General features: G+C 45.3%; 6 protein-coding genes and 1 non-coding gene across 48 annotated transcripts; 2 read left to right on the plus strand and 5 right to left on the minus strand.

Moving 5' to 3' along the window:
* Positions 1 to 247: 247 nt before the first annotated feature.
* On the minus strand, positions 248 to 21,443 carry ATP8B2 (ATPase phospholipid transporting 8B2). Of its 5 annotated transcripts, none has more exons than XM_037498680.2 (28): positions 21,385 to 21,443; positions 18,969 to 19,036; positions 16,771 to 16,829; positions 16,307 to 16,420; positions 16,083 to 16,181; positions 15,291 to 15,352; positions 15,124 to 15,196; positions 14,534 to 14,604; positions 14,214 to 14,293; positions 13,194 to 13,352; positions 12,883 to 12,971; positions 11,344 to 11,540; positions 7,481 to 7,689; positions 6,691 to 6,734; positions 6,226 to 6,391; positions 5,927 to 6,115; positions 5,675 to 5,790; positions 5,420 to 5,584; positions 5,225 to 5,336; positions 4,981 to 5,086; positions 4,695 to 4,839; positions 4,324 to 4,507; positions 3,938 to 4,161; positions 3,616 to 3,699; positions 3,123 to 3,368; positions 2,833 to 2,971; positions 999 to 1,129; positions 248 to 785 (listed from the first exon to the last, which is right to left on the minus strand). In XM_037498680.2, the coding sequence occupies exons 2-28, from the start codon at positions 18,997 to 18,999 to the stop codon at positions 507 to 509; spliced, it is 3,573 nt and encodes a 1,190-aa protein (XP_037354577.1). In that variant the 5' UTR covers positions 19,000 to 19,036; positions 21,385 to 21,443; the 3' UTR covers positions 248 to 506. The 5 variants fall into 5 exon arrangements, with proteins under 5 accessions (XP_037354577.1, XP_037354578.1, XP_037354576.1 ...); XM_037498681.2 differs by having other exon boundaries at positions 4,324 to 4,525; XM_037498679.2 differs by lacking the exons at positions 18,969 to 19,036; positions 21,385 to 21,443 and adding an exon at positions 18,099 to 18,377.
* A 1,053-nt stretch (positions 21,444 to 22,496) lies between these two features.
* Positions 22,497 to 26,012, minus strand: AQP10 (aquaporin 10). Its single transcript, XM_037500166.2, has 6 exons — positions 25,843 to 26,012; positions 25,028 to 25,154; positions 24,361 to 24,498; positions 24,128 to 24,246; positions 23,694 to 23,911; positions 22,497 to 22,768 (listed from the first exon to the last, which is right to left on the minus strand). The coding sequence occupies exons 1-6, from the start codon at positions 25,945 to 25,947 to the stop codon at positions 22,591 to 22,593; spliced, it is 885 nt and encodes a 294-aa protein (XP_037356063.1). The 5' UTR covers positions 25,948 to 26,012; the 3' UTR covers positions 22,497 to 22,590.
* Positions 26,013 to 49,029: 23,017 nt separating this feature from the next.
* HAX1 (HCLS1 associated protein X-1) lies at positions 49,030 to 52,991 on the minus strand. Of its 2 annotated transcripts, none has more exons than XM_037500393.2 (7): positions 52,108 to 52,991; positions 51,019 to 51,278; positions 50,690 to 50,868; positions 50,202 to 50,253; positions 49,968 to 50,074; positions 49,748 to 49,838; positions 49,030 to 49,599 (listed from the first exon to the last, which is right to left on the minus strand). In XM_037500393.2, exons 1-7 carry the CDS (start codon positions 52,116 to 52,118, stop codon positions 49,514 to 49,516), a joined length of 786 nt encoding a protein of 261 aa, XP_037356290.1. In that variant the 5' UTR covers positions 52,119 to 52,991; the 3' UTR covers positions 49,030 to 49,513. The 2 variants fall into 2 exon arrangements, with proteins under 2 accessions (XP_037356290.1, XP_037356288.1); XM_037500391.2 differs by lacking the exon at positions 52,108 to 52,991 and adding an exon at positions 51,820 to 51,985.
* A 46-nt stretch (positions 52,992 to 53,037) lies between these two features.
* On the minus strand, positions 53,038 to 97,889 carry UBAP2L (ubiquitin associated protein 2 like). 34 transcript variants are annotated; one of them, XM_054691598.1, is made up of 29 exons: positions 97,099 to 97,154; positions 93,045 to 93,174; positions 91,727 to 91,804; positions 91,068 to 91,178; positions 86,650 to 86,818; positions 86,119 to 86,214; positions 85,674 to 85,719; positions 85,063 to 85,175; positions 83,243 to 83,302; positions 80,842 to 80,894; positions 79,219 to 79,304; positions 75,216 to 75,387; positions 71,552 to 71,750; positions 70,632 to 70,909; positions 70,297 to 70,469; positions 68,782 to 68,971; positions 68,040 to 68,094; positions 67,427 to 67,601; positions 67,025 to 67,097; positions 64,600 to 64,795; positions 64,421 to 64,509; positions 63,789 to 63,842; positions 62,516 to 62,597; positions 61,573 to 61,790; positions 61,031 to 61,136; positions 56,259 to 56,326; positions 55,137 to 55,334; positions 54,676 to 54,726; positions 53,038 to 53,167 (listed from the first exon to the last, which is right to left on the minus strand). In XM_054691598.1, the coding sequence occupies exons 2-29, from the start codon at positions 93,132 to 93,134 to the stop codon at positions 53,129 to 53,131; spliced, it is 3,318 nt and encodes a 1,105-aa protein (XP_054547573.1). In that variant the 5' UTR covers positions 93,135 to 93,174; positions 97,099 to 97,154; the 3' UTR covers positions 53,038 to 53,128. The 34 variants fall into 34 exon arrangements, with proteins under 34 accessions (XP_054547573.1, XP_054547572.1, XP_054547582.1 ...); XM_054691597.1 differs by having other exon boundaries at positions 86,617 to 86,818; XM_054691607.1 differs by lacking the exon at positions 83,243 to 83,302 and having other exon boundaries at positions 55,137 to 55,331.
* On the minus strand, positions 62,674 to 62,809 carry LOC119237357 (small nucleolar RNA SNORA58). The gene has a single exon (XR_005123294.1). It is a non-coding gene; the product is annotated as a small nucleolar RNA SNORA58 (small nucleolar RNA).
* CUNH1orf43 (chromosome unknown C1orf43 homolog) lies at positions 96,149 to 107,092 on the plus strand. 4 transcript variants are annotated; one of them, XM_054691609.1, is made up of 7 exons: positions 96,149 to 96,280; positions 98,104 to 98,205; positions 102,666 to 102,783; positions 102,997 to 103,050; positions 103,662 to 103,828; positions 103,912 to 103,970; positions 106,153 to 107,092. In XM_054691609.1, the coding sequence occupies exons 2-7, from the start codon at positions 98,143 to 98,145 to the stop codon at positions 106,346 to 106,348; spliced, it is 657 nt and encodes a 218-aa protein (XP_054547584.1). In that variant the 5' UTR covers positions 96,149 to 96,280; positions 98,104 to 98,142; the 3' UTR covers positions 106,349 to 107,092. The 4 variants fall into 4 exon arrangements, with proteins under 4 accessions (XP_054547584.1, XP_037356294.1, XP_037356293.1 ...); XM_037500397.2 differs by lacking the exon at positions 96,149 to 96,280 and adding an exon at positions 97,301 to 97,396; XM_037500396.2 differs by lacking the exon at positions 96,149 to 96,280 and adding an exon at positions 97,428 to 97,723 and having other exon boundaries at positions 103,734 to 103,828.
* A 276-nt stretch (positions 107,093 to 107,368) lies between these two features.
* Positions 107,369 to 111,749, plus strand: CFAP141 (cilia and flagella associated protein 141). The gene is made up of 4 exons (XM_037500398.2): positions 107,369 to 107,531; positions 107,873 to 107,913; positions 110,266 to 110,395; positions 111,286 to 111,749. The coding sequence occupies exons 1-4, from the start codon at positions 107,499 to 107,501 to the stop codon at positions 111,385 to 111,387; spliced, it is 306 nt and encodes a 101-aa protein (XP_037356295.1). The 5' UTR covers positions 107,369 to 107,498; the 3' UTR covers positions 111,388 to 111,749.
* The last annotated feature ends 3,379 nt before the right edge of the window (positions 111,750 to 115,128 follow it).

Here is a 115,128-nt window from a genome sequence, read left to right on the forward strand (position 1 = left end):
TCCACTTGCTAAATAAAAAAGACAAAACCAAACTGGACACAAACACAAATCAAGGAGAGACATACACGATGTGAGGGGCCCAGAGGCCCCAGCAGGTCTCTGGCTTCCTGGCGTGATACATTCTGATATAATTCAGGAGCGGGGGGCTCCAGGGCCCCTCTGGGGAGTTGGAGTAAAAAAATACAGAGATTAGTGTCTCCCTGTGGGACTCTCAGGAAGGGCAGGAGCAGACCCAATCTCTCACAGCTTTTTCTTGTTTTTGGTTCCACATCTGGTCCCCCACTAGGGCTGGTTTCTGATGCCTCAGCCCCTGCCCTCGGGTCCCTCCACCTCCACCCTCCCGGCTGGGGACACCCCAGCAGCACTTGGTGGGACCAGCAGGACAGAGTCTACCAGGGGTGCTGGGGAGGCAAGGACGAGGACCCAGAGTTCTGAGATGCTGTCCTCTCGTGGCTGGCCTGCCCCCACGTGCTCTGATCCCCACCAGGGCAGCCCAGTCCCAGCCGCTACCCCTTGAGGGGCTTGTCAGGTCCCCCACTGGGACTGCCTGCGCAGTCACTCTTCTTCCTGCGCAGGCTCTCAATCCAGCTGGAGCTGGAACGGGTGGTGAAGCTGGAGAGCGCAAGGGAGCTGAGCCGCATGTTTTTGCCAGACATGATGAGCTCCCCAAAGCCCTCCTGGTGGGAGAAGGCGTAGCCTGAGCGCCGGGAACCTGTGCGGCCCACCCTGCGCATGCAGCGGTGCTGGGCCTTCTGCTTCTTCCGCACCAGCTGAGTGTAGCGGACCTGGGGGGTGAACACCAGGAAGAAGCCTCTGTCAGTGTCAGATGTCACCACAGAGCAGGGACCCAGTGCACCGGGCTGGGGAACAACGAATGGGCACCAGCACCCCGCTCACAAGTCAAGTCATGCAACCCAGGAACTGCAGCCATGTGAGTGTGTAAGCCAAGGGTTTCTGACACAAGCCTCCGTCCCCCCAAGCGACAGCCAGCTTCTCACCGTGTCAGAGAGATCAGGCTTCAGGCTCAGCTTGAGGAAACGAAAGGCAACCACAGGCATGATGCAGACGACTGTGGTGAGGACAATGGTCAGCCACACTGTGGGCTGGGCCAGGGTGTTCTGAGCATTACCTGGTAACCAGAGGCAGCACAGGAGTCACACAGTAGACAGAGGGCAGCCCTCTGAATTTGGTTCCTGACAGCCCCATCTCCCCAGTCTCAAAACCTAAGTCACCCCTGGCTTCCCCCTCCTCCCTGCTCCTCAAACGTCTTATCTCCAAATTTGAGTCTAGCTCCAAATTCTCCCCAAAACATTGGATTTGATTCTTTGGCTTCCCACTGATTATTTGATTATTTGGCTTCTCACTGAATGGGTAACAGGCATCTCAAGCTCACATGGCCCAAGTAACCATGTTTCTTCCACCACAAACTGCTCCCCGTCTTCCCAAAAGCCCTGAAGTCGACCTTGATCCCTCCCTCCCTCTCATTCTTTCATTCCATCCATTCATCCATTCTGTCCATTCATCAAACATATACTGAGAACTTATACTAGCACCCATAGGAATTTTGGATGCATGCCTACATCCATTTTCAAAATACCTATACGCCCCTGGCTTTCTCTCTATCCCCAAGCCACCGTCACCCTCACCTAGCTTCCTGTTGTAGCTCTTAACTGGTCTCCCCATATCTACCTTTGCCCCTTTTAGCCACAACAGTTAAAGCAAGCCTTTTTTTAATCTATTTATGACACTTCCTGCTCAAAATCCTCCAGTGGCTTCCTCTCATGCTTAGAGATCTACTCTGCCCTAGAAGAGCTTAAGTGACCTAGAGTGACTCTCCCCCACACACACATACCTCCTCTGCTGCCAAAGACCTCCCGCCAGGCACCACCTCCGGCTTCGGCTTCGGTAACACCGTTTCCTCTTCCTGGGTCTCTCCTTCCCTTTATTCACAATGGCCCTTCCTCAGGAGAGCTTTCTGACCACTCTTGTCCTCTCTAACCTGGCCTGATGCTTTTCATAGAATGTATGAGTTCCAGACATTTTATCTGTTAACGTGTAACTTGTGTGTCTCATTGAATATGAAATCCAGGAGGCCAAGGATTTTGCCTGTTCACTGTTCGCTGCTGACCCCCAACATCCAGAAAGGTAAGGGACACACACAGTAGGTGCTGACTGCGCGCCCACTGGATGAGAGAATGAATGGGTCTAATGTGACTGTCACCCTCAGCCTCCCACCCGGGCCCCCAGCCACCCGCCACTGCCATTCATTTTTTTCTAAAGTCATCTTTGGGTGCCTGGCAAGACTCCTGGCAAGTCAAGTGTAAACCTGACAGTCTGGAATTCTGATTCCTCCAATGTCCTACCCTTCCAGCCTCTTCCACTACTTCCCAAAGGGGACTCTTGCCCCACCCTGGCTGCTGCAAACTCCACCCCCTAAAAACAAGGGGGCTTTTTGCACTTCCACCTCTCTAACTTGGAATCTGGCACCCCATTCCTGGCTCCTCTCTCACAACAGGCTCCCCTGTGGGACTATCCTTGATCCCCCACACACCCTCCCCACAAGCAGCCATGCTGTTGCCATGAAGACTGACACCCCTGGAGTCCTAACTTTCCATACCTAGCAAGGCTGTCCTTCAGTGTCAGGGACATGGACACACTCAGAGGACAGGGCCTGGGTCAGAGACACCCAGGTACCCCACAGCACCTTGCAGAAGACCTGGCACATCAGGAAAGCTAAATGGACGTGCAGACATGCAGACTGGCCAGCGAGCCTATTAGTCCCATGACAGCTAAGATTCTTCACTGATTTAAGAAGAAGACACAGGGACTCACCTACAAATCGAAACTGGTTCGGAAACATGTCAAAAAGCCCATTGCTGTGCATGGCAAAGAGGATGGCAAAGTAAACAGCTAGGCTGCCCCAGATGAAGAAGTGGTTGATGGCTGTCCAGTAGCCTGTGTCCAAGCCGATCTGCAAAGAGCAGGAGCCATCACGGGCAGAAGGAGCACCCCTTCAAAGGTCCAACCCCCTCCCAGAAACAGAACTGTCATGCCTGAGGCAGCCCTAGGGACAAGAACCTTACTCCTTCCAGAGGTGAGGGTAGTTCCCGGACTTCTCGTACCTGCACACTGACCACTATGACCAGCGAAGTGGCCACCGTGACTGCAAAGGACTGGTAGTCGGCCAGCTGTGTGCCATCATCCCGGGTGGCCTCAGCAAACACCCCATAGGGGATGAAGAACATGAGCACGGAGGTGTAGATGCCCTGGGCGATGCAGATGAAGAACTCCCGCTTGTTGAAGAGGAGGTTCAGCTGACCTGGCTCATAGAGCTTAGGGTACTCCATGCTCCGCTGCTCTGGGACATCCTGTGTTGGGAGGCAGGTGGCACGGGAGGGCTCAGAAGCTTCCATTTTAACTCAAGATGACAAGGACAGACCCTGTCCCTGCCTCCTTTGACAGCTAGATTCAACCTCAAGACAGCCGTCCCCAACCAATCTTTGTTTGTGACTCCCAGGCCGGCTCATCTGAGAGGGTGGACCATACTCCCACACCCTGCAACTGAAGGATATGGGAGAGTCCTCCCCATCCCACAGAGTCATCAACACCCCATACCTGATCGAAGACCCCCATAGCCAGAACTGGGAGGGAGGTGTACACAATGTTATAAAGGGTGATGAAATACTGGTCATAGACGGTCTGGAAGAGCAGAGAGCAAAAGAGAAATGAACACATCGTCCTCTTCATGACAGCGAGGTGCAGGCATGGAGCCCTGAGGGACTGTGTGCCGCTCCCACTCCACTCCTCCAATAAGCATTTGGTTAATGCATGCATGCACCAGACAACAGCTAATCCTAGGGGACTGAGCTATGAATAGACAGATACAATCTCTGCCCCATGGCGCTCATAGCTAGGCAAGACGGGGAACATTCACTACCTGGGCCGAGAAGCCACAGAAGAAGCCGAACCAGAAGTGGACCATGGTGAAAGCAAAGTTCTTGTAGAAGAAGTAACAGAGGAACTTGCACATGCGCAGGTAGGACCAGCGCCCATGCACCAGCAGAAGGCGCTGCAGGAACTTGAACTGGGAGAAGGAGTAGTCAGAGGCCAGGACGGCCTGGATCCCTTCCTGCCCGCTGATGCCCACGCCAATGTGAGCGGCTGCAAGACAAGAGAGGACAAGAGGGTAGAGATGGCCACACCTTTCAGTGTCCCAAGTTACCATCCTCCTTTCCCATCATGCTTCTCTGGTCCAGAGATCTCATGGGTCCGTCCTTCTTCCCACCCTCCCACTCAGCCTATACACCCACTGTTTACACTCACTTTTGATCATGCTGACGTCATTGGCTCCATCCCCAATGGCAAGCGTCACAGCCTTCTTATACTTCTTAACCAGTTCCACCACTTGTGCCTTCTGCAAGGGGGTCACCCGGCAGCAGATGACAGCTTTGCAGGCACAGGCTGTCTCCAGAAACTCCAGCTCCATGTCTGCCTCTAGTGCATGTGCCTGGAACACAAGAGAGCCCTGAGAAAGCTCCAGCCTTCCCCAGGCAGAACCTGCCCCAGCCAGTGCCTCCCAGTTCCTTTGAGACCGACCCCCTGGGAAGTAGAGGGAAATGAGAACAAGAGACAAAAGTCGTACAGATATACAACTCTGGAGAGATGTAGCCCACACCAAGGATGGCAACACCTACTAGGCTGTGCCCATTAATGACCAGGGCGTACTCCCCAGCCACAGCTTCCAGGACAGAAGTGAGCTTGGAAGAAGAGAGCTTCTCCTGGTAGGCGAAGCCATTGCCCACTGTGCGGGGTGAATCCATCATCTTCTCCCGGGCTTTCCTGGGAAGCGGAAAGGAAACACAGTAATCAGGGGCAGGAGCACAGTTCCTGAGGTGATGAGAGATTCAAGCCCAAACCGGCTCCAGGAACCTCCTGGCTGGCCCGTATACAGGACACCTGTCCGGCCCAGCCCCTGCTTACCTGAGCTCTTCCCGCACTTCCAGGACAGTGTGGCCCATGACAATAAACACTTCTGTCATGTCATCTGTCAGCATCTTGCAGGAGTAGCCAATGTTCACGGCCGTCTCTACCAAGAGAGAACGCAGGAGCTACGGACAGGGCCCAACAAGGTCAGCGTACTCTCCTGCCTGATTTCCCGGGCCCATCCAGGACCCATCGGGGCTGCCGTCCAGATGCACCTGCCTCTGCCCTACTGGGCGCTCACCTTGTTTGTCTCCAGTGAGCACCCAAATCTTGATGTTGGCCAGAGTCAAGAGGGCAATGGTCTCTGGAACCCCTTGCTGCAGCTTGTCCTCAATGGCTGTTGCACCCAGCAGCTGAAAATATCACCAGGATCCCTGCTGTGAGTCCCAGGAGTGAGCCCTCCTTGCCCACCCTGAGCCCGGACCACAGCCCATACCATCATGTCACGCTCAACCTCCTCATACACACTGGCCAGCCTGTCCTCCCGGCTGTCCTGGGCCAGGCTGGCTTGCAGGCGCCTTTCAGCCCACTCCTCATAGTACTCTTCATCCAGATCCTTGTAGGCCAGCACCAGGGTCCTCAGTCCGTCGCCCGCATACTCCTAGAGGCAGAGTCCTAGAGTTACCCCTTCCTCCTGCCCCTCCCACAACACTGGGAGCAGCAGAGCCATGGCCCCTCTCCATGTGCCTACATTCAGGTGGTCAGCGGTGGTGTTGAGCAGCTCTTGTGTGGAGTGGTGGAGTCTGTCCAGCAGGATCGTGTCAGCCCCTTTGCAGTAGAGTCGGATCTTCCCTTCTGGATTCCGCACTTAGTGGGGCAGGGACAGAAAGGCTCAGAAAAAATCCAGTCAGGCAAATAATCCCAACCTCAAGGCACCCACAAGGGAACCAGCACCTCTACACACGGCCCCTGGATGACCACGTCACCCTGGTCCTGCCCTCACCTATGACTGACATCCGCTTGCGGATATTGTTGAAATCCAGGATGGCCAGGAGCTGATAGGTGATGGCTGTGCCCATCTCGTGGACAGTGATGGTTTTAGGGGTACGAGAGCGGAATACAAAACCAAAGTTCCTGGCTGCAGTGACCAGGGCCCCCTCGTCCGGGGACTGGGCCTTGTAGTACAGCTCCCCTGGGTGGGAGGAAGAATACTCGTGGTGTAAGGGGTCACCTCCCGGCCTGGAGCCCTGCCCAGGGAGCCCCAGCCCGACCACAACGCAGAGCAAGCAGCTCCACGCTCACCTTCGTTCTTCTCTTCTGACATGACAGTATGACACAGGGAAAGGAGGCGGAAGAACTCGTGTGTGTGGGGATCCCCCATCTTGACAGCCTCTAAGAGGGTGGGGTCCCAAAATAAGAACTTCTTGTCAGCCAGAGGATTGAAGGAGAAGTCAACAGGTTCAGGCCTCTGCAGCAGGTAAGAGGGCAATCAGCAAAGGGTGGACAGTGAGGCTGTCTCCCAGGAAGAGGGCCATCCTCACCCCAGGGACCTGCCCTTCTAACTCTCAGTAGAACAGCCCAAGATCCTGTCCACTGTGAACCTCAGAATTCCCACTTCTGCTGCCAGTTTCTCCTTAAAACACCCATTTCTCCAAGCAGTTTCCATTTCCTGACCAGACAAAATCCCTCCTAGCTATTCAAGCTGTTCCCCGTCAGGCACCCCATATTTAATTTGTATATGGAACAACTGCAGCGGCTGGACCTTACCTCTCCCAATTCAGCTTTGTGTCCCAGGACATCAAACACGTCACCTGCATGCATCAAGACAGCAATGTCAAAGCAGGGGAGAGGCCTCTAACACAGAGCCCCAGCAGGCACCTGTTACCCTCTACCCTACTCTGCAGATCCACAGATTCACACTGCTGACTTGGGGATAGGGCAAAAGGCACCCGAGCTCTTCAGAACCCCAGTACTGAACGTCATGACACCCACCACTCCCCATTCCTGCCAGTCCCCACCAGCTTTCCTCCCAAGGCAGTTCAATTCTACACCCCTTCCCCACGGCTCCCAGGCCTCCTCAGATGCCTTTTACCCTTAAGGCCCAGACTGCAAAGCCTCACACGGCAGCCACAGGCCTGAGTTAGTACACAATGCAGTAATGAGAGGACTCCCTAGACATAAAAGTCAGGCCTCCCACACCCTGTCCCAAACCATCCCAGCAGCTCAGACACAAGGCCACAGCAGCAGGGCCATAATGGAAAGACCACGGTCACATTCCAGAGATGCACAGGGCCCTGCACAACTACACAATGAGAGCTGAGCACTCCCCCAGGCAGCCAAGGTCCAACCTGGCCAGGACACTGCAGGCTTCACTGCAGTCAAGGAGCTCCTCTACTACCTGGAGCTGAGTCCAGGGCGTGGGCACCAGCTGAGGCACCATGTGTCTGCTTCCAACACAGGATACAGGGAAACCCTTTCAAAGCCTCGCGGACCCATGTAAGAAAGGAGTGAAAACCCACAACTGTGGGAGCCTCGGTCTCCGACGGCATGGCCCTACCATAGCTACGGCCATTGATGGAGCACTTGTTGAAGACCATGATGTTCTGGGTGAGGGTGCCCGTCTTGTCGGAGAAGATGTACTCCACCTGGCCCAGCTCCTCGTTCAGGGTGGTGGTGCGGGCCTCTGCCGGCGTCCGCTTCTTCATGCAGAACATCTTCTTATCCCAGTTGATGAAGTAGCTGTGGCCCAGACGGATGACCTCCACACTGCACGGGGCACAGGAGGTAAGGCTTGGGGCAGGAAGGGAGGCCGCCCTGCCCCCACAGGCCTTCGCTGCAGGCCCTCTGCCTGGGAGCAACAAGAGTGGAGCAGACACCTGGGCACAGGAACCTGGGTGGGGACGGAGCTGGCATAGGAACCCTAACCCCAACCCTCTAATGCCCTCCAGGCTAAAAGGGAAAAGGACCTGGGCAGGTGGGGCAGACAAAACAAGTGGAGAAGGAAAAGGGAGTGTGGACAAGGCACTCAACCAGTTCTTACCTCAGGACTAATAACATAGAAACCATGCAGAGAAAACAAGAGAGTGCGAGAGAGAAGGGAGAGAAAAAAAAAAGAGAGATAATGAGGGTACTGCGTGTGCCACAGCAACACAGACACCACCTCAGCAAGGTGAGGGGCCCGTGGGGGCAGGGAAAGGAGATGGAGGAGGCACCAAACCCACTCCTCACTGACCTCCTTCTGCCTGGCCTCCGGACTCCATGGCCCTGGCTCCAAGGCTTTTGGGGAGAACATGAGGCACTGACTGAAGGAACCGGGAAACAGCAACCCACAAGAGCACAGCGCCGTCTCACCCCAGGTGTGCTCAGTCCTGCTCTGTGCTAGCACTGCCTCAGCAGCATGGACGCTCGGCATTTCCAGAAAGGGTCTGTGTGTAAGTCCAGTGGAGCCGAGCAGAGGGGCACAGAGGGCACCTGCTGCCAAGTGACCGAGGCAGCTCTCAGGACTGTAATCAGGCAAAAGAGGAGTCCACTGGAGATGTTTTCATAGCCTTCCCCACTCAGACAATCAAGTGCCCCTTCCCCAAACATGCACTGTAAGCTGAGGAGACTGAAACTTTTCTTGGACAGCTATAGTGGGCTCAGAGTGATGGAAAGATGGAAGGAAAAATAGGATGGAAGATGAAAAAGCAGGACGTAAGCATGAAAACATTTCTTTTTTAAAAAAGAATTATTGCTTGAAAACATTTAAATAGTAATGAAACAGATTCGGTTAAGCATGCCACACCCTAAATTTGCACAGTGATTTAATTTTTTAAAAGCTTTTTCTACCTAATATCTTATGTTAACATAACCCTATGACTAAGAAAAATAATAGGAAAAAATAAATAAATAAAAGACATCCTTACGAGGAAGATGGAGCAGGTATCATTATTATCCCATGTGACACAAGAAAACGAAGGTCCAGAGTGACTGGGGTCTGCTCAAGGTCACGTGATTAATGAGAAGGTGAGACTAAGCCACACGCCTTCTGCATCTCTAATGTTCCAATCACTTAAACCGCACACCTGTTACAGAAGCACTGCCACTCACCACCATCAACACTAGGAATTGGGGGCTAGTGGGGAGAGTTGAGGATCTATGTTAAAAAAAAGATAGTAGATAGGAAGTTTTGAGTGTCTCCATAAAGTATTTCCTTAAAAATATGGCAAGACACTAAGTACAAAGAAAATGTCTTCTAGCCATTCTTCCTCCTCTGACTTCTCTTCCTGTTCACTCTCACTGGCCCAGTCCCTGTTCATTTTCTCTTTTCCTCAGGGGCCTCCCTCGTGGCACAAGGAGTTAAGTCTCAGCACTCTAAGCTATCCGCAGCCACGGCAGCAGGAGTTTGATCCCCGGCCAGGGAGCTCCCCACATGGCACAGACCTCTCCTGTCTCGCCTGCTGCTCCCATCAGCAGCGTATTTCAGTCGATCTGCCTGTTCTGTTCCCCACTCTGTCTCTGGTGAATCCTCTCACACCTCCTCCCCCCACCTCTGGCCTGTACTCCAGTTCTTGTATACATAAATAAATAAATCTTTAAAAAATAAAATGAAACAAAAATGCTTCTTTTAACATTTATCTCCATAGGGCCTCGCTGGTGGCACAGGGGTTAGTCTCAGTGCTATCAAACTAACACCGGCAGCATGAGTTCTGTCCCTGTCAGGGAGCTGAGCCATGTGGCACAACAGACCTCTCCTGCCTCCTCCACTGCTCCCCTCAGCAGTGTATTTCAATCAGTCTGCCTGTTCTGCTCCCCACTCTGTCTCTGGTGAATCTTCTCACCCCTCCCCCCCACCTCTGGCCTATACCCCAGTTCTTGGATGCATAAATAAAATAAATCTTTTTAAAAAGTGTTTATAAAAAAAAAATTCTCTTTACCTCAAATATCCAAGATGTCTATGTGATCCTATTACTCAGGCTGCACAGCACTGCCAGCTAATACTTCCTAAAGTTTTCTTTAGATCTCTTTATTTTTCTTAAAGATTTACTTATTTATGCATACAAGAACTGGGGTACAAGCCAGAGATGCAAGGGGGTGAGAGGACTCACCAGAGACAGAGTGGGGAACAGACCAGGCAGATTAACTGAAATACACTGCTGAGGGGAGCAGTGGGCGAGATAGGAGAGGTCTGCTGTGCCATGTGGGTGGCTCCCTGGCCAGCGATCGAACTCATGCTGCAGTGGCTGCGGACAGTTTCACAGTGCTGTGCTTAACCCCTTGCGCCACTAGGGAGCAGGAGATGTCTTGAAGAATCCTTTAACAGTTTAGTAAGTCCAGAGTCTACAAGCAGATTCAAAACCCTCCACAATGGGGGCCTCCCTTGTGGCGCAGTGGTTGAGCGCTGGGTTGCGAGGCTACCCACGGCCTCTATGGCACCGGTTCGATCCCCGGTTGCTCCCCGGCCACCGGAGGAGGGTCCCACATGGCGCGCAGACCTCCCCTGCCCCCCGCTGCCCCCCTCAGCAGTGTACTTCGGTCCTTCTGCCTGCTCTGCTCCCCGCTCTGGCTCTGGTGAATTCTCTCACCCTCCCGCACTTCTGACTGTACCCAGTGCATGTATAAACAAACAAACAAACAAATAAATAAAACATGCATCTATATTTAAAAAAAAAAAAACCCTCCACAACGGGGAACAGCTTGTATTTCCAACTCTGTACACAGCCCCCACTCACGGTTCATGCTCCTGCCAAACCATTCCATGTCCTTCCTAGGTTGCTCTCTGAATTTCTTTGTTTCTAGGCCTCTCCTCGCGATTCCGCTTTCACCCACCCCAGCTGCTACCCCAAGCCCAGTTCAACAGTCACCTCCTCAGAGATGTCCTCCCTGATTAACTCCATGGGGAACACTGTTCTTCCACTCTCACGGCACTCTGTGCCCCCATACTATACCTCAGTCTTCTGTTGGTGGCCCCTACCAGCCTGCTGCTTTTAAAGGCAGAGCCCATGTTCCACACTTCCTGGGGCCCCTGCTTTACATATAAGACTGCAGGTAGAGTGATTTCTATAGCACTTGTTCCCATTTTGTTTAACACATCTGCATTTTTCTTCCTCTACCAGACTGAAGCTCCTAGGGGGGGAGCAGATAGATTCCTAAGCCATCTTTGCATGTGTCACAGCATTGAGCATACTTCCCAGCACAAATAAGCATGAGACAAAGATGTGCTGAATAAATCAATAGTTTTGGTTTGAAATAGTCCAAACTGCCAGGAAACTGTGGTGAAGCTTGCTCTGCACAAAGATAAACAGATTAACACGGTGTTTATAGCACAGGAAGAGGATGACTTCAAGTTCCTTCTCAAGGATTTCATCTTCATAGAAAAGAAAAGTTGGCCAAGAGACCACCTCATCTCCCTGGAGACCCTGGAGTGGAGAGAACACATACCTGACGTAGAGCGATATGGGCACAACGGTGTTGAGAATGATGATGTAGGACCAGAAGGACAGGAAACCAGAGAAGAAGGCACTGTCCACCGCCTCATCCCATGGCAGGTAGACCTGGAAGCGGGTCCCAACCTCATGCTCCCAGATGGCATTGCCAATGGCCAGGATCACCCCCATGCAGACCAGGAATCCAAAAATCTGGGAGGAATGAGAAGCAGAGGCTAGACTCCCACCTCGAAGCCAAGTGTGCGTGTCCGCAAAGGTCAACACTCACACCTGGGCCGTTAAAAGCCCTGGAATCTTTGAAATAGTGGTTTGTTCTGTTGGAAAGAGTCCAGAACTGGTGACAGGCTCTAATCTACCACTGACTATGACGTGGCTTTTTCTGTGAACATTATCTCATCGGTATGACAGGGAAGCTGAGAGAAGTGTGTAGCTCCCAATCTCATAGCCCAGAGCTCTTAGGAGCGCTCGAAGATGGTAAAAGAAGGGAAGGGGCAAACTACATAAATACATCAAAAAAACTTATTGGAAACCACCCATTAACTCCGCCTAAGCCACGGGAAGCCCAAAAAATTGCAAGTTTTTGCAATGTTCATTATCTCACACAAATTGCCAAAAACAGATTTTAATCAGGGAAACAAACTGTATCTTCATTAATATAGATGTTGATAGTCAAAAATCTTATAAAGCTTGGAGAAGGCTCATAAGGAAGTTTTGATGGTTAAAAGGAGAAAAATGAAAACACTGACTGATTTCAGACAAGAATTTCCAAAATTGCCACCACTCCCAGGGCTTTGAAACAAAACAGGAACCAGCCCAGCGCACAAAGACCACCAGGGGGCGGTGCGAGTCTTTGCCAGAGAGACTTAACCACTCTGCTCTCTCACACTGGGGCTCTGCAAACCCTTGAAGGCCAAGGCGGAAACCGTCTCAGCAGAGACTGGCCCCACAGTCTATGCAAGATGGCATGTGGGGGGCAGGCAGCAGCCAGTGCGGGCGTAAGAAAGGGAGGAGAGCCCGACAAGGAGCTCAAATTTCTAGTCAAACAAGAGAAGGATTCAGGAATTGCCAAAAAAACGAAAACAGAACCTTTTCCTCTGGGATCCTTCGCTCTTAGAAGTCAGGGGAAAAGACCCTCGTATAAAAGACCCCCATTTCCTCCAAACGGAAATTTTTCTCTTAATTCCCTCTTCATCCCCATGAAGGCCTCCTTGTCCCGGGAAAAAGCAAACAGAAGGTCACATGCTATGCTAAGTCATCATCATACCTGGAATCCAGAGAAGGGAAGATTTGTTTTAGCTTTCTTTAAGTTGTTGATTCATGCACGTTCCTAAGCTTTTTTTTTTTTAAATAACATCTTCCAAGTCTAAAAGGAGCCTGAAATAAACACTGTCTTGAGTGGCTGGTCTACCCGTGGCTTCTAAAGCCAAAACCTGCAGCCTGACTTCTGACCAGGAAGGAGAGATGGGGCAGAGGGAGCCAAGCACCCAGGGAAAAGCAGGAGGGCAGGGACAGGAACCAGGCATGGGACCCTTACCCAGAGCACCAATGTATTCATGAGGCGATCAATACTTGTTCTCTTGAACTTTGTCCTGCCACTGTTTTGCATCAGCTTAGTGTCAGGACCTGGGAAAGAGGAGAAGGGCAGGGAAAGCCAAATAGCACATCTGCCTCTGCACAATTCCTGGACTGGAAGAGAAACTGGGAAGACATGAGGCTTATACCCAGGGTGCGCCAGAGATTTACCTTCACATTATCCAAGCCCACTCAACCTCCTCCCACATCCTCCTGAAGGAGGGTGGAGGCAGCAACTCTTACCCTGCTTTCTGTGGCCCCTAGGATACTCACCTGCAAAAATGACCAGCCCGAAGCACCACTCGGTGTTTCGAAGCACACAGCCCCGTAGCAGCATGTTCTGGTTGCTCAGGGGGAATTTGTTCTCCTTCCAGTAGAGGGTTCCACTGAATTTGTCCAGTTTGTTGTTGGGAGGTTCGCAAATCACTTCACCTGAGGGGAAGATAAGAGTGCCATCACTCAACATCTGGCCTATAGCTTGATCAAGAGACAACAAAACACAGTGAAAAGGCAGCTAAGGGGGGAAGGTGTGAGGATACAAGCCCATCCACGTTCCCGGAGGGAGTGTGAACTGATGCAATATATGATAAACGAATGAGAACTAATATTAAAAGCAAATCCGATGACCCCATTTTGAGGGCACTGTTCTGTAGAAACTAACGTAGGTCACAACAATTTTCACTAAAGCATTATTTGAACAGCAGAAGACAGGAGACAACTTGAGACTATTTGAACAAATGATGATACAGAGATTCCATAAAATATTATGCAGCTATTAAAAAGAATGAGGCAATTTCTTTATGCAGTCATGTGATAAGATACCTCTGATATATATACTAAGCAAAGAAAGGCAAGTAGCCGACATTTTTGCAGTGTGACCCCCGATTAATGTTCAAGTGTTTGTATAAACACACAGGAAAAGTGTGGATGACATATAAACAGCCAGTTCACCTGGCTACCCAAGGAGGGTAGATAAGGAGGCAAAAAGGCTTTTTCTTACACACATTGTATACTTTGTCTTATTGCAAAGAACATATATTATTCTCCTGAGCCAGTAAACAAAAAGAAAGAGCTGAATGTCAACATGCACAGCAAGGAGGGAGCTAGTATTAGTCATGAAACTCTCCTGAAATGAGCAGCCATTGAAGAACACCTGGCATCCTGATGCCCCCTCCCCCAAGAAAAGTACAGGTCGATGCATATCCACAGCAACAAGAAGTCAAAAGGTGGATTTAAACCCCAAAATTCAACCCACCCCCTCTACCTGATAGCTGCTGCACCAAGATTACTCACCATCAAACTTGGCAAGCTTACTGATGTCTCCCAATTCTGAGGTGACAGGAATCGCCTGACGCACCTTCATGTTGGTCTCTCTGGAAGGACAGCGTCCCTGAGTCCTGGTTCCCTTCCCTTCCTCTAGATTCTACCTGGGAGATCTGACCCAGGGTATCACTGCCCCCACACATTAGCCATGGGTAACACTTTCACACACCCAAAGGCTTTACTATCCCTACTTTTTCCAAATGGTAGACATCCCAGATCTGTGGACATCTTTCCAAAATACTGACCCCTGAGGAGGCAGAAGAGAGGTGTGACATGGGGCATCGACTCACCCATCGAGTTCTGCGGTCTCTATGTAACACAGCCCATGGGGCTCACTGCTGGAAAGGAGGAGAAGATCCGCCTAGAGAGAAAAATCTAATGAGAACCAAAAGACCCAAACCCCCACCCACCAGGAACCCTGTGCCTATGCCGCCTTCCACTGAGCATTCTTGGTTTACTCAGTCCCAAAACATGAATGGCTAGAAAGGAGAAGGTTCCAGGCATAAGATGACACAGAAATTTCCTTCTGTGAGTATTGAAGAGGAAAGAGTAAATCAAGAAAGGCAGCAATCCCACTGCCCACCTGTGACTATGCAGGTGCTTCTTTTCACCAGCTCTCTCCCTCTGCAGGGCAGCAGCCTCCTGCCTGCCAGTGACCTGTCAAGGCCGGCCGCCTGCAACCATGCAGGCCTCTCTTAGCAAACCTGTCCCTTCTGGGGCAGCTCTTCCTGCCCACTTGTGTCTACACAAGTTCCCTTTATTCTTCTGTCCCTTTCCCTAATCCTGTTCTTTAAATATATTAAAAAAAAAAAAAAGTAAATCAAGAAAGACTCCTTTTTGCCAAAGGAAAGAAAGAAGCCTGGGGGCACCCTGTCCTTACCGCCACAAATTGGTTATTTTCTAGCTTGATAATATCACCAACACAGACATTCATCCACTGCTCTTGCTGGAGGCTGAGACAATGACAAGAGAGAGAAGAGGCTGTCAGAAGCTAGAGAAATTCCCAGGGGACCCCTCTCCACCCTTTGGTATCCAACAAGCACTCACGTTCCATTGATCAGCACCTGAGACTGACGGTTATTCACCTGGTTATCGCTCTTGTGGCGGAACTGTAAAGAAGAAAACTAAAAAAGGTAAGACACCTTTCCCCTGCTTCAAAGAAGGGAGGTGACCAGGGGAATGCAGATTATACTGGGTACCCCCTCATTGTATCTCTGGATACACCCCTGTAGGGTAAAGAAGATGTCAGGCTTTTCTGCCCTCCCGCCATCAGGATAGATGATGGATCCTTGCGGTCCTGAATGCATGCCTGATGGCGGGCACCTGGAGTAGGGTGTGGGCATAGGTAGATGGGATTCACCTGGGCTAAGACTGGGCTTTTAAGGGCGGCGTCATGGGGACGCCAGCAGCAGCAGAAGCCGAGAGAGAAGCGGAGAAGAAGCAGAAGCAGAAGCAGAAGCAGAGAACGCCAAAGAGCCCAGATAGAGTGAGGATTTGCTGGGGGCTGGGAGGACTGCCAGCCTCCCGGCCCCCCAGCACCCCTGCCTGCCATAAGCCTGGTGAACCCCAATAAAAGACCTGCAAAAACCCACTAAGGACTCTGACTCCTCCTTTACCCGGTCTGCATGGGATCCTAGAAAACCTGCACTGGTCCAGTCCTGCCCCTACAACCCCTTTCCCTGTTCACAGATCTACTTCTTCCTGACTCCCCCTCCCTATTCTCAGTCATGATATCCTCATTCTAGCTGGACCAGGGCAGGGTTGGCGAGGTCATCAAGGAACAGGGTGTTGGTGAGGGTGCTGGGGCTGGGGAAAGGCGGAAGAATGAAAACAACTCACATAATCATCAGTGGCATCTTTAACAGCTGTGATGGTGAGGACAAGAACCAAAGGCACAATGGTGGTGAACCAGGACAGGGACGAGATCTGTGGAATCAACTGAAAAGAAGAGAGAAGGTGTGCCTCTGAGCCCCAGCCCCTGCCCTCTTTTCCCCTAGACCGTGCTCTTCCTCCACTTCAGTCAGCTTTTATGAGCCGCAAAAGGTCAACTATAGGTCACTTACCTGCAGAATGAGAAGGAACAGGAAGTAGGTATTGGCAACTTCTTGGAACTGCTCAAAGAGGTTGACAGGCAGGAAGGTGAGAATATTGTACTTGGAGGTCTTGATGCAGTTACTCTATGGCAGTGAGAGAGATGACAGTGAGGCAGCCTCTAGCCCTAACCCAGAACCAGACAGAGAATGCAGCCTCCACCTACTGGCCCTCTAACTCCGCCCTCAGGCTAGCAACCGCAGGTGTGGAGGGGAGAGCAGAGGAGAGAAGGGAGTCTCAGGGGACCAGTGCATCCCACTTCAATGACAGGTGAGGCATAAAAAATTCAGCACAGCAACAGATGGAGAATGGTGAGGAGACGGCGCCCCACTCTCCCCAAGCACCCTACCCTCTCCGCCGGCCCCCACTCACACCCAGGATGTTTTTGCACCTTTCTGACTGAGGAGGAGGGAATAGGTGGTCTCTGGTCACTTACCGCATACTGGAATTTCTCATTATAGTCTCGATCATTGGCCCGCGCCCTCCTTTCTTCTTCTGCAACAGAATGATACTAGAGTCAGGAGAAGCAAACTGAGGCACACTCCACTTTGTGGGGGTTCCATCAAGGGCCCTTGATTCTTTCCACAATATACAGTTTTAAGGCGTAAGCACACACAGTCACTAAAGTCTTCCCTCTAGGTTCACCTCTTACCACCGGCCTGACCATTCAGCTCTGCAGGAATTACATTCACAGGACAAGATGCCTTCTTTCCTCACCAACAACCATGAAGGTCTTCCACTGGGGACACTCAATTCCTCCCCCATCCCTTTCATTAACGCCTTAGGCATTAATCATCTTAGGAATCCCCAGAGGAACTGCAGATGAAAACCCAAAGCCTCCTTCTCTGGGAGACCCCTGCATATCTAATCAAGGACTGCTCACCCGCTAAGCTGGGGATTTGGGGGGGTGGCAAAACAAAGGGTCACTGTGCCCTGCCTGGAACTGCTCTGCGGCAGCATCCCAGCCCCACGTGCAGTCCCCCCTACAAGAGCTTCTGCTTGTCACATGTCACCAGCGGAGGCTTCTGACTGGCCCACAATGACATCACCTTATTTCAAAGCTCATCTTCAAGTAGGAGAAGGGAGGAGTCAGGGACATGGGTCATGCAGACTGAGACAGAGATGAAGGAGAGCGGAATGGGATGTACTCCAAAGAGTTGCTAACTGTAACCTTGTGCCACCCGCACACATTTCCCCTAAACAACACAGAGTCACTGACAAATGAGCTACACCTAGACAGAAACTCCAAGGGTCTGGGTCTGTGGGCCTCAAGTTCAGGTGTCCCATGAAGGGTTCTCCAACCCATGGACCTGGTGTCATGATGACCCCAGGCTGAAAAAGGAGTACCTTGGTTAGGCCATTAACATAATGTCTTAAACCTATACCTATCTCTGAGCCAGAGGCAGCATTCCGGACCCTTCTCTCATTCCCTCCCAAGACCCCCGCAGAGCACAATGCAGTAATAAAATCTCAGACCACAGCATCTTCCCACTACCAGCTGCGGCTACCTCGAGCACTCCTTCCTGGTGAGGTCACTCTACTACCAGAAACTTCCCGGGAGGAGATCGCTTGGGCTGAAACCCTGCGCAGTCACCAAAGACCATGCAAAAGGAAAGGAAGGGACTGGACCCTTTGAAGCCAGGATCCCAGGGTCGGCAAAGACGAGGATCGGAGAAGGTGGAGGAGGCTGAGGATAAGCGAGCATGAGGGTGGGAGCGGGAAATTGCGGGCTCAGGAGAGCGGCCTGCCGCTGCCTCCCGTTACCTGTCCCCCAAGAGGGCTTCTTTCCACTCCAGGAAGGGGGAGCCCCGGCCCGGGCCCACTTCTCAGGCATCTCCTTGGGGACCGTCATGATCCCGGTTTGAGCGGGGGAGGGCAGATTAGTCTGTCTGTCCTGGGCCTCAGCGGCGCCGAGGAGGCGGCCCCCCCGGGAGGTGCGGGAGCTGCGGCCGCTCAGAGGGGAGCCCCGGCCGTCGGGCGCACGCCCCACCTGCAGCCGGGGCCATCCTCCCTGCCGCCCGCACCCGGGGACGCTGCGCGCTCCGCGGCGCTAACGCCGCCCCCAGGGCCCCCGCGGACGCCAGCGCGCTGAGTGGCCCCGGACGCCGAGCGCGCGCCCCGGCTCCGCCCCCGCCCGCCAGCCCCCGGCTGCAGGGGCCGCGCCCGCCAGTGCCGCGTAGGCGAAAGCCAGCGCCGAGCCCCGCCTCCCCGCGCCGGCCAAAGCGGGTGAGGGGACGGCCGGCGTTGTCGGGGGCAACCGTTTTCACAGCACCCCACCCCCACCGCAGGAAAAGCAGGAGGACCGGGGAATGGAAAAATGAGGGGAGAAAGGAGATCAGGGGGTGAGCGGGCCCAGGAGAGAAGACGGGAACGCAGCTTCCGAGCCAGAGAACAGGAGCGCCAGAGTCTAAGAGTTGGGGTGAGGGGAGGGACTCAGCACCCTCCGGCGGGAGAAACCACCCCCCACTCTGAGATCCAGAGGAAGAAACGGGATGCCTATGCTGCCCCAGGCGGAGCAGGAGGTTCGGTCTGCCCTTCTTCAGACTCATCACCCGTGCTCCCTCCTGCCTTTGTGTGGGGAGCCTTTCCACCCATTTTTGACAGTCCCGGGGATCTCCCCCTCCTGCCTCTTACCTGGGGGGCGCTTTTTTGCACACAGTGCCATCTCACCCAGCAAGGTCCCAGCAATCCCATGGGAGACCCTGCAGGAAGGTGACATATGCGTGAAGTTAGGAGGCTGAGGGTCACCCTTCATTCCCTTCCTCAGGCTTCTGGAGTCTCTTCCCTGGTTGGGACTCTGTCCCTCCATCAGGTTCCCCACCAACTCCACACCAACACACTGCTCCTACTGCCTTCATAGGTCCCTGAGAAAGGGGGCTTCCCCCCACCTCATCCCATGCCTCCACCCTAGATAACATGAAGGGACCACACAAACCAAGAACTACAGGGAGCAGGGGGCAGGGGGAAAAGACCAGATACTGACAAGAGGGGCACAGTTCTCAAGGTACCCAACCAAGGACAACAGCTGCCCTTTTGTGCCCTCCCGGTGGCAGTGAGTGGTGCCTGTTTACTGGAAAGCAGAATTTCCACCCCAAGGGTGGGGTTGAGGGAACACGTGCCAGGAAACACCTGGCAGAGCATCAGGAAACAGGGTGGGCAGGTTCTACCCTTCTAAAAATGCTTATAACCCCCTCTCACCCCCCCCCCATTACTGGGGTTTCCATTATCACCTCCTCTAGGGGAGTACATGAGAGGTATGGCCTTCACTTCCTGCACAGAGTCCCCAAATCACTTCCTCTCAGTCTGGGTCAGCGCCCTTCTGGACCAGCAAAGGGGTCTTCCCAAACCCCAGTGGGGCATCACCCTGCCTCCCACCCCAAGCCTAGTTCAGACAGTAGGACAATGGATGCAGGCACAGGGAAGCATCAGCCAAAGGGCCCCTGGCTTCCTCCATCTTCCCATGTCCTTCCAGTCACATAAAGAGATGAAAGGCCTGCCTACAAGACAGGGTCACAGAGCCTCAACTCACTTCCCCAGCCTCGCCCAAAGGAAACTGTCAGCCAGGTCTTGGGTCCTCTAGTCACCTCCTTTCTTTGTCTGGGTAGAAAGCCTTCCTCCACCTCCTCCATGGTGCCCCTGCCTCCAGAGCACTGGGCACACCCTGTCAGCCTGTCAGCCTCAAGAGATACTAATTGCCTGTCTGCCCAGCCTCTATAATTACAGACTCTGGCCACAGCCCCGTCACCCACACCAGTTCCCCCTCCACAAACTCAGACTGCCCTGCTGAACCCCAGATGGGGCAGCACTGAAAGCCAGAGTCCTCTTCCTCCCTGACCCTCCCCAACACTGGCAGCCAAGGGTGCCTGGCTCAGGAAGGAAAACCTCATCCACATTTTAGAGATGCCAAGTCCTCCTCCAGGGCCCCCAGCCAGGGTCTCCACCCAGTCTAGAGTATGAGTCATAGGAGGGTGGGGTATAGAAGGAGAGGTTAAAGAAGAGGATGCAAGGGTGGGCACCACACGTTCCATTGCCAGCCCTGTCCTCAGCCAGGGAGGCAATCTAGAGACACTATCAGCCCAGAAGATCTGAGTCCAATGAAAGAGTTAATGAAGGAGCTTTTAGGAGTCAGGAGTCTGGACATGAACCAGGAAAGTTGTTTTACCTCTAAGACCCTGGGGAAGACTGAAAGTTGGCTTGGCCCCAGCAATCAGCCCCCCAGAGGGAAGCAAAGGGGGGGAAGGAGAACCTGGGAACAGGGATCCCCTCTCACTTCTCCTTCCCAGTCTCACACAGCCTACGTTTTCTTAACCCGGCAGGCCCATCAGCCACGTCGCCCTGCCCCAGCCCCCTTTGCAGCCACATTTAGGATAAAAATAGCCAGCCCTCGGAAGAAGGCAATCCACGGAGGAAAACGGCTCCACCTCTAGGCCCCGCGGGGTCGGTCCCCTTCCAACCAAAAGGCGGTAGAACTGCTCCCCACTTTCAGAGGGAGCTGGCAGGGAGATCTGTGGGCAGGTCCGGAAAACAAGGAAATGGAATTCGAGACCCCCAAGCCACTTGTGACCAACACGACCCTGACCACCGTCCATCGCCAAGCGCAGAACCCGGGACTCGTTCCCGGCTCTGACCTCTCAGCCACGCCGCTCCTCGCACCCCGGGTCTTGCTCCAGCTGAGCCCTCACCTCACGGACAAAGCCGACCAGCGCCTACTCCCTTCTCCAGGCACCCAAACCCTCGGGCGCAGGACACTCCTCTCCCCCACAACTCTGGGGGAGTTCTCTCTTCGCCGCTCCATATGCCCCAAATACTTCTCCAGCGCCCCTTCACCATCCTTCCATCCTGGACTACCCCCCGCTCTCCCCCATCCTCAGGCACCCCGACACCCTCTTCTCTCCAGTCGCCCACGGCCCCTGCTCCGCCTCAGCGAGCTCCTGATCTCCGCCCGGGCGATCCCTGCCCGCACCACCGCGCGGCCCCGCCAGCCCGCCCCATCTCCCCGAGCCCTCCCGGCCGCGCGTTCGGGGCTGCCCCCAGCCCGGCCTCGCCTCACCTCAGCGCTCCGCGCTCGGCGCCCGCCCCGGAGGCCCCGTCCTGCCCATGCCGGGGGCTGCGGCGGGGGGCGCTCGGCTCACTCCCCGCGGCTCTAGCCCCCCGAGCTGCAGCCCCGCTCCCCCCGGGGCCTCAGCCCGCTACTTTGTGTCAGTTTCGGCCACCGCGGGGCGGAAGTGACGGAGGTGGCGGGAGAGGGCGGGGGGCGGGAGGGGGTTTTGGGGAGGGCTGAGGGAGGGGGAGCGCGCACCGCCATCTTTGTGCGGGGCGGCGGGAGGGTCTTAACCCTTCTGCTGCTGAGCGCGGCCAGCCAGGTCCCCCGCCACACCACTCCCAGGGCCATTCCGCCTTAAAATAAATAAATCTGGACGCTAGGTATCGCGGAGGTTTTTTTTTTTATTTGGAAAAATGGGAACCGGAGACCGCTGCCTTCTCTGCAAAAGAGCGTCTCCTTCAGGGAGGGGCGTGAGAGGTGGGGAAACGCGGAACGGCGAGAATTTTCCCCAGCGCCAGTTTCCCCATAACCAGACACTCCCCACGGAGCTCCTTCCCTCCACCTTTCTCCACCTCCTGGCTCATGTCATGGGTGTCACCCCTCAGCCCGAAATTTCTAGGGAGTGGGTTGTGTCTCCGTCTCCCCGCCCAGCCTTCCCTGCCTCGAGATGCCCGAAAGAGTGCGCGTTCCACAGCCGGCCCTCTCCCTCCCTCCCTGCCCACTCGCCCCAAACCATCACCACTACCACCACGCCCCCTTGGGAAGGCATTTTCCCCACCCCTAGCCACTCTCTGCAGGTGGCTGAGCACCCCAGAGAGGGGAGAGACGAGCGGCGCTGAGGTGACAAGAACCCCCAGGGTTACGCCGCGCGCGGGAGGCTCGTCCCCGGCCACCCTGCTGATTCCCGCAGCCTTTCCAGTGCTCCATCCAAGGGGCGCGCCCTCTGGCGGCTACTTCGAGAAACTACGTTCTTGGAGACTCGGGCTCGGAAAACCTGCTCAGGGGAGGAAGAGCCAGGGTGCTCCGACCTTATCGTTCTCCAGTTCTCCCAGAGCAGGGCATCCTCCCCCGTTGAGGAGGAATCGATGCCTCCATGAGTGAACAGAGAAGCTGTGCAGGATCTTGCATATTAATAAACAGAAAGAGCGTCTTGTCAGTCCAGGGACCATGAGGGGTGCGAGGGCTGTCAGAATCATAGCTTTCACACTGCATTTAAGTTGAGGCAGGAGTCTCCAACTCTGAGCTCTTATGCTGGACACACTCTATCTCCTGAGTTGGCTCTGAGTCCTCAGGATGGTGCATAGCCACCAGCAGCTGGTATGCGGCTGTGCCAAGCATGGCTCCCACCAGAGGCGCTGCCACAGGTACCCACCACCAGCCGTTACCAGCACTGCAAGAGACAGACAAAAGGGAGATGATCAGGGCGACTCCCCTAGCCTTCAGTCGGGAAAGACAGGAAGCAGAAACAAGAGAGTTCCCTAAAGTAGTTGCTGGGGTGATGGACACCAGGAAGAGAACATTTTCACCAAAACGCAGCACTTACAGAGGAGCTCCCAAGAAAGCGTGGCCCACCTTCTTGCCTTAAGGAATTATCTGAATAAACCCATTTTACTGAGGCGGCCACTAATGCCAAAAAAGGTAACATGGTATGCCCTAAAACGCAATCTTTAAATCTTACTGTTTCAACATCAATTCCAAAGAGCACCTGCACCCCTATGTTTATAGCAGCACTGTTTACAATAGCTAAGCTTTGGAAACAACCCAAATGCCCAAAAATAGATGACTGGATCAAGAAGATGTGGTACATATATACCATGGAATATTACTCAGCATTCAAAAAAGATAAACACATGCAATTTGCAGCAACATGGATGGCGCTGGAAGGGATCATGCTCAGCGAAATAAGCCAGAAAGAAAAAGAAAAATACCGGATGGTCTCACTCATAGCAGGAATCTAGAAAACTTAAATAAGGGACCAGGAAAATGAATAACTATAAGAAAGTGAAAATCAAAATCAACAAACAACTATGAACCAGAGACACTCTATGGGCGGTGGGGGGCGGGGAGGGGAGGGATTGGGGTCAAAATAAGGGAATGGCAATTGTATGGGGAATATAAAAATAAAATTTATTTTTAAAAAAATCTTACTGTTTCAATGAAAACAGTGGGTGGGAGGGACTAAGTGGCAAGAGAAGAAGGGTGAGTCAGGGTTGGGAGAAGAGACAGTATCTAAAAAGCCAAGAGGACTATTTTTAAGGAGAGAGGTGGGGGCCCAGAGACTGAGCCCTTAGAAGTAAGTAAAAGTTATTTCTCACCTGAAGACTTCAGGACCCCAGCCAGCCACATAGGTGAAGAGCCTTGGTCCCAAGTCCCGGGCAGGATTGAGTGGGTACCCACAGTTGGCACCCATGGACAGCCCAATGGCCAGAATCAGCAGCCCCACTGCCACGGGCTCCAGACCTGCAGGCACTCCCTTGTTCCGTTTGTCCAGGATTGCCAAGATCCCCACCAGCAGCATCCCGGTGCCCAGAACCTTAGAGTTAACAAAGGCAGAGGATTCAGCCCTATTTTCCCCAAATATTCCAGCCCACCATCCCATGTCACCTGACTCTGTCCAACACAGGCAGCTGAGGGTGTGTGCAAAAATAGACTTTACCCCACATCCCACCCAGAGCCTAAACAACAAGCTGGGAGTCCAGGGAACAGGGGCAAAAGTTGGAGCTCTCCCTCGCCTCTCCCTCACACTTACCTGATCCAGGAAGCCATTTTTCAGGGTCAGGTAGGGGGCAGGGTAGGTGGCAAAGATGGAGGCTGTCTCCTTGGGGCCCGTCACTGTTAGGTTACCACCTGTATAGTTCTGTAGGGCATCTGCAGGGGAGAGGGATACCCTGGATTTCTACCTTTGCTCAATCAAACCATCCCAAAGCACTCTGGCCCACACACAAATGTTCCCCCCGCCCCACACCCTGTCCCCTCTGTTACCATAGTAGAGAGCATAGGTTGCTCCAGAAGCACAGAAAGCAGACAACAGCTGCACAAAACAGTAAATTGGGAGCTTAGCCCAGGAGAGGCGTCCCAGGAGGCACATGGCCAGGGAGAAGGCTGGATTCAGATGGGCCCCTTCAAGAATCAAGGGAAAAAAAACAATATCCATTACATGTTGTTGCCAGGCACTGTCACCAGGTAACACTGTCACCCCCACCCCTCCCCACAGCACTTAAGGCAGATATTATTCCTACTATTCCCATCCAGGTTATACAGTGAAGGCAAGGTTTGAACCTATGTCTATCTGCTCTTCCCACCCTAGCACTGTGTCTCAAGGCTCCAGTCAGGTACACTGATGCAGGTGAGGTCCAGAGCAAAGATGGACCTCAGGAAGTTTTGGGTGGGGTACACATGAGGACAGTATCCACCTTGTACCTTGCCATAGATATCTATCTATGGAGCAGGATGGGAGATACAGAAAGGGAGGGGCTGGACCGGACCAAAGCATATCTCAGTCCAGTCCAGAGGACTGTTCAAACTCAAGGAGATAAAAACATGAGTCACCAAAGAAATTGCCTTTTCAACATCACCAATACACCCACACTCACGTGCCCCAACACCCCACCACTCACAACCACTGCTGACCAGACCCCACCCTCCTCACCTGAAACATTGCCACCCACATAAATGGCTATCACAACGGCCAGAGCACCGGCCAGAAAGTTGGTGAAGAAGTTGCCTTTGGTTTCTTCACTGGTAACTGTCTGGGCCACAGCTCCCTGGGTGATGATCTGGTGGGAAGAGGGAAGATGAGGAACAGGAAGCCCAGGAAGAAGGAACCCCATGGACCAATAGGCCAGAGAGAGAAACTGAGACATCGGTGAGGCAAGGGGAGCAACCAGGGGAACTGAACCTGCAGGAGGACTCAGCAAAGAAGGGAGAAAGGCAGAAAGAGGGAAGGGGGTGGAAACAGGAGAAGAGTAAAGAAAGGGAGGAAGGGTGAGAGATGGAAAGGGTCAAGAATAAAAATGAGGGCCTCCCCTGGTGGTGCAGCAGTTGAGCGCCAGGCAGCTTCACAGCTCCTGTAGCACCGATTCGGTTTGATCCCCAGCCTTCCATCCCTGGCCACCAGCGAGGGTCCCACATGGCGCGCAGATCTCTCCTGCGCGCCCACTGCTCCCCTCAGCAGTGTATTTCATCAGTCTGCCTGTTCCTGTTCTCCACTCTGGCTCTGGTGAATTCTCTCACCCTCCCGCGCTTCTGACTATACACAGTGCTTGTATAAATGAATAAATAAATCTTTAAAAAAAAAAAAAGAATAAAAAGGAGGGAGTAGGAGGGGCTGGAAGAGCCCATTGGGGAGAGAGAAATGATGAAGAGATGAGAGGAGGTGGGACACCACGGGACAGACAGGGCACCAGAAGGAGCCAACACTTTTACCCACCTCCCTACTTTCCTTCCCCCAATTCCCTTGCCTACCATGAGCACAAATACAGCCAGAAATTCTGCCAGGCACTGACGAGCCAGGGAACTTCGGATCTGGAGCCAGCCCTTGACTTCAGCCAGGAGCTGAGTGTAGGCCATAGTGAAGGTACCTTGTCCTTAGTCACAGCTCCCTCCGTCTGCACCAGCACACGGCTGCAGCTCAGGGACGGCCTGCCAGAGGAAAAGATAAGGAAAAGACTTTAAACCAATTGGCTCTGCTCCTGTACAGTAACTAGTATATGTGTTTTTTAAAAGGCTGGGGAGGCTAGCGGCAACAGAGTGCCCCGGGCAGACTGTGAATCACCAGACACGTCCTCCTCTGCCTTCTACCTCTTTGCTCCCCTGGAGTAGCCTCCTCCTGTGCAGAGAGGAGGGAAGAGGTATCCAGCTTCAACTCCATTAGTTTTCTTGGTCCCTGAGGCAATTGTGCAAAGTAGTAGCATTGCTCCCACCTCAGGTCTGGTAGTTTCGAAGTCCACATTTTCGCCACATAACTAATTGGTTGTAAATCAATTTCTTTGAAGAGGTCATCCAAAAGGACATCATGAAATATGAAAAATAACCAAATACAAAGTGTTCTATTTCTAATACACTTAAAATGTCCATGTATACTAGAAATTGATAACTAATCAGCATGCAAAGAGTTGGTTTCTAACTTCAACAAGGGGGAAGTGAAACCAAACTGACTAGAATAAAATACATTAAAAATCTGCCAAAGGCAGTGATTGATTAGTCAATGGAGATATGAAACCAACTGTCAACCATTTCTTTGCTCCTCTACAAAAAAAAAAAAAATTGTTTTACTGCCAATTAGTTAGGCATGAAAATGCTTGGGGCAAAATGCTTGCAGCGAAACTAACCAGAACCCTCCCTTTTACAGAAGCCCATACTGAGCCCTTGAATCCCCCAAGATCACACAGTTAATGGCTAAATCTGAATTTAAATTCAGGTCTTCTGAACCTCCATCTCATATTCCACAATGCCTCTAAAAAGCTGGCATTGCTGCAGCCATTTTTAAACAGAGCCAGAGCAAGCAGTAGGCAGGAAAAACTGCCTACTGTCCACTATAAACTGTGCCAGACCCTTGGAATGGGCCAAACCACAACACTCCAAAAAGCCAAGAACGAGAAAATCCTGTTTGAAAAGACTTTTACTACTTTTATTTTGTGACCCATCCTTTTGTGACCCCTTCACCTGACCATTTTACCTTGTGACATCGTCACCATTACCTCATTTTCCATTATTTTTCTCCCTATAAAAATCCCCCATCTTTGTCCCTTTGTTACAGGGCAGAGAGGGGAACCCCAAAACCCCCAAACCTTTCCGCCCTAAAGGCAAAACATCCGCCACATCAAGGCAAAACATATAAACCTTTAATACAATTAGTGTGCAATACAAAAAAGGAAAGAATATAGTTTTCAAATCAAGCACCCAGAGTTACCCATGCCCTCGTGGGAGAAGTCCAGCCAAATAGAATTGGCCCAAATCAAGGCTCAAAAGCCTGCCACAAGGCTAAAGCACCTTCTGGCAGGGACCCATGGAAAAGGGTCAAAAACAGCCAGACAAGTCCCGGAGGAAAAGCGCAAACTCAAAATCAAGATTAAACACTAACATTGTTAACTTCCCCACGGGTCTCTCACCCACATCTGTTTCAAGCAGTCCAGGACCAAAAGGCAAGTACAACTTCTTCACATGTCTCTCTGCCCCATGTGCCTCCTCCTTGACTCCTTTTGCACTCCATCCTTCTTCCTTCCTTCCCCAGTCTCCTCTCTAGCTTCTTCTCCTTACTCAGCTCCACCCTCCCTTGGGTGGGGCAGGCAAACTGTAACCTCCCCATTTCCTGGGGACCACCCTGTTATACCTTCTGGAGACATATTTTGTGCTTTGAACACTGTGATCCCCAAATTGCAATTCTTTGAGCCCAAATAAAATCACTGCCATCTAAATGACTTCCTGATTTTTTAGGTTGACATGCATGATGTCAGAAACAGGATCTGAAGCAATCTCACCTTTTCAACCAGAGTCTGCAGGAAACAGGTGAGGTACCCCACTAAGTGCCTATGGCTCCACCACTTCAAGGACAGATGTAGTCTCGCATGCATTCTCCTTCACCTTTGAGTCTTCTCAGGCCCAAATCTCCATTCACTGGGTTCAGGTCTGCCTTCCTTGGGGGTTGGGGGGCAGAAGCCCCAGGGGACAAGTTGTCTCAAGGCCAGTAAAATGCTGGCCAGAGTTCCTACATCAGGGATTGCTTGGTTGGTGAGTATTCATGTGCTGCCTCAGTTGCTGCAACTGGGGCAGGAGTTCCTGAGTCAAGGGAGGTAGGTGTCTCATGACCACTGGTGAGCACACATAACCGACTCCCAGTTGCTGGATTCCTGGCAGGAGTTCCTGCTGCAGCGGTTTTGTCCCTGCTCTATGACGTTCAGGGCCGGAACTCTTGGAGTTCCTGCTCAAGACTCTGAGGCATTCATCCCCCTGTTGTCATTCTCCTTTGAGCGCTGTTCTATCATGGGAACTTTTTGTCTAAGTCTTACTGAGAAGTCCTTCCCTCTGGGACTCTAGCTGGATTTATGGACAAAGATTATGGCCCTTACTAGTAAATTCTCATTTCATAGGGCCGATATCAACAAAGAAGGTTTAAAATTATAGCTGCCATTATGGGGCTCTTTTCATCACCCAAAACTTTTTCCTTCTTTGCATCCCAAACTTGAAAAAACAATGATTTAGATTTAGAAATCATTTATTTTATGAGACACTTTCTTTAATTGGTATTTAAAAGCATCCAAGAAATATCAGGATTCTAAAATTTTGTCCCCCCAGAATACTATTGCAAAAAAACTAAAAGACAATAACTATTACAATAAACAGCTAAAAGACAATAAGAAATACCTGTGTGGGTCTCCCTGGTGGTACAAGTGTTAAGATGCAACCTATGAAGCTATCCGCAGCCACTGCAGCACGAGTTCGATCCCAGACCAGGGAGCTACCCACATGGCGCAGCAGACTTCTGACTCGCTGACTGCTCCCCTCAGCAGTGTATTTCAGTCCATCTGCCTGTTCTGTTCCCCACTCTGTCTCTGGTGAATCTTCTCAACTTCCCACCCCCACCCCCTTTCCCTCCCCCCCCCCCCCACACACACACACACACACACACACGCCTCTGGCCTGCACTCCAGCTCTTGTATGCATAAATAAATCTTAAAAAAAAAAAAGAATACCTGTGAGATCTCACCCCTTTCCTGTCCTCTTCCTTCTGCTCCACCACTCCCTGTCTTTTGTGCTGTTGTGTAAAGGAAAACCATAGAGATGGATCAGGTTTTCCTTTAGCTGCTCCTTGTGTCCTGAGAACTTGGCCTCCAAAATAAGATAGAGCGGGGCCTCCCTGGTGGCTCAAGGGGTTAATGCTATCTGCAGCCACTGCAGCAAGAGTTCAATCCCTGGCCAGGGAGCTACCCACATGCCGCAGCGGTCCTCTCCTGGCTCACCCACTGCTCCACTCAGCAGTGTATTTCTGTCAGTCTGCCTGTTCTGTTCCCCACTCTGTCTCTGGTGAATCCTCTCACCCCCATACCTCTGGCCTTATCCCAGTTCTTATATGCATAAAAATAAATAAATATTTTAAAAAAATAAGAAGAAGATAGAGCAGAAATGTGGGTAAAATTTTGTCGCTTTAGGAACAATTTCACAATCTTTGTGGAGGGTGGGGTGAGGAAGAATGACTTTAACGGACTGAGCCACTCCAATAAAATGCAAACTTCAGCCTTCCCTGGTGGCGCAGGGGTTAAAGTCTCAGTGCTATCAAGCTATTGCCAGCCACTGAGGCGTGAGTTCCATCCCAGACCAGGGAGCTAACCCACATATGTCACGGCAGGGAGAGGGGCACCCCAGACCCTGCAAACCTGCCTGCTCTAAATAGGTTCTGCCATCCGCAGCATCAACACAAAACATATGAGACTTTAATGAAAAGGAACTTTAATGCAATTAGGAAACAACACAGGAAAGGCAAAAAATAGTTTCTAAATCAAGCACCCAAAGTTACCCGTCCCCTCGTGGGTAAAAGTCCACCCAAACGGGATTGGCCCAGAACAAGGCCCGAAAGCCTGCCGCAAGTCTAAAGCACCTTTCAGTGGGGACCCACAGAAAAGAGTCAGAAACAACCAGACAAGTTTGGGAGGAAAAGAGTAAAATCAAAACCAATGTAAAAGCTGCCACAGTCACCTCCCCACAGGTCTCTCACCCACATCTGTGTCACCCAGTCGACGACCAAAAGGCAAGCTCAGTTTCTTCACATGTCACTCTGCTCCATGTGCCTCTTGCGGTCTCCTTCTGGCTCTCCATCCTACTTCCTTCTCAGTCCCTTCTCCAGATTCTTTTCTTCTCTTTAGCTCCACCCTCCATTGGGTGGGGCAGGGAACCTGGAACTTCTTTTTTCCTGGGGACCACCCTGTTATAAATCTAGCCTTCCCATATTAAGAGCTAAGTTTTGCTCAGGACTACTTAAAATTGTAAATGCCTTAGAAATCTTTGTCACTTTGGTTAAATGGTTAATTATTTTCTCATAATGATCTGGAATCCTATTTAGTCAAGTGTTTTAAAACTTTTCATACTTTTTTTTTTTAAATATTTATTTATTTATTTATACAAGCACTGGTACAGTCAGAAGCGCAGGAGGGTGAGAGAATTCACCAGAGCCAGAGCGGGGAGCAGAGCAGGCAGAAGGACCGAAGTACACTGCTGAGGGGAGCAGCGGGCCGCAGGAGAGGTCTGCGCGCCATGTGGGACCCTCCTCCGGTGGCCGGGGAGCAGCCAGGGATTGAACCGGCACCGCAGAGGCTGAGGGCAGCCTTGCAACCCAGCGCTCAACCGCTGCGCCACCGGGGAGGCCCTCATACTTCTTTAAAAAAAAAACTTTTGATACTTCTGATAAAGTTGCCAAAATCAAATTCCAAATGAAGTCATTTTTGATCAAGTTACTCTGATATTTTTATTTTCCAGAGAGCCCTTGGAGTAACATCTCATAAGATTTGTTCTGTTTTTATAAAAGAGGAAATTATAAACTCAAAGTTTATTTGGTTTGTTGAAGTGCATGGGAAATATTGCCAAATAAGATGTAATAGTAATGTAACAGGGTGGTCCCCAGGAAAGGGGGAAGTTCCAGGTTCCCTGCCCCACCCAAGGGAGGGTGGAGCTGAGCAGGAAGAGGAGAAGCTGCAGAAGAGACTGAGGAAGGAAGGAGGATGGAGCCAGAAGGAGACCTGGAGGAGGTGCATGGAGCCTAGAGACACGTGAAGAAACTGCGCTTGTCTTTTGGTCGTGGACTGGGTGACACAGATGTGGGTGAGACCCGTGGGGAGGTGACAATGGCAGCTTTTATCTTGATGTTGATTTTGCTCTTTTCCTTCCGGGCTTGTCCGGTTGTTTGTGACCCTTTTCTGTGGGTCCCCACTGGAAGATGCTTTAGACTTGTGGCAGGCTTTGGGGCCTTGTTCTGGGCCAATCCCATTTGGATGGACTTTTACCCACGAGGGGACGGGTAACTCTGGATGCTTCATTTAAAAACTAGACTAGAAACTAAAAACTAGACTCTTTGCCTTACCTGTATTGTTTCCTAGTTTTATTAAAGTTCCTTCCCATTAAAGTCTCCTATGTTTTGTGTTGATGCGGCGGATGGCAGAACCCATGTAGAATAGGCAGGTTTGCGGGGTTTGGGCTGCCCCTCTCCCTGTCCTATAACAGTAAACTCTTCTTTATATTTTTGTGAATATGTATATTACATTCCAAAACTATGTGAAATTCCTAAAAGTCTGATATATTCTATATAATGTTATTGTAATACTGGTTATGTTTTAAAATATTGCATTATATAAAATCAAGCAAATTTCCTTGTAAGAAATGTTCATCAGAACTCATCAATTAAAGAACTATAACTGATGGAGGATAAGAACAGAAAAACTAAAAAGGAGACACAAGGTCAAGAACCTAACACACACAAGGAGGTAGGGATAGAAGGGATTAGCATAATCCATTAACCCAGTTATCAGAAACCAAGACCCTTAGGCATCAGTGCCCAGATCAGGACGTGCAACACCCAGAAACTATCAGACTGCTATAGGGAGTGTCAATGGCACAAACCATCCACCCACAAAGATGAGCCCCTCCCTGAAGATGATAAAACCAAACACAGCCCTCACAACGGGGCAGCACTCTGCCCACCTGTGACTATGCAAGTGCTTCCTTTCACCAACTCTCTCCCTCTGCAGGGCAGCAGCCTTCCTGCCTGCCCGCGAGCTGTACCATGTAGGGACTTCTCACTGACCTCCCTCAGCGGAGGCAGCTCTCCTCAAGGCCGCCCGCCTGCAACCATGCAGGCCTCTCTCAGCAAACCTGTCCCTTTCCCTAATAAACCTGCTCTTTAAATATAACTAACGTCTCTGCTTAAAGAGAAACCCACCTGGGAAACTCGCCGCGTGCCGCTGAAATGGGAGTTCTGGTGAAACCTTTCCCAGAGTGAACCCAAGGACCCTGGCACTCTACAAAACTACATCATAACCATTTAAAAGTCTTTTCTAATTTATAGAAGTCGCTGTTTACTTTTGCAAAAATGTTTCATCTTCAAAGAGATTCATGGGAGAGTTGCCAACTGAACTGGGTAAGAATTTCCAGAGCTTGTTGCAGGGCAGCCCTGATATAAAACGGGTTGCCTAACTGTGGGTCCTCACCTGCACGCTTAAAAGGGACTTATTAATACTCTACTGCAGGCACACACAAAAAGTTAATAAAAGGTTTATTCACAAGGGAAGGGGAAATGAGGAAATGTACAACTCAGGGAGAAAAGTGGGAGATAAAGTCTTAAATGTGTCCTACCTGTTCCGCCGACCTGGAACCCCAAACGGTACTCTGAGATCTGGCCGCGAACCACGAGTGGTGAAGCCAGGAGGTGAGCAAGCAAGAAAGCGACACCAAGGCCCATGTGTCTGGTTTTTATACCAAACCTGGCTGCTTAACTCCACCCTCAGTTCCCAGCAATCTTCCCTTGGTGGTGATGGGATTTGTCTTTCCCAATGTCTTGATGGCTTTGGACTGGAGTGGGGGTGGAGTTCACAAAGCCTGTATGGAATTAGTTCAGGACATCTTTTTCCCCTAACAAGCTCATGGAATAATTGAGTAAATAGAGCAAACTTAATTACATGGAGTGAATGAGCTGATAAAGGTCATAATTTTTATTTTATTTTTTAAGATTTCTTTTTATGTATTTATGCATGCAAGAACTGGAGTGTAGGCCAGAGGTGGGGGGAGGGTGGGAGGTAAAGGGGTATTTGTGAGGGGGAATGTCTGGGGAGCAGAACAGGCAGACTGACTGAAATATACTGCTGAGGGGAGCAGCAGGCCAGACAGGAGAGGTCTGCTGCACCATGTGGGTTAGCTCCCTGACTGCCACAGTGGCTCTGAGACATTACTCCCTGCGCCACCAGGGAGGCCCTAGAATTTTTATTTTAAACATTGTTGAAATTGAATTGGTTTCTTTCTTTGGGTTACAAATTACCTTCTAACTTTAATTCATGATTCTTAAAACATCAAGTATGCAAAAATGTAGCAAAAGGGAGAACACAATGATGTTAAATACAATTTTGAAGTAGAAAATGACCTTTGGAACCGACAAAGAACATTCTAATCTTTTTCAGGAAATTATTTCTGTATGTGTATATATAAATGTATATACATAAATATGCTCTTCTAATGTACAAACATATGTGTGTTGCATACATTTTAAATATATTGACAAAATAAATCAAACTGGGATTTGGAAAAAATGAGATCTATTGGGCCTCCCCGGTGGCGCAGCGGTTGAGCGCTGGGTTGCGAAGCTGCCCGCGGCCTCTGCGGCGCCGGTTTGATCCCCGGCTGCTCCCCGGCCACCGGAGGAGGGTCCCACATGGCGCGCAGACCTCTCCTGCCGCCCGCTGCTCCCCTCAACAGTGTACTTCGGTCCTTCTGCCTGCTCTGCTCCCCGCTCTGGCTCTGGTGAATTCTCTCACCCTCCCGCGCTTCTGACTGTACCCAGTGCTTGTATAAACAAGCAAACAAAACTAACTAAATAAATAAATAAAAACATGCCTCTATTAAAAAAAAAATATTAAAAAAAAAAATGAGATCTATTGACAAAAAATTAATCAAATTGAGATTTGGAAAAAATGAAGTTGGATTTTAAATTTTTTTTTTATTTATTTATTTATTTTATTTATTTAATAGAGGCATGTTTTATTATTTATTTATTTGTTTGTTTTTTTGTTTATACATGCACTGGGTACAGTCAGAAGCGCGGGAGGGTGAGAGAATTCACCAGAGCCAGATCGGGGAGCAGAGCAGGCAGAAGGACTGAAGTACACTGCTGAGGGGAGCAGCGGGCGGCAGGAGAGGGCTGCGCGCCATGCGGGACCCTCCTCCGGCGGCCGGGGAGCAGCCGGGGATCGAACCGGCGCTGCAGAGGCTGCGGGCAGCTTCGCAACCCAGCGCTCAACCACTGTGCCACCAGGGAGGCCCAAAAATGAAGTTGGATTTTAAAAGATAAGCAAATATGGGTACATTTCATTCTGTACAAAGTGTTGATTTCAACAGATCCATTAAAACAGAGCGTATTTGAGAAAAATCATTGCAAAAGTAATAGTCATTCAATCCAAATTAACATTAGACACACAATTTACAGCATTTTATTATTTTGGTTTTTTAAAAAAGATTTATTTTTATTTATGCATACAAGAACTGGGGTTCAGGCCAGATGTGTGTGAGGGTTGGGTGAGAGGTCTCACTAGATACAGTGGGAATCAGAATAGACAAATTTACTGAAATACACTGCTGAGAAGAGCAGCAGGCGAGACAGGAGAGGTCTGTCATATGGGTAGCTCCCTGACCAGGGATCAAACCCTGTGCTGAAGTGGCTGCCTCAGCCTCATAGTGCTGAGACTTAACTCTTTACACAAATCACCAGGGAGGCCCCTTTGTAAGCATTCTTACGGTCATGGCAACAAGGCTGTTTTTTCTATAAGGCAACTGTAATATTGGTTATATTACCAAGACTAAATTAGAATATCATATCTGAGGCCCTCCCTGGTGGCAAAAGGGGTTAAGCACCGCACTATGAAGCAATCCACAGCCTCTGCAGTACGAGTTCAATCCCAGGCCAGCCAGGGAGCATAACCCACAAGGCGCAGCAGACCTCTCCTGTCTCACCTGCTGCTCCCCTCAGCAGTGTCTTTCAGTCAGCCTGTTCTGTTCCCCACTCTGTCTCTGGTGAATCCTCTCACCCCACCCCCACATCTCTGGCCTGTGCCCCAGCTCTTGAATGCATAAATAAAAATCCTTTTAAAAAAATAGAATGTCGGGCGGTGGCGCAGTGGTTGAGCGCTGGGTTGCGAAGCTGCCCGCGGCCTCCGCGGCGCCGGTTCAATCCCCGGCTGCTCCCCGGCCACTGGAGGAGGGTCCCACATGGCACGGAGACGTCTACTGCCACCCGCTGCTCCCCTCAGCACTGTACTTCGGTCCTTCTGCCTGCTCTGCTCCCCGCTCTGGCTCTGGTGAATTCTCTCACCCTCCCACGCTTCTGACTGTACCCAGTGCATGTATAAACAAAAAACAAACAAACAAATAAATAAATAAAGCATGCCTCTATAAAATAAATAAATAAATAAATAAAAATAGAATGTCATATCTGAGAAGGGCACTCACCCAAACTATAGGTATTAAAGGTAAAATCTGATAAGTAGCGGAATAGGTTTTAAAAGAGCCTAGGGCCTCCCTGGTGGCACCAGGGGTTTAGACGCAACCTGTGAAGATTTCTGCAACCACTGCAGCACAAGTTCCATCCCCCGGCTGGCCAGGGAGCAACCCACATGGTGCAGCAGACCTCTCCTGTCTCGCCCGCTGCTCCCCTCAGCAGTGTCTTTCAGTCAGTCTGCCTGTTCTGTTCCCCACTCTATCTCTGGAGAATCCTCTCACCAACCCCCCCCCCACACACACCTCTGGCCTGTACCCCAGCTCTTGTATGCATAAATAAATCTTTAAAAATAAATAAATAAATAAAAGAGCCTATAATGTTAATCACTATCCTTGCTGTACTTAATGCAAATAACAGGTCAAATTTATTGACACTAAACTTATTTTGCCAGGAAAAAAAAAAAAACTGTCTGCACCTTTTGTTGATATTAGATTGTAGTGTTGTTAGGGGGAAGTGATGTCCTGAGTTAATCCCATACAGGCTTTGTGGACTCCACCCCCACTCCAGACTAAAGCCATCAAGACTCTGGGAAAGACAAATCCCATCACCACCAAGGGAGGGTGGCTAGGACCTGAGGGTGGAGTTGGGCAGCCAGGTTGGATATAAAAAAACAAACACGTGGGCCTTGGGCTCTCTGGCTCGCCTCCTGGCTTCACCGCTCCTGGCTGGCGGCCAGCTCTCAGAGCGCCATTTTGGGATTCCTAATCGGCGGATCGGGTAGGACTCATTTAAAACTTTGTCTCCCACTTTTCTCCCAGAGCTGTACATTTCCTCATTTCCCCTTCCCTTGTAAATAAACCTTTTATTAACCTTTCACGTGTGCCTGCAGTAGAGCATTGATAAGTCCTTTTAAGCGCGCGGGTGAGGACCCACAGTCAGGCACCCCGTTTTGTATCGGGGTTGCTCTACAACAGTGTTGTTAATTGTATTATTTTCTATCTGTAAACTAAATTGGATATTGAATTTTTCTAGCTTTCTTAGTGCAATTGGATCATTGATTATACCTATTTTAATATATGATCTGAAATTCAACATTGGGCTACATCGTTAAATCTACACCACAGAGGGCCTCCCTGGTGGCGCAGCGGTTGAGCGCTGGGCTGCGAAGCTGCCTGCGGCCTCTGCGGCGCCAGTTCGATCCCCGGCTGCTCCCCGGCCACCGGAGGAGGGTCCCACATGGCGCGCAGACCTCTCCTGCCGCCCGCTGCTCCCCTCAACAGTGTACTTTGGTCCTTCTGCCTGCTCTGCTCCCCGCTCTGGCTCTTGTGAATTCTCTCACCCTCCCGCGCTTCTGACTGTACCCAGTGCATGTATAAACAAAAACAAATAAACAAAACAAATAAATAAATAAAAACATGCCGCTATAAAAAAAAAAATCTACACCACAGAATAAAATGTAAAAGTGATTGCAAGCTTAGCAAAGGGTGTCCATTACTTGTGGGTGTCAATCCTAATGAAACTACAGTTTTGAAAGAATAATTTTTTCTTGAGTAGGCACTACATTAAATGAATACATGGATCAGAAAAATATCTAAATGCTTAGGAGATATTGCTATGTTGCTAAAGCAATAACCTCCCAAGAAAAATCTTTGGATTCCCTTGTATGAGTTGAATTAGATAATAGAATTGTGCTTGATTATATCCTATGTGGGTCTGCTACTCCTAGGCAGCCTATTTGGCCGCCATTTTGTCACCTAATCAAGGTCAAAATGGCCCAGCCAGTTGGGGGGGTGGCCAGAGGACCAATGCATAACATGTGCATCAGGAGGTATGTCCAGACCGCCCAGGGGGCTGAGGAACGATGCATAACACATAATCCCGATTTATACATCACAAGGTACGACCGGGAATGCCCGGGGGGCCGAGGACCAATTTATGACAAGGGACTCCAGAAGCTAATCAGTGGAGTGCCTTGTTGATAAGATTAGAACCATGGCTGGGGATTAGGGTGTATCATCAGGTAGATTAGAAGTGCCTGGAGGGCAGACTCACAATCCCTAATCTTCTACACCCTTCCCCTTTCTTTAATCTCCTTACAACCAATTAAGTGTGTGAATAAAAGGGCCAGGATCTTGCTCTTCAGCAGCATCCTGCATTGTGCAGCCTACTCCATGACTCCCATATGTCAGTGTGGTGTTGTCCAATGCAACAATCCTAGCTGAACAAGGTGGGATAAATAGCTGTTATAAATAGCTCTATACTTGGGTAGATACCACTGGAGAATTAGAGAAAGAATCAGACAAAATCCAGGCACAGACCAAATGGTTACCTGCAATGCCCACTGATAGACCATGATTATCTTTTTAGCTGGATGCCCTTGGGTTTTGCCTCCTAATTCAGGTCTATCCTCTAATTTGGATTTCACATTTAAATATTACAAGAATTTTTGTTATGGGTCTTCCTGGTGGCGCAGCAGGTTGAGCGCAGTGCTGTGAAGCTGTCCACAGCCTCTGCAGAGCTGGTTTAATTCCCAGCCAGCCAGGGAGATGCCCACATGGTAGGGCAGACCTCTCCTGTCTCACCCGCTGCTCCCCTCAGCAGTGTGTTTTGGTCTGTCTGCCTGTTCTGTTCCCTGTTCTGTCTCTGGGGAATCCTCTCACCCTCCCGCACATCTGGCCTGTACCCCAGTTCTTGTATAAATAAATCTTTTTTTTTAAAAAAAAAAAGAATTTTTGTTATTGTAAAACCTTGTCACCTTTCATTGGTGAATGTTATAAGAGCACTACTTGGGTGGCGCAGGGATTAAAGTCTCAGACTATCAGGCTATCGCCACCCACTGCAGCACGAGTTCAATCCCCAGCCAGGGAGCTAACCCACATGTCACAGCAGACCTCTCCTGTTTCGCCCACTGCTCCCCTCAGCAGTGTATTTCAGTAGATCCACCTGTTCTGCTCCCCACTCTGTCTCTGGTGAATCCTCTCACCACCGCAGCCCCTGCACCTCTGGTCTACACCCCAGTTCTTGTATGCATAAAGACTTCCAAATAAGTTGTTTCCCCTTCTACTTAGCACATTGCTTTCCAGGAATAAGCCTTCCTGAAAATGAAGGAACAAAAATTGAACATGTGAAGAAACAATCCAATGACTGATCTGTTGTAATTTTTAATGGTTGATCAACAAAGATTTCCAATAAATACTCTGATCAAAAGGGGTAGATGTGAAAGGCAGGGAGGGTAAATATGAGCTGTTATTACTGGAGTCATTTTAAAATAAGGCCAGAAAAACCACTTAATGTCATCTTTAAGCTGTGCCAGATCCTTGGAACAGACCAAAGTGCCAACATTCCAAAAAGTTAGCAAGAACAAGAAAATGCTGTTTGAAAGGACTTTTCCCTGCTTTTACTTTGTGACCGCCTCCACCTGAACATTTTACTTTGTGATTCCTTCACCTGAGCATTACCTCATCATCCATTTTCTCATCCTTCCTTATCTTGTAAAGAATCCCTCAACCTCTGTCCTTTCTTGGAACTTATTTTGGATTTCTTCTTTTTTTTTTAAAGGTTTATTTATTTATGCATACGAGAACTGGGCTACAGGCCAGAGGAGTGGGATGTTAGAGGATTCACCAGAGACAGAATGGGGAACAGAACAGACTGATTGACTGAAATACACTGCTGAGGGGAGCAGCGGGCGAGACAAGAGAGGTCTGCTGTGCCATGTGGGTTAGCTCCCTGCCTGGGGATCGAACTCTTGCTGCTGCAGTGGCTGCAGATAGCTTCATAGTGCTATGCTTAACCGCTTGCACCACCTGGGAGGACCGTTATTTTGGATTTCTAACACAAACCTGTGCTCCCTGAATTGCCATCTTTGATCCTAAATAAACAAAATTTGCCTTTTAATGACCTCTGAATTTTTATTTTATTTTTTTAAAGATTTATTTATTTATGCATACAAGAGCTGGGGTATAGGCCAGAGATGTGGGGGAGTGAGAGGATTCACCAGAGACAGAGTGGGGAACAGAACAGGCAGGCTGACTGAAATACACTGTTGAGGGAAGCAGCGGGCGAGACAGGAGAGGTCTGATGCGCCATGTGGGTTTCTCCCCGGCCGGAATTGAACTCATGCTGCAGAGGCTGTGGATTGCTTCATAGTGCGGTGCTTAACCCCTTGCACCACCAGGGAGGCCCCCTCCTGAATTTTTAAATTATTTTAAAATAAATATGGAAGGTGAAGTCTATCCCCAAACTGTTTGAATCCTTGGAAAACTCAATAGGTACCCAGAGACACTGGAGTGAAGGCCAGCAACTGTGGGAATAAACCCCACACACTGAATCTTTGTACTTCACTGGGTCTCACACTGACTAGAGAATGTTCTATCTTTGCGTCTGCTGACATGGCTCCAGATGAGGACTTCAAATTCTTTCTAAGCCCCAACCCTCCATTCTGGGTGGTTGTCATTCCTATTCTGCATAACAGGTAGTCACATCTTTCTTCTTCATATCTCAACCTCCAAATAGATTCATTCAACTATAAATATAGTTCTAAACACTAGAAAAACAGCTTTAGGCAAAGTATAGTCCCAGGCTTCCTAGAGCTTATGTTCTAATAGGTGAAAAAAGATTTTACAAATATTTAAATACTGTTCTTAGTGTGAGACAGAAAAGGGGAAATGATCCCTTCCTCCTATTTTGTCTTGTTTTTTTTTTTTTTTAAGCTGGCAAGTAACCAAATTAACAACAGACACATTGACAAGAGAAATATATTTTAAAGTTTAATAGTAATAATAATAGAATAGCAATAACTATTATAATATAAACTTCCTGTACCCATGAGAACCAGTAAAAGACTAACTCACCAAAATGACTGCCACCTCCTTAAATAATGTCTGCTGTTAAAAAACAAAATTCACAAATTTAGAGATCTAATTGACTATTAAAAATGCATGAACCGGGCCTCCCAGGTGGCGCAGCAGTTGAGCGCTGGGTTGCGAAGCTGCCCGCGGCTTCTGCAGCGCCGGTTCGATCCACGGCTGCTCCCCGGCCACCAGAGGAGGGTCCCACATGGCACGCAGACCTCTCCTGCCGCCCGCTGCTCCCCTCAGCAGTGTACTTCAGTCCTTCTGCCTGCTCTGCTTCCCGCTCTGACTCTGGTGAATTCTCTCACCCTCTCACGCTTCTGACTGTACCCAGTGCTTGTATAAACAAAACAAACAAACAAAACAAACAAATAAATAAAACATGCCTGTATAAAAAAAAAAATGCATGAACCTGGCAGCATCTCATCTAGATACTGTAAGGGTTACACAAAATGCAGGGTATAGGGCCTCCCTGGTGGCGCAAGGGGTTGGGGCGCAACCTATGAAGCTGTCCACAGCCTCTGCAGCACAAGTTTGATCCCTGGCCGGCCAGGGAGCAACCCACATGGCGCAGAAGACCTCTCCTGTCCCACCTGCTGTTCCCCTCAGCAGTGTACTTCAGTCAGTCTGCCTGTTCTGCTCCCCACTCTGGCTCTGGTGAATCCTCTCACCACCCCCCCAGCTCTGGCCTGTACCCCAGCTCTTATATGCATAAAATAAATAAATCTTGCATGCATAAAATAAACCTTTTTTAAAAATGCAGAAAGAGAATGGCACAAGGTTAGTAGCAAAGGAAAATTATTTTGGTAAAACTATTTTCCCTCAGATGGAGCTGGAGGGGGGGTGTCTTATCATGCAGATGACCTCTCCAGTGCTGATTAGGAAGATCCTGATTGGTATAGGATCACACTTATGGGAGAGATTGAAACTGCAATGAGTTTGCAGTTAAACAGGATGGGGGTCAGCATGAAGGTTTCCATTTTAGACCTATTCTTTCAATTTGTTAACAAGCTAAAGCCAAAGGATATTGGGGGTGGGAGAGAGATCATTTATGGGAGCTTACCAGGAGAGGCACAGTAAACAAGGGTATAACTTTTTTTTTTAAAGATTTTATTTTATTTATTTATTTATACAAGCACTGGGTACAGTCAGAAGCGCAGGAAGGTGAGAGAATTCACCAGAGCCAGAGCGGGGAGCAGAACAGGCAGACTGACAGAAGTACACTATTGAGGGGAGCAGCGGCAGCAGCAGGAGAGGTCTGTGCACCATGTGGGACCCTCCCTGGCGGCGGCGCTGAGGAGGCTGTGGGCAGCTTCACAGCCCAGCGCTCAACCACTGCACCACTGGGGAGGCCCACAAAGGTGTAACTGTTATGCAGAATAAGTTGTTATATTTATACCATCCATACGAGTTAAACTGGTTTCAGAGAAACAGCCTTACAAATAGCTATTTTCCTTTACACTATGTCTCTTATAAAAGGGCAACCTCCCCTCAGTTTTCAAAGTTTTTCCTATCTCTGCTTATTGTAAAAATAACCAGTTCAAAAGAATCGTTATATTTTGGGGTGGTAAATTTTGTCCTCCTATAATAGTTTATGAGAATCTTGAGAGTTGGGCCAAGTCATCTCATGGACCCTAGCAAAGTCTTAGGCATATCTGTGAGCATTAATACTTCTTTACTGTTTTTATTATTTTTATTTATTTTTTAAAGATTTATTTATTTATGCATACAAGAACTGGGGTACAGGTCAGAGGTGTGGGGGTAAGAGGGTTCATCAGAGACAGAGTGGGGAGCAGAACGGGCAGATCCCCTGAAATACACTGCTGAGGGGAGCAGCGGGCAAGACAGGAGAGGTATGTTGGGCCATGTGGATTAGCTCCCTGGCTGGGGATCAAACTCATGCCACAGTGGCTGGCCATAGCTTGATAGCGCTGAGACTTTGACACCTGCACCCACCAGAGAGGCCTTACTGGGTTTTTTTTAGTGGATACTACTGGTGATTCACCCAGATCCCCTCCTCTGGGCCACTGCACTCAGTTCCAAGCTACTGGGAATATCAGCTGCTGATAGCACATGTCTGCCTTTGCCATAGCAATGCCATTGGAGCAGACACTCCCTCACACCAGGTAATGTGCCCTTCTATGGAGCCTCATGTCAATGATTGGTTGATGTGGGATACAAAGACCTGGCATCTTTGCCTAAATTTGGACCCCCTGCAATTCCAGCTACTGAGGTCCCCCATAAGATCAGGTGAAGACTTTATTTGATGTCAGTTTCTCCCTCTGTCTAATCTTGCTTTTCTCACTTCCTCATGATGGAAGCTTAGAGTAGAAAAATTCAAATGGCAGGTCTCACAAGGGCAAAACCAGAGGTGGAGGTAGGGATGAGTAACCAGTTTTGAGACTGGGTATGGATGTTTCCAAGAATCTGAGGTAGGGGCAGAAAGGATTATAGAAAAGCAACCCAACCAGACCCCAAAGCAATGAAATTCCACAGGGTAATAAATCCCCCCCTCAAAAAACAGTATGTTAGGGGGAAAGGATGTCCTGAGCAAACTCCATGCAGGCTTTGTGGACTCCACCCCTCCTCCATCAAGACACTGGGAACTACAAATCCCATGATCACCAAAAGGAAGGTTGTGAGGACCTGAGGGTGAAGTTAAGCAACTAGGCTCTCGGTTTGGGTATTTAACTGGCCATGTGGCGGTGGCGGCAGATTCCAGGTCAGCGAAACAGGTAGGATGCATTTACGAACTTACCTCCCTTTTTTTCTCCCTGAGTTATTCACTTCCCCTTCCCTTGTAAATAAACCTTTTGTGTGTGTCTGCAGTTTAGCATTAATAAGTCCCTTTAAGTGCAGGTGAGGACCCACAGTCAGGCAACCCCATTTTATATCGGGGTTTGCCCCTTTCCTATGGTTCCCTGCCAGAAGGTGTTTTAGTCTTGTGGCAAGCTTTCAGTCTTCAGCAACACCATTTTGGGCCAACCCTGTTTGGCTGGGCACTTACCCATGAAGGGATGGGTAACTTTAAGTGTTTTATTAAGAGACTAACTCTTTCTTCTCTCTTTGTGCACACTCTTCTATTTAAAGTTCTTTCACACTAAGAGTATGCTTTGTCTTTATGTGGTGGGTGGCAGGAACCATTTAGAGTGAGCCAAGTTTGAGAGTATGGGCATGCCCCTGGGTCTGCACACAGGCAAAAAAAAAAAAAAAAAAACAAAAAACAATATGCACTAGTGCAATATCTCTGGCATTTGAGAAGTGTGAGGGAAATGGAAACTACAAGTTCTGCAGGATTGATCACCAAACCAAGACACACTATGAAGCAATCAGGCCTCCTCAACATTTGAGGAAACCCTCATCTCTTGCACCAAGCAGATGTCAAAGTGGAAGTATAGTTCAGCTCTTAATTGTATGAGTGTGGAGGCAGGATGGCCACAGAGCATGTTTTCTATGATCTGGCAGATTTGGAGCCCTCAGTGGGTTTCTCAGGCTTTTATTGAGCTTTACTTGTATTACGGCAACCAGGTATATGGCAGGCAGGGGTGCCTGGGGGCCAGGAGGCCAGCAGGTCCCCAGGCCCCAGGCAAGTCTTCAGCTGGGCTTCTCTGTCTCACTTGTGGGTTTCTTTCTCCCCTTCTCTCTCCTGCCTCTTCTGCTTCTCTTGGTGACTACCTCAATACTCCTCCCATGACCCACAGAGGTAAACAATAGTTTGCAACAATGTAACAACTATAGGTGTCCCATCAGGCAGGCCCATCCTAATGGAGGGAGGCAGAAAAGCCTGAAAACCATTTACCCTACAGTGAGTAACAGAGCTTTAGAGAAGCCTGAGTTCTCAGTCCCAGTAGGTCTCCTATACAAAGGTGAAAGTTCAAAGGGAAAATAGGGTGGGATCCTCACATTTGGGATAGGGGTATCTGGATAGATCCCACTGAGAATCTTGAAACCCCAGATTTCTCTAGACCCTCTCAGCCTGCAGAATTGGCCCAGGCCTGGCTTGCATAAAGACTCTGCAAAGATTTCAAAGGAGGCAGGTGCCTTACAAGACTGAACTTACCCCTGTAAGGTAAATGGTGTTCAAGCTTTTCTGCCCTCCCACCAATAGGATGGCCCTGCCTGATGGGGCACCTGTAGTTGTTACATTGTTGCAAGCTGACTTGTTTACTTCTGTGGGCCATGGAAGGAGTATTGAGATAGTCACCAAGAGAAGCAGTGGCAGGAGAGAGAAGGGAAGAGAAATCCCCAGAGAAGCCAAAAGTGAAGACCTGCATGGGGCCTGGATGGCCTCCTGGTGCCCCCCCCTCCAACCTGCCTGCCATGTACCTGGTTGCTGCACTACAGGTAAAGCTCAATAAAAGCCTGAGAAAGCCACCAAGGGCTCCAGGACTCCTCCTTTACCTAGGTCCCAGGTCGGCTAGAATCATAGAAACCTGCTCTGTGACCATCCTACTACTAAACCCCTAAAGGATCTATTCTCTTATTACTTTCCTGGAAACAGGACTGATAACAAGAAACAAATTCTAGCAGTCCCAAAGAGGGTATCTGGCCTGCTAAGAAAAGACAGAGATACACACTGAAGGAGCTCTGGGCTCTGGCTAATGCACATGCAGAATGTGGTGGCATTATACATGGAACTAGATTCTGAGAGTGCCAGATAAAGGGAAATGGAACATGAGGTTAGATATGGATGCATTTATTGATATAGGAGCACTCTCCTGTGATACAAGATTTAACGTTCGGGCAAGCTTCCTGGGATATGGGTTGCATACACTTCTAGACTGGCTCTAGGTCATTTGGAGTGAATGATGGCCTATGCTAAGAAAACTGAAATTGTCAAAAGTGGTCATTCACATTATGACTGTTAATGAAAAACATCTTTTGAGGACTTTTTGGACAAAGAATCTGAATTAACATTGATAGCTGACAAACCAATGGCTTCTGCTTAGAGTAGGAAGAGATGAGATCAAGTTAATAATTGGAATACTGGCCTAGGTCTGGTTCATAATGTATTCACTGAGACTGGATTCTCCCATTGGTGACTACAGCAATACCCCAACATATAATTTATTCATCTTTTTTTAAACATTTATTTATTTATACAAGCACTGGGCACAGTCAGAATCGCGGGAGGGTGAGAGAATTCACCAGAGTCAGAGCAGAGAGCAGAGCAGGCAGAAGAACCGAAGTACACTGCTGAGGGGAGTAGCGGGCGGCAGGAGAGGTCTGCACGCCATGTGGGACCCTCCTCCTATGGCCAGGGAGCAGCTGGGGATCAAACTGGTGCTGCAGAGGCTGCGGGCAGCTTCGCAACCCAGTGCTCAACTGCTGCGCCACCGGGGAGGCCCCCCAACATATAATTTAAATGGGCATCTTTGAAGTTGTAGAATATTCACATTGGTGTCGTGATCTATGGAGTAAGTCATGAAAGCCAACCAGAAGCCTGAAACTGGCCCACACCAATACAGTAAATAAAAAACAGTACCATATCCGGGCCTCCCTGGTGGCGCAGTGGTTGAGCGCTGCCTTGCAAAGCTGCCCGCAGCCTCCGCAGCGCCGGTTCTATCCCCGGCTGCCGAGCGAGGGTCCCACATGGTGCGCAGACCTCTCCTGCCACCCACTGCTCCCCTCAGCAGTGTACTTTGGTCCTTCTGCCTGTTCTGCTCCCTGATCTGGCTCTGGTGAATTCTCCCATCCTCCCGTGCTTCTGACTGTACCCAGTGCTTGTATAAATAAATAAATAAATAAAAATAAATAAATAAATAAATAAATAAATAAATAAACAAATAAATAAATGTTTAAAACGAAAAACAAAAAAACAGTACCATATCCAAGGGAAAATGGAAGCAGTTAGCACCATCCTCAAAGATTTAAAGAAAAACTGGAGAGGTGACCCCTGCCATACCACCAGTTTGGCTCCTACAAAAACTAGAGACGTTATGGCAACTGACAGTTGTCTATCATGCTCTTAACCAAATAATAATCCCAATTGCAGTTTCTGTGTTTTATATGATAAATTTGTAGAGCAATTTAATATAACCTCTGGATGGTGGTATGTAACCACTCATTTGGTAATTATGTTATTTTCTATCCCAGTCAGACCAGAAAGGAGGATCAGAAGCAGTAAGCATCCACCTGGGAAGAATAACAATATAGGGCCCTCCCTGGTGGTGCAATGGGTTGAGTCTAGCACTGTGAAGCTGACCACAGCCTCTGCAGCATAGGGTCGATTCCTAGCAGGCCAGGGAGACACCCACATGATGCAGCAGACCTCTCCTGCCTTGCCTGTATTATTTTCAGTCTATCTGACTGTTCTGGTCCCCACTGTGTCTCTGGTGAACCTTCTCATTCTCCCACGCCTCTGGCCTATACCCCAGTTCTTGTATAAATTAAAAATAAATAAACAAATAAAAAGAATAACAATAAACTCTGGTGGCCTTGCTCCAGGACTGTGTTACCTTTCTGGCCCTATTTCATAATATAATCTGAAGGGACCTTGATTATCTGGACATTCTGAAGAACACTATATTGGTCACATCATGATCAGAGAAGCAAGAAGAGGCAAGTGGCCCCTGGAAAGCTGCAAGTGGCCCCTGGAAAGCTACAAGCTTTCAGAGCAGAGAAAAAGTGCTTCAGAGAGTTAAGAAACTGCCACATTGGTGAAGCTTTTAGCAATCAAGTGGTCTGGGACACATCTGGGACACGCTAGGAAAACTTCTCTAAGTAAAGGATCAATTATCAATTGCATCTTACTTCTTCCACTACTAACAAAGGAGTGTAATACCACTCTTCTTAGATTTCACACTTCAGACTACAACTCTGATCAGCTGACATAAAGGCTGTCAACTCTGAGTGAGACCAAAAGCAAAAAAAGCCTTTGCGGCCATATAACCTAGCAGACTCTATGAGCCTAGAGTATCACTGATAGAAAAAGATGCTGATCTGGCAAATTCTAATAGGAGGATAATAAGGTAGACTCCTAGGGCTCTGGAGTAAAGCCATGCCATCTGTAGTAGAGGAATACATACCATTTGAAAAGCACCTTTTGGGTTCTTATGGGCTCCATAGAGATCATGCATCTGACTATAGGACATCAAGTGACCAAGTGCCCAGAACTGCCATTAGGAAGGGTGTGTCCAAGAACAGGGAGCTGCATTGTAAAATGGAAGTGGCATCTTTAGGATCAGGTAAGAGAAGGGTCAGAGTTATAAGTAAGCTGAAAGCAAATGACCCAGACTTCCGTAATATTTACCATGCACTGGCATCTCTCCTTCAGTTGACATCTATGACCCTCATGGGGATTCTCTTAGTCCATTCAAGCTGCTATGACAAAATACCATAGACTGGGTGGTTTATAAACAACTAGAATTTGGTTCTCACAGCTTTGTAAGCTGGGAAGTCCAAGTTCAAGGTGCTGGCAGATTCAGTGTCTGGTAAGGGCCTACTTCATGGTTCAAAGACAGTTGCCTCACTGTGTCTTCATATGACAGAAGAGGCAAGGGAGCTTTCTGGGACCACTTTTATAAGGGAATTCATCTGAATGGGACTCAAAAGTCCCACTCCAAATACCATGATACTGGGGACTAGGTTTCAATTTATGAATTTTGAGGGGCACACACATTCATTCTATGGCAGAGAATACTTTGGTGGTGAATCAGCGATGGAAAAAGCCTAATCTTTGTTCATAGATTAATTGGAATGGTGTATAGCTGAAAGCCAAAAATTGCTGTTGCAACAGACAAAGTGAAGGGAAGTCTTCTCAGTGGACAGAGATTTGGACAGTACATTTGGTCATATACTTTGTGTGGAGAGAGAAGGTGTGTCAGGGGTGGCTTGGTTGATTAGTCAGAGATTTGAAAGTAGGAGTGGAAAAAGATAGGATCAAGAAAGTCTGAGGATGTGATGTGGATGGACCTATGGGTGTAATCTCCCAATAGTAGTAGTTAGTATAAATATGATGCTAAAACCCACCACAAAGCATCCATCACAGAGGAGGCAGTGACCAACCAAGTAGACAGAATGATTCAGCCAGTCTGTCATCAGCCAACCTTGTTCTGAACAATGGATACGCTGAATGGAGTAAATGACAATAGTGATAGAGGCTATGCATGGGTCAACAGCATGTGCTTCTCCACACCACAGCTGAACAATCTTCTGCTGCTGCTAATGCCCAACAAACACTAAGCCCCTGCTATGTTGCTATCACTTGAGGAGAATGAGCGCCATTTAGGTGTGATTGGGGACACTAGATTTTATCACCTTTGACTGAGATTGACACCTATCCTGAGTATAGGATTGCCTTTCCTGCCCTTAGGGTCTCAGCTAGTCTTACTCTCCAGTGATTTACAGAGTACTAGATCCATGGAGATGGAATCTATATTACATTACTCTAGACTAAGAAGACTACATTACAGTAAAGGGGGTGTGGCAATGGGCACATGACCAAGGGATCAGCTGGTCTTATCTGCCCCACTCAGAGGGCAACCTCTGGCCTGTATCCCAGTTCATGTATGCATAAATAAATAAATCTTTAAAAAAAAGTTTGTGTTATATTTTCTCTACCATATACAAAAACATAGTAAAGGAAAAAATATTTGCTCATGTACTTCAAATTATTTCATGAACTATCCAACACCGTGCTTCTACTCCTAGAGAAGCAGCAATCCTCTACACTTACATTTATACTTTTCTTGGGGGGCAAGGGGGAAGAATCTGATGCATCCTCTTCTAAAGTTTTCCCTGGAATTATCTCTAGTTATTGCCAGTAGAAAATCATTTTCTACTAGCACATGACGCCTACTTATCAAATCAGGCTTTCAAAGTGGAGCATAAACTAAGAAATGAGAAGACTGTGAGCACAGACTAGGAAGTCCTGGATGGTTTCAGAAAATAGGACAGTCTTGATAAAACCAAGACCGAGGAACTATCATAAATAGAGGTTTTATTGGTCAGTTCAGGCGAGTGACATACTGACATACTCCCCCATTCGCTCTTCCACACACCCAAGGTCTTGAGGTGGTAGGAGAGGGTAAGATTACTGATGGAGAGCAAGGGATGGGGGTGGAAAAAACCTGAAGGCCTCTGAGGGTTAACAAGGCTACTGGGACCGGAACCAACGCCCTAGGAATAAGTCCAGGATGGAAAAAGCATCGTCCATGGTTGGAGGTGTTGGTGATTCTGGATCTAAGAAAAATGATATACATAGTCAGGTTAAATAAAAATGATTGGGCAAAGAGAAAAAAGAGGTATTATATTAAAGAATAAAAAGTAAGGGTTTCTCTTCCCCAAAGAGTTAAGAGATGGACCCCTTTAATTTATACTCTTTACTTACCATTTCTAGGATTGCCATCCGCATCTTGACGGGTCACTGTGGTCTGTGTCCTGCCTGCACTGTCCACTACAGTCCGGCGCTCCTCCACTGTCTACAAAGACAGTGGACACCATTATATGCCTAGCATCACTAAAGGCAAATTCACTGGTTTCTTTCCTAGATCCCTTTTTCCAGAGCATCCTCTGGCCACAGTTCCCTTTACCCCTTTCTCCCAACTCACCCCATCTGGCTTAGTGATCTTTGTCACAGAGACACTCTTGAAATACGATTTGGGTTGGGGCTGCAGAACTGGGCCAAGGCCCTCCTGGGAAACCTGGGTATCAAGATCTGGAAAGGCAGAGAGAGGAAAAAAGAAAAGGGACAAGGTGCGACAAGAAGAAACTCCACCAGGGAGGGAAGAACAGAGGGAACTTGAGGAAAACAGCTGTTAAATGTTCTCTCCCTTCAGACTCACCATTGTCCTCTCTGGGTCTAGAATGGGGGTTCATGGGCCATATATCATCCAACTGCAGAAGAAGCCACAGTAGGTGAAGTGATACCTTTCAATCTGAAACTTAAGGGGTCACAGAACCCAAACTATTGCTACGTTCTATAACTTCCTTTTCCCAAGAGAGAAATCCCATTCAAAATAGCGTCCTCCCCCTCCTTCCTGGTTTCTACCAAAAGCCTTCCTGAACTGGTAATTTTTTATTGTCCCAAATAATTCTTCTTTATCTAAGAAGCATATCGATCAATCAATCAATGATCTTTTTCCTTTTTTTAAATAACAGAACTTCCGTTTCACCCTACAGAACATACAAGTTAATACAGAAAACATAAACAAATGGAGATCCTAGGCTTCTAACACAAGTCTGTTCCAGTCTAACAAGGATTCCAGTCAGTGCACTGTATAGTTGCCTCCCACAGGCTCACACTTTGGGCCCAAATGAGGCAAGCACTCACCCTTTGAAAAGGTCTCTGGGAGCCCCAGTTTGGTGCTGGTTTTGGGGATTCAGTTCTTGAATCACTCTCCAAGACCCCCCTAAAGATCCTGGGCTGGTGACTATCTGGATATTTAAGCATTGAGTCGCGAAGTGTCTGTCCCTCCTGCTGTCTCTCATAAGCTGTCTCTGTTTCAGAATCTGGAAGTTGTGCAGAAAAGTGACAAGTGAATTCTGCAGGTGGATCAATTTCTCACATTCCCCACTTCCCCAACAACTCTCTGCAGGTTCCTTATTTCATCTACCAACCCACTAGAAATTATAAATTCTCTGTCAAGGGTAGTCACACACCAGAAGGGCGGGAAGGCAAAGTCCAGGCCCCCATCTCGCTGAAGATGTTACTGAAATCCCGGACTAGGTCATCAAAGCCGAAGTTATCATGGAAACGCATCCCTCCTCCTGGGCCGAAGCTGAAGCTGAAGTCAAATTCCTCGGGGGGCTGAGAACCCTCAAACCTTGGGCTTCCAGGGCCCCAGGTAGCTCCTTCTTCCTCTTCCTCATCATCCTCATCTTCATCCCGAGTCATCCCTCCAAAAAAGGGATCTCTGTGTCTAGAGGTGGAGGCAGATTGGCCACCAAAATTTCAGCACATTTAAACCATAAAATCAACTCAGGGAGACTAAAATGAGACAAGAGTAAGGGGTCTGGGAAGCTGACGTGAGGATTACGAGACTGGTCATCAAATCAAAACAACTCACAGTTCTTTGGGGGTTTTCGCTGTTTTCAGATTTTATCAGTCTCACCTCAAGGCTCCCCTCAACCACCCGCGGCTTTTCTTGTGTCTCCGGGTCCCTCCCCTCTCTCCCAAGATCTTGCTAGCTCGCACATTGTCCTCTTCTCCCGAGCCCCATTGTCTTCCCCACCCAGGCCCCTGTTGCATCACCCAAGATTGGAGAAAGGCTTAAACTGCTGTTTCTCCTCTTAACGACCACCCTGGTTACTGTGGCGGGGTGAATGTTCAATATAGTGACTTCTGTCCTCTCCACGGGAGTTGGAGCGGGGAATAGGGTGTTTTTCCAGAATATATAGGATGTTAGGGGTTAAGGTCTCCTCAGAAGATCCCACGCTGGCCCAACCCGGACCCATTCTCACCTCCGAGGTCCAGAAAAGCCGAAAAAGCCCCGGAAAAGGTCAAAGAGGCTCATACCCGTATGGGACTGGAACCTCTGACCCCCACCCGAGGCTCATTCACAGCTGGGGGCAGCCTGCGCTACGCTGTCGGGCTGAGCCTGCGTCAGACCTCGCTGCCGGAAAGCAAGCCTGCGGTCTCGACACTGTCGCAAAACGGCCGTAAACAGGACGTCGAGGGGGCGGGCCAGACGGTCCTCCCGATTTTGAAAAGCTCTTTACACCTGTTTGCTGTGAGGGGTTTGGGCGTACCGAATTACCATTTTCCAGCGACCATCTTCTTCCTTCCCGCCAACCAGCCCGGTCCAAAAACGTTTCGAGGGCTTGACTGGATAGTAGCGGACAAGGCCGCCAGAGGGCAGCCCACCCACATTTACGAAGTGTCCCGGCGCTCCCTCATCGCCTGCCCACGGCACTCTCGTACGGGTCTTGCTTGCAGTTGAAACCCCCTCGTTAGCTTCAATTGACCCAAGTTGGCTTCTGTGAGAGGGATGGACCCTCTAGGATTAGTATCAAATACTCAAACATCAAGCCACATCTAATAGTGAACACCCCAGAACTGAGTAAAGACACAGGACGCACGGACTTTTTAACTCCCTCTCTCCAGCTACCAAGGAGTTGGTCAAATTCCTTTAATTCTTCTTACGTAACCGGGAGGCTTTATAAGACAGCAAGGGATATCTAATGACGTCTTAGGGAGGAAGAAAAACTTTGGGGCTACAAAGTACTGCGGCTTTCTCATCATTGACTCTTAAAGCTTGTATTTCCAGTATCCCCTCCGACTTCCCACACCCCGCCTTGATTTAGATACCTATTCAAGGGATTGGATCTAGCTATGTGGATTGAAAGCATTCACTATGCAAATACTATAGCCTACTCCTGGGAGAAACGGGCCCTAAGCTTAGATTTTACCAATCCACAATGCACATTGTAGTCACTTTTCCCAGTTCATTTACATCTAAACTACATCTGGAGTCTACAAAGCCATTTCTTTCAGTTCCTTAAGTTTTCTCCCTTTCCACTATCAATACCCATCCACTATCCCACTCCCTTCCCTGCCGGATATCGGCTGCAGATGTGGCAGTTTCTGGAGGAAATGACGATCTGTGATGGTTCTTTCCAAACACCAGGCTGTGAAATTCTTAGGGAAGGGAATCCGCTCAAGGGCAAGCTACTACCACATTAAGGTCAGGAGTTCTTATAGGGCGAAGATTTCATTTTATTCCACTGCCTTCGGGGCCTGCTAGGGGAGGCCCAGTTGGTACAGTAATACTTATTCACCAAGCTGGTCACCGACGAGATTGAGGATATCCTAGACGGAGCAAGAATGGGCAGAGGCTGAATGTAGAGGTTTTCTTTTTATATATACAAGACACATTAATCCATTAAATTTGAGGACACAGTACAAAAAAAAAAAAAAAACACTTCAACTAATTCATCTGACAATGCTGTTCATATTCATGACGCCATTTTTTGTTGTTGTTTTGTTTCCTAATAATAAAGGAGGAGACTTAGGGCTGTTGGGCTGATATATATTTAGGGGTCCCCCCTCCCACCTCCCCATACACCACCAGGGTGAACAGGAGAAGAAAGGGCAGGGCCCACAGCAGTTTCATAATCTTGTATGCAAGGAGGGAGGAGGAGAGGAAAGGAAGAAAAAAAAAAAGAGAAAATACAAATCCTATAATACATACAACAGAGTGGGGATGGTATGGGAATGGGACAGACATGAAGCTGAGGCATAGGGTGGGCCGCTGGGGGTGGGGGGCAGCGGAACCCCCCCCCACATTCCTTTCTCTCTTTGATGCTGTTTCCATAGTTGCCAGGCTGAGAAGCCCTCTCAGAAGATGGGACCAGGAGAAGAGGGCCAGGGTCTCAGTTGGCCCCCCAACTGTAGCTGTTGTACGCAGACTTGTTGGTCTGGGGCTTCTGCGGGATGGAGCTGGTCTGGCTACGTTGCCCGCTGCCCGTCTGCAGGGGAATGGGAGGATGATGGGGAGGAAAAAGGTGTCTAGTTAGTGGGACAAATTTGTGACATCTTCAGGTGGAGATGTGGAAATTGTCCTGCTCTCCAAATTCCCCTTGCTTGGAAACTACTCTGAAGCTTACTACTCAACCACTGAAAATTTGGCTTATATAGGGCTAGATAGAGCCCCTCTGACAATTAAGCAAGCACTTTCAACTTTTAAATAGGGGAAGGAGGAAGAGGGTAACATACCTTTAAAGACAAGATAGTGAATCAGCTCTACTCATTTTCAATTCCACCCTCTTCCCCCCACTCCCACCTCCACCCCCGTCCCTGCTCTGAGAAAAGGCCATGCTGAAGAATCACGGCTTCTGGGAGAGGACTGATCACAAGGTGACTTCACCTTCATTGCCCCCTGTGAATGCCACAACTGGAAAGCTGCCTTAGAGACCAAGTCTTTACTCTAGGTTCCCTGGCCACCTATGATTTGGAGAGGTCACTTGGATCCCCACCTCTATCTACCACACATCACATCTGGGAGCCTTCAGAGACTTGTCTATTTTCAGGCAAAGTAGGAGAGACAGACTGAGGCCCCAGACACTGCTGCAAAAATCCTTTCCATTCCAGTAACCAAATGTTTTCCAGAGTTGGAGAAAGGTAGAAAGAAAAAGAGGGTATTGAGGAGGGGAGGATAAGAGAGGAATGGGAGGCCAGAGAGCTCAGTAAGGCATTTGTGTTTGTGTATCCCGATTGTGACTGTGCAGTATTTTCTCTTCAATTTCCCTGAGGCTGTGATGGAGAAATGGGAACTGAAAGGGAGTGGGTTCAAGCATAACATTATTCAGTTTCATTACCTGCTCCTCCTGCTGGCGCTGGCAACAGAGAATCATCTGCAAATATGGTAGCTGAGGCAGAACCAGGATATATGGAAAATAAAGGGACAAACTTTGACAATAGAATTCCACCATTAGAAGGGAACGCTATAATGTCAGGGAAGGGGGGGAGGCTGGGAGAGGCAAGAGGGGTGGTGTGACCCAGGTCTGGTGGGATTAAGGACAACTGTGCTATAGGAGGTGGAGGAGAAAGGCATCAAAGGAATTGGGTGAAAAAGGTTTCAATCTGGCCCCTTTTCTGACATCTCCTTTGCCATCCACTTGTGTTATGTGCGCTGGTGTATGTGCTGTGTGCCCATGACTGGCGCTGGGGAAGACTGGGTGAAGGTGGTAGTGAGGAAGGATAAGAAAATGAAAGGGGAGGCAGTTTTAAGGTATAGAAAGCAAAAGGAAGGGAAAGAAGAGAAGGGGAAGGCTATTACCTGGCCATCCTGCTGCAGGTGATGGTGAAGGATCTGGGAGTGCGGCTGCTGATGAGGGGTCAGAATGTGCATAAAGGGGGCAGGTGGGTAGGCAGCAGCTGTGGCCGGATTGATGGGCCCCCCACTTCCTAGGGCTGAAGGCAAGTTGAAGGAGGCAGCAGGAGTACCGGAATGAAAACCTTGTTTCTCAAAGGACTGCTAAGCAGTAGGATGGAGGAGAAAGAGTAAAAGACATCAGCAAACTAATCACTGGAATTTCTGAGCCCAAGCTCCCCACCCACGAAAAGGCACAGTGTTGCAGAACACTGCAACTGAAGTCAGATGTTCAGGTCTTAGTCTCAGCTCTGTCTTTTAACTGCTGTGTGATCATGGGAAAACTGTTCAATCTCTCAGCCTGTTTTCTCATACACAAGAGGAATGCTACTGATCTCTCAGTTGTAAGCACCAAGTGAGAGGATGCATGAGAAAGCACTTTGTAAAATCTACTTATCATACATGTACAAAGTGAAATCTGCTGACTACTCGACTCTCCCACCCCTGTTGCTGGGTAGAAATTAGAACTCTTCAGATATTTCAAAAGAAATGCACACACACTGAGGTATTTTGAGTGTTGAAGCCTTGAGTGTTGAAGCCTCCACCAGAACTACTAATACCTTACATCATAACTTTTAATATCTAATGGTGGTGAGAGAGAGAAGCAACACAACACAAAATCTGTAGATAATGCAAATGCCTCACTTCAGTTACTGGTTTCCTTTCCTAGTCTTTGTTATAGGTATAGTTAAAAAAGAATGGAATGAACTAGTTTCTCCTGGTTCTATACTCACTTTCTTGGAAAGTTATGAAAACGCTGAGAATGGGGAAGGGCCAGGACAGCTGCATAAAGTTATGACACAAGGCAACAATTTGCCATACCTCACCTTTCTAAAACATTTCTTATTTTTTCCTCAGAGGGTTAAATTTAAATTGCTCAAGCAATGAAGCCTGGAGACCATTCATTTTCTAGTAGGATGGATTCCTGACCTCTCAGGATTATTCTTGTTCACTGAATTCCTGTCATTACAACTACACCTCCTCTATGTCCATCTCTTTTTCCACTTCTATCCAGAACCAGGAACCTACCTGGGTTTTGGAGTACACAGAACCCGAGATATCTGGCACGCCCGTGTTACTGGAGGTGACTGATACACCTGGGGGAGGAGGAAACAGACAGGAGGATTAGCTCAGCTAGCTGCCTGGCCCGTATCCCTAGGTGGGGATGATGTGTGCAGCCTTTCTAGCTCTAGCACTGCAAGGGAATTTTGGCTCGTTTTTCCAGCTTTAGGTCAGTCCTGAGGGATAAGAGCTCATGACGCAAAGGCTCCCTAGGGTTCTCTTGTCCTTTCAAGAGTTATGTGTGAGTTATGTGTGAGAAAATGACATTTTTTTTTTGGAGGGGGGAGGAAGCTGCAGGGGATAAGGGATGGAGCCAAACATCACTAACATAGTTTTCAAAACACTTCTACACCAAAACCCAACAAGAATATTAATTTTTTAATGTTCATTTCAAATTAATTCACCCAAACTCCACTCAGTCTTGCGTCTGAAGATGGGTAGTCTGGTTCTTTCTGTTCACGAAGAGAAACATTTGGATGCAAAATCCATGCCTCCACAGCATAAGGTTAAGTACGAGAATGGAAGCACACTTCCATTCTCACTCTCAGCCCACTCAGTCCAGCTTCTCCAGAGTCTTGGAGCGTCTTGGTTATTTATTTTATGTATTATACATAATTATGAAGAGCTATGTATAATATACATTACATATCTAATATATACTCTATCCATCTATCTCTATCTATCTATCTAATCAGTAGAACACAAAAATAGGTAAAGGTAGAATGCTGTCATTCAACCAGATGTCAACTTCAGCTTCTCCATCAAAATATCTAATCCCCACGCCAAAAACTTGCGTGTTCCTATTGAAAAACTCCCTACTACAACTTTAAAGAAACAAGAGGAATACAATCTCTCATTTTATTTGTACTCCTTGAGCTGAAACACTCTACCTTCTGGAATAAGTGGTAGTGGGTCAAGGAGAAAGGAAAAAGCCATTAGGTAAACTGATCCAGCATCATACTAGAGAAATTTTGTGCAAGGATTTGAGAAGTGACTAAAATTTAGTTAGGAATTTCAAGTATGCTTTTAAAAGATGTATTAGCTTTCATGAAGATAAAATCAAACTTCAAAGAACTTTGCATTTCAGCCTATATGGGCGGATTCTTCTTCTCTCCTGTTAGGAACACACTGATGGAAGTTTTTTAGAAACACTAAAATGAACAAATCACAAATGAAGAATTTTCCATGTACCCACAATTCAACAGTAATCCCCTTTCAAACTCCAGAACCCAAATACTCCCAAAGCCGAGGACAAAGGCAGCCTTCAAAAGTTAAGCTCAACTTGGAGAGCTACTTTAGAATCTTCCCAACAGAAGTGGCATCTTAACCTAGAAATCCTTCCCATATCACAAGTCTAGATAGTCCAGGGAGGAGCAAACACCAACAAGGAAAAAGTACAGAACTACAGAAACTGAGGATGAGAAAACATTTTCCCAAAAGTATCACCGCTCTCCATGTTACAGGTACTGAAGCAAAAGAAGGGAAATTACAGGAATTAACCAGGTATTTCAAACCCTTCTCTTTTCAAACCCCAGGTGTCCACCTGGCAAATGGATGCTACTAGGCTTAACGTAAAAAAACAACAAAAAAAAAACCCCCAAAAAACAGGGAGTTCACTTATGAAAAAGGCTAGGCTGAGGTTTGTCTGGAAGGTTTAAGAGTAATGTGAAATGGAACAGACATGATAATGTAAATTTTTGGAGGGTGATCAAGAAACAATGATTGATATTGACTGCAAAGGCTCAAACAGCTTCCTGATATCTCCTTAGTCACCATCCCTCACAGGATGGGAGAAATTGCTAACTGGATTCTCAAGCTGGGTGGTAGGGGGGAATTTAGTTCCAATGCGCCCCCTACTTGGTCTCATTCTTTCCAGAGGCTGGGCTAACTAAAAGCCAGCTTGGAATCCAGAGGCATTAACTTGCATATTGGCTGCATATTGACTGAAATGCAGGATTGAAAGAGAATACATGTAGTAGCTGTAATAGCCTCAGTGTAAACACTACCAACCTTAGAAAATAATGTGTATAGGTTTCCCTACCTACCCTACACCAGTTACTATAAAGCTCCTCTTTTTGCTTCCCTTCCAACTGTCAAACCCCTACCTATACCCAGCTTTCAAGGAGTGATGATCACACACTGATTCAACATGGAGCATAGGGTGGAAAAACAAGAACCAATCTCTCTCAGCATGGCAGCCCCCTGGGAAGGCTCATCATACTAACAGGACAAAATTACTCCAGAGGGCTGTGATCAAATACAAGGAAAGTGGAATACCTGGAGTTTCCAACTGACCAAAGTCCAGGTTCTCACTGTGCAAGTAAACTTTGTAGAAAAATGGCTGCCAGTGTACTAGTTGTACTGAGTGGGGATTAAGAATTTCCAGTCAAGGAACCATCTAACCAAACCTCTCCCACACATCCTTAGCTACACCCACAAGTCCAAAACGGCTAATAATGCACAATTCCTGAAAAGTCACGGAAGGATTAAGGACAATGTTCCAGGATAGCAGTTTCCTCAGGCTGGCTCATCAACTAGCTATTCACTAAAGACTTTATCAGATCCCAATTAGCCACTTAGCTATGGGGAACCAGATGTGGGGACTAAACCTGTGAAGATACTTCCCTAACAAAAGCTCTGAACACCGTCTCTTTGGCCTTTCAACATGACATGACACGCTATACACTTTTTTGGTCTTTTATCCTCTGCTTTATGTCAGAGGCAAGGGAAGAGCTAAATGGAAGAGTAAAGAGCTATAATAAGCATGGCCAATCACGGATTTTCTGAAATAGCTTTCTTTACCAACTAATCAACAGGCTGGAAACTGAGGCTGTTTTCCCTCCCCACTTTAATAAAATTACCATACCAAGAAGTTAAAAAAAGTTCTTTGGCTATGCTGGGGGTTTGATTGAAAAGACCACCCTCCACCCTTAGCACAAGATTGGCTCCTAGTATCCAGAAAGACATGCACGGAAAGAACGCCAGAGTTAGCTAAAGAAATACCACAGTTTATTGAAGACTACAAATATTTTTGTTACAAGTTGAAACTACATGCCTTCCAGAAATCAAAAGCAACAGCAGGTGTGTGCATTGATGCTTCGGAGGTGCTGCACCGCTTGAACTCGAAATGGGTAAGACAGGGTCAGACACATGGGGGAGAGGGAACTGGGAAGAGGGCAAGTTCAAAAGCCCAGAAGGTATCCACCAACTCATTTCCCCAGGCCACGCAGGGCATGGCCTCAGCTCAGCAGGCTCTCCTCAGTGGTCTGGTTTCTGAAACAAGACTTCAGTGCAAATTTATACACACACACAAAACACAGCCCCCAGCCTTGGGCCAAATTAGCTCTCTGCCGTCCAGAAATGCTTGTAAGGGGGTGGATATTTTCTTCCTAAAAGGAATCAAATACATAAAAATAAATGAATTTAGAGGTTGATGAGGAATGAGGTGATAAGAGCCCTCTGTGGGGTTGGGAACTGGGGGTTCTCAAAGGGTTGCTACAGCAAGTTTCTGAAATCTTAAGGGAGATAAGCAGCTAGGATTTCCAGAATCAGGTATGCCATTCTCTTACATTATCAGTCACCTACCTCTTGAAGTTCTTGAACCTAGTCAGCTAAGATTAAGTCTAATTTTCTCAAAATGGGTTGACTTCATTTCAGAAAGTGTATAATCCTCCCCACAGCAGCAGGGTGAACCTTGCTCAGAGAGGGGTAGCCACAGGAGTCTAGTTATTAAATCTCAATGGGGCATCTTAGGATTTCTTTAACTTAAGTCTTATCCCACTGAAGTCATACAACACAGTGCTAAGCTCCACCTGACTATTAGTTTCCAAACCTACTGCCCTCTGTGCTAAGCTCAGTTCCCCAATTATTGAAAACCCTGAGCAATTTACCCACCTGGAGCCCACATAAGGGTGAAGAACACAGATGCAGCTCCATCTAAAATCACCATGAAACTATAACTGAGCTGAGTTGAAGGACAACCCTTAACCCCAACCCCAGTAATCCCAATAACCTCTCTTCTTCATCTACAAGTCACTGAAAAAAAGCAGATGGAATTGCTTCCTTCAAATACTCCTTCATACGTCCTTCCATCTTCATCCTCCACTCCATCTTCCAAAAGTGGAGGGTAGGTGGCAGGCATGAGGGTAGAGAATTCTTACATTTCCCTCCCTGCCATCAGATGTGCAAACGGATATTGCTAAAAGATCAGTCATACAAATAAAGGTCCCACTCTCTCAGCCCAACTTTCATTCTGTTGTCTGCCCCTTTTTCTCCTTAAGTCTTCTATTTAGGGATTAAAAAGGGCCATATGAGAAAAGTAGTACTACAAAGAGTTTAAGTCAAACCTACTATAGTATGCTAAGAACCTACTTAACCTTTCTAGTGTATAAACAGATGCCCTCTGTACTATTAGTGCCACACATTATTAACATTTGCCTCTGCAGATAGCTTAGCAAAATCTCAGGGGACTTTCTTTCCACCCAAAGTTAAGCCAGTAAACATATTCTAACAGCCAACCTGTGTCAGTGGGTACTCCCATCAGTGGATAAGTATTCTGATATAAAATTTTTGTTGGTGCTGCTCAGACATATATCCAAGTCAGTCAACTAACAATCATACATGAAGCAGCAACACACCCTCACCAACTCCATTTTCTCAAGTACCAAGTCTTCCTCCCTGAAATTCATTTAATAACATCCCACAGAAACCACTGATAACCAGTGTCAAGGCAAGCTTACCAGTGTTGTATCCATGAGACCCATATCCACTCGGCTGTTGGAAAGGGGTAGCCGATGCATTCACACTGACATTCACACCATGCTGCTTGGAAGAGGTAGGAGCCACCTGAAGAGCAAAAAAGTCAGAACTGCAGCAAAATGGCAGGAAAGTACCATTTGCCCCATCCTTCCTACTCTGGGGACCAGGCATTCAGATGGCTATGTCCTCTGACCACTGTGTGCTTAGTGAAATGGGTTCCCTACATAAGTTCCTAAAATTTACCAGTGAGGTCAAGAAATGGTAGTTTGGAGGAAGGGTAAAGGGCGGTGGTAGTGGGAATGACAGTGTGAGAGAAATAAAGCTCTATGGTATCACATTTTCCCTTTAGTTCATTCTCAAAACATGTAATTTCTATCTAATACTACCAATTTCAGGCCCACACCCTCTAAACTGTAAGTGGAAGCTGTTCTTCCTCATCCACTATTAAAGACAGAGCCTCGAAAGCAATTAACAAGAGTTCAGGGCTAGGATTTTCATCCTAAGGAAAGACCAAGGTACTCACAGGGAACACAGCAGGCCCATACTGGAAGGTGCTAGGGAGGCCCGGAACCCCTGTGTAGTATGGCAGGCTGGTGTAACTGTAGCCAGGAGGCAGCGCCGGGTTCAGGAATGTCTGCTGCGTGGTGTGGTGAGTCTGCGTCTGGTTCTGTTGGGGCTGGGCCAAGGTTGTGGCCGGGGCTGGGGAGGAGGCATCCCCACGGCCAAACTTTGTGAGGTCACCTGTGACAGGAGAAGCTAAATGTACCTGTCTCTTTCACGTTCCACACCGAAGTAGAATTACCTCTTCTGGTTTCCATTCAAAGAAGAAGATTCCATTCAAAAACTGTTAAATTTTTGTGTTACATATCTCTGTGGCTCCATCTATCACTGCTCAGCACACTCTTTAGCACAGTGTCAGTCCAGGACTGATGCTGAATGACCGTGCAAAGAAGTGGCACAGAACAAAGTTACCGTGTGATTTCTCTGCCCACTCATGTTCTTTCATCTTCCCTCTCCCCTCCCCACAATGCAGAACACTCCATGCTGGATTTGAAAAACAGTGTTAGGTCAACAACAGGTAAGGCAACCAAAAACATGGGGCCTGTGGCCTCATGTGGCAATGAGACTGCCACTATGAATAGGATAGAGGAGTGGAGATGAGCAGAGAAAAAGGCCAGTTCAACCACCGTACTTCTTGGAAAAAGTTGGAGGATGGCTGAGAAAACCAAGATATCACCTATAATCACGGGGAGACAGCAGAAAGAGAACAGTAAAAGACCACCTCATTAGCAGATTCCCAATCTACCAACCCTGCTTCATCACAACCATTCCATACTTCTGCCAAAGATCTGACTGAAAACAGTCCAACAATGCCACTAATCATGTTTCTACCACCAATCCCAAAACAATTCAGGTCAGTCCTTTATTCAGACTGACCCTTTATTTAGCCCCATTCTCAGTCCTACCAGAATAGGGGTTGCTGGCCAGGCTACCATCCCTCCCAGTCAGCGGAGTGGTAGGTGTGGGAAATGGGATGCTGTAGTAATCCTAGAAGAGAAATGAAAGAACAGAGACTTGATGCCACTCATTCCCCATCAAGAATAACTCCAAAGGGTAAGAAGAAGAGTGTTGGAGTACTGCAATATATCCAGCCACTAATTAAGCAGGGTAGAGCATGCATGAACTCCAAATTACTCTTGCATACACTGTCCCCCCTGTCTGGCCATGAGTACAGTCAGACAAGGTCTACGGGTATGCCCACTGGGAAACACATCAAGCCCATCAGAGGCAACAGTATCCTCAACCCACTGTATCTTATTCCTAAAAGACTATTATTACTATAGGTCTTTCTTTCTGGAATTCAAAGTGTTTTAGACATATAGCAAAGCATTGCATGAGCTTCAGAGTAATCTACTGAGCTACAGATTAGGTTAAAATTGGTTTTTGGGCCTCCTGGTGGCGCAGCAGTTGAGCGCTGGGCAGCGAGGCTGCCCGCAGCCTCTGCAGCGCCGGTTCAATCCTGGGCCGCCAGTGAGGGTCCCAAATAGTGCACAGATCTCTCCTGCCATGCCCACTGCTCCCCTCAGCAGTGTACTTCATCAGTTTGCCTGTTCTGCTCCCCACTCTGGCTCTGGTGAATTCTCTCACCCTCCTGACTGAATTCTCCACCTTCTGACTCTACCCAGTGCTTGCATAAATAAATAAATAAATAAATAAATCTTTAAAAACAAAAACAAAAAAAAAACCTTCAGGAATATGCTGTCTATGAGCTATGAGTTGAGGAAAACAATCTCTTAAAAAAAAAAAGATTTATTTATTTATGCATACAAGAACTGGGGATACAGGCCCGAGGTGCCGGGGGCAGGCGGTGGTGGTGGTGAGAGGATTCATCAGAGATAGAGTGGGGAGCAAAACAGGCAGATCTCCTGAAATACACTGCTGAGGGTAGCAGCGGTTCAGTCAGGAGAGGTCTGCTGCACCATGTGGGTAGCTCCCTGGCTGGCTGGCTGGGGGATCGAACTCATGCTGCAGAGGCTGTGGACAGCTTCATAGTGTTGCATTTAACCCCTTGCGCCACCAGGGAGGTCCAGCCATGCCCCATATTCTAATATATCTAAAAGCAAAGTATGTATATGGAGGTATGGGTTGGTGAAGAGCTAAGCCTGTTACTTGTCAACTGAACATTTGAACACTAATTTTAAGATTGTGCTTTTCCAAAGCTCTACATCACATACTCACCAATGGAAATCTTGTCTGAAGCATCTGTAAGTCATCATAACCATATACTTGCGGCTGAAAGAGACAAACATGTGACAGTATTAATGGGGTCTACTCATGATGATAGTAACAAACCAAGAAGCTAACACACAAGATAAAGCAACAGAACATTCATCCATCCTTGCTCTTAAAAAAACAAACAAACAAACAAAAAAAAAAAACGGAATGTAGATTATTTCCTTCAGTTTTTTCTAAAGAGAAAGAAGTGAAGTACAAAGGGATTAAATGATTCATGAAAGGTCTTGAAGCTTACCTTCAAGTACTACTGATTCAACTCAACCAGCCTGCCCTTCTGGGGAGCAGTAGGGTAGACAAAGGTCATATATGAGAACAGCCTGCTTTCCTGTCTAGTCCATCTATCTTTGTCTCTTACAGGCTTCAAACAAGCTTGAAATTTGTCTCCTTCACAAAGTCACATTGTACTCTTACTTTCTCTAATGTCTGGGTACTAAAGTAGTGTTGCTTAAAAAAAAAAGTGTAAAGCGCTAGTGGGTATTTTCTGTCCACTTACTCTGTATTTTAACTACAGTCTTCCACCTGAAGAAAGGAGTATAAAGAGTAGCCACACCACTTTCACTTTATGTATCACTTACCGGGTAGGCATGTAACAGCCCTGGAGCCATAATATATGGATTAGGCAACAATGGCGGGACCCCAGGAGGGAGGTTGGGAGGAGCTTTTCCTAAAAGAAAAATTACATTTTTGTCCAGTCACACAATTATTTCTTTCCTTCATCCCAAAAGAATGCCATCAACTTTCTAGTCAAGGTTACCTGAAGTCGTAGCAACTGAGCTTCGAGTAGAGGCTGTGACAGTGGAGTTACTGCCTAGGCTGAGGCCCAGGTTACTGCCACTATTCAGACTGGAGGAGACACTGACCACTGGGGGAGGTGCAGAGACTGTGCTGGATGTGGTTGAGAAAGTGCTGGAGGAAGAATGGAGATTCGCCTCACTCTCCACGCTTGTGTGCTTCAATTAGGGGGAGCAGTAGAAAACGTGAGGAAATAGTGATTAGCTTACCAGAGCAGAAAAGATACACAATCCCATTGGTTGTTCATATCATCAAGTCAACCCCCTAATTACAAAGGCAAGTCAGGGTACCAAGGGGCCTCCCTGGTAGTGCAAGCGGTTGAGTGCAGCGCTGTGAAGCTGTCCGCAGCCTCTGCAGTGCTGATTTGATCCCTGCCAGCAGCGGAGCAACCCACATAGAGCATCAGACCTCTCCTGTCTCACCCACTGCTCCCCTCAGCAGTGTATTTCAGTCAGTCTGCCTGTTCTGTGCCTCGCTCTGTCTCTGGTGAATCTTCTCACCCTCCCGCACATCTGGCCTGTACCATGGTTCTTGTATAAATAAATCAATCTTAAAAAAAAAAAAAAAGAAAGAAAAAAGACAGGGTACCAAGGTGCCATCTGCTAAATTACTAAGTGTTCTCCAACTACACATTTCCAACAGTAAGTAATCTGGCAAGGATGGTAATAAGACCCACATACATCATTACTTTGTTCATAAAGAGAACACATGGGGACAAATTCCCTCAAAACCAACACTTATTGGCCAGTAAAGAAAGAGCTCATTTAGATTTGAAAAATAGGTCTTTCTACCTACATTCTTCTTTACCAGCTCAGCACCCCCCCCACCCCCACAAAAAAACCAAAACCACAATTCAGGGCCTTCCCAGTGGTGCAGAAGTAGGGGTCTTGGGCCTCCCCTGTGGCGCAGCGGTTGAGCGCTGGGTTGCAAAGCTGCCTGCAGCCTCTGCAGCGCCAGTAAGATCCCCGGCTGCTCCCTGGCCACCGGAGGAGAGTCCCACATGGCGCGCAGACCTCTCCTGCCGCCCGCTGCTCCCCTCAGCAGTGTACTTCCGTCCCTCTGCCTGCTCTGCTCCCTGCTCTGGCTCTGGTGAATTCTCTCACCCTCCCGGGATTCTGACTGTACCCAGTGCTTGTATGTATGTATGTATGTATGTATGTATGTATGTATGTATAAATAAATAAATAATCTTTAAAAAAAAAGTTGGGGTCTCAGTACAATTGAGCTATCATCAGCCACTACATGAGTTTGATCCCCCACCAGGGAGTTGGCCCACATGGCACAGCAGACTTCTCCTGTCTCGCCCATTGCCTCCCTCAAAAGTGTATTTCAGCAGATCTGTCTGTTCTGCTCCCCACTCACTCTGTCTCTGGTGAATCCTCTCACCACTCCCGCCCGCACTTCTGGCCTACACCCCAGTTCTTGTATGCATAATAAATAAATTTTTCAAAAAAATTTTTTTTAATTCATGGGGTATATTTAAGGAAAGATAGACTCCAAATAAAAACTTAGTCCGCATTATTTTCTCCTAGGCTTCTGGCAAACTAAATGCATTTATCCAGAATGGATCCTGTTTAAGTTGTCTTTCTCACAAACCCAGCTAATTCCACAAATAAGTTGTTATAATTTCACAACAATAAAATTCATTGACCAAAAGTTCTCATCTTATCTCTACTTTCATAAGGATACTGGCACTTGCACTGAATATTTTAAAGATTCATATTCAGCATACCCCAGACCAAGGAATAAGAATGTTTATACCAGCTAGAAAGATTTTGTTCTTATGGAATTTACCATAGCATACAATTAAAACCATCTTCAGCAGGAGACAAAAATAAAAGGACCACATAAAGATTCAGGAAAGTTACTAGCAAGAATTTGAGAAATGGCCCACAAATCTATATTTCTGGATTCTTACACCTTTCTCGGCTTTCCAATACCCTTTTACTCATTTCTTGCAACCTCACACCAATTTTTCATTTCTTTTAAAGATGTATTTTATTTATGGCATATAAGTACTGCAGTGTAGGCCAGAGGTACGGGGGTGGGGGTGGGGGGGCCGCTAGTTTGTATGTGAAAGGATTCACCAGAAATAGTGTGGGGAGTAGAACAGGTGCATCTACTGAAATACACTGCTGAGGCGAGCAGCAGGTAAGACAGGAGAGGTCTGTTGCACCATGTGGGTTAGCTCCCTGGCTGGAGATCGAACTCAGGCCATCTGAGTGGGCCACTGGTGACAGTGCTGAGACTTAACCCCTAGTACACCAGAGAGGCCCCAATTATCATTTCTTAAATAATTTTTAAGAAACCCCTCATGGGAGAACCTTATGGCTGTGTAGTTGTAAGAGAAATAAAACTGTACTTTCTCTTTTACAGCATCAACTTACCAGAAGAGTGGATGTCGACGTGCGCCCAGAAGATGTTGATGATGAAAGGGTATTCTGCTGAGTAGATAACGTGCTGTCAGGAAAAAAAGAGGTTGCCCTCAGTCACTCAATGCTATAGTTACCAGACCTAAAGCTTCAGTAAAGAACACAAGCAAGGAGATAAGGCAATGGAATCAAGGCGATCATACGGAAAGCACAACAACATGGGTGGGAAGGGGGAAACAGGGAGTAGCTAAACCAAGAATGAATGTTGAAAAAGGCAAATAAACCTACTCTGTCTCCCCTCTCTTTGAGGTCATTCACTTAGTTAATGCTGTCTCTTCAGGCAAAGAGAGTAAGACAGAACCAGAAAGCTGCTATTGCTACTTAATGACCCCAAGCTCCACCCCCACCACAAATCACCTGCTATGTTGTGTGGTGGTAGTATTTGGAATCTCCTCATTGTGGCTCAAGCCACCCAAAGAGGATGAGTGCTGATTGGTTGTCGTCAGTAAGGAAGCTGCAGATACCGTTTCACTGAGAGGGGGGATGCTAGAAGTGGAAGGTGAGTCAGATTTCACTGCAGAGCCTGTAGCACCTGGAAATAAAGAAAGGAATTCACCCCATTAGAGGAAAGGCAGTGTTTACAAAAAGCAGAAGAGGAGACAAGTCTTAGGCTGCCCCCAAAACTAGGATGTGTGTAATTTAATAATGAAGCATTTGTGTTTGGGTAGAATCATTTTTTTCACATTCCAAACATTCACAGCACTGATCTCATTTGTCCAGTTAAGGGAACTAAGGGGATTGTCATAGCTTTAAAATGGAGAATCTGAAATTCATGATAGTTCTACTTTGCTGTTTAATCTAAAACTATCATGAATTTCAGATTCTCCATTTTAAAGCTAAGTAGAACCAAGTCAAGACTATAACCAGAAGTTTTGATCATTGAACCAGGGCTCTTTTCACTACAATCTAAGAAATGCAAAAATGCTCAAAGGTGAGAGAACAAATGAGAGGAAAAAGCCTGAATACTCACCTTCAACAGATTGTGTGGTCTGTAACTGCGTGGCCTGCACAGAACTGAAGCCATTCTGGTACACAAGGAGTAAGAAAACTCAAGTGAACATGCCATGTTAGTACTATCTGAGCTTAATTTCAGTCAACAAACTTTCTGAGAGACTGCAGTTAACCAAAGGGTTAACTTAACATAATACAGATTATTCAAATAACCAAAAAACAAAAATTAAAAATAAAAACTAGCTATATGCCACTTGCACAACCAAAGGCAACACCCAAACTGAAGAAGCCCCAAACCCAAAACAGATATAGAAAAGGCCCAAGTCCAAATCCAGTGATATTTGAGGTAGTATGTGGCAGTAAGACAGTTCAGCCAAAACATTGTGTTGGCTCCATCTGACAGTCACTCCACATCACCTTTGGCATATGCTGTTCCCCTCACCAAGTCAAGGCATAGCAAGGTGAGGTCTACTGATATGCAGGCAGAAGTCTAAGCAATCAGATTTTCCAAGAAGAGATGACGGGTACTTGAGACTGATTCTACTAGAGACAATCTTTAAATGCAAAGACAATGGCTTTCCGGCTGAGCTTCCAGACAGATGAAAACAACTTTCAAAATTTCATCAACCACAAAAATGTATTTTTCCAATTTTTCATTAGCACTTCTGAGGCTTCCTAGCACCATTTGTCAAGACCTAAAACACTAATTTAAGGGGTTCGTCGGCAATGAATAAATGCCCAGGACCTCATGAAGCTACTACCTTTGCCTGAGTCAGGTCCTTTTGGGGTGATGAAGAGATGGAGCTGGGGTACCGCCGAGTCTGTGTGGATCTCTGTTCATATAGAGGGCCCTGAGCATTATTTTGGGAGGTATAGGTTGTCGACTGAATTGGGCCACTCTGATAACCGGATTCCTGACTCTGGTTAGATGAAATTGTGGATGAAGATTCACTGTAGGGAATGGAGAAGGAAAATCTCAGAGAAACAAAACAGAGCAGAGCCACTGATACTAATGCAATCATGGATAGCTACAACTAGAGTAAGCTGATTACAACCAGAAAGAAGTTTTCCAGTAACAAGTTAAAAAAAGCTGCGAAGTTTTTCCAGACAACAGAAACAATTTCCATATCCCCTAGAAACAGGGTCATGAATTTAAAATGGAGCTTAAAAACTTATAAAGTAAGAAAAAAAAAAGTTCCCCTACATTCTGCTGTGTAAGAAAAAAAGAGGCTAAAGGTCAATACAAAGGATGTACTACTTTGGCTCCTTTAATACATCATAATATAAACCCTAAGCAAGGGAAGAGTCACTTTTTGCTTACAATTCTTTTAAGAAATGTTCCAAGAACTCTCAAAACCCTACTAGATTTAAAATTACTTACTGGAAGAACTCTTCTGAGAGGGACTTTTAAATACTCACATGCATTAGTGGTAATTATAATTCAATAAAGCTAGGCAAAGATCAGCCATCTGTATTTTTAAATTCTAAGGATTAAGAAAAAGTCTAATCCCTGAAATTCCTCCAGGATTTTATACTATTTAAAACGGCCTTCCTGGGCCTCCCTGGTGGCGCAAAGGGTTAAGCACCACACTATGAAGCAATCCACAGCCTCCGCAGCACAAGTTCGATCCCCGGCCAGCCAGGGAGAAACCCATATGGCGCAGCAGACCTCTCCTGTCTCACCCACTGCTACCCTCAGAAGTGTATTTCAGTCAATCTGCCTGTTCTGTTCCCTGCTCTGTCTCTGGTGGATCCTCTCACCCCCTGCATCTCTGGCCTGTGCCCCAGCTCTTGTATGCATAAATAAATAAATCTTAAAAAAAAAAAAAAAAACGGCCTTCCTGATAAATCTAGAGGAGGAGGAAAAGCTTCCACTGGAAAGGATCCTGTTAATTTGTGTAATTTATTAATGCTACTTCCCTTCCTATGGGTTCAAACTTATAATCTTCATAGGCATAAGCTCTATACTAAAGGGCTAAAAAGAGTGTCAAAATCAACTTTTAGCTGCAGCAGACTCCAAGGTACATTAGGGGTGTGGAATACATCACCAAAAACTGTGCTTGGATATCCTAGAAGTACTCAAGGGGTATTATTTCTATTTGGTTCATATTTATACATAATCCTAGTAACAATGTTTTAAAGGACTCAACAAAATGCTGTAAATGGTTACTTTTCCCTTACTTAGAGGTTTGGCCTCTCCAGAGTTCCAAGAATCAGCAAGAGAAAAAGTGGTTAAGGCCTAATTAAAGAAGTCTTATGACAGATGTTTCCTCTACCTGGCCGTGCTGGTATAGAGGCTACTTGGAGCCTGGCTTGAAGAGGCGCTCGTGGTGGGGGTGGACTCATAATCAGAAAGGACAGGCTCTGACCCAAACTGCAATGCCCCAAACTGCAGGTTTAGCCCTGAGATATCTGCTGAGCCAGGCATCTCCACAGCCAGAGCAGGAATCTATTGTAAAGAAAACAATGGTTTATTGTAATCTTACAGGCTTAAAAAATGCTTGCTTCAAACATTTCAACTGTCCAAACCATATCCCTATAATCTCAATCATCAAATCCTATACCCCATCCTCCTTGCCCTAAAGGTAATAATATCTTACAGTTCAAGTACCTTAGAAGTCAAGGAGGCTTTCTTCTTCTGCTGTTTCAGTTTTTGCTGAGCCGGCTGAGGGCTGGAGGATTGGTTGTCTGAAGACCCAGGAGACATTTGTGGAGCCGAGGTGGATTTGCTTGGCAGAGGAGAAGATGGGGGTGGAGGTGCAGCTGTGGAAGTAGCCACTGAAGATGGCTTCTCCTGAAGGAACACTTCCATCATGGTTGAAGATGGGGTGAAAGCCTGGCGTTTTGTAAAAGGACTGTGCACTGCTGAATCATTTGAGTTCTTCAAATCTGCAAGAGGAAACCATATGCATGAGGCCAGAAGTGCTAGTGAACCTAAAGAAAATGCTATTATCCTGCTCTAGAGTTATGAAGTAGGCCCTCAGGAATCAAAACCTCATATAGATTATAGACATTAGACGATAATCTCATTTCTGTGACAATCTTCAGGATCATATTTGTTCTCATGTAGAGTCTAATCAAATCAATGCTATTATTACGCTGCCTGTTCTAAGAAAGGAATCTAAAAACTTTCCATTTTTAGAGTATGTAGTCCTAAAAGGCCAAGTAGACATGGATCCTTCCGGGGCAATGTGTTCTTCTGAAACACCAAAGCTAAACCTAGGAAGACTCCAAAATATCCCCCGATCAACAGAAAAATGCAACTATATATATGAGTGTGTGTGTGTGTATATATATATATACACATATATACACACACACATATATAAATTTGATGGAAGAAAATTTATAGCTTCAACTTTTTATTATTTGCCAGCTTTCTGAACTCTGCCTATCGAAGGGCAGTCAATTTATCAATTAGTTGCCCTTCTCAAAAAAGGACACATCCTCCACCCGCTACTACTTCTGCTAGCCTCTTGACTGTAATGCTCTGATGCTTAAAGAATGCAAGTAACTTTCCATCTTTCTCACCATACTGCACCAACGACGGGGACTGCGTGTTGGAGCCCATGTCCCAAGAGGAGGTGGTGGCGGTTCCAGACTGAGAATGCTGAGCTGCCAACTGAGCCAGGGCCTGAGCAGTCTTGAATTGCTCCAAGAACTGGGAGCCAGTGGTGCTGCTGCCTTTAGCTTCACCAACATCACCAAATCCTTTCCCTAACATGCTCACCTGTAGATCAATACAGAGATTAGAGTAATCTACAGCCACAACCCTGTTCAGAAACATACTACACAGAATGAAAGCCCGTACAGTTCAGACAAATAAAGAATGTCACTAAGCTAAGTATACGGCAGGTCCATTATAGTACACACTATGAAGTCAGACTGTCTAGATTCAAATCCTATGCAGTTGTAGAAAAATTAATTGTAATTTCTCTGTAATTCATTTACCTCATTGAAAAGGAAAGTAATACTTCATGAAGTTTAGAAAAATTAAACATAATGTATACAAAGAATTTCAATATATGCATGATACAGTATTTAAATTTATACCATCACTACCTTCCCTTCCCTTCCCTGGGATATGGCGCTAATGACTAGGTAATTCCCTGTATAGAAGTTTTAAATCAACAAATACGCAACTACTAAATTAACATGAAGATAACATGAAATTTCACTTTCACTTTAGCCATTTAATGTCACTTTCTCTAAACAGCTCAAAAGAAATGAAAATAACTAACTGGAGCCTCTACTCAATGCTGCTAGTAACTAGCAGAGAAAAAGAAGTTAAACACACAACTTTTAGACCAAACAATGAGTCAATATGATTTCACAGTTTTCTCAGTGTAAAACTTAGTTTTTAGAGGATCTCCCCCAGTACCCAATACCAAGTAAAAACTGCCTGCTCAATGCAGATGAACCATGTAGCCCTAACTATTCCAAAAATTTCCAACAAGATTTAACCTGGTTTTCCAGAGGTTTATTTGACAATATCATCCTCACATCCATCTAGAGTGTTTTCTTATTAAAAATCAGTTTGTTCAAATTAACATAAATTGATCAGCATACTGATCAATATAAGCAATGAGAATGCACAGAATTTACTAAACTGTGACAGGTGACAAACATTAAATAAAATGTTAAAATTAAGTGCAAGTATGCTGAAAACAAATTTCATATCAGAATTTGAATCTGGTTGTAAATATTCAGAATTTCAGACATTAAGAGAGACACAGGAGAGCCTCCCTGGTGGTATAGGGGTTAAAGTCTCAGCGCTATCAAGCTACTACCAGCCACTGCAGCCTGAGTTCGATCCCCAATCCCTAGCCAGGGAGCTGGCGCAGACCTCTCTTGTCTCGTCCGCTGCTCCCCTCTGCAGTGTATTTAGTAGATCTGCCTGTTCTGCTCCTCAACTCTGTCTTTGGTGAATCCTCTTACCTCCCCCAGTCCCCCATACCTCTGGCCTACACCTCAGTTCTTGTATACATAAACAAATAAAATCTTAAAAAAAAAAAAAAAAAGACACAGGGCATCTAAGTACATTATCCAATATTAGGGGTTGGTAATTTCCTGGTATTTGTTACACCTTCTTACAATCTTTGTCCCACTTTATTTCTTCTTTTTTATGTCAACATTCCACTCCTTTTCCCTTCCCCCCCACCTTTTCTTACCTGTCACCTTTCATATATGGCAGAATATCAACCACCAAATTATAATTAACACAAAAAACCACTTTAACGGTTAAAAACTGACAAGAGTTCTGGATTAGAGATTAGCTCAGTAGTTTTCTAGTTAAAATAATTACAAGGAAAGGTCCTCCCTGGTGGCGCAGTAGGTTAAGCACAGCACTGTAAAACTGTCTGCAACCTCTGCAGCACGAGTTCAATTCCCAGCCAGCCAGGGAGCTACCCACATGGTGCAGCAGACCTCTCCTGTCTCGCCCGCTGCACCCCTCAGCAGTGTATTTCAGTCAGTCTGGTGTTCTGTTCCCCACTCTGTCCCTGGTGAATCCTCTCAACTCCCACACCTCTGGCCTACACCCCAGCTCTTGTATGCATAAATAAATAAATCTTTAAAAATAAAATTACTGGGCCTCCCCGGTGGCGCAGCAGTTGAGCGCTGGGCTGCGAAGCTGCCCGCAGCCTCCGCAGCACTGGTTTGATTCCCGGCCGCTGGTGAGGGTCCCACATGGTGCGCAGACCTCTCCTGCCACGCCCACTGCTCCCCTCAGCAGTGTACTTCGTCATTCTGCCTGTTCTGCTCTCCTCTCTGGCTCTGGTGAATTCTCTCACCCTCCCTTGCTTCTGACTGTACCCCGTGCTTGTATAAATAAATAAATAATCTTTAAAAAAAATAAAATAAAATAAAATTACTAGGAAAAATAAAATTGAATGCACACACAGCCTTAAAATTATAACATACCCTCCATCAAAAATTGACAAAACAGGGCCTCCCCGGTGGCGCAGCGGTTGAGCGCTGGGTTGCGAAGCTGCCCGCGGCCTCTGCGGCACCGGTTCAATCCCCGGCTGCTCCCCGGCCACCGGAGGAGGGTGCCACATGGCGCGCAGACCTCTCCTGCCGCCTGCTGCTCCCCTCAGCAGTGTACTTTGGTCCTTCTGCCTGCTCTGCACCCTGCTCTGGCTCTGGTGAATTCTCTCACCCTCCCACGCTTCTGACTGTACCCAGTGCATGTATAAACAAACCATCAAACAAATAAATAAATAAATAAAACATGCCTCTATAAAAAATAAATAAATAAATTTTAAAAAAATTGACAAAACAAAGAGTTTTTTTAAAAAAAAGCAGTTCTTAGGATGTACTGACTATAAGAAAATGGGTCCTTGCATCATCTTCACTTAGTCTAAATAATTTCTTTTGAATAATTAATGGGCCTCCCTGGTGGTACAAGGGATTACGTCTCAGCACTGTGAAGCTATCCACAGCCACTGAAGCAGGAGTTCAACCCCCGGCCAGGAACTGACCCACATGTTGCAACAGACCTCTCCTGTCTCGCCTGCTGCTCCCCATAGAAGTGTATTTCAGTAGATTGGCCTTTTCTGCTCCCCACTTTGTCTCTGGTGAATCCTCTCACCCCCCACACCTCTGGCCTATACCCCAGCTCTCATTTTTTTAATGTTCTGAACCAAGTCACATGACTTATATGCCCTAAGTTATTAATAAATTATATCACTACTTACACCTCAGTTATATAGTCCTTATCTGATTTCTTATTTGTCTTCCTAAAGTCTTATAAGATAGGCACAGTGAACAAACTTACCCCTATTCTTAACGCTTAAAGAGAAAAAAAGAAAGAGGTAGGAGGCGTGCTGATTCAGGAAGTCCCCAAGTGTTTGGAAGCCTAGTCAAGAAATGGCTGGTTTCAATAAACATATATGGCAATTTTGCTTCAAAATTTGTTGATGGTATTGATTTTTCCTCTTCAAGCGTGATAGCAAACAACTGTTTGAACAATGGATATTCAATAAATGGTTAACTCATTTTTATAAGCTAGTTCTAAGTTCTCTCTTAGAACTATCCCCTATCTAACTCAATTTCTCTACACTGAAGTTGCATAATAGGACAGTTGTTTTATCCTGCTACAAACTTTTCACTGTCACTAGAAGGAATTACTTTATATATGTGTGCTAGAGTCACCAGGCAAGTTTGAGTAGGATACACCATGTTTCCCACTTACCATATTATGATGAGAAAATGTGTTCCCTGAAGCAGGCTGTGACATAGTACTCTGCTTCGAGTTACTGAACACCAGAGGCTGGGCAAGAGAAGGAGCCTGAGATGGATCCATATTAGAGGAATCATTCTCAATTGAAGATGGTGTCTTCCCCAACAGAACAGCAAGGTCAATTCTAGTGAAGAAATGCAAGAGCTTAATGAATAATGCTAGTATTCTGAACCAACATCTGACTCAGACTATGGTTAGATCAAAAAGAAGTTACTCCCCCAGAAACACAAAGCCCTAAAATACTTGATTTACCAAAGTGATAAATAAGAGTCACCATATTATCTACAGTCATATTCCAACAATGTTGTCAATCTTAACGAAGGTAAAAATTTTGGTGAAATGAGGGCCTCCCTAGTGGCAAAAGGGGTTAAGTCTCAGCACTATGCAGCTATCTGCAGGCAGAGGCTGACCCACATGGGGAAGAAGACCTCTACTGTCTCGCCTGCTGGTCCCCTCAGCAGTGTACCAGTCCGTCTGCCTGTTCTGTTCCCCTCTGTGGCTCTGATGAATCCTCTCACCCCCTGCACCTTTGGCCTTATATCCCACTTCTTGTATACATAAATAAATCTTGAAAGAAAACAGAACAGATATCTAAGCTGTATACTTGAAAACTGGCATCTCAAATGGCTTTGGAACAAAGGATCTGGGAAAGTTTTCCCAAAGCTTTATAAAATCCAAGTTACCTGCGGCACCTAAATAAATAAATAAATAAATAAATAAATAAATAAATAAATAAATGTTCACAAAAAATATGTAGACACAAAAATAGGCACATGGATCAACGGAATAGAATAGAAAGCCCAAAAATAAGTCCACATACATATCAGTACCTAATTGTGAAAGCAGCCACCACCAAACTATGGGGAAAAAGAGAGCCTCTTTTAATAAATGGTGCTTGGAAACCTGGAAGGCCACACATGAAAAAATAAAGTTGGATCATTCTCTAACTCCTTACACAAAAATAAATTCCAAATGGATTAAAGATTTAGATATAGGGGCCGCCCCTGGTGGCGCAGGCAGTTGAACGCAGGGTTGTGAAGCTGTCTGCAGCTTCTGCAGCACTGGGTTTGATCCTGGCTGGCTGGCGAGAGTCCCACATGGCACGGCAGACCTCTCCTTTCTCACCCGACCTCTCCTGTCTCGCCTGCTGCTCCCCTCAGCAGTGTATTTCGTCAGTCTGCCTGTTCTGTACCCTACTCTGTCTCTGGTGAATCCTCTCACCCTCCCGCGCATCTGGCCTGTACCCCAGTTCTTGCATAAATAAATAAATCTTTTTAAAAAGGCAGATAAAACAATAACAAAAAATATACAAAACATTGGCAGGATATCCTATGACATCAACAATTAAGATGTTTTTGGAGGGGCCTCCCCGGTGGCGCAGCGGTTAAGCGCTGGGTTGCGAGGCTGCCCGCAGCCTCTGCGGCGCCGGTTCAATCCCTGGCTGCTCCCCGGCCACCGGAGGAGGGTCCCACATGGTGTGCAGACCTCTCCTGCCACCCGCTGCTCCCCTCAGCAGTGTACTTCGGTCCTTCTGCCTGTTCTGCTCCCCGCTCTGGCTCTGGTGAATTCTCTTGCCCTCCCGCGCTTCTGACTGTACCCAGTGCATGTAAAAAAAAAAAAAAAAAAGAAAGAAAGAAAGCAAACAAACAAATAAATAGGTAAATAAAACATGCCTCTATTTAAAAAAAAAAAAAAGATGTTTTTGGAGACTTAAGGAAAATAAAAGCAAAAATAAACAACTGGCCTTACCTCAAGTTAAAAAGCTTTTACATAGAAAAAATACAAGATTAAAAAGATATCCTACTTAATGAGAGAAAATAGTCACACACTATATAGCCAACAAGGGGTTACTATCCAAGATAAAAACCCATTTAGTAAATGGTCAGTATATATGAACAGACAATTCACCAAAAAGGCTACCTACTATGCCAATAGACACATGAAAAATGTTCATCACCACTCTTTCACTTCCACTGAAAGCTGTTAAAGAAACAATGATACTATCTGACACCTGTGAGAATACCAAATATTAAGAAGACCCCCTACAAGAAGATGAGGAGAAAGAGGAACCCCATCAAACTGTTGACAGGAATGTAACCTGGTCCAACCATTATGAAAAGTAAACCAGATTTACCTTAAAAAACTAAAAATGGAAATACCGTATGACCCAGCAATCCCACTCTTGGGCATCCAGCCTAAGAACATGAAACCATTAATCAAAAAACTATATGCCCTACAATGTTTACTGCAACACAATTTACAACAACTAGGACATGGAAACAATGTACATGCTCAATGACAGAGGACTGGATCAAAAAGATGTGATATATCCGTGCTATGTGATATCACTTGATCATAAGGAAAGACAAAAGGCTGCCATTTACAGCAAAATAGAAGGAAAGAGTTCGAAGGAATTATGTGTAGTAAAGCAAGTAAAAATTACAAAGACTAATACTGGACTCTTGCATAGTGGATAATTTAAAGAAGTAAAATACAAAAACTGGCAGACATTAATAAATAACATGAGGGCTCTGAGATTAAGGAGGAGACAGGAGGGAAGAAAGGATTAAGGTGATTTAAGGGATGGTGTTGGGGGGCAGGTAGAAATAAATATACAAGGAGCCCTCTTTAACCATGGTTTATGCTAATGAGGTTATTCAGGATGGGGTCAATAACCCAAAACACACTGTGTTGAGAAACACTAAGAGCTAGAACTTTCAGCCCCACCAATCTATCTACTTCTAGGGAAAGAGGGGAGCTGGAGACTAAGCTCAACAATAAATGATTTAATCAGCCATGCCTACATTATGGAGCTTTGACAAAAACTTTTCAACAATGAGATTCAGTTTCCAAGTTGATGAAACATCCATGTGTTAGACAGGTAACATGTCCAGAGAGAATACAGAAGCTCTATCACTCACCCCACTAACTTTTATAAAAAGATTCAGATAATCCTGTCCGAATCTTTTATACATCCATCACTTACATATGGCTGTTTCTGAGTGCCAATCACAATAAACCAGTAATAGCAATTTTTTGAGTTCTGTGAATAGTTCTAGCAAACTACTGAACCTGGAGAGAGGAGAGTTATGAGAACTCCCGAATTTGTAGTCACCTGGTCAGAAGTGTGTCAGGCCAGGGCACCTATTTAGAGGTGACTGATAAAGTAGGGTCAGTCTTGTGGAACGAAGCTATCAACATAAGTGTGCACTAACTCTGGCTACTCAGTGTCAGAACTGCATTGAATTGTTCGACACCTAGTTGGGTGTCAGAGAACTGCCAAATTGGTGTGGAAAAAAATGACACATATGCCATGTCAGGGGGGAAAAAAAACACAATACGTCTGGTAATGACATCTCTAATATCCCATTCCTATCACACTTCTCTTTTGGACCTTCTGAGTTGTTAACAGTTGTATATCCAAGTCTAGAAACTTTCAGGGAACAAAAATAATCCCTTATGAGTGTATCTGCCTCCATTAACCCCAATACCAAGGTTCAAATTCTAGTAAGTTCATCTCAATGATCCAAAGAATAAAAAGGATCACTGATTGGTTCTGCAGATAAAGCAAGCCAATAAACTGTTAAACAGTTCTGCAAACTCAAAAATAATTGAAGACACTTCCACTTGTGGATTTTCTTTGCCTGACTTAACATAACTTCTGTTGTGTTACATTTCAGTTAATGCCAGTGATGCCAACAGGCTAACCTATGTAATTAAAGGGTTACTTAGGGGAGAATCAGCTTTTAAATGGTAACATCTGAACTTCCATTCAGTAGATTAACTCTTACCAACTCATAAATTTATCAATTAACTAAAAAAGAAAGCAAATGTGATTTGGTTACCAATTATTACCAACATTATAGAAGTCTGTAAAGCCCTAGTGCCACTCATCCTAATAACTATCTCAGTAGAACCCTTTGGAAAAATATACTGAATTTTACCACACACTTGCCTCTGACCAGCAGTGATTGTCACATTCTCTGCAGGCAGAGGCACTGAAGACACATTAGAGGCAGTGAAGATCTTGGTCTCAGAAAGCTGGAAAACAGAAGAATTAGTCACTCCTGGTGTTAGGTAAGTTACAGTCAGAAAGCTGGCACAGGTAAGGGTAATTCAACATCGAGAAAAAGGGAAAATTCTTAGAAGAGAGATCTACCCTGAGAACCCATGAATGAGTGAGACCTTCAAACCCTATTATATGCTTATGGTTTTCTCAAGAGATAGAATCAAGGAACCAGTAATATACAGTGGAGTCACATCATATGCACACAGAACTTGGGAAAGCTAATGTATAAGCTGGACAGAAAAATAGAGAAAACCCCTTAATATTTTCCCATTTTAGTTTCCAACTCCAACTCCCTCCCTCCCAAGTCATACTTTATCTTCAGTAAGTTAATTCTTGGCTTTTGAGCAGAAAAAGGCCAAGGCACTGGTGAGTTAAGATCTTTTCATGGATAATTTAAACTATTTGCAACTTCTGCTTCATAGTGACCGTATTACACGAGTCTCTCTAAGACACCAAAATGAAATAAAGCAATTATAGGGAATAACTCTTCCTACTATTCGAAAATTTGATTTTGTTTTGTTTTTTTTGTGTGTGTCTTAGGGAATCCACTCCCCTCACCCCCCCCCCAATATATCATTCTCTGAAAGTTGCTTAAGCAGAATGCTAAATCTTTGAAAATATTCATAAGGCAGTCCAGCACAACTACAATAGAAAATAATCCCCCTCGGATGCTGATGCATGTGTAATTTAAAAAATTCAGGCCTGGCAACCACATCAATTTGAAGTATCACCGCCTCCTACCATAAAAGCGATCTTGTCTGAATATATACAAGTATAGAAAAGTAGATTTTAAAAATGTTAAAATGGGAGTTCCTTCATGAACCATAATTCACAGCATAAGCTTGGGGAGACCAGAAATCAGCATATTTCTTTTACTCAGGTACTACTCCAGTGAATTCACAGAGCTTGTTTAAGTGCCACCTATCTACAATGTTCCCAAGTTGAGTCAAGCTGGAAGACAGCCAATTCTACAATAATTTCCATTACAATTACAAAAGTTGGGCTGTGAATAAATATAAGGGTTCTAGAGCCAACCAGATTTTAAACTTGAGGATTTGGTACTCTAACTTCTACTTTATACCCACCTCCAAGCCAATTACAGGACCACACACCAATACTCAATGTGAATCAAATAACAGAATTGCTCTGAGTAAATAAAGTCATGTTCCATCAGCAGCTGTTACTCAATGCACTACCTGTCTAGTTCCATTTCTGGTGCCCTACCCAACCACCAGCTCTTTCCTGGAATAAATCCGACAATCAGATATTGAACTTACACAAGTGCACTTGCCCTTTCCATAGTCTGGTTCCACAGAGTCCTGTTCATGCCCAGTCTCCTTCATATAACATATGTGAAATGTTCTGGCTCAGAACACTATTTTGGATGTAAAAGTTTTGGGTCAGAATCTTAAGGGTGAATTTTGAAGGGTAGAAACATATCCATTTTCTATCCCTAAACACCACTTAGGGATAGAAAGCACTAATGAGGAATGACCTAGGAATACCTACATCTTCATTCCAATCTTCAGTTCCCCACTCCTCTGTTGCAGTCCTCCATGCACCTGGGAATAAAGGAAAACTAGTGAAGCAATTATAAGTTCCAGCACATAGCATGTGCAGAAAACACTTAGGTATTAACACTTTGGCAGCCAAAAGTATGACCAGAATTTAGAAATCAGAAGAGATTCTTGGTATTCAGAGCAAGGAAAAAATTACTTAGAAAGGGCTACCTCAGAGCACCAGGGTTTTAATAAGATTATAATTTCACAGAAGCTTTGTTTTTGTTACACAGCTCTAATAGCAATGAGCAAGAGTAAGAAAACTCAAGAGTAAGACCCCAACAGACCAAATATGCCAGGCAGTTTCTTTAATGCCCTCAGCCCTCAGATTTAGTAGCCAATTAAGTAAGATAGCAACAGTCAATTCAAACATGCAAACTACACCTACTTATCTGGTATAAGACAACATGGCAGGTAGTCTGAAGAAAGATGGCAGTGATAATATGAACACAAAAGATTGCTACACGATAGTGAAAAGGCAATGAAGGAAGAAAAGGCTTGAAATGCAAACTGAGGGCACTGACGACTACTACTGAAACTAAATTTAAAAACGCACACTCACGGGCTTCCCTGGTGGTGCAAGGGGTTAAGCACCACACTATGAAGCAATCCACAGCCTCTGCAGCACGAGTTCGATCCCCGGCTGGCCAGGGAGCAACCCACATGACACAGCAGACCTTTCCTGACTTGCCCGCTGCTCCCTTCAGCAGTGTACTTTGGTCAATCTGCCTGTTCTGTTCCCCAATGTGTCTCTGGTGAATCCTCTCACCCCCCATACCTCTGGCCTGTACCCCAGCTCTTGTATGCATAAATAAATAAATCTTTAAAAAAAAAAAAAGCATACTCAACAGAAGCCAAATTTATAATCTTACTGATTTAACTATAAAGGAAACCCTATAGATTTGCTCTTTTCAGAAGATACTGAATGAGACTTAAGAATCAAAAACAGGGCCTCCCTGGTGGCCTAGGGGTTAAGTCTCAGCACTACCAACACAAAAGCCCACTGAAATGGCCTGAGTTCAACCCCCGGCCAGGGAGCTAACCTACATGGCACAGCAGACCTCTCCTGTCTCGCCCTCAGCAGTGTATTTCAGTAGATCCGCCTGTTCTGGTCCCCATTCTGTCTGTGGTGAATCCTCTCACCCCCTGCACCTCTTGCCCACACCCCAGTTCTTCTACACAAAAATAAAAAAACTCCTGGGGGGGAGGGGGGCAAGTGGAAAAAAAGAAAAGAATCAAATACACACATTATTGTCCTAATCCTAGTCATACAGAATCTTAAGTCTGACTGCCAAGGTCACGGCAGACAGTGGAGGTGTGCACTCTCCTCATGCTGTTAATAATGAAATTAAGATAGTTTGTACAGGACAGATCCACAGGCAATAAAACCACCTTCAACATTCTCCTTATTTTGTTTCATGTACACAGATATCCTCAGAAAGGAAAACTGTTTTGTAAAGGAATTTGGGTAAGTTTCTATGAGACCAAATAAAAATTAAGAACCTATCTGTGGAATGGGTAAGAACATCCTTTTTCTTCTTCTGCAGAACAGTACATGCTGAATAATTCAAAGCATTCTCTCCAAATGGAGACAGCTTCTCACAAGAATGAAAATCTAGCATTCACAGATTTTATTGTTACTAAAGAGAAATATTCATACTCCCTACAAAACCTATCCGTAACTCTTTTAAATACTAAAAGCTTGTTTTCTAGAGAAAAATGTATTCATTGTAATGACTTTCCCAGGACTATGTTTAACTGCACCAGGAAAATTTCAAACCACTTAATAAATTTTCTCCAACTCACACTAAAGTCCAATCTCAATCTAGACATGTTATAAATTACATTCCTTCCTCCCTCTCTGGGTTAAATTACCACTCTTCCTCCCCTTTGACATCCATTCCACTCTGGCTAAATGAAACCCAAAATCTGGGTTAACACATACACACAATCCCAGAGTAGGAAGGACCTAAGAAGTTATCTAGTCTAACCCCTCATGATGCAGGACTTTTTTTTCTGCATTCTTGGCAATTGCATCTGGGATGAAAGAAGATACCTACTTGAAACTTCCCTATAGAAGCTGTATGATCGTGACTGAAAAGACTATACTGAGGAAGCATTAAGGAACATAAAGAGTAGAAATGATCTAACAAGCAGGTTAGAATTTCTATTCCAGCAGCATTGTAAATGTTAAATATTGAGTGAACAAATTTTTGAAGGAAAATGGGCATAGAATATGAGAGAAAAGGCAGAAAGAGAAAAAGACAGAAAAATGACATATCCACAGATATTTCAGTCCATAAAAATCTATAAAAATATCCGGGGCAGTTAGGCGCCTGGATGTATCATACCAGGAGCAGTCTCAAATTTTCGGGGATAATTTGACCCCTCAACCCCAATGAAATCAAGTCCTGAAACAAAAAAGAAAAGAAAAGAAAAAACAACCAGTGAAATTTTGCTTGTAAATGAGAATGCTTGCCCCCAATACATAAGTCCCACTGTACCTGTGGATATTTTAAGGGTAGGTTTAAATTTATTTTTAAATCAAACAGGGAATTTGAAGCTTTCTATCATGAAAACACAAAAAGAGATCATGCACGAAGTTAAGTTCATATTGTGAAATTAACAGTGATGGGAATGTATGAAGCTACACCCAGTGCTAACAAGATGACAGCAGCAACACATAATTTCACTCAGCCACAAATCAGATCTCTGATTCTAGCCACCTAAATCTGCTTTTCTCTTTTCAGCAGAAATAAATACAAACTTTACCCCTTTCATTCCATTTTCCAACCAGATCCCTGTTGAAAATAGCAAGCAAGACTTGCAATCTAGGGCTGGAAATCCATGCCTGCCTGATTTCCTATCGGTATCTAAAACAAATCCCTGAACTTTTTTTCTTTTTGGCCAGTGGTTAAAATAAAAAAATCAAATACCCAAAAACAAACTAAAAATGAAAAACACTGTTTTGTTACTCAAACTGTTCCCACTGCTTCTACAAAGTCACCAAGAGATGAAGGACAGTTCTAATGTCTCCAAAGTAAAATAAATTAAAATATAAAAGGAGATTTCATAGCCAAATGGTCAGGGAATTTAAAAAGACATCTAGCCAATGTCTCAACAGTAGCCTCAACCAAAGGAAAAAATCTATATTCAAATGAGTTTAGAAGATAGCTTGGTGAACAAAAAGCAAGCAACATTCAAGACTGGAGGTGTGACATCTTGAGGGCAGTAGAGGAGAAGCCATGTCAAAGATCCTCCTAAAGACAGACCTAAAGATCACTTATCTTTGAAAGGGTGCAAGGCAAATTTAAATGAATCAGAAGTCAAAGAGCCTATTTTACCTTCTATTATTAAATCATTCCCTCCTCCCACTGCCCCCATCTTTATAAGAAGTCTCAGGCTCTCCATGTACTTGGCTCAGCCAGAAGGAAATAACTGATCTCATAACGAAAAAGTATTCTGAAGTCCAGGGGGTACTCAATATTTAAAGCAATAGAAGTATCTTTACTCCAGAACACATTTTGATGTATCCCATAAGCTAACGATCCTTACACCCCCTACACAAGCACAAAGTCAATTAACAAAGCAATCATTCAAATCTCGTTATATTCTACCACATCCAGAAGATGCCAACAAAGAGAAAGGAAAGTCTTGAGATCTCTCAAAAATGAAGACAAGATACACCTTGGTACCAGAAAACAAACTGACAGTGGACTTTAATTCTGGGTCCTATTCATCTCTACAAATAGTGATCTGACTAATTCTATGTATCTTTGCAAAAGGCAAAGCTAGCTACCCTAAAAGGAACATTAGGAAATTGGAGCTTATGGTAGTCAAACAGCACAACGGAAAAAGTTTTTAAAGTCAAACAATTCTCAGTTCAAATACAAGCAAATTTCATCATCTCTCTTTCAGCCTTAATTTGTCATATGGAAAATGATGATAAAAATCTGTTTCACAAAACAGCAAGAATACCAGGTGCAATAGCATGTATAATGTACCCAAAGGCATACAGTAAATAAATACAGAGTAATTCAACTGACATCCCTTTCTCACCCTATTTCTATACCCCAAAACTACTCCACTTTTTTGAGATGACTATATAATCTACAAAAAAATTCTCCTTAGGTTCCCAGAGACAAGAAACAAAATAATAAAAGTCACTCACTCGTCCCATCATCTGGTTCGAAGTGGCCAGTGTTGTTCCACGTATTGCCACTACTATTGCCATAGTTATCATCAGTATTGGCTGGCTCTGCATAATCAGCTGGGTTAAAAGTTCTGGGGGAGTGGAAAAAAAGCTGAAAGAGTCTCTGACTTCTAAGCAGCACCAACAAAAATTAACTCAAAGAGGAGGGCAATCAGAATCCTGACTATCTCTTTCCTTAGACAGATCAAACTTGGCTCTACATCCTATAATCCTACACAGTGTGTACACCTTTACTAAATTTCATGGTGTAATCTCAATTTATAGCTACTATCCCTTGAGTTAGGACACCAATAACCATCATAAATTCCACATGGAAGACTGTGGGAAAATAGCACGTACATGCCCTGAAATGAAGCTGTGAGAGTAATTTAAGGGGCGAAACTTATCTCTGTAAAAATAAGCCCTAAGTCTACACATTTTTCTAATTAAATAGTCTAAAAATCTTTGTGATCAAATTTTTGCTTATGGCGTCATATTATCCTCAGGGTATTAACCACTTAAAAATTTTATGGTGACCCTTTGGAGGAGAAAAAGTCTTGTGTCTCACGAAGATTCACCATGAAACTTACCCCATTCCTTGAGCTGAAAACCTTCCTCCCCGCCTACCAGAGCCACCTAAAGGAAGAAAAAAAAGAGGTAAGTGTTTTCACAGTTGATATACTACCACCTTACCAACTGCAGTAACTCTGAAATAGTAAGTGATAAATATTATCAGATACTTTTTCACTATGCGAAGCATCAGTTAACATAACAGCATAGGACAATCATTACTATCAATAGATCATCCCATTGATGATCAAACAGCTGGATTCTCAAACACAGTAATATAAATAATGACTAGAGGAAATAACATCTGCCTTCTTTCCCACCCCCTATTCAGCAGTCTCCCAAGTATTCACATGTCATGACACTTCAACAATTAATGTACCAGACTCCATGTGGAAATGTTTATTAAGTAGACCCCTACAGAGCTAATAAGGGTACCAATATCCAATCCCCCAATAAGCCAATCACCTCTGCCTCGGCCTCGACCTCTTCTCCCTCTTTCTGTGCCTCTTCCAGAAGGCCCTCCACTCTTGGTGCCATCTAATCCATTTTCCTGACCCCGAACTGAAATTAAAAACACAGAAACATAGATGGCCAGAGCAGTCAGCAGAACAATAAACTATATACATATAGACATATACACATATAATTATATATATACATATATATGTATATATATGATGAGGAGGAGGCAAAAACAAAGAGAAAATAAGCTGGAGGGACGGGACATGATGGTTATTTGGAGAAGGGGATGAACCACAACAGAGAACGCAAGTCAAATAACTTTGTGACTACAAGTAATTTCATGCCAAATTAATGACTATTACTAGAAAAGGTTATATGCAAGAGATGCCAAGGTCTCAGAACAGATAATGGCAAGAAAAATCAAAAGGATGATATAACAGTAACTAGGTCCATCCTAGTAGTGCCCTGATACATCCCCCCCAAAGTCTAGACATTACTGACCCACAGTTGGTTTTGTTAAAGCCCCATGCATACACTCTCGTCCACGGCTGGCACCTCTCCCCCGTCTTGGTGGACCACCACGTCGCCGGCTATAGTCTCTGTCCCGGTCTCGATTTTCTTTGCCTTCCTCGTTGGATTCCGTCTGGCCACCATCCTTCTGTCCTGAGACTCCCTTCTTCTTCCCAACCATTTCCCAGGAATGCTAAAGAAAAGAAAAACAGTCATGTCTACTCGATATGGATTACATTAGGCAATCAGAGGTAAAAGCTCAAACAACCATTAACCTTTCTGCCCTCAGCATCCACATCTAGGACACTCACTGGTTTACTTCTGTTGAAATATAAACCAACTCTAAATCACTGCAAAACTGAGGTCTTTTGTATAGGGTAGGTGCTTATGCTAATGGATTGCAGAGATCAACTCTAAAAGGATCACCAAGATCTCTATTCAATCTGGCCACTCTGCATATTAGTCCAGTTAGCTTCTGGTTCCTATCTTGCAACTATGTTTCTTGGACTGAAAACTACTTCCCTTGCACCCAGGGACTCCTAACCTTTTAGATCCTTACTTATATCAAATAAAGCAAGAAAGAAAACTTAAAAGTTTCTAAGAGTTAACTATGAAATCCAAATTAATTTGCAGCATTCAATTCTTGAGCACAATTTCCAATAAAGCAATCCAGAATTTAGGAGGAAAACAATCATACTTAACTTCCCTCCCCACACACCAAATTCCTTTATTTATAAGACAAAGCAACAGTCAGGAAGGCACAGCCCTGGTCCTAAGACATACTGATTACAGGAAGCCTTCGAATCTAGGTTTTATCCACTGTGTTCTTTTTCCATAATTGATATAATCCAATACAACTGCACCCAAAGCAGACAATCTATGATAATTTCTAAATTGCGGTAAGGAAAATAAACACTTTTGGAAAACAGCCTCACTCCTTGGGAAAATGAATTTTGTAAATTAAAAATTTTAAATACACACTTGATTACATTTTTTACAGATATGTACAAATAAAAATTCCAGCGCAAAAAGCAAGAGTACCCTATCCTAGCTACTATCTAACACAAGGAACAATGGCTGCTCAGCAGCAGTTATTTGATATTTAATAACTTTCAAAGAATACAGATGAAGTGTAATATAAAATTACCACTAATTTTCTCATGATGGATAATATTATGGTCACATAAAAGAGTATCCTTCTTTTAGGGAAGCATGCTGGAGAATTTAGAGAATAAACTACTATAATGCTTACAAGTTTCTTCCAAATAATTCCAAATGTCCACCATGGATGAATAAATAAATGTGGTATAGACATGTTAAGGAATATTTATTATTCTCCCATAAAAAGGAATGAGATTCTGACACATCTTCCTTTTTGACATTGTAGTGAGAGTGTTATGATTGCTGTTCTCCAGGCTTTGCGATGGCACCCAAAGATGATAAGAAGAAAGACACCCGAAAGTCAGCCAAGAAAGACAAAGATCCAATGAATAAATCTGGAAGCAAGGTCAGTAAGGACTAGTCCAAAGGTGAAGTTCTAGACAAGCTCAATAATCTAGCTTGTTTGACAAAGTCACATGTGACAAACTCTCTAAAAAGTTCCCAACTGTAAGCCCATAATCCCAGCTGTTATGTCTAAGAGGCCAAAGATTCATGGTTCCTAAACCAAGGTGACCCTTCAGGAGCTCCTTAGTAAAGACTTATCAACACAGAGAATAAGTAATTTACACCAGAAACACCAAGGGTGGAAATGCCCCAGCTGCTGGTGAAGATGCATGAACAGGACCCATTAACTGCACATTTTGAAAAAAAAAGAAAAAAGAAAAAACTTTATTTAAAAAAAAAACCTGGGCCTCCCTGGTGGCACAAGGTGTTAAGCTGCAGCACTATGAAGCTATCCACAGCCACTGCATCATGGCACGAGTTCGATACCCGGCCAGTCAGGGAGCTACCCACACATGGCGCAGCAGACCTCTCCTGTCTTGCCTGCTGCTCCCCTCAGCAGTATATTTCAGTCAATCTGCCTATTCTGCTCCCCACTATGTCTCTTGGTGAATCCGCTCACCACCCCCCATTCCCCACACCTCTGGCCTGTATGCACCCCAGTTCCTGAATGCATAAATAAATCTTTTTTAAAAAAATAAATCCATCAACTCGAAAAAACATCATCATTTAAAAATAAAAAATAAATCTGACACTTGCCACAAAATGGACAAACCTGAAAACATGCTGAGTCAAGTCAAGTCAGACACAAAAGATGGACGAATACTGTATAACTCTACTCATTAGCTCATAAGAAAGGCAAATGCACAGAAACAGAAAATAAAGTAGCTTGACAGGCTGGGAAGAAGAGATGGAGAGTTACTGTTTAAAGGGCAATTTGTGTTTGGGAAATGAAAAAGTTCTGAAGATAGAGTGGTAATGACTATAACAATGTTGATGTATATAATGCTACTGGACTGTAATTTTAAAAGTGGTAAACTTTGTTAAATATACTTTACCAATTTTAAAAAGGTTTTAAGTTCAAGAAAGGGTAAATTTTATATTAAAAAGTTCTCTAAATATTCTAAACAGTGTACAACAAATAGTTTGATAATTTTTTTTAAAGATTATATTTTCACCTAGAACTCAGCAACCCTCATTGCCTATTCTTAGGACCTCACTGTATCCAGTACGCCACTCTACGCTCAGAGTTTAATTCATATGTTATAGTATAACCTTACAACCCAATCTGAATCAGGAACCCTAAAAACCAGACTCAAAAGAACTTTATTTAAACTTTTTGATAATCTGTCTCAAAACCTGGCAAGTTTCAGAAACCTGTCATAGTCACCCTCCTCTATGGTATATACCAGATGGGTTCTACTAAGATCTTGGGCCTCCCCTGGTGGCGCAGCGGTTGAGCATTGGGCTGCAAAGCTGCCCGCAACCTCTGCAGCGCCGGTTCGTTCCCCGGCAGCTGGTGAGGGTCCCACAAAAAAAAAAAAAAAAAAATAGAATTACTAAGATCTTGCCAAAGGCACTATCAGTTTTTTTTATATGGACTTCACCCACCTAAATACATCCAACATCTCTGGCAAGTGACTTTGCTTCCCACTGGTTTCACTAGTGGCTGATCTATCTGTGGCATAAGTCTACATCCATCCTCCCATTTATCTATCTTCCTTTTTGATACTGTAGGTCACACTGGTAGCACCAGATGACAGAAGGTGAAACAAATGTGATTGTACAAAAAAAAAATTGTACATATAAATAAAGCATGGTAGTCCCACTTCACCCCACCCCAAAACATCTTGAGACAATCACTCTATATAGTAAAGTGAAAATGAACCAAAGATCCTGCATCTGATTGTACAGCCACAGAATTTTCAAATAAGGTCAATGATATAAATTTTAATCTTTAACCACACTTTTGAAGAAAAAAATTGTACAAATTCAAATGCAACTTTAAAAAGTTTTCCATTAATACTTCCCATGCTCTCAAGGAAACTGACAAACCTCCAACATCTAGCTAAAGTGACATGACACCAGTAAACCAATCTAAGGATGAATGCTAGTATCAATCCCAACCAAAGATCCTCAGCATAAGGCCAAGTAAAAGAAAATATTTCTAAGTGACACACTGCTCATGAAGAAATGCTCTAGTAAGGGCTGCAAGAACATTCCAAAGATTATAAGGCAGAATTCCCATTCTTAAGGGACTTAAAATTTGGTAAGATAGCACAAATGCAGAAATAAGTGGAAATGAGAAGGGTAAAAGCAACTACTCCACATTCCAGGGCAAGTGGTCCTCAAAAATATGTCCTATCATCTCTCAGGATGGTCAACAGACAGTAAATAAAGTTTAACTGCTGGGACCTCCCTGGTGGCACAAGGGGTTAAGCACTGCACTAGGAAGCAATCCACAGCCTCTGCAGCACGAATTCAATCCCCGGCTGGCCAGGGAGTAACCCACATGGCAAAGCAGACCTCTCCTGTCTCGCCCGCTACTCCCCTCAGCAGTGTATTTCAGTAGTCTGCCTGTTTTGCTCCCCACTGTCTCTGGTGAATCCTCTCACCCCCCCCCCAACACCTCTGGCCTGTACCCCAGCTCTTATATGCATAAAAATTAATAAATCTTAAAAAATAAAAATACACTTGAAACAAAATGATTAAACTAAAAGTAAATAGCATCTCTAATCGAGACTAACCCAGTAAGTTACTAATGCAATATAAATAATTTATTCCAGACCAACTAGAGGAGACTGATTTTATCTGTTTTCTCCTATTTATTGTATGTACAGTTTAAGTATTTACAACCAACAGCAAACAATCTTCAAGCTTGCTCTATTTAGAAAGCTAAGTATTCAGCTTTAAGTTGCATTATTGCTAAAAGTAATTGCTACTTTTAGAATATTACTAATTTCTCAACCAGGGACCCACTTTCTAGAATACTTTATTACCGTATCTGGGTTTCCTTCCAGCAGTACATTGATGGCTCTGTTGACATCTCCATTGCAGTCATGCAAAGCAATGACACATTCATCCTGGTTCTTTCCTGTAATATCAATCAACTGAAAGAGAAAGATCAGCAAACATCAAGACAAACTTGCACTCCCCTAAAAGGAAAAACTAAGTAAAGAATTTAAAAAGAGAGGAGACATTAGCTGAGTCTCAAAGCACCAGGCTTAAAAAGCAAAATATGTAGAATTGTGGTATTCTAATTCCAAAAGCAAAATATTAGGGATGGGGGTCCAAAGTATTTACAAAGCTATCAAACAATTAACCAACTACTAGAGACTCAAACCCAGAACACACAGAAACTTCAGCATACCAAGAATTTCCATTATTTTCTACATGCCATAACTCAAAGTGGCTATAAAGTGGAATCAACAAAAGCATTTCAGAGGTTAAAAAACCAAACGAGGTTAAACTTAAGATAAAACCTCATTGAACAAGATATCAAACAGTATAATAAATGAAATAGTAAAAGCACTTATTTATTGCCTTAAACTACCATTATTAATTCTTCACCTATAGTAGAAAATATTCTGTTATTTAAATAGGCTTTACCCCTGGCATCTTTTACCATAGCTTATAGCGAGTTAAGTGATACACTCACTTGTTTCACCTTTTCCTCAAAGTCAGCATCATTATGGTCCGAAATCATCTGTGCAAGTCGAATTTGTTCTGCAGTGGCCTAGAAATTGAAAGATCAAGAAGGCATGATCAAGAGGCAACAGTTTAAGAGAAATAAGAAGCACTATGTAGTCAATATCCACTCCACCACCCACCCCAATTTCCTTCTCCTTTTTACAAATGACCAACTAATAAAGAACTAATACCATTCAAGATGCTTCAATCAGCAAAATGATCAAAACAACAACAACCAAAAAAAAAAAAAAAACCACAGTGAAAGCAGAGATTTTTCACCAATGTTCAGTTAAAGAGGTTTTCATCTTGGGATCACAGCACCACTTTGAAACATCTGCGCCTTAATTCACATTAACGTTCTTTACAAAGTCATGTGTTGTTCCTGCTTCTGCAATAGCCAATATCATCCTCTCATTCCAGGGCTGAGAACACCATAAGGTTTAGTCTGAGAATAGACTGAGCATATATGCATATACAGTGCATGTTCAGAAGATTATCAGGAATTTTACTATCCCAACTGAAATTAAGTAGTAAAATATTACGAGAAATACATTTGGGAATACAAGTGAAAGAAAAATGGGTAAGACGAAAACTCTAGCCTTACAAATTCAATTTATGTGACCATAATCACGCGTAAGTTAATTCTCTCACAGTAGTTACCAAACACCACCAACCAGTTATAGAAAACAGATCACATCTAAATCAAACTTTCAAAACAAACATCAACAACAAAAAATATAAACCTCAGTACTCAGGAAATTAATAAGTACTCCTTTAAACTGAGCAACACTCTAGGGTGTCTCATTTGTTAATTTTAAAGTAATACAATGAAGATGCTCGCGCATCACAGAGGAAGGGAAAAATCTTATTAGGTGGGCCTCGCTGAGACCAGAAAGGAAGAAAAAGTTAAGAGAAAAGAAGAGCAAAGAAAAGGGGAAAGGCAGCAAGACAAAGGTTGGCTAATGAGACGTCAAGGTGGAAAGATCTAGGAAAGAAATGCATTGCTGAAAGAGGCCCAGATGAAAGGGAAGTGCCCTCTGATAAATACAAACCAGAGGACCCATTTTTTTCCTAAACCTCAAAGTGCAGTATTAAACAACAGAAAGTAAGCATACTGCAATAAAGCATGTCATTGTTATAAAGCTCCAACTAAGTACAAGAACTAGAAAAACCAGAATGAAGAACCCAAATCGATAATCCAAAGCATAGAATGATGCTGCATTGGATGGAAACTAGTTATCAACCAGCAAAGCTACCCATGGATCCACATCCCTTGGGTTCTTTACCTGTGGCCGCTGCTTGTGCTGTGTCTGATTTTGGTTTTGAGGTTGTTCCCAGTTTCCCCGGGCTCGGTTAGTGCCCACCGATGTCATCATTTACAGTATATACAAATAACAGTATTTACAAGGTAGAATACTGAAAGTTAAAAAAAAAAGTTTAGATTGTTAACTGTGGGCAAAATGTTTCCAACCTCTTTCATCAGCACCTTCACTTTCATTTCTTCAAAAGAACAAACCATGAAGATTAGCCTATTCTTGAGACTTAGTTTGATAAATTCCTGAGAGATATCTGGCTGTTAATCCACTTTCAATTAACAAAAAAATGTATAAATGTGTTGTTTTTAAGTTACAAGCAGACTTTCATTACTATTTCTCTGTAAATATAAGCTTTATGAATTTCTGCAACCTTGATAGTAAGTAAAACAATGTTAATAACCAAAACATTTTTATAAGTGAAAATATCTTAAAATTCCTTTAACAGAAGGAAAAATAGGTAAAGCCTAAATGCAATAAGCCTTCCAGATGCTTATTAGTCTATGAGTCAAATAAAAACAACTTAAACTACTTATGAAAACACCCTTACCTGCCTTAAAAACATTTTATGTAACTTGCATGTGACCTCCACCTTGTGGAAAGGGACAAGCTCAAGTCTAGCCTCTTTCTCCCTAGTTTGTATTTCCAGCATGCTGTGGGAGCAGCATGTTCCTGTGGCCTTCAGCAAGACATGTATTAGCCCCAGTGAGTTTGCCCAGAATTTCAGTTCCCTGAATAATAATTCCAACACACTGCTTTTTGGCTGCTTCTGTCAGTCTCCTAGTCCAGTTTCAAGAAACCAGAATTGCAATTACCCTCAACCACTCACCTTAATATACAGAGTCCCAAACCAAAAGCATTTAGCACAAAGTTTTATTTGGAAGGGCTTCTGGGAAATCATTTTAAACTTGAGATATTATTACTGGCAAGATGACTTTGTTGAGTCTTTAAAGAGACAAAGACGACACAGGGCCTTCCCAAAACCGAACAGTTTTTGTTATAACTCTTCTAACAAGCAAGAATTCTACAGAATTTAATTTCCCTTCATTCATATTTTCTTTTATGATGCAATCTCAGCTGCTGCATTTAGTAAACAAAGAAAACATTCATATGATGGAGTGCTCAAAATAAGAGATTAGTTTGCATTGCTTCATTCCCTTCCAAAGAAGATAAGTTTATACCTTTCTGCTCTATATTTAATTTTTTTTTCCCCATCAGTGACACTTTATGCAAGGTAAGTCTAGATTACCCAGAAACATTGCTGGATTTGAAGGAGAGATAGGATGGGCTTCTAAACAAATATGCAAGGATTGACTATTAGGGAAGTTATTTTCACCTGTTTCTTGGGTCACAAAGAAAGCTGACTTCCCTGGGGATAAATCCTTTATCAAGTTGGGCAATAGGTTACAAAGGCCTTTATTTTTTAATGTCATCGTTAAAAATTAAGATTTCTACATCCTCTATCACCAAGAAAGGTTTTAAGGCAACTTCAGTGCTAATTTTTAACCATTACCTCTTCCCCCTACACACACGTGCGCACAAAGGTTGTAAATATTTCAAGCTAGTAGAGGGCTGTTAGCTACACAGTAGTTTATTTTCCCAGGCTAGCTTTACAGTCAAATTTCAACACTTAATTTACAAAAACAAAAGTGTTGTTTAACCAAATACCCTGGGGTTCAAATCAACAAGAAAATAACTACAGGAAAATTATGCTCAATAATTGGTTCTAGGATGAAGTTTCTAATATGGGAGTGATCATTCTAACTTACAAATATTGGCTCTCTAGTCTATATGCGATTTCAATTCGTGTGCATGATACACTGCAGATGTAAATTGCATGACTAGTTATATGTGTGACCACATATACTGTACCAGTCAACATAAATATATTTTAAAAAGCATCTGAAAACCACATTGTTCAGAAGAGAAAAAAAATCTTCACGATCATTCTTGCTTAACTTCCATTTGTCTCCTGCAAGTGCTTTGAAATATGTGACTAAGAACATTTTACCACCTAGAGAGTAACACTACCAAGCAACAGGTCTAAAGTAAGTGAACTGGGATGGATCACTAGGGGACACAAAATTAGCAGCCTTTTAGTAACAAGTAGAAACACATATCCAGAGTTATCACAGTGGAGATGAGAAATCTTAAGTACTCTTACTTAGAAAATAAAAACATTCAAAGAAAATAGGTGAGAAGTATTGGAGACCAAGGAATGGTGTGGGAATAGATACAGGTTTCCTTGAACACCAGCTACTTAAAAAAATAGCCAGAGAAATTTTACAGAAAAAAATAAATAACAAGTATTTATTGAATATCTACTGTGTGTCCAGTACTTTAGGAAATACAAAAACAATGACTTAGTGCTGCCCTCAGGGAGCTTACAATCTAATTAATTGGCGAAACAATTCAGAAACTGAGGTTGGACTTGGGTGGGTAAAGCTTGCTACCTCTAACAGAGCAAGGAATTTCCCTAGACACTGTGTGAAAATAACCCCTTCATCCTCCCCATTCCCACATCAACTTGAATCTAATTTGTAAAAGAGTACTTCCCAGTTAGGACACATTTTGCAAGGAGGGCTATAAAAATCAAAAAACAGTCTTAGGCCTTTCATCATTAGTTTACACGCCTGCAACACTTCCCATTCATGACTGAAATAATCACTGTGATAGTCTAATCTTTAAGGACAATGGTGCAGTTTTACAACCCATACACAGCCAAAATGTTTTAGTTCTCCAGTAAAGCTGATAGTCACTGACCCTCACCACCTCCCAGCAAGTCACATCAGATATCCCCAAAGCAGAATATGGGTGGTGGAAGGTGAGGGAGGAGACAAAAAAGGATACTCCCTCTAATATTCAGGGAGGGTCAAAAGCCAAAAGGAAAATAGAGTAACAACAAAACGCCTGTTACTGTGGAGGTTTTCTTTTCACAACATCCTACACCAGAGGTGGCTACATTTCAAGAACGGTGGAAAAGAAGCAGTCTGTTTGTGACATCAGTTTGCAAAACAATTTAGGGACTGTCTCGACAAGGTGCAGGGTCTAGAGCATTTTGGGATTCCTGCCCCATTATGAGAGGAGTGAACAAACACCCCAGTGCTCTCGTGACGACCCTCAGGCGGAATACACCCTATAGGGGTCTCCATGTCCAGCTTCCCAAATAACATAATTGAGATTCCCAAAACTACTATCTGGACAAGAAGGTAAAGTCAGATACAAAAAACATATTTTAAGAGCCGGGGCGGTGAGAAAGAAGGAAGGGTAATAAGAGGAGCTGACAAAGAGGCTGGAAACGGAGAGGGGACGCAAGCCCACGCGTGGAGGATGGGAGGCTCGCCCCACTCAGCGCCACATCGGAGCTCACCGGGCCAATCGCCTCCTTACCTCCCACCCGGAACAAATTAATCCTCCGCACTCCAAACTGAGGGCCACATGGGGGAGTTCGGGGCAGCTCCACCCCATCGCCCTCCTTCTCCCCTCCACCCCCAAACCAGGCCGGATCCGGATCAGAGGAGGCCCGCAGAGGATCGTAAAGGGAGGAGGCCCCTCGTCTTCGCCACAGGCACCGGCCAGGGGAGAGAGTGGGCCCTACCTCAGGCGGGGCCCAGGCCTCACCCGCTCGCGCTCTTTCTCGCTCTCCCCCCCTTCAGGCTCCAGCCGCATGGCCCCCCCCTCCGACTGGCCCAAGCCCCGCCCCGGCCACGCTCCCAAATCGAGGCCCCGGCTCTGGCGCGGCCCACTAGGCCGCGAACCCAACCATAAACAAAACCTCCAGCGGCCGACTCGGTGGAGGGGGAGGGGGGGAGCCAGGGCTCGCACGAACAGGACGGGGGTGTACAGTAGGGGAACACACGGTGCGGGGGGGCCCACCGAGGGAGGGGGATACGGCGGAGGTAGGGGAGAAAGGAGGGAGGGTAAAAGGGGGATCGCGGATTTAAAGGGGCCGCGGACAATACCCGGCCCCGCCGCGTTGCCGCTGCCGCCACCGCCGCCGCCAACGCCGCTGCGCTCCCAACTTTACCTCAGTCTCCTCCACACTGACACCCCGGGCCGCGCCGCCCCTATCACGTGATATAAGGTTCCCTCCTCCCCACCCCCTCCCTCCTTTTCCCTCTCGCGCTCGCTCTCGCGCCTTCCCCCTCCCACTTGCCTTCCTGCGTTCCCCAGCACGTGACGCGAAAAGGAACGCGCACGCAAACGTGCGCGCGCCGCCGCGCCACGAGACACCTCATTCCAGCTCCGCGGGTCCACCCGCCCCCTCCTCGGCGGCCCCGCCTCCACCACGTGACACACGATGGCCTCCGCTTCCTCTTACTGGCGTAAGTTCCGCGTCTCCGCACTCTACGCTATAGCTGCCCAGGGTCACGTGCTGGGGGTAGCGGGACGGCGTCGTTCTTCTTTCTAGGACCCACCCCCCCCCGTCCGCCATGTTTTCAGGCCGGGTCTACCTTGGTCTTTCCCCGTAAGGAAATGGCCGAGGAGCTTCAGGGAACCCAGGCGCCGTTGCGTCGGCGGAGCCCGGGCTGACGGGATAGGGCAGCGGGGCAAACCGGAGCAGTTCTGCGCGGGGTGGGGAGGCCATGGCGTCCAGCAGTAACTGGCTGTCCGGGGTGAATGTCGTGCTGGTGATGGCCTACGGGAGCCTGGTGAGGAGATCCCCTTCCCCTTTCCTGCTGTCGCCTCTGACCCAGTAGAGACCCTCTTGGGCCGTTCCCTGTCTTTTCTCTCCACCCACTCACCTGCGCTTTTTCTGGGCTTTGACTCCTACCCAGGAGTACTTGGGAGCCTAAGTCACAGACTTGGACCGCCCCGCCCCTGGCCGAGAACCCTCCCTCTAAACTCCGGAGCACCGACCACCCCTACGCCTTCCCGCAACAGGCATTTTTATATCCACCGCATCTGTTAGACTCCTGCTTTGCCTCAAGCGATACCCCAAAGCATCAAGAAAGCCCGAATCTGGGAATTTGAAAGCATGCTTAAAAAAAAAAAAAGGTCATTAAAGATTCTTTTCATATCTCTTGGACAGGTGTTTGTACTGCTATTTATTTTTGTGAAGAGGCAAATCATGCGCTTTGCAATGAAATCTCGAAGGGGACCTCATGTCCCTGTGGGACACAATGCCCCCAAGGTAGGTTCCTAAGGTTTTCCAGATCTTCAGGACCCAGAATGAGCTGCTCTGTACCTTTAGAGATGACATTAATTACCGTGTTTCCTTGTTGAGTTACCCACGTGCTTAGTAGATTGAGCAACCTTTGTCAGTTTGGGTCTTGGCTTACCTGCAATCGCATACGAGTAAACATAACAGGGGAACTTGGTGTTTTGCATCGGTAGAATGAAGGATTTGGGTTAAAATGCCTCAATCTTTGGTGTGGTGTTTCCCGCCTCAGCTTTAAATTACCCAGTGTTTTTTCTTTGTAACATTTGTTTTAGGATGGGATGAGGGTGGTTAAAATTAGCCCCAAATAAATGAGAAGGGTTGTTTTTGTAGACTTTCAATTTTATGAGACCCTATAAATCATCTAGTCCCATAATTCATGCTGCAAATTGAAACCTAAGGAAAAGATGTACAGAAAGTGAATCAGTCAATAGTCCCTATTTTATTTCTCTATGCATACAAGAGAGCATATATAGACCAGAGGTGCGGGGAGTTGTGGGGTGAGAGTATTCACTAGAGACAGAGTGGGGAGCAAAACAGACAGACAGATCCACTGAAATACACTGCTGAGGGGAGCAGCAGGTAAGACAAGAGAGGGTGCCATGTGGGTCAAGTTCCTGGCCAGGGTTGGAACTCTTGTGTCACAGTGACTGGCAGTAGCGCTGAGACTTTAACCCTTGGGTCACCAGGGAGGCCTTGTCTATATATTCTCTTTCAATAATTTGTTGTCTTCCTTTATATGACTTTAAGTATCTATTGATGAAATTTTATTTCTACCCCAAGCCTCTTTCCTGAGCTTTTATGTCCAACTCCCTACCTAATATTCCCACTTAGATTTCTATAGGCATCTTAAATCAGATGTCCAAATCTGAGCTCTTAATACCCTTCTGCTACCATCCTGCTTCTCTTTTTACTTCGCTGTAAACTGCCCTACCCAGCCTCCTTTTGTATGACTCTTCCCACAAATCACTAACATCCTTCTACAGTGGTTGAATTTTCTACCTATACATGTGCTATTACGGTACCTAGAATGATCATCCTCTGGCCCACTGGCTAGATCATTTGTTTTTTTAGATCTTAACGTCAATATCATTACCCCCAAAGAGGAGTGCTTACTACCATTTTTAAAGTAGGTGCTTTGTTTTTTTCACGGTACCCTGAGTTTTTGTAGATGGCGTTTTACTGTGAATTTCCCTTCCTGTTTACTTGTCTGTTTACTAGCTCTCTCTACCACTTGACTGTAATAAGCTTGCAGATGCATGACACCATGCAGGCACCATCAGTTTTGTTCACCACTATGAAGCCAGGACCTATATATATAAAAAAAATAGGGACCTAATGATTCCTTGTTGCATGAAAAACAGGTTAGTTGGAGAGCTGGTAATACTCTCAATTCCTAAACCAATTTTTTTCATTAACCAGTGCTATTAACTCTCCAGTATTTGCTGATGTATTGGAAAACCTCAAGGAGGAGATAATAACCTAAAACCTTAACAGTGCTCCTTCCACATACCCTCACTTCTCCAGATGCCTGCTGCTTCCCTTAAAGGAGGGATATAGGGTTGGCTCCTTTTTTTTTTTCAATAAATTTTATTTTTATATTCCCCATACAATTACAACCCCCTTATTTTGACCCCAATCCCTCCCCGCCCCCCACCCCCCATAGAGTGTCTCTGGTTCATAGTTGTTTGTTGATTTTGATTTTCACTTTGTTATAGTTATTCATTTTCCTGGTCCCTTATTTACGTTTTCTAGATTCCTGCTATGAGGGAGACCATCCAGTATTTTTCTTTTTCTTTCTGGCTTATTTCGCTGAGCATGATCCCTTCCAGCGCCATCCATGTTGCTGCAAATTGCATGTGTTTATCTTTTTTTGAATGCTGAGTAATATTCCATGGTGAATATGTATAGGGTTAGCTTCTTGTACATCATGAACCAGTCAAAATTTGGACTTTTTGGAAACTTACCCACCCTCAACCCCCATGAGATCAGGATTTCTTTTGGCTTTAAAAAAAAATCATCTAGGGCCTCCCTGGTGGTGCAGGGGGTTCAGACACAACCTATGAAGTAGTCCAAAGCCTCTGCAGCACGAGTTCGATCCCTGGCCGGCCAGGGAGCAACCCACATGACGCAGCAGAACTCTCCTGGCTGGCCCGCTGCTGCCCTCAGCAATGTACTTCGGTCAATCTGCTTGTTCTGTTCCCCATTCTGTCTCTGGTGAATCCTCTTGCCTCCCACACCTCTGGCCTGTACCACAGCTCTTGTATGCATAAATAAATAAATTTTTAAAAATTTTTTAAGAATCATCTAAATTCTCATTTATTGCTGGTAGAAGTATAATTTAGTAAAGTCACTGTGGAAAATAGCTGGGTGTTATCTAGTAAGGTTGCACATGTATCTAACCCACAGCCCAGCAATCCCACTCCTATCATAGGAAATTAATTTTTAGTCATGTGTACTAGGAGACATGTACAAGAATATACATAGCATTGCTTGTAATAGTTTAAAAAAGAAACAATCCAAATGTTCAAATGTCTCAAATGTTCTCATAAGAGTGGATATATGTATTTGATATGAAAAGTGAAAATGAACAAGATAAATATATCTGAACACAAATGACTTCAAAATATTTCTGAATGAAAAAAGTAAGCCACCAAATTGAATGACTCCAGAAAGCTATTGAATGAAAAAAAAAAGCCAGAAAGCCATTTGCAAAAGACTGTCTACCATATGAGTCCATTAAATGAAATTCTAAAATAAGCAGAACTATATTGATAGAAAGCACATCATTGTCGCTGGGGCAAGGATGGGGGGAGATTGCCTACAATGGCATATGAAGAGCTTTTCAGAATAATGGAAATGCTCCGTGTCTTGATTGGATTGGTGGCTGAGTGGGCATATTTGTCAAAACTAATTGATCTACTCACTTAAAAATGGATGAATTTTATTGTATTTAAATTCAGCCTCAATTTACTTAAAATTTTAAAAGACAGGTTGCAGAGGAATTCAAACACTATTTTTCTGTTTGTTTAAACTTCAAAATCAGGCAAAGCCAAATATCTTCCTTAGAGTGACACATGATAAAACAGGAAAAGTAAGAAGATTATTGACAAATTAAGATAGGGCTGCATTCATTCAGAGTTGGGCACACAAGACTTCAAAGTCATAGTGATATTCCAGTGTATAAGCTGTACAGCTAACAGGTGTACATTGTAATGATTTTTATAAATACTTAAAGTATACATGTGTTATGTGTATTTTGTCTATGATATATTTCACAATGGAAGTTTCTTAAAAAGTTACAAGAAAAAAATTGCTGGAAATCTGGCAACCCTGTTAAGAGAGGGGAATTTGAAACTTAGTAACGGTTACCTCTGGATAAGTGAGAGGTGATGTCTTTAGTACTTTTCTGAATTGTATGTCATGAATGTGAATAACCTCCTTCAAAAATGAAATACGCCTGGGCCCCCCTGGTGGTGCAGGGGTTAAAGTCTCAGTGCTATCAAGTTATCACCAGCCACTGCAGCATGAGTTTGATCCCCTGCTAGGGACCTAACCCACATGGCACAGCAGACCTTTCCTGTGTTGCCTGCTACTCCCCTTAGCAGTGTATTTCAGTAGATCTGCCTGTTCTGCTCCCCACTCTGTCTCTGGTGAACCCTCTCACCCCCCAGACCTCTTGCCTACATCCTAATTCTTGTATGCATAGATAAATAATTTTTTTTTTAAGATTTATTTATCTATGCATACAAGAGCTGGGGCACAGGCTAGAGATGCTGGGGGTGAGAGGATTCACCAGAGACAGAGTGGGGAACAGAACAGGCAGACTGACTGAAACACACTGCTGAGGGGAGCAGCGGGTGCAACAGGAGAAGTCTGCTGCACCATGTGGGTTGCAACCTGGCCGGCCAGGAATTGAACTTTTACTGCAGAGACTGCAGATTGCTTCATAGTGCAGTGCTTAACCCCTTGCACCACCAGAAAGGCCCAGATAAATAAATCTTTTTTTAAAAAATTGTAAACATGCCCTAGAAGAAAGCTTTTGGAAGTTCCACATTCCTTTAGGTTACAGTAGTCCCCAAACTATTGTAACCACATACAGACCTTACAGATTTTTAGCATTGATAATGACTTCAGTTGCTATAATTTTTTCCTAGCCCAGGAAGTTCTTTTTAATAAAACAAGATTTTCTAAAGCCAATTGATAGAAATAATGTAGATGCTGTAGGAATTCTGGCAGGTTAAAAGGTTTTAGCTGAGAGAGGTTCTTAGAAAACCCAACACTGTAAGTTATTGAGTCTTATCTGGAAATTTTATTAGTCAAATAAATATCTTATTCTGTTTATTGTAGTTGTTCGCTTGCTGTGCCCCATTTACAGATTGAAGGGGAACGGGTATAGGGTAAATTATTGTTTATTTTCTTTATATGAACAGGACTTGAAAGAGGAGATTGATATCCGACTATCCAGAGTTCAAGATATCAAGTATGAACCTCAGCTTCTTGCAGATGATGATACAAGACTACTACAACTGGAAACCCAAGGAAATCAGAGTATGTGGCAGGCTCTTAGAGGATACTTCAGTGAGGAATCCCACAAGTTAAAAATTCCTTTTGCTCTCAGACTTGTCAACATAGCTGCTAGCAAAACCAACAGCATTGTGTTTCCTGTGTAGCTGGCTAGTATGTCACATATGGGGAGGCAGTTTATTAACTTGCTGGACAATCTTTGAGTGTTATGCCTAAGAACAGTCTCTTTCTCAACAGATTGCTACAACTATCTCTACAGGATGAAAGCTCTAGATGCCATCCGTGCTTCTGGTAAGGGCTACTAAGCAGGATCCATGCAGGGTTCTGAATGCTCACTTGGGGAAGAGAAGGAAGAACCCACTTTATATGTGTTAGTCTTTGTCCTTTCTGAACATCCCTGACTAGTAAGAATTTTCTAGTTTTAAGAGTTGTGGGTTACTCTTACTGAAGTCAGTGATGTAGACAACTTATTCTCCAGAGAGTCTGGATTTGTATATTGTTCTCTTTAAGCTTATAGTTTCATGAGCTAAACGGTGGTAATGTGCTTGTTAATCCAAAAAAAACAGGCAGCATCTGCTTTTTCATGACGCTAAAGAGAATTGGTTCTTAAATTTTTTCCCATTCTATAACCATTTACATATATGTTCTGCTTCTACCAAAATAATGGTTTATATCTGAAAGCCATAATAGTTAAGCAGAAGGGTAAATGGGATGATGGCACTATTATGTATGGTTGGTGTAGCTTACAGTTGTGTTGCCACCACCAAATGACCATTCAGACACAGCTCTGTACCTCTGGTCTCTTCCATGCTATTAGAGTTTCCCTCCATTTCACTCATTGGAAATTAACTGGAAAGCTTAAAGACTGGGAGAAGGGGTATCTTTTGCTATTATCTCCTCAGAGATCCCATTTCATGCTGAAGGCCGGCATCCCCGTTCCTTAATGGGCAAGAATTTCCGCTCCTATTTGCTAGATCTTCGAAACACTAGTACTCCTTTCAAGGGTGTGCGCAAGGCCCTCATTGATACCCTGCTGGATGGCTATGAGACAGCTCGCTATGGGACTGGGGTAAGCTGAATGACAGGTTTTTCCTTCAAGGATCTAATGGAACACTTTACACTGAGTTAACTTCACTCTTCCTTTTTCCTCAGGTTTTCGGCCAGAATGAGTACCTGCGCTATCAGGAGGCCCTGAGTGAGCTGGCCACAGTGTGAGTTTGGAGGGGACCATGTCAAAGGGGTTGGTTGGAAAATACAGTAGTGCTGTTCCTTTCCCATAATAAGATGACCTTCATAAAACAATAACAAAATCCATAAGAATTGTCAGGTCCTGGGCCTCCCTGGTGTGCAGGGGTTAAAGTCTCAGCGCTTTCAAGCTATCACCTGCCACTGCAGTATGAGTTCCATCCCTGGCCAGGGAGCTAACCCACATGGTGCAGCAGACCTCTCCTGTTTCGCCTGCTGCTCCCCTCAGCAGTATATTTCACTAGCTCTGCCTGTTCTGCTCCCTACTTTGTCTCTGGTGAATTCTCTTACCCCCTCACACCTCTGGCCTATACCCCAGTTCTTGTTTGCATAAATTAAAAAAAAAAAAAAAAGAATTGTCAGGTCCCAGGCTATTAGAACTGCCTCTTGCTCACATTAGAAAGAAGTTGCTATTCTACAAGCTAATAAGAGAACCTTCTATTTTTGTGCACTTTTTCTTGTTATCTATTTTTTGTTCCAGCTCAGTAGAATGTCAGAATTAGTGTAACCTATTACACCAATAAAAGGCATGGTTTTTCAGCTCACTGAGATCTCATCACTTCAGGGTTCTAGTGTCCTCCTTTTGTGTTTGATTTGATAAAAGTAAGAATTACTAGCCACCCATTTGTATTGCCACTTTAAAGCATTGATAACTAACTCTGAAGCAAAAGTGTCACTGAAGAATCAGCTGTCTGTTATAGAAGATAATTGTTTTGTCTGAAAATGTTTTAAATAAGTACTAATATAATAGTTAAGTTGTTTATGCTTATGTTAAAATGAAAGGGTGGCAAAGGAAAACCAATCTAGACTAAAAAATTAGCAGCCATTGAAAGAATACATCTGTTTTCTGTTGCTAATCATTGTTTCTCAATATATAAGGGCCATGCCTGTTCTGTCTTCTCTCTGTCCCTAAAAATAAAGTACTTTTTACTTACTACTACAGATAAAAGGTGCTAGTAAAAAAACTTAGCGTGGTAATGAAAATAAAAATAGGATGGAAAAGGTTATTTGGAAGTCAGGCAGGAAGCCTGCTTAAAATTCAGTTTCTTTGAAAGACAAAATACTATATAATTCCACTTCTATGAGGTACCTATAATTGTCAATTCATAGAGAATTCAAGTGGAACTTTGGCTGCCAGGGACTGGAGAGAATGGAAACTAGGGAATTGTCTGATAAGGTGTTTTGCAAGATGAAAAGAAATCTGGAGATTGGTTGCACAACAATATGAATGTAACACTAAATTGTATACAAATAGAAATAGTTATGATGGGCCACATAATGTATATATTACCACAAATTTTTTAAGATTTATTTATTTATGCATACAAGAACTGGGTACAGGCCAGAGGTCCGGGGAATGAAGGGTGAGAGGATTCACCAGAGACAGAGTGGGGAGCAGAACAGGTGGATTGGCTGAAATACACTGCTGAGGGGAGCAGCGGGTGAGACAGAGAGAGGTCCGTTGCACCATGTGGGTCGCCTTCCCGGTGAGGGCTGCAGTAGTTATGGGTAGTTTCATAGTGCTGACACTTAACTCCTTGCGCCACCAGGGAAGCCCCGTATTACCACAATTTTTTAAAAATTCAGCTTCTTTAGTTTCTAAAAAGTGTCAGTGTATATAATAAAAAGAAAATAGACTCTGATATCTGACAAACTTAGGTTTGACTCTCAGCTCTTTGTCACTAGCTAGCTTTGAGACCTAGGCAAGTTACTTATTGGACCCTCCATTTCCTAACTTGCAAACAGGGATGATAGCACCATGTAGGGATGTTGGTATAGCACCAACTTTAATGTCCTAACATGGTAAGTGTTCACTAGCACTTTATTATTTTTTGGTATCCCATTTTGAAGTCACTTTCTTTGGACTGGGAGTACATTAGCCGCACACGCACATTAGGTGAATCAGCAGGGTTTAAAATTTTCTTTAAGCATAGTGAGATGAAGAACCCGTTAAGCCAAAGACAGAGACTCGTGGGAAAATTGGTTTCTCTGCTATTTCTAAACTACCAGATAGGATTTTAGTAACTAGTTTATAAAATAAGATGGAGACTGTGGTTACAGCTGCATTTATGGGATGGATAAGCCCTGAATTGAACTCTTCCATTACTCCTCATTCTGTCCACGACCTGCCTTCTCTTTGTTCCTCAGGGTCAAAGCACGAAGTGGGAGCTCTCAGCGACAACACCAGTCAGCAGCCAAAGACCTAACCCAGTCTCCTGAAGTCTCTCCAACAACCATTCAGGTGACATACCTCCCCTCCAGTCAGAAGAGTAAACGTGCCAAGCACTTCCTTGAATTGAAGAGCTTTAAGGACAACTATAACACATTGGAGAGTACTCTGTGATGAAGCTGAAGGACTCTTGCTGTTGATAGAGCCAGACAGATAACAGTGTGCTTGCTGGGCAATCCCAGGTCATCTGGCCCAGACACCCAGACTGGATCAGCTGAAGCTCTGTGTCCAGAGCTCTTAGAGAATAGTTCTCCAACCCTTTCTTATGGCCAGTCTCAAAACCTCGGTTATGACTTTATTTTCCCCTGGTAGCAGTTTTTTCTGGAATTAAATTCAGGTGTTTTTCTTACTGTTCTGTCAATTATATTGTCATAATTGTTCTTTTATTTAATGATTTCACTTGATTTTGATCATAATTCAACTGCCCTTTTCTGATCTGTCAATATAAGTAATCCCAAAGGTGAGAGTTGGGATAAGGGGGCTTGGTGTCTTCTGTACATACTGCTTTGTATCCAGTTGAATGGGAATTTGGGTTTGGGACAGAAACTGGTAGGGCGATGAGGAGGTATGTGAGGCCCTGGTTGGAATGTGGAACAACTGACCCCAGTAAACCAGGTTGTTTTGAAACAGTAACACAATTTCTCTGATCTACAAGTTTCTGCCCTTCCACTTTTAATCCCCTACTGTTATGAATACATTGAAGAGGGAATATTTTGTATACCTGGCATAATCCCAACCCCCTTGTTTGTTGAGGATGCTGTGGGCCAGTGTGAAGGAACGGTCGAATCAATGTACTGGTCTGACTTTATAAATTATTTAATAAAATGAACAATGAAGAAATAAAGCTTATGACTCATCCTTTCACATTTGCCTTTTAATAAAAAAACAAAACATGATAAATGGTGTTTGCACTTGCCTAACATGGTAGATCATGAGAATTTTCCTCCAGAGAATTAGTAGGATTGTGGATACTCTGAACCTAGGACCGTACAGATACTTCTTGAGACTCTTAACAGAAGACAGTCTGAAATTGGGAGTGTGGTCCTTGCTCATAGACTTGCCTATGTCCTGAATAGAAGACTGGAGAGCCAGGATTCCCTTCCGGTCTCCAGGGCAACAGGCCAAGTGACCAATCAACTCCTAGACCTATGGTCATTGTTGGAAGCGTAAATGTTGCTATGACTACTAAAGCCTCAGTGACTGAACTAAACAGAAAGGAGAGCCTGCTCAATCTCTGAGAGTCATATCAAGCAAGTCTGTAGACATGTCTGTGGAAAAGATGTCAAAAGATGAAGAGGTATGCAGATTTGGAAGGAGGCAGCTGGGTTGGAGGAATTTCCCATGATGAGGTTTCCAGATCAATTTACCAGAGTAAACTGTTCCCTGAGAGAGGCCCTCGATGTAACAGGATATTAACAGAAATGAGAGACTGTCTGGCACATAGGTATTCAAATACTTGTTCCATACCAACCCTTGCGTGTTTCTGATTAATCTTAAAAGGAGTAGAGCTTTCTCCCCACAGCCTCTAGGAAATTACTTACTCAAAAGAGAAAGACCTCTGTATCTTGCACTAGCACTGGCTACTGGGATAAGGAATTGAAGATCAAGGGAGATCAACAGAGCTCCCTTTTCTTGCAGGGATTACAAAGGACCCTGGGACTTAAGAAGATGATTGACAGGTAATCTCTGCTCCTATCTGCATCCCTGACCCTTCACCATGGCCTTTTCACCCTCTGTCCTGGAGCCACTTCTCAACTCTGCTGTGTCTTGTTAGGAGCTCATTAGGAAAGAAAATGTGAAGAAGGGGCAAGAAACAGAGACCAGCCCAGTGCGTGCTAGGTCAGGCTACGTATACAGTAGTTTTCATTGGCTCTTGCCTCCTATTCTCTGAGAGGAAATTGGAGCTAGTATTTTGTCGCTTTCCTTTTTAGAATTCAAGCATTTGTTGCCTAGCATTGTACTAATCATGTGGTAAGTGTACAATAAACATTTATTGAATGAATGAGAAGACTCAAGCAATTTTACTTTGTATCTCCTTCACCTGGGAAGCTTGTTAAAACATACTCAGATTTTAAGCCAGAAGATTCTGACTAGAGTGTTCTGGGACTGGGTAAGTAATGTCTTTATTTTAAAGTTTCACAGGTTGTCCAGAGCTAACAAGGATATGAGATAACAAGAATGCATAGAATTTTGGTAGGAGTCAAGCAATATTGGGATACAGCATTTTTACAAAGGCAACTTGATGAGGTCTATAAATATTTAAAATTTACATATCCTTTGAACAGGCTACTCTACCTCTAGGCATTTACCTTACATAATATACCTTCAAAAGCACTAGAATATACGAGAATGTTCATGATAGTATTGTTTACAAAATTTCAAAAGCTAGAAACAACTCAGCTGGTTAAATGATGGGTGATACAGAAATACTAGGTAACCTTTAAACAGAACAAAGCAAATCTCTCTGTGCTTATATGAACCATCCAAGTTGGTGATACTGCTGATGTAAATGAATGGTTTCATATTAAAAATATATATACATGTAGGGGCCTCCCCGGTGGCGCAGCAGTTGAGCGCTGGGTTGCGAAGCTGCCCGCAGCCTCTGCAGTGCTGGTTCGATCCCCGGCTGCTCCCTGGCCACCGGAGGAGGGTCCCACATGGTGCGCAGACCTCTCCTGCCGCCCGCTGCTCCCCTCAGCAGTGTACTTCAGTCCTTCTGCCTGCTCTGCTCCCCGCTCTGGCTCGGTGAATTCTCTCACCCTCCCGCACTTCTGACTGTACCCAGTGCTTGTATAAATAAATAAATAAATCTAAAAAAAAAAAAGGTATATATACATGTATATGTATATACTTACTGATATATGATAGGAAAAATTTCCTGGAAAGACACAAAAATTATAACTGTGGTGACGGAGAAAGAAGAATGAAGCTTTCATTTTTTTTTCTTATTTATCTTTTTAAAGATTTGTTTATGCATATAAGAGCTGGGGTACAGGTCAGAGGTGCAGGGGGTGAGAGGATTCACCAGAGACAGAATGGGGAACAGAACAGGCAGACTGACTGAAACACACTGCTGAGAGAAGCAGCGGGTGAGACAGGAGAGGTCTGCTTGCCATGTGGGCTGCTTCCCAGCCGGCCAGGAATCGAACCCATGCTGCAGAGGCTGTGGATCGCCTCATAGTGCTGTGCTTAAACCTGTGTGCCACCTGGGAGGCCCAGCTTTCACTTTTTTTAAGATTTATTTTTATTTATGCAAACATGAACTGGGGTGGAGGCCAGAGGTGCGGGGATTGAAAGGATTCCCCAAGACAGAGTGGGGAGCAGAGCAGGTGGATTTACTGAAACACGCTGCTGAGAGCAGAAGTGGGCGGAAACAGGAGAGGTCTGCTGTGCCATATGTGGGTTAACTCCCTGGGCGGGGATTGAACTCATGCTGCAGTGGCTGGTGATAGCTTGATGGCACTGAGACTTTAACCCCTGCGCCACCAGGGAGGCCCTTGAAGCTTTCACTTTTAACTCAATACATTTCTATATGGATATAATTTTCTAGTCATGTAAAAAATTTGTTTTCCATGAAAGGTCAACACAGGTTATCTGAGCACAGGATACTGATGTACTCATATGCATGTATAGATATATACACACACATATCATTTCATGTATCAAAATGTAGTGAATGATTCTGGAATGTGTTTAGCCAGGATTAAGAATCACTGATACTATGGAAGGGATTCATCCTTAGACTAGGTTTGATACCTAAGTCTGCCACCAAGAGTGACCTGGGGCAACTCACCTAAACTTCCCATTTCTTTGTCTGTATGATGTAAAAATTAGCATTTATGACACATGGTTTTATGATGATTAAATGACATATTTAATAGATACTAGGTTCTAAATTAATTTGTTACCCTTCAAAGACTTTGTAGTCTGACACTGTCATAAAGGTTTTAGTGATGAAACAGCATCACTGATGGGGTTTTGTCTCTTCTCCTAACCAACCCATTCAACCCTTATCTCTATACCTGGGGCAGGTGGCAAATTTTACATACTCGGTGTCTGTGGCAGATGATGTTAAACCAGAGGAGAAACCTATATGCCATCCTAAGGATGCAGCATACCATGAAACAAGAGGTGGCACTGGCCAACAAACAACTCCTGCTGGTGAGTTCTAGCAAGGGCAATCTGATGTCTCCACCATGCCTGTGCCCGAGCCCCTGGCATTCCCAGGCTCTTAGTCTCTGCCATTACTCACCTATCTCACATGCCTCTGAGGTTTTTACCATCACACCAAAGCAACAGCTCCTTTTTTTTTTTAAGATTTATTTATGCATAGAAGAACTGGGGTGTAGGCCAGAGGTGTGAGAGGTTTCACCAGAGACAGAGTGGGGAGCAGAACAGGCAGATCTACTGAAATACACTGCTGAAGGGAACAGTGGGCGAGACAGGAGAGGTCTTCTGTGCCATGTGGGTTAGCTTCCTGGTCCCAGGATGGAACTCCAGCCATACAGCATGGTAGCACTAAGACTTAACCCTTACACCACTAGGGAGGCCCCAGAGCAAGAGTTCTTTAACTCCAAATGCTGATGCTGTTTTTCATTAAGTGATTCTTTGCATCCAGAAGCACATGGCATATTTCAACATTGTAAAATGTGTTCTAGTTCTTGCACCTCTTGGTAAAACTCAAAACTGCCTCTTAGTGCACCTCTTGGTAAAACTCAAAACTGCCTCTTAGTGCACTGCCTCTCAGAACTTCTCTCTCTCCCTGGCATCCCCAATTGCTGTCACATCACCACCATTGTATCCCAAGTGTCTAGTAGAGTTCCTAGTCTATGGTATGTTTTCAGCAAATTTTCATTTACTGAACATCATGGGGAAAAGCCATGTAGGCGTCCTATCCAATAGTTCAGCTTCTAAACTATTAGCCATGGTTCAGCTAAATCCAGGTCCAAGAGAAAGAGTGATGGGAAAGCATCCAGGGAGAGTTAGGGGGTGTGGATGGTAAGGACCAAACAGTGGGCAAACATCATACTGTATACTGCCCTCCCCACCAGGTTCGTCAGGCTGCCCTGCACCAGCTGTTTGAAAAGGAGAATCGGCAGTACCAGAAAGAATTGCATCAGATGGGCAAAGCTTTTTATGTGGAGAGACTCTGATGGCCTCTGGAATACTGTCCTTCCATTCTCACCATGCCTGCTAAACTAGTCTTCTTGAACCTCTACCACTTCGAACTTCCTTCCCCCAAAGACACCTAAACCTAGGTTTCTGCCCAGCACTAAAGAACATGCTCCCACTTGCCGCTTTTTTATATCTGCTCCTGGTGCTTTTGGGAAACAATCTATGCAACAATAGTAAAAGCAAGAGTGACGCCTTGTGGTCAGAATGAGATACACCGTGGATGTATTGGGGGAGCAGGGGGTGTGGTGGAGAGGTGATTAATGTGAGAGTAGAGAACCCTGGTTTGGTTTAACAAATGAATAAAACTAGCTCATAAAAGTTCAAACTTATACCACGGGCTCATCCTTTCAGCCCCAAATCTTGATTTGTTTGGAAAGTTCTTTTTCGCAGCTGCCATAATCTTAACGTAGTTTAAGATATCATAATCTTAACATAACTGGATGTTGCTCACCACCTCTCAGAACTCACTTCCACTGATCTTTTCCGTATACTTGCACAAGTAGCTCTGAATGTGACTATTAATGCAGAGGCACTGTGGTGTTTGAGTATCAGGAGGCGTGGATTTTACATTTTGAAAGTGCCAGTTACTGTGAAACCATGGACAAGTCTCTTTCCTCTAGAGGCTAAATTCCCTCCTCTGCAAAATGAATGTTCCAAACTCAAACATCAAGTTGATTTTAGAGCAGGTGGAATTTATGGGGGATTGAAAAAATTCCAACTTTTGTTCAACCTAAAGGCATTCAAAAATCTGAAAAATACTGATAGGCATTTCTGATATGCAGAAAATCTTGTAAGATCCACTTTACCTGCACATGACTTCCCAAGCAAGAGAGACATCCATTTTGCAGCCAGTAACAGTTGCAAGAACACAACATCACCCTCTGATGTAATCACCATTATACATTCTTTTTCCTGTTCTCTCACCTTACCATCTGCAACCTCACTGATCTTTTCCTGCCCTCAGTTCCATGTGGCTGTATCTCCACTGCAAAATTCATACCCTTTCTTCCCCCATCCCAAGTCTGTCGCCATCCAGCCTTCAATATACATTTTTCATCTCAGCAGTCACACCTGCTTCTTCCTGCTCTCCCTACATATATACCCCTGGTGAGGACTATGGAGAGGCAAAGAATATAAAAAGAAGAGCACAGGTTCTGGACTCCGGCATGGGTTCAAAGCCGATCGTCACTTCTTTTTTTTTTTTTTTAAGATTTATTTATTTATGCATATAAGAGCTGGTATACAGGCCAGAGGTGCTGAGGGGTGAGAGGATTCACCAGAGACAGAGTGGGGAACAGAACAGACAAACTGACTGAAATACACTGCTAAGGGGAGTAGCAGGCAAGACAAGAGAGGTCTGCACCATGCAGGAACCTCCCTGGCTGGGGATCGAACTCCTGCTGCAGAGGTTGCGGATAGCTTCACAGTGCTGTGCTTAACTCCTTGCGCCACCAGCGAGGCCCTTCACTTCTTAATTAGTGTGTAAGTCACTTTTCTAGGCCTCAATTTCCTCTTCTAGGGGAAAATAGTATCCATCTCATAGGATCATGAAGGATAAAATAGGATAACGTATGTAGAGAACAAGCTTAGTATTTCACACACAGTTGGGTATCCCCCCCTTTTCTTTCTCAGGACGGTTCCCTGTGACCCAGAACTTTCACAGGTCCCTTATTTGTCCCCTTCATCAGTCCCCTTATGCAGCTCAAATGTCATTCTCTCTCCTATATCCGTTCATCTGCACCCTATATCCAGCCATCTAGTTCCCATCATTCCTGCTCCCCAAGCCCGCTAATCTCCAGTCAATAAGCGTTCATGAGTTTTTACACCAAATAAGACATGAAGTTTATAAGCTGGTGGGGAGGCCAATACTGAACAAATGATGACAGGGAAGATGGAGAATTTTATAGGAGACAGAGTCCCACATACACCGCCCGATTTGATCCACAAATCTGAGGCTGACCCTCACCATCCTCTTGCCTATCCCCTGCCCTCTGTTTCCCATCTCACTTTCACTTCATCATCTTCCCTCCTATTGGTTGCCCAGGCCCCTGTAGAGTAAGTGCTTTTCAGGCTTTTCTGCCCTCAGCCATTAAGATTGCCCTGCCTGATGCTGCACCTGCATTGTTACATTGTTATAATTATGTTATTTACTTCTGTGGGCCATGGCTGGGTATAGAGATACTCCCCAGGAGAAACAGGGGAAAGAGAGGCAGGAGGGAGAAGGGGAGAAAGAATACCAGAGAAGCCCAGAGTGAAGACTTGCCTGGGGCTTGGAGGCCTAAAGGCCTCCTGGCCCCCGGGCACCCCTACCTGCCATGTACCTGGTTGCTGCACTACATGTAAAAGCTCAATAAAAGCCTGAGAAAGCCACCGAGGGCTCTAGAAACTTTACCTGGCCTGCTTGGAATCATGGAAAACCTGCACTATGTCCGTCCTGGCACTACATCCCCTCTGCTGCTTATGTAGGGGCAGGAGAGTCTGGTGTTAGAATAGGCTTTTTTTTTTTACATGGCAGATCTGGTTTTGAATACTGGCTCTGTCACTTACTGATTGTGTGGCCTTGCGCAAGTTACTTTAAATTTCTAGTCCCTTAGACATAAACTGGAGATAAAACCTACCTCATTGGATTGCTGTGGGGTTAAATACAGCACTGAGGATTGAGGTGGCATATAATAGCATATAAATGGTAACCCGTAATGATGAAGGCCTGTCTTATGATACAGATTTTTTTATTTACTCTTTATTATTTGACTGTCCCCCACCCCCAACCATACTTCCTCACCAACCTCTTTTTTTCTACTCTCCTCTGTTCGTTTGGTCCCACAGAGCACCCCAACCCCTCTGCCTTGATCCCTGACCTTGGCCTTTCTCCTCAGGGCTTATCATTGCCAGGCTGGCTCGAGTATTGGCAGGTTGGTCCCCTACAGAGCTCTCTCCTCTGAATCTCTCTGCCTACTCTGTCAGCTCTCATTACATCAACTGAGTAGTTCATGCCATCCTATCCATCTAGCCCTTTTCTGTCTGTGGCTGGTGTCTCCCAGCTCCTCTGGTTCGGAAAGGCTCAGTCTTGTTTGAAATGAGTGCATACAAGGTGCTTCCAAGAAGGTTAAAAACTTTAATCAGAGGCCATTGGATGCTTCTTTCTATTTAGTTATGCCATCTAGTCAAAGCCTCCTCTTAACATAGCTGCTCCTCCCCTACATCAATATTCCCCTCTGGGGCCTCCCTGGTGGCACAGGCGGTTGAGAGCAGCGCTGTGAATCTGTCTGCAGTCTCTTCAGTGCGGGTTCAATCCCGATCGGCCTCAGAGCAACCCACATGGCAAGCAGACCTCTCCTGTCTCACCCGCTGCTTCTCTCAGCAGTGTATTTCAGTCAGTCTGCCTGTTCTGTTCCCCACTCTGTCTCTGGTGAATCCTCTCACCCTCCCACGCATCTGACCTGTACCCCGGCTCTTGTATAAATAAAATAAATCTTTAAAAAAGTATATATTCCCCTCTGCCTAAAGCCCCAAGCACCAAAATTCTTTCAATTCCAGCCTCTGGTTGTGCAGTGTAGTAAAGGTTCCCAAAGAAGGGAACTAGAACTTGGGGGTAAGGGTAAGATGGAAGGTCATGAAAGTGAAAATCACACACAAACCCCCACTGAGAATCACAAAGGAACGAGGACATGAGACACAGCACGGATGACTACCTTGGGGCTCCTGTGCCCATTTGTTAA

The sequence above is a fragment of the Talpa occidentalis genome, unplaced genomic scaffold, assembly GCF_014898055.3.
Source record: "Talpa occidentalis isolate TD23 unplaced genomic scaffold, MPIMG_talOcc4v2.1 talOcc4.9, whole genome shotgun sequence".
Classification (NCBI taxonomy): Eukaryota; Metazoa; Chordata; class Mammalia; order Eulipotyphla; family Talpidae; genus Talpa; species Talpa occidentalis.

Excerpts from the sequence above, each read along its gene's own strand:
- ATP8B2 (XM_037498677.2), bottom strand. The coding sequence starts at position 18,186 with ATGACGGTCCCCAAGGAGATGCCTGAGAAGTGGGCCCGGGCCGGGGCT. Across the intron at positions 7,690-11,343 it reads CCCATATCGCTCTACGTCAG|TGTGGAGGTCATCCGTCTGG; the intron begins GTATGTGTTCTC and ends TGCCCCGTGCAG. Across the intron at positions 3,369-3,615 it reads CTATGGGGGTCTTCGATCAG|GATGTCCCAGAGCAGCGGAG; the intron begins GTATGGGGTGTT and ends CTCCCAACACAG.
- AQP10 (XM_037500166.2), bottom strand. The coding sequence starts at position 25,947 with ATGGCCTACACTCAGCTCCTGGCTGAAGTCAAGGGCTGGCTCCAGATC. Across the intron at positions 25,155-25,842 it reads TGGCTGTATTTGTGCTCATG|ATCATCACCCAGGGAGCTGT; the intron begins GTAGGCAAGGGA and ends TCTTCCCACCAG. Across the intron at positions 23,912-24,127 it reads AAAATGGCTTCCTGGATCAG|GTTCTGGGCACCGGGATGCT; the intron begins GTAAGTGTGAGG and ends GTTAACTCTAAG.
- HAX1 (XM_037500391.2), bottom strand. The coding sequence starts at position 51,872 with ATGAGCCTCTTTGACCTTTTCCGGGGCTTTTTCGGCTTTTCTGGACCT. Across the intron at positions 50,254-50,689 it reads CCCAGAGACCTTTTCAAAGG|TTGGATGATATATGGCCCAT; the intron begins GTGAGTGCTTGC and ends CTTCTTCTGCAG. Across the intron at positions 50,075-50,201 it reads TAGACCCAGAGAGGACAATG|ATCTTGATACCCAGGTTTCC; the intron begins GTGAGTCTGAAG and ends CTGCCTTTCCAG.
- UBAP2L (XM_054691593.1), bottom strand. The coding sequence starts at position 93,134 with ATGATGACATCGGTGGGCACTAACCGAGCCCGGGGAAACTGGGAACAA. Across the intron at positions 79,305-80,841 it reads CTGAAGATTGGAATGAAGAT|CTTTCTGAGACCAAGATCTT; the intron begins GTAGGTATTCCT and ends TCTGTTTTCCAG. Across the intron at positions 67,098-67,426 it reads ACCACCACACAACATAGCAG|CACGTTATCTACTCAGCAGA; the intron begins GTGATTTGTGGT and ends TTTTCCTGACAG.
- CUNH1orf43 (XM_037500395.2), top strand. The coding sequence starts at position 97,658 with ATGGCGTCCAGCAGTAACTGGCTGTCCGGGGTGAATGTCGTGCTGGTG. Across the intron at positions 97,724-98,103 it reads TGATGGCCTACGGGAGCCTG|GTGTTTGTACTGCTATTTAT; the intron begins GTGAGGAGATCC and ends TCTCTTGGACAG. Across the intron at positions 98,206-102,665 it reads TGGGACACAATGCCCCCAAG|GACTTGAAAGAGGAGATTGA; the intron begins GTAGGTTCCTAA and ends TTATATGAACAG.
- CFAP141 (XM_037500398.2), top strand. The coding sequence starts at position 107,499 with ATGTCTGTGGAAAAGATGTCAAAAGATGAAGAG. Across the intron at positions 107,532-107,872 it reads AGATGTCAAAAGATGAAGAG|GGATTACAAAGGACCCTGGG; the intron begins GTATGCAGATTT and ends CTTTTCTTGCAG. Across the intron at positions 107,914-110,265 it reads CTTAAGAAGATGATTGACAG|GTGGCAAATTTTACATACTC; the intron begins GTAATCTCTGCT and ends TACCTGGGGCAG.